This window comes from Cyanistes caeruleus, chromosome 6 (assembly GCF_971803275.1).
Source record: "Cyanistes caeruleus chromosome 6, bCyaCae1.hap1.1, whole genome shotgun sequence".
Lineage (NCBI taxonomy): Eukaryota > Metazoa > Chordata > Aves > Passeriformes > Paridae > Cyanistes > Cyanistes caeruleus.
The window spans coordinates 65510240-65641113 of NC_141706.1; the positions used below are offsets into that span (position 1 = coordinate 65510240).

General features: G+C 49.0%; 2 protein-coding genes and 1 long non-coding RNA gene across 8 annotated transcripts in view; 2 read left to right on the forward strand and 1 right to left on the reverse strand.

Moving 5' to 3' along the window:
• GCH1 (GTP cyclohydrolase 1) overlaps positions 1-18227 on the forward strand; it is a 20054-nt gene extending 1827 nt beyond the window's left edge. The window contains exons 2-6 of the mRNA XM_023927141.2: positions 8925-9034; positions 11189-11244; positions 14242-14273; positions 15185-15269; positions 15925-18227. Coding sequence (XP_023782909.2) covers positions 8925-9034; positions 11189-11244; positions 14242-14273; positions 15185-15269; positions 15925-16051 — 410 coding nt within the window. The 3' untranslated portion in view covers positions 16052-18227. The remainder of the gene's footprint in view (positions 1-8924; positions 9035-11188; positions 11245-14241; positions 14274-15184; positions 15270-15924) is intronic.
• An 8906-nt stretch (positions 18228-27133) lies between these two features.
• On the reverse strand, positions 27134-121471 carry SAMD4A (sterile alpha motif domain containing 4A). 6 transcript variants are annotated; one of them, XR_015288640.1, is made up of 13 exons: positions 121241-121468; positions 120367-120963; positions 60428-60946; positions 44167-44430; positions 39662-39771; positions 38933-39019; positions 36318-36612; positions 34738-34823; positions 33182-33300; positions 31683-31884; positions 30943-31069; positions 28378-29436; positions 27134-27369 (listed from the first exon to the last, which is right to left on the reverse strand). XR_015288640.1 is itself a non-coding variant. In XM_086895526.1 (13 exons), exons 2-13 carry the CDS (start codon positions 120560-120562, stop codon positions 27341-27343), a joined length of 2118 nt encoding a protein of 705 aa, XP_086751652.1. In that variant the 5' UTR covers positions 120563-120963; positions 121241-121468; the 3' UTR covers positions 27134-27340. The 6 variants fall into 6 exon arrangements, 4 of the variants coding, with proteins under 4 accessions (XP_086751652.1, XP_086751655.1, XP_086751651.1 ...); XM_086895526.1 differs by having other exon boundaries at positions 29353-29436; XR_015288641.1 differs by lacking the exon at positions 44167-44430 and having other exon boundaries at positions 121241-121454.
• Positions 84331-87890, forward strand: LOC147652787 (uncharacterized). The gene is made up of 3 exons (XR_015288642.1): positions 84331-84460; positions 84863-84948; positions 85490-87890. It is a non-coding gene; the product is annotated as an uncharacterized LOC147652787 (long non-coding RNA).
• Positions 121472-130874: the final 9403 nt, after the last annotated feature.

The following is a 130874-nucleotide window of genomic DNA, read 5'->3' on the forward strand; positions in this document are numbered from 1 at the left end:
CTCAGTCATCCTGTCAAGCTCTAGCAGAAGGAATTTTTTGAGTGATAATTTGAGCATGAATTTTTGTGCTGAACCTGGATGAGGTTGCTGCCCTTCTTAAGTCCTCTTATCTTGCTGCCAGTTTTGTGTGCACATGTTACCTGAAGTAATGTTGGAGACATTTTTCTGCTCCAAGGTGGGATCTGTGTGGTCTTCTAATCTCTCACATTCATTTAATTAAGCAGAATAGTTCTGGGTACTCCGCTCCTCTGATTACCCATGCCTGGGAGAGAGCTGTATTATATCCAAGGATAGAAAATTTCACTATTGGGTGCTCTGCTCCTGGACTGCTTTTTTCTTTTTAGAAAATCATGTGAAGCTGTGATACTAACATTCCTTCCTGTGTCAGGTGGGGAATCCTTTTACTTTCAAGCTCCTCACCTCCACTTGCAGGATGCTCAGCTTCCACTTCTCCCCATCCCAAACAGAAGGAAGAACTGTGGCTGAAGGACAAGCTCCCAGCAGACAGCAAGGCAAGTGGTGGATGAAGAGTTTGTTAGGAGAGTCATTATGAGTAAATTCTTCTTAGAGAGCTTTAAGGACATCGTGAACCCTAGAGCCAACAGCTACAGAATATTTGGGCACAAAAGTAGCTGTGGGGCTGCTGCTGTCTTTGCTGCAGCAGCCTGTGCTGTTCCCTTGGTTGTACTAATTCTGCTCTCTGCCTGACCACTGGAACTGGACCAGCAAGTGGCTCCTGAAAAAGAAAATTAACCAAAACAAACCCAAACCCTCCCCAAAAGCCTGACAAAAAGCAGCCTTGACCTCCTGTTTTCTCAGGTTTTTGCAGCTTATTCAGCTCTTCCTGTGGAGTTGTCAGGGAGTTGTGCAGAGCCAAAAGATCCTGCCTGAGCCTCTTTTTCTCCAGGATGAGCCCTTTTCCCAGCTCCCTTAGCCTCTCCTGGGGCTCCAGACCCTTCCCCAGCTCCCTTCTCTTCTGGAGAGCATGAAGTTGCCAGTGCACTGCCAGAGGTCTGTGTTTGGTGTGCTTGACTCCCTCACTGTGTTATTGCAGGGAGCTGGACTAGATGGCCTTTAAGGATTCCTTCCAGCCCAAACTATTCCATGATCTTTTTGGTTTCTGTGTGTCTGGGAACAGAATACCCTTGGAGCATGGTTAAATGTGCTGGTCATTTGATCTCCTGTCCTGGGTGTTGTCACTTTGCTTCCATGACACCTGGTTGTGTTTGTACATTTGTATTTCCCACAGCTTACCTTTGTAGTATTGTAGGGAAGATAACACCTAAATTCTGTCTCTCCATTCAGATTTGTGAGCAGCAGAGAAGCTGATTCTGCTTTCCAGCTTCTACTCTGTGTTTCCTCACTTGTTTTCAGCAGTGTTGAGTGACAGTGTTCCTGCCTTACCCCCTGTTCATCTCTATCTGTGTTCTGCAGCTGCTCAGTGTTGTGTGTCAGAGCCATTAGTAGAGTTTACTTGTTAAATATCTGTATCTGGCTCTTTCTGTTAATTCCAGATTGTAATTTATTAATCCTGGCTTTACTAAAGGCCTCAACCCCTTTCATTGACGGGATGTATTCAAATGTGCTGTTCCCACTTCTGTAGTTACCAGCCATCACACTTGGATTGGAATAGCAAGAATACCTCTAGTGATTTCAAATAAAATCCACCTGGGGACCAGATTAAAAAGCCTGACAGCTCAGTGCAGACACTTGAGCACTGGTGTAGACTGGCAGCTGTTGCAAAAGAAACCTCTTGATGTGTTGGTAAGGATGGCAGAGCAGGAAAGTCACCAACAAATCCAATTCCAATTTCATGCAGTGCTTCTGTGCCAGCATCCAAGAACGTGTTCTTTTCCAGGGTCAGATCTATCAGCTTCTTACTTCTGGGTGTAAATTGTATTTCAGAATTGCCCCCTTGGCTGGTGAGGGTTAAGAGCAGGGCCGTGAGAGCCAGGTGCCTTTAGCTTTTTGATAGATGGTTCAGGCAGCTACCTGCCACACAAAGGTCAAACCTTGTCCCTCCTTTTACTAAAGGCTTCATGTCATGCTTAGAGGTGATGTCTGAGAGTCTAATAATAAATACTACAAAGCACAAGCGTGTGCAAAGGCAGTAAATGAGTGAATAAATGTAAGTACAAAGTTGCAGACAGCACCAACTCTCAACTGAAGCTGAAGGTTTCGCACCCAAGCAACTGGTAAGTTACAGAAGCATTGTCAACCATTCTGCCTTTGAAAGGTGAACCATAAATGAGTTGGTTTGGATTGTGTAACCCTGCAGGAAACATTAGGCACAGGGTTGGACAGGCTGCATGCATCTGCAGGAGGAGGCTGAGCTGTTCTCATCAGCCAAAAACACTCAAAGCAAAACTTGTTCACCAAACTGGGCTTGCTGGTGATGGAGGGAGCTGCTACCAGGGAAGTCTCCCAGCCTTTATCCATGTAAGCATGGCAGGTTCACCTGTCCTTTCACTGTGTTTAACAGGGAAATGAAAATCAGAAATACTGGGAGGGGATAACTTTGTTTCCCAGATTTCTGTGGTTCAAAAGGCTGCATGTTATTCACCTGCAAGCCAAGTGACTCTGCTGAGCAGCTTTTATTTCAAAGCAAATAACTAGTTAGGTCATTTCCTCACTCATTAGTTTATATGCTTTTCCTACACTGACAGGTGAAAAAATTCAACCTTAATATTCTTTAAGTCTGTGTGGATTTGGTATTTTTATAGAGAACAACAATGGTGTAAGCTCATAAATTTTTCCAGCCTGCTCGGTTTGCTGTGCTGAGGTGATAAGCATTGCTGTGTCAAAACACACAGTGCCTTAAGCAAACAGGGCTGTTTGATCAGCAGCACTGCCCTTTGCTAGGAGCTGGGAAGGTGCTGTATTTTCCTGGAATGGAGGTGCTGCTGGCTCATCCATGAGGACATGGTAATCTATTAACAGCTGAAACCTCAGCATTGTTGTGCTCCAGTCTTGTTTCTTGTAAACCAGAGGGTGGGAAGTACAGGGTTGTTCAGAGTGAGGTTTTTTTTTGGGTTTCTTCAACCTCTGCCCCCACATAAGACAAGCCTACTGTGCTGGAATATGCACTAAATGCAGTGAAACTTTTGGGAGCTGGGACCTTCCTGGATCATCTCCATGTTAATGCTCAAGTAACACTAGGTTTGGTTGGGTTTTGTCAGGAATTTATTAAATATTGTAACCTCTGGATCAGAACTGGTGCAAGCTTCTAATCTTTCATGTTGGTCTTCCAAAGTGTTTTGTCTTTGATTTTTCCTTTGTTTCAGTTTCACAAAAAGTGTGAATGAGCACTTTTTGTGAAATGGGATGTTGAAATGGTTATTGAAATCCTGATACATTTTAATGAGCTTTTCTATAACAATGCTTTTGCTCATATTAATAAACCTCCTGGCAGAGGACAACTTCTAGAACCTAATCTTGGCTTCATCTGTCTGCAGTAGCTGATCTGTTATGAATAGACTCCAGTGTCACTACAACATGGAGTGTATCTTACAGGAAAATAAACAAATCTGTACAAATCACAGCCAGAATTAGCTGAACAGCAATAAAGCTTTTCCTTTATCTTTGCTCCTATGGCAAGTCCCTCGAATCACACATCTTGTTCACCTCCCTTGTGGTAACTGAGGGATTGATCTTTGCTTCTGAAGCAAATGTTCCCATCTGAAGCTGGCACAAAATTCTTTTGTGTCTAAGCTTTCTCCTGATTCCTGCTAGGAAGGTGTGCTATGTGTGTTATGAGTGTTCATTTCTCAGCATCTTTTGAACTCTATTGCCTATTTAAACAGTCATGTGGCATCTCAGGCTGTGCCTCTTTCTAGAGCTCTTCAGTACTTCTTGAAGCAAATGACATACCCAGAGCCTCCCCTTAACAACCTGAAGTCATTCACTTTCTGCAGCAGTACAAGCCCTTTATATTAATGTCTTTATAGCCTGGTTCTCTGAATACATAATAAATTCCTGGCGCCTTTTTAATACTCAAAGGCTGCAATAATTTTCTTGTTGCTTGTCTGGAATGTTTTCCCTAACTACAGTTACCTGTAATGTCATCACATGAATAAATAATAAACAAAGTCAGGTTTGACTCTACTGCTTACCCAGCAGTAGCTGAGATGTTTTTACAGCAGTTTCCTTCCAGATTTCATCCTGACCCTGCAATCTGCGGCTTTCCCTGCCACACATTCAGCTGTTAACTCGTGTCTCCTGCTGCCAGCTACATCTGTCCTCAGCTGGGGAGGAACTCTGAGAAAGACAATCAGAAATATCTGCCAGCATTCCCCAGGTGCTTCTGCCTTAAAGACCAGTTAGCCTGAGCTGGCTCATGGAGCACCCTCCAAACCATGACCTGCTCCTGGTTCATGCGGTCCCTGCCTCTGCTTTGGGTGTAGCTCTGTGTTCCTGGAGGTGTAGCCAGTGCTGTAGCTTGTTCCAGCTGGTGGGTGTTGGTGAGATGTGCCTTGTCCCATAGGATGTCATCCTGCCTCGGCCTGAGCCCATTCCTGCCCTGCCTGTGGCACTTGAGGTCACCGTGGAGAGCAAAGGACAGCAGGGACAGCCCCGACCTGTGAGAAGGCTGTCAGGAGAACCTCGAGCCTTTTGTCTCTGCCAGGATGGATGAGCTCAGGCAGAAGCAGCGTCAGGGAGTTCCTGAGGCTGCCTTCATCCCGCTGGCACTGAGCAACCTGCACTTAAATTGGAGCTGTGAGGCAGCTTAACACCGTGGGGAAGTGCTTTAACTCCTGGTGAGAACAACCTGCATCACTTCACTCCCAGGCACAGTGAAAAAGGCAGCTCTGAAGTGCTGTGAAGCTGCTGCAGTGCTGCCATCCTTCATCCCCTCCACCTCCCGAGCCCATTCTGGGTGGGCTCTGCCTTCTCTGGTTGCCAGAGGTGCTTTTGCTTTCCTGTGTCACATTAAAGCCATGCAAATAGTTTCTATAGCAACAGGTATCTTTGCTTAGCTCTGACGCAAAATCCTGAAAGGTCTTTCTCATTCTGTCTTCATCCAGTTCTGATTTTTCATTTTATCAACTCTTTTTGAAGATAAAGAGAAATTAATTCTGCTCTGTTTCAGGAGTTAACTTGGAGCACAGGTGCCTATTCAGTTTCAACAGCCCAGTGAAGTTTTTGCATCAGGAACTGAACTTTTGGCTGAAGGAAAAATCAGCTGGAATAATTTAGAGAGCATCCTGACTCTACAAACCATGAAATCAAACTAGTCAAGCAGGCAGCATGGCCTAGTAGTTAGAGTGAAAGAACAGGAAAAGGGGGAAGATTTGTCCCCAGCTTTGCTTCTGGCCTGGTTAGTCTGAGGTTGTTTCCCTTTCTGTCCTTTCAGCTCTGTTAAATTCTCCAGAATGTGTGCTGCAGCACACAGGTTGAGCTTGTCAGAGCCCTGTTTGATGCTATTGCAAATAGAAAAACTAGGAAAAAAAATTCAAAAAAATCTCTAAAAAAACCTAAAGAGAACCCCTGACAAATTTAGATAAAATGGTGTTGCCTCCCTGCACAAGGTGTTTGAGTCTCTGCCAGAGAAGTGTCTCCTGTGTAATTACTGCAGGAGCTGCTGCAGTGGGCCACAGGTAGCAGCAGCTGTGGAAAGATGCTCTGCTCTCTCTGCTTTTATCATCACGGGGCTTGGGCTCCAAAAGAGGAGGTGTAAAGATGGGCAGGCTTCAAGCTGTGCTAATTTTCAGGGAGAGAGGCTTGTGAAGTGTGAGCAGGAGGGACTGGAGCAGGCAGGGGTGAATGGCCACTCAAGATCATGGCCATTTACTCAGGTAGTGCCCTTCAGCCTCACATTTTGTTTTACCTGTGTGTCTTTGCATCACCTGGCACTTGGGGAAGAGCTCTTGAAGGGCCTAACACTGAGCTGGTTTCTTCCTTTGTGAGCCTCTCTTCTCAAGGAGTAGCTGGTGCTGACAAAATCAGCACATCTTGCTGCAGGCACAACTGCAGGTGTTGTCTGTGATCTGGCTGCAACTTGCTGCTAATATTAAATAATAAAATAACAATATTTTTACATATAATATTATAAAATAAAGATTAATAAATTTTAAAAATTATATTATTAAATAATATAAATAAAAAGTGCAAAAATGGCGAGACCACTATAAATAAGGAGCGTGAGGCACCTCACAGCTCTGTGGCTGCGTTCTTGATGTGCAGATCTGTTTTCTTACCTCTAGCACTCCCCTGGTTGTGCATTGTCCACACTGCTGAGACTGGGCTGTGGCATAAGAGGGGATGTGCAAGAAGGGTGGATGCCCTTTGTGCTCCTGTTCCATTGCTTTGGCCATGAGAAGGATACAGGATGCCTTTTGTTCCTGGAGTTGCCTGTGTGGTACTTCTGAGGTCATTTAAACTTCTCTTTGGCTGAGCTCTCTCCGTGATACAACACGGCTGTGAGAGAAAGTTTGTAAGGATCTACTAACATATATTTTGGATGTTAATTAATGTGTACAGGCATCTTAATGCACATGGATATGAGGTTTCATGGGTGAAGTACCTTCTGTTGTAGCTGTGGCCCTGCTCTGTGTCACACACCACGACTCCTAATGAGAATTTGGCCATTTCTGGCTGTTCTGAACAATCTGCTTTGCGAGCGTGCTGACGTAAATCCATATCTGACATCAGGCTCTGATATGCTTCTGGCAAGGCTGGTGTGAGCTGAGCTGGGGGTCTAATAACAGCAGCAGTCACTCTGGAGATGCTTCGTGGATCAGTTTGGATTTTGTTTTAATAACTCTGGCCGCAGCAGCAGGTTTTGTGCAACCACTGTTTGCCTTTCTGCTGTGGAAATGGCACGGCTGCAGAGTGCTGCAGGAGGAGCTCAGAACCCAGACAGCTGCTCTGCCTCCCCTTCCCTTTCCTGCGAGTCTGTTCAGATCCCCTGTTTTGGATTCTCCCTTTGCCTGGCTGAATTCCTAATTACACAACTGCACGATGCTGCCTGTGCAATCGAAACCCTCTCCAGTAGTGCTGGTGTAAACCAGACCCAAAAATTTGAAGAACACAATCATGTGCCTTCACAGAGCGGTTCTCTGGCCTTTTTCATGCCCCCTCCTCCTGCTCTCTGACCTGATCCAAACCCTTCTGGGACTCATCCTGGCTGCCTTGCGGGTTGCCAGCCCTTCTCAGGAAAGAACCCGTGTCGCAGGCGGAACGTCTTGCGCAGTTTCCAGGGTTACCTGTGCAGTGCTGATAGCAGGCAGGAAATTAAAATGCTCCGTGATGATGATGATCCCTTATCAACAGCAGATGGTGGCCATTAGCTGGACGTGTGTGTCAGGCAGCAAGGCAAGCAGAGCAGACACCACTGCTGGGTTTGTGTCACCACCACTGCTGGGTTTGTGTCACCACCTCTGCAGGTGCTCTGTGGTTCATGCAGGGCAGTCTCTGAGTGCCCTGGTCTGCCTGCAGTGGTTGGGATTCTGCTTTCCTGGAAGTAACTCCAAGGACTCAGCGTGGCTTTCATGCCTTAAGTTTTAGCTTTCATGTTTTTCATATTCTGTGCTGCCTAGGTGTGTAGTTCTGAGCTTCATATGAAGTTTTAGTGACCTCTCTTCATAGAGTGGGTCGACAAAACATTTCCTTTTCCAGCTTGATACCAAGGACAATCATCAGAATTCAGGTCCAAAAGCAGAAACAACAGTGGACTGCAGAGAAAACAAGAAGGATGGGACTTCATAACCTGAAGCTGTAATTGGACAATTAACCCTGATATGCAGATGGACCAAAACTTATAAAAGTGTGAGACCTCATGATCAGTCATCCATTTTTGTGACCATTTTCAGGTCCATCTTGGGTGTAGCCCTGGCCAGGCTCTTGTACTGCCCAATGTCTTTCAATAAATACCTACTTTATTCTTAATTCTGTCTAGTCTGTGTTCTAGGTCAGCCTTTTCAAGGCATGAGCTTCCATCTGAACTTGTTTGCAGAGTTCCTTGGCCTTGTGATCAGCCCATCTGTACAGCTGGTCATCTCCTGCAAGTTTCTCCTTCATACACAACTTTTCTGTCTTGTTCTTCAAAAGACCTGATTTCCTGACTTGGGACTATTCTACTTTTAAGCTCTCTGAGCATGGTCTGGGCGCCTGCAATCTTTGTGGAGACTGATGTGCCAGGATTGTTTGGGCATTTGTCAAGGAACTGCTGAAAGTGGAAAATCAAGTGAGGATCCATTCTGAGCTGAGCTCTGAGATTAGCCAAGTGTCATGTTATGTGTTCCTTTTCTTACTGAGCTGTCTCTTCTCCCTTCTGTCTCTGGGGGGTTTCTGCACCTCACTTTTCTGCTAACTCTGGGGTGCAGAATTATCCTGGAGTGTGGATATGCCCACTCGTTTCAGATCAGGACAGCAAATCTCTCCCCAGATGTGTCTCTGACTTCTGTGTGTACCTAAACAGCTGCTGCCTGGCGTGCTACAGGATGAAACTTGCATGCAAGGCCTTCCTGGAGACAGTAATGCTGGTGTTAAAGTGTTTGGAGGAACCCCTGTGATGGCTCAGATCTTCCCTGGCCTTGGTTTGGCTTTGCTTGTGGAAGCACCGACGGAAGGCCACTTTTGAGACGTGCTCTTTTTTTCAGCTGTAGGCTTAATTGCTCTTAAGATATCAGTAATTCTGCAAAAACCAGATCTGTTCTAAACCATGCTCAAGCTATAAATTAAATCAAACCCTCCAGGCTGACTTGTGGTGCAGCACGTAGGCAGTGTGACACTCTGGCAGATGTGGCATCGTATGCAAACCAAAATGTGCTTGTGATGTTGCTTCTTCCTTCCTTCCCAGACCTTAACCCTAAAATCTATAGCCCTGAGAGAGTTCTGCCCTTGCTACAAGCTTTCTCAGGCACTGGCTGGGAGAGCCTGCTGTGCTTTTTGCTTTTATTTTTAATGCAAATGTTTAATTTCAGATGTCCTGAACGACGCCATCTTTGACGAAGACCATGATGAGATGGTAATTGTGAAGGACATAGACATGTTCTCATTGTGTGAGCATCACCTCGTTCCATTTGTTGGAAAGGTAACTCTCCCTCACAGAACAAATGTGGGAATGCACAATAAAAGACCTTAAGTACATGTAAAAGACTTTGTAGCTGTAGCTACAGAGCTTTTAAGGCTGTAAGTACTTGCTGCTTATGGCTACTGTTCTAGAAGTTTAATCTTCAGAATACAAATAAGGAAGGCCTCCTTAATGTGAGGTTTTATTTGAATTTAAGCTCCTGAAATATAATGCTCAACCTTTCCTAGTCTAAGTAATCTAATGGTTTCTGACATTTCATATCAAAGCTCTTCTTCACGAAGCAGCAGCAAGCCTTGAGGGCAGACATCTTGATATTAAACCAGCTCACCCTGCACTCTGGCTCTGTCATGGATTTAGCTCCTGGCTCGGAGCTATCCAGTGCACATTCATCTCTGAAACCCCCTGTGACTGGAACAAACTCATTAGCAGCCCTGCTTTAATTATGTGAGCCAAGTTAGGGTGACCAAAACAGGCTATGCTTAATTGAAGAGTAGTGTGAAATGGGCCAGTGCTTCAGAGGGTGTTGGAATTGTAATGCCAACAACTTTAAGGAAGTAAAATTTCCCCAGTTAACCACTGGAGAGGTGATGAGGAGTTCTGAGTGGGAGCTGCACGTCTCAGCCTCTTCACCCCCTTATCAGCACAGAAGGATGGAGCTTAGCCTGATCCATCTGTTACCACAAAGTGCTCACAGGTCCAAGAGCAGCACGTGCTGGTGTTGTCTATAAAATTCAATCACTGCCACATATGTTCCAAGCAAACTGTCTCCCAAAAATAAAACACATGAACAGAAACCAGCTGTTTATTTGGTTGAGTCAATTCAGTTTTGTCTGCTTTCTTTTCTTGCTGTTAATGTTTTGTACTGGAGAACAGGATAACCTCTTTTTCTGTGCAAGTTTTCTGTTGTTCCTGTTACTCTTGGTTGTGTGTACTGTGTATTATCTCCCTGTTACTCCTGTGGCAATGTGTGCATTTTTTTTTTACATCCAGCTGTTTAGCCTGTGTGGTTTGGAGAAATCTCCTCACAAACACCAACTCAGCACTACTAAATTACTTGGTATGGCTCTAAATATTCAGAGTAACCATTGCCCTGCTGGGTGCACCAAACAGGCTGCAAACACTGACCTGTTGCATTTGCAGTTCTGTCTTAAAGGAAATCAAGAAATCTGCAAAAATATGGGGAAGAGGATTCAAAGCTCATTTCTAACTCGTGTCTCTCACTTTGTCTGAAATGTTTCATGTCTTTTCAGGTGTCAGTGGGTTGATTGCCTAACAGAAGGGGTAGGAATGAGCAAGTTAGCCAGGTAATCAGGTGCACTGTGGTACCTCCACTGCAGGTACAGCAGCACAGGATTCTGAGATGGGGCCTCCAGGCAAAACCAGAATCCCCCACTGACACTCCCCTGCTGTATCTTGGCTAATTTTTCAAGTCTCTGGCACAGTGGCACAAGTTTATCATCTGTTCTAACCCACAGGAATAATCAGTAGTCCCCATGGACTTTCTAAAAACAAGGAGCTAAATGTCCTTCCCTTCATATCTGAGCACTTTTCTGCTAAACTTCTTCCAATTTAGTTCAAGTAAATGTTCAGCAAATCCATATTTGAGCAGGATGGAAGCTGAGTTAATCATCAGTGATCTATGATACTAAAACAAGAAAGAAAATCAAATCAGGAAGAGCAGCCTGATTTTTGGTGGTAAAATACTTCTTGCCATCAGAATTTTCACTGGAAGTAAAGCACAATCCCTCTTCCTTCCGCTCCCTAAATCCATTTAAGGTCTTGAAAGAAAAGCATGTTTATTTTAGACAAATAGTGCTGTGCTGAGTAATAGACTGCCTTTGTACCCGAATGCAGCAGTGTTCTGTAGCATTCCTGAGACTTGGAACATAAGCCTTGACTCTTGAAGAGCTGTGACTTTTCTCCCCCTCAGAAAAGCTCACCTATTCTTCACCAGGACCTCATGAGGCATTCACAGTCTCAGCTCCACAATTCCCCAGGCTTGCATGGTGCCATGTTCCTCCCACATGCCAAGATTTCTGGGCTATCCCAGAGTTAATTCCTGGGCAAATGCACATCTCATTGTCTGTGCATGAGTTTCACATGCCCTTGGAAGGGTGCTTTTGCTGCTGTTAATGGTTGTTCTCCCCTGTCTAGGTACACATTGGTTATCTCCCCAACAAACAAGTGCTTGGCCTCAGCAAGCTCGCTAGGTAAGTGTTCTAATGAAAGTGATGCTAATTTGTAAAAAGGATTCTAGGTTGTGCTGGCTGTGCTAATCTCTTTAATCTCCTCTCCCTCTAAACCCCATCCCACTCTGTGTCCTGGATTTGGATTTAGACCAATCCTCAGCATTGTGGTTTGTTTTTTGGTTTTTTTTTTTAATGGGGAAGACAGATAAGTCTTGGAGCTGTGTGTGAATTCTCACCAGTGGCTGCAGCAGAGCCCAAATGCTTTTGTAGGTTTCCCCAGAGCACTGGGGTCTGCAGGGAGCTCTGAGGCAAAGAACAGGAGAATTTGGTTATGTTCTAAGGCAGGCCACAAGAAAAACAGTGAGAATTTCCAGCTCTTTACCACTTGGGTGTGGATTGACTAAAAAGAACAAAAACCTGAACACTTCCAAACTGTAAATGAACACATTTTATGGATATAAATTGAATCTAAAGCTTTCATCTCTTATCTGACTCTTCAGAAAAATTTAGCATTTCTTCCTTTTGCTGAAGACATGCTGAGAGCACTGTGGGGTAGATTTTATAGATATAGTTCAGCCTAAGAAACAAAGCAATTGTGATACACTTGAGAAATCCATTTATTATGCAAAATAGCTTTTTTCCTCAGCAAGTGCCAGTTGGGTCAGTTCTTGCACTGACTCTTAAGTGACACTTTCTCATGCTGGTGAGGAAGAGGATGGTAGATCCCTTCAATAAGCAGATTATTTGGGATTAGAGTGGAAGGGTCCCTTTTTGAGAAACAAATCTAAAAATCTGGCTGAAGTTCAGACAGAACACATAAGGTTTTGCTTTCCCTGATGGGTCTGTTAATCCTGCTGGAGTTCCAGTAGCACTAATGAGAAATTAGCCCTGCAAATCTGCCTGCCTACTGGGTTTTCTTAGCAGGTAAGAAATGGGTAGGATATGACAGCAAAATGTCCTAAAGTGAGCCAGATCTGTTCTGTGCTCTGCTGGCACAACAGGGAGCTGGGTTTGGAAGTGGAAGGATCCTTGGAGGTCACAAGGATCCTCGTATTGCGTATGTGTAACCTCGTATTGCAGGGAGGCATCTCCCTACCCCCAGCAGTGTTTTTAGGAGTGGGCTTTGCTCTGATTAAAAGGCTGGAAAGAGGTTTTTCAATGTGTGATTTTTCTCCTGCATGTTTTTTTGTGGCTGTACAGAGTTGCTGGAATTGTGAGCTGGGGATCTGAGCTGTCAGAGCTGCAGTTGCTGGGCAAAAGACTTCATCTCCTGTTAGCTGCTTGTTCTTGGGGATGTGACATCCCATGGCTTGTGTTGAGTTTTGGGTGTGTCTTTAAGTGGTGCAGGGCTGGGGGTGTTGTGTTGTTTCTGGGAGTTGGATTTCTGAAGATCATCCATCCTTCCTGAAGAGGTTGTCCTTAGCATCATTTCATTTCTGCAGGGCTCCAATGCAGGATTAGGAGTCACATTTGAAATGTGCATTCACTGCTTTTTGCTTGTTCTGGTCTCCGTTTATCTCTTGATTACAGTTGTAAAAAAGAGCTCAAAATGCTTTTCAGTGATTTATTTTTTTAAAATTTTTAAATGCAAGTGACATCATGGTATTAGAAATGTACATTTTTTTTACTATTTATTCTCAGAACGGAAACCCTCATCAATATGTGCAAGGCTTCCTGCACTGTGCTCAAAGGTTAAATCTTACCACTTTCTTAAGTGAGGGTAAAGCTCCCATATACTGCAATAATAAAAAGATTAGATTCTTGTATAACAAAATGTTCTCACTTTTGAGTGGTTGCCATGAAGAGGTTGGGGGCCAAATCGTGCCCTATATAATGCAACCAGTGTTCAAGCAAAGATTTGTGAGGCTGTTGGTGCTCTAGGCCTAAATCTTTCATAATAGGATTAGTCTAATGTGGTGAGTTTCTGTAGTTGTGGATGACCTGTATTCAGTAAACAAACATCTTTCTCTGGGTTTTAAACTCAGGCTTGAAAATGCTCTTTCAAATAACTCTTTTCACATAAACACCTTGCTAGGACTTCTTCTATGCAATATCTGAGCATGTTTCCTATCCATACAGTTAATCTAAATATTGTGTTGCTTGGTTTTGTGCTGTAACACCACCATTTCATTGCTGGAGGGGACTTTGTACATTTAATTCTCTCTCCAAAACAGCAGGAGAGTCTCATTGTCGGGGATGATTCTTGTAAGTGATGCTTCAGGCTGCCAGCCACTGTCTGGCTTTTGTCTGGTGTGACCAGACAAGGTATCAAAGCTTGCTATAGCAGCTCCTTTTGTGGCCACTTGAAGTATAATTAAGCATTTGAGGTTGGCATGAACAGCCCCTGGAGTTACAGAGCAATTATATGGATTTTCTTAAATGTGTGGATTCTAGAACTGTCATTAAGTGTCACTTCCACTGCCCACCAATGGCTTAAATTTGGAGTTGCATTGGAGGGGACCATTAAGGTGATCCCTGCACTGAAATGTGAAGGAATGGGTGAGATATGGGTGGAGAGATTCTGTTTTAAATAAGACCAATTCTGTCTCATTGTTCTCAGCTAAATTTGTGGTTAAATGCAAGAATCCAAAACATTTCTTGCTCAATCTGGGAATCCATTATCTAAACTGACCTTAAGGCAGCATTTGGTCTAGTCTGAAGCACAGGGAAATATTCAGGAATTAGGGTTCAGGGAGCCTGTGGACATGAATTCCCCCACAATTGTGCAGTGCAGGTGAGTGGGGACACAAGGAATTCCAGACCATCAGAAGGAGACCAGAGAAGTGACTGGTTTGCCCTAAAATAGTCCCTGGTGCTGCAGGTGGGGGGAACCAGTCACTCAACACAGTGATGTGCCAAGGGAAGTCTGTGAGGAACACCTGGGCAGCAGCATGGCCATGGATTCATTCCCAGGAAGGACACGGGGGTCTCTTTTGATAGCATCAAATTAATTGTGAAGATCAGTCAGTGGCCAGCTGGAAATAACTATAATATTGACTTTTTTCCTTTCTCCTTTAGGATCGTGGAAATATACAGCAGAAGATTACAAGGTAAACACAAAATTTGGTGTTTGTTGTGTGCACTCCTCTCCTAGTCAGTGCAGGGGCTGGTAATTGGGGGTGGAGTGTAGATGTGGAGTTTAAGAGAGGAGAAAGACACTTCTGGAAGAGGTTGTGTTATTGTACTTAGCCCCTGCATTCCCAGTGAAGGGTAACTTCTGCCTAGGAAAGTAAATGGAGGCTGGAACTGATTCCAAGGATAAATGTGCTACCAGGATTAACAAAACCAGTTGGATGCTGCTGGAGATGAACTCTCCTGCAGAGGTTTGGAGAGATGCCTTGAGGAATCTTTGTCTGAGGCAATGGAGCAAGAGCTCCCCTGAGGAGAGGAAGCTGCAGGGTCCAAAGCCTTGGGTTGGGCTGAACCTGCTGCCTTTGTCCTGTGGTTAAATTGGACCAGGTCTTGGCAAGAGAAGTCTCAGTGACCACCAGGCTGGTGAATAGAGGGTGTTAGAGCTGCAGGAAGTAAAGCCTTGCAGGACAAAGTTAATTTTTTATCTCCATTTCCTTTCCTTAAGAAGAGAAATTGTGCGTGTGGAATAAATGGCGCAGCAGTAACATTGGGAACAAACACATTAAAAACTGAAACAGAACAGAGAGGCAAGAAAATCTTACTGCAGAATAGGAAATGGAGAAGCTGTTAGAACAAATTGTGGTTGGAGAGGTGGAATGCAGAATGGCTCCAAATATAGACAAGAAAATAAAAGGTCTGTTCCAGGATGGAACATGAATGGAATGAATTCACATGAAATGGAAGATAGGATGGATGGGGCTTGGAGCAGCCTGGTCTAGTGGAAGGTGTGCCCATGGTGGGGGGTTATGAATGAGATGAGCTTTAATGTCCCTTCCAACCCAAACCATTCTGGGATTCTGGGAGTCTGAAGTCCCTGTTGTTCCCTCAGTCCAGGAACGCCTTACCAAACAAATTGCAATCGCCATCACAGAAGCCTTACAGCCTGCCGGGGTCGGCGTCGTCGTGGAAGCTACGTGAGTGATCCCAGGTGTTCCAGGGGTGGGATCCCAGGTGTTCCAGGGGTGGGATCCTGGCTCTGTGTGATCCCAGGTGTTCCAGGGGTGGGATCATGGCTCTGTGTGATCCCTTTGCTGCAGGTGCGTGTTGCCCCTTTGGCCGTGTGGTTGGTTATCAGGCAGAGAGATTAGTAATAATAATAATAACAATAGCAATTGTAAGAACAACCATATTAATAATAAAGTATTACTAGTAGTAATAAAAAACCTAATAATCCTGATGTGCTGCAGCCATTTAAAGTGGGCACTGCCTTATCCTCTGTGGAGATGTGGCAGTGAGGAGCTGTCCCAGCTGCACCAGATCCATGCCCTGTGCTGCTCCTGCCTCCTTGAGCAGTGCAGAGCTTGGGACTGGCAGCAGGCATGTCCCTGTGATCAGAATGCACCTTGGGAAGGTGGGATTTTCCTGGGATCAGGGGAGAGAAGGCAGTGTTCAGTGGCTGAGAATGTGACTCTTCCACAGCTGAGGTGCTGCAGGTGCCCTTTCTGGTTGTGGAGGTTCTGTTATTTTCCCAGAATTAAATGTGGCTGTGTAAGAAACATCTCTCCCTGTGGGATTTCTCCTTCCCCAGGAGTGTTCCTGATGCACTGACTCCCTTCTCCTTTCTCCTAGGCATATGTGCATGGTAATGCGTGGGGTACAGAAAATGAACAGTAAAACAGTAACCAGCACAATGCTGGGGGTATTCCGGGAAGATCCAAAGACCCGTGAAGAATTCCTGACTCTCATCAGGAGCTGAAACTCTGTTACCCTCTGGATGCACTCTGGATTGTTCTGTCCTGTGTCACTGTCTGTCCTTGTCCCCACATCCCAATTCTAAACTAAATCGTGAATTGTTGTCATAGTCTTTGTGCAGTGAAAGGCTTCTGGTGGCAAATGGAAAAGGTAGGGATGAGGGAGGCTCCTCCTGGACTTCCACTGATGCTGATGTCACAGAGTTACAAACAGGAGTTTGGAAATGTCTTTCCATCCATAATGCAGATTATCCAGCTGTCAGGAGAGAAGTGGGGTTTAGGAGTGAAATGGATATTTATGAAATAGTTGTGTTTATTAGAATAAACGTGGAGCAGCACAGGAAACACCTGAAAGGATGTGGATCTTTGTAGGATTGGGATTGTCCCCAATTATTGGACCATGTTTTATTGCAAGTCCTGCAGTGGCTGTTTCAGTACCTGGCTATGTGTGTTATACCTCTGAGTTGTTACCTCTGGTGTGTTTTATATTCTTGCTGGTATTAACCTTCCTTTTTTTGTGTATTTTTTTTGTTTGCTTGAGAAATGTGTAAACTCCATTTTTCCTATCCTCTTAACAGGCAGGGAATTAGCTTCTGAATTATCTGGGACACAGCCCTGTCTCAGTACAAAGGGGTTTATGCACCTTTTTCTCTGTGCCTCAAAATGTCTGACCACTTGAACTGTCAGTTTCTTACTGTTTTTAAGGAAACTTTAACAGAGGATAGGAAAAAACTCTGCAGAGTCTATCTGCAGAGTACTGAGGTATCCAAAGAGGTTTTTAATGATATTTATATCTTGAGCTTTCCTTCTTGGATTTCAGCGGGTTAGACTGAGAAGCTAAAATTAGCCTGATAACATGAAAATGAAGATTTGCAAGCATTTCAAGGTTTCCATTTCCAATATTGGACCTAAAGGTGAGCATGAAATCCTGAGCATAGCACATGGTACATCCCCTCCCTGCCGACAGGTTGGGTTATTTCAGGGCAGAGTAACCTGGAATGACAGCAAGCTCATTTCATAAGAGCAGCTGAGAAAGGCATTTCCAGGGCCACCAGAATGAATCAAACCACATTTTTTCCCTGTCTATGTGGCAACCTCTGTAAGTGGCAGAATTGGTACAAAAAGTTTCAGTCCAGCTGGACTTGGCTGAACTTCTGCTTTGTTACCATTTTAATGGGTGTTTTGTAACTCTTAATTGGGAAAAGATGAGGCGCAAATGAAAACCACCCTCCTCACACCGAGCTTGCAAAACAAATATCAGCCAGGGGGTTGGATGCCCACAGGTTCCCAGGGCTCTCTCTGCTTTCCTGGATATCAATCCAAGATGTCCTGTACACGAACCTCAAGGGCAGCTCCTGCTCTGGCCAGCTCCATCTCACCAACATTCCCCCTCTTGCTCCAGGCCGTGTTGGAAACAAAATGAAAATCATGTCTGGTCAGCTCGGGCCGAAAGAATTTTTTCAAGGAGAACAAGCTCATGTGTTTAATTACACTAATTTTACTTTGAGGGACCTTCACAGCATTATTGGAAAAATCTTTTATAACATCCTCTGTCCTGGATTCTGTAGGATTAGGTGCTGTAACAGTGTTTGTCACTGGTGTAAACAAGCTGTGCTGCACATTGCTAAACCACACCAACCCCATGGCATTTGTTTTCCTGAAATCACCAGTTTTCAGTTCAGTGTGTTACAAATATCCAGCTGAAAAGCCTTAAATCTTTCTTGCCTGAAGTTGGCAGTAAACCTCTCTTTTTAGCTTGACTGGAAGGAGATTTTGAGGACCAAAGGGGCACACACCAGTACATTTATTTCTCTTTCCTTGCTGTAGTCTCTGGAAATTAAATCTCTGTAAAACACTGTCTTGCTCCTGAGACACTAAAAAAGTTGCGTTTTAACCACTTATCTCTCTTCAGGATAAAGTTCACGTTACACCACCACTGTTTTTTATTTCCATGTGACCTGTAGTCCTTAAAACATACCTCTCTCTACTCGTGGCCTTGGATTTTGTTCCCATTTTTGCTGTTGTAAGTCTCAGTGCGTTTTTTGGAACGTCAGCATTGCTCAAACACAGAAGCTTTAACTACACCCCATGTGTAAATATGTATAGGATGTACAGCCCCCTGTTGTACTGCTCACCAGTCCATTGTCTCTGAAACATTAAAGCACAGTGTTATCCTTTGGAGTGGGAGCATCCTTGGGGGACCTGAAGGTGATGGCACTGCACAGGGAAAGGGCAAGAGCTCCCTCCCCTCAGGTGGAGATGGTTTCTGTGCTCCTGGATGACCCAGGGAGCTGGGTTGCTCCTCTGGGATGGGTGTTGCTGTTTTCCACAGCTGAGTCCCCAGCTGGTGACTGGGAAGCAAAAAAAAAACCTCCAGGATTTGTTGTCACCTTCTTTTGCTGCTCCTTGGAGCCAGAGGAATCAAGAGCAAATACACTGGAGCAGGGGTGGTGGGTGGCAGTGGCTGCTCCTGGCACTGAGCTTGGGGGGTTTCAGAGTCTTGTACCTTTCTTGAGCTGTCCTGGAGGCCTCACATTGGCCTGAGGAAACAGCTGGTTCCTGGCCAGGTACTCAAGTTGCCTGAACAAATAAATCCCACCAGCAGCTGCAACAAGAGACCTTGAAGGTGAACCCAGGGTTGGGTTGGCTTGCCCCACTGGGTGCAGGGTGGGTGGGCTGGCTTAAAGACATTCCTGCTGTCCTCCAGCCTCCCAGGAAGCAGATATTGCTGGGATTCAGGGAAAAAACATAAAATGCATGGATTCCAGACTGCTGAGGAGCAGGGCAGCTCAGGTGCAGAGGGAAGGGGGACTGCAGGGTCTGTGTCCACTGTGGTGGTCAGGAAGGGAGAAGGGATGATGAGTGAAGCCTCCTCCAGCCCTTGGTGTCTTTTTTATCCAAATGGTCTGAACTATTTGGAAATAATTTGGGAAGCCCCAGGAGCACTGGCAAGACTTGTCCTTGTGGTGAGGCTGGGTTCTGTCTCACAGCTGTGCATTAAAGCTGGTGCTTGTGGTTGGAAATGGTCTGTTTGGGAAAAGAGGCACTTCTGCAAGAAATTATCTATTTCCTGCCCCCCTTTTTTTTTTTTTAAGGTGTGGGATTGGGAAGGAGCCTCACTGGTTTTGTGACCATGGGAAAATCTGTTTTCATTGGGGTGAAAAAAATATTCAGCTTCAAATTGTTTTTAGCTCAACCCCCTCCCCCAAAAAAAACCTGAAACAAAAGGCTAAAACAGAAAGATCAAAACCTGTTAAATAAGGGGACATCCTCCCAGCCCTGAATCGCTCCATTTCCTGGGATTCCACCTGATTTATCATGTGCTCCATTCCTTTCCTGATGCTCTCCAGTGCTATGTGCTACTTACCAATTTTATTTACTCAAGGCTTCCCCATCTGAACAGCTTCCTTGAGGTTTTTTCTGTCACTGTGGTTATTTTGGGTGTCTTCCATCACATCCTGCCCCCGTGCTGTGGAGTGACCAGTCCATAAATCCCTGTGTTGTATCCAGCCAGGTCCTGGGCTCTTTGGTCCTCACCACCAGTGTCCCACCTCCAGGTGCAGGTTTTTATCATGGAATCATTAAATTTGGGAAAGCCCTCCCTGCCCACTGAGCCCAGCAGGATGCTTTGGTTCAGGCAACTTCCTCCAGCTCTGGAGCCCAAATTAGGCTCTTTCTAGACAAAAATCTGCCTTCCAGTGATTGAGTAGCAGCAGGAAAAGGCTGGGATCATCCCAGAGGCTTTGTGCAGCCTTCACAACCTTCCACACCTTGGAGAGCTTTTTAATGAGCTCTAAGAGCTCCTCACCTGCCCCTGGTTCCTCTGTTCTCCAGAGCTGGGAAAGAGCTGTCCCACAGCTGTAACCAGCTGTGCCTCAGCCTTGACTGAGCCCTTCTGTCCAGCTCCTGGAAATAACTTTTCCAGGAGGAAAAGCTTTGCCTTCCAATTGTTTTTAAAGTTGCACTCGTGATTTAGGAGTTGAGGGGGCATAAAACATTAAAGCTCTTCTTAGTAAGTCTTGGCCTGAGAGGGACAGAAAATAAATCACAGTATTCAAAGAAATAATGCTAGATTACATAAAGAATATAATCACAAGTAATTTATTTGTTGTTTTTAACAACTTTGTTGTGTTTTGGTGTTGGGGTGTTGCAGGGGTGGTTTTGGCAGGTGAACTGTGCCACATTCCCTCTGTTTGCTCTTCTGCTCCACACCAGGATTGCAACAGTGAAGTGAAAAAATGCACTGTAAGAGGAATCAACTCCAATGCAGAGGCCTGAAAATGATTTTAAAAGTGCCAAGGCAAAACACAGTGGTGCTGCTTTGGCCTCAGATGTGTGGGTGCCACAGAGGGAGTAATTCCTGGGACTCCCTGACCCGGTGCTGTGGAAAGGTGTCTGTGCCTCAGCTCCCTCCTGCCCTGTGCCCCCTCTCAGTTCCACCAGGGAAGCCGTGGCTCATCCTACAGCTGCCATTTCTTTAGCTGCCTTGGCCTGGAACAGGGCATGGAGCTGCTGGAGAGCTGCAGGAGCTCCTGGAGGAGGTGGCGGTCACTGCTCCAGCCAGCGCACGCTGCGGTGCACCAAGGGCTAGGAAAAAGGCAGAATTTCAGGATACAGTCACTGGAACAGGCTCCCCAGGGAAGTGGTCACTGCAGAAATCCTGCCAGAGCTAAGGAGCGTTTGGACAATGCTCTCAAAGGGTGGAATTGTTGGGGTGTCTGTGCTGGGCCAGGAGCTGGGCTGGATGAACCCAGCTCAGGACATTCTGTGATCTCTGTTGGGTTTTGGTGCTGTGTGGGGTGCCAGCCCTTGGCTATGGGGACCCAGGTGCCAGCCCTTGGCTATGGGGACCCGAACAGGCACAGCCCCAGGTGCCAGCCCTGGGCTCCCACACACCCCACGCCTTCTCCAGCCTCTCTTCCACTGCTCTTCACCGCGGGACATCAGCTGGGAGGGAAATGGGGCTTGGTGGTGGAGGAGAGAAAGAGAAGGACGGGAAAGGTTCAGTGGGGAAGCAGGAGCGGGAGGGAGGACAGGAGGATGAGCTGTCAGGGGGTTTGCAAAGGCTCTGCTCCAGCTGGGTGGTGCCCGAGGGGATGCCCAGAGGGGCCGGAGGCTCGGCTGGTCCCGGCTCTGCAGCTCCTGCCCGGGGATGCGCAGTCTGTGGCTCCCTCTGCTGAGCCCGGCCCCGAGCTCTGCTCGCCGAGGGAGGAGCAGGCGCTTCCCTGGGGCTGGAAATGCATTTTCGGGAGGCCCAGACATCATCTCGATGCCAGGCTGAGGGCTTGGAGGTGGGAGAGCCCCTCTGCTGCATCCCACTGCCAGGTGATGCTGCAAACATCCACCTGTGCTGTCTCTTGACAGGGGAGGGAATGGAGCTGGTTTATCCAAAAACAGAGGCTACGTGCCAGGATGAGGTATTTAAAAAATTGTTATTATTTAAAATCAGTCCCAAAATCTATTTTCTTTAGAAAACTGGGGATTTTGGCTGAGCTGGATTGCATCTTCTCTGACCAGGCTCTGTCAGTGGGGTGTTTCTGTAGAGAAAAGGGGGAAAATCACAGAAACACAGAATGGTTTTGATTCCAAGGGACCTTAAAGATCATCTTGTTCCAATCTCCTGCCATGGGCAGGGACACCTTCCACTATCCCAGGCTGCTCCAAGCCCCATCCAACCTGGCTTTCTAGGGATGGTGCAGCCACAGCTTCTCTGGGCAACCCGTGCCATGGCCCCACCACCTTCTGAATAACCCATTTCTTCCTAACATTTCAATCTCTCCCATTTTAAAACTCTTTCCCTGCTGTCCTGCTTCTCCAGGCACCAGCTCAGCCTGTGCTGGGCTTTGGGAGAGGCCATGGGGAGCTCTGTGGGTATCAGGTACCCAAGCTGATCCCATGCCAGGACCCCAGGGACCACCCTTCCCCTGCCCCTTCCAGCGATGCCGTGGCCCCGAGGTGCCCATTCCAGGCGTGCATTCCCCAGCCTTGTGCTGATCCCAGCTTAAAGCAGCTCCCTGGTGGTGGCAGAGGCCACACTGGGTGAAGTGGCCACGCTGCTGGCCTGGGCTGCCATGAGCAGCTGGTTATTTGTGTATCCTGGGAGCATTCCTGGCTGGCAGCCAGGCCGGCAGCATCACCCGGTCCCTCTCGCGCAGCCGCAGCCAGCAGACGTGGGGAATTAATTATTCCTTGATCCCGAGGAGCTCTGCTGGAAAAACCCTCTCCATCATGCATAAAAACCTCCCTGGAGTGGGAAATCCCTGCCTGCTGCTGCTGATAGGTTGTTCCCTGGGATATTCTCCTCGCTGTTAAATATGAATTTGTACCCACACCGGGAAGCAGGGGTCAGGCAGAAGGGACAGGAGCATCCCCTTGGAAGGGGCACTTGCCTGGCTCCAGGGCTGGGGCTGCTTCTCCATCACCTTTTGGAGAAGGTAAACATGGAATAAAAAGATCAGATTAACAAATGTGGGGTTATCCAGCTCCTGCTGGGATCACGACAGCCCAGCAGCTGCTGAGCCAGCGCCATAGCTCCTGCCTTTGCTCCCAGCTGGACAGGGGCTGCAGGTGTGGGCTGAAGGGTTCCTGATTTCCCCAGGCTGGACAAGCCTCAGGTGTGGTGGAATCCAGGTGCACTGGCAGGTAAAGCCTTTAGTGTCCAGAATGGATTCATCCAACAGCTTCTGCAAGGATGGGAATGATTTTTTTTTTCCTCCTGCTTTTCCTTTTTTAAGCCTCTTTCCCTTTGCCAGGCAGTAGGACCCACAGACTCTCCCTAATGTGTGGCTGCCATGGGCTTTCCTTGGAGCCTTTTCAGCCCTTCCAATTCCAGCTTTCCAACCCAGGTTTTTCTGCCTTTCCCTTTTTCTTTCCATTCTCTGTTAGTGCAACAACCCTGCGCTGTGAGACCCAGACAGCAGCACAGGGACCTGGGAAGACAAACTGTTTATGGAAGGAAATGGCTTTTTTTTGGGATTTAGGTTTGTCTGAGCTGTGCTGGGAGGCCAATTCCAGACAAGTGCAGGGAGCCACAGCCAGTGGGCTGTGGATGCTCTCATGGACAGGGAAATTCAGGTGGGACCAAACCATGGCAAATATTTCTCTTTTGGGGTGGCCCAGCCCAAGATTCTTGGGAACATCCTAAATAGACGGAGCTTGAGGACATGGTTTTGGGGTCTTGGTGCCATCAGCATTTGGAGAGCTCACCAGGAGCCTCATCCTAGGAAGAAGCAGCAGATGAAGTGTTCAAACAGCCTGAATAAACCCTGTGTTTGCAAGTCCTGCTCCTCGTGGGGGACCTGAGCCACCCCAATGCCTGTGAGGGACAGCGAGCAGGGTCTGGGACACCCAGGAGGTCTCTGGAGGCCATCCCTGGGCCTGAATGCAAGAATGGCCAGGCTGATGGGGCAGAGAAGAGCCTGCAGCGCTGGAATTGACCAGCCTGGAGATGTGGAGGCTCAGATTGAGAAAACATGGAAAAACCAGGGGCAGAAGGTCCTGCCCTTGGCCCTTCCCGCAGCAGAGTAACCACAGGAAGTGCAGGTTTTAAACTCAGAAAGAACCCAGCCTTAAAATCCCATCCCAAAAGCCTCCACACACGGGCTGAGGCTCTGGGCCAAGCCTCTGTGTGCCTCCACAGCCTCCGAGCTGCTCCAGCCCCAATTCCTGCCGATTTCAAAGGCAAATCCTGTTATCTGAACAGCTCCTGGGGCGTGGGCATCCCAAAGGGACAGCCAAGCAGCTGCCTGGGGAATGCCAGGGATTTGGAAGCTCTGCCACAGGCTTTAAATAAAGATCCCCAACCCCCTGTGGAACTGTGGAGGGCTCCTCCCTTCTCACCCACGGGACCGACATCTATTGAATTCCAATTTTTTTTTTGGCGTTAGGGAGTCCGAAGCCGCCTGCCAAGAAGGAGATAAATAAGGAGGCGCCACACCCCAGTGTTACAAAACCTTGTATTAATCATCTCCCTTCACTTTCAATATAGCGCAGATATGAAATATAGCCATGGTTCCTAGTTACACGGGAGGAAATGAGTAATAAATACATCGGAGCAAGTGGAAATCACGAGGGTGTTTCACTGGGAACAACATTGGAAAACTGTACACTTGCAAAGACTGGCATCTCCAAACATTAGTATTTCTTTATATCGGGAAGCTTTTACATGTAACAAACATGCTATTGCCATATATGACCCCCAAAAAAAAAAAAAAATTAAAAAAAAATAAAAAGAAATTAAAATTTAAAAAATAGGCATTGCTCGGCAACATTAACTAGGCAAAAATAGTTCTTTTGTGCACTAATTTTGTACAGAAAAACCAGGACAAAAGGCATGCATGGACAAGGAGAGGCTGCCCGGGAACGGCATGCAACAGAAGAGAGGTCAAAGCTCTTTAAAGTCAGCTTACAATAGGCATAAATACATCAGGGTTATATATATTAATAAGGGAGGAAGTATTCTGTTTAACATTATTAACATTCCTGTTTCTTTATGTATTTTTCTTTTTTTTTTTTTTTTTTTTCTTCCTATTCCTCCCAGAGGAATACACATTCACCTTTAAGTAAAGATAAAGGAATTACAAAAAATAAAACTCACTTTTGCAAACTCTGATGACTCGTATAAAATCAACTTTAGTGTTATCGTCGCTGTGTGCAAATTATAGACGTCTGCGGGACCCACTTTCCATCAGGCACATTCCGAAAGCCAAACCCGACATGGAGAAAGGTGACAACAGAAATCGTTTCCCTAAGTGCTGACCCAACTCGCTTTAATCACAGTTTGGGATTTTCCTGCTGGATGCTGCCCGGGCTCGACCTCTCCCTCCCCACCCTGAATTTTTTTTGGAGGGTTTTGCTGAGCTGAGCCCAGCTCGGTGTCCCCGGGGATGGGGTTGTGTCCCCGCGGGTGTCGCCTCCGGGGACAGCTCAGGGGAACAGCACCAGGAAAAGGTCCCCGGGGTCCGGGGCTGGGGCTGGGCGAGCAGAGGGAGGGGGGGACTCGCCCAGGACCCCGCGGTGGCGACACCTGGGCCGGGACACGGAGGGGACAGCTGCAGTGGGGCGAGCGGGGGATACAGAAAGAAAGGCACTGCCGCTTTATTACTGAATATTTGACTTCACAGCCTCACTCGTGCAACTCTTGGGGTTGATTTTTTTTTTTTGTTTTCTTTTTTTTTTTTTTTTTCTTTCTATAAATAATTTTTATTTCTTTTAGGATTCAAGTTTGTTTTGTTTTGGTTTTTTTTTTTTCTCCCCCCCACTTTTTTAAGCTTCTTTCCCTGGAGCTCTGCCACCCGCACTTAGCACCGGCAGCCAGAGCCAGGCAGCACTTCCCGAACGCAACTGAAGCCACTTTTTTGTTGTTTTTTTACTCAAAAAACAAAACAAGAAACAGCAAACACAACTAAGTCGTTATTAACCTCTACACTGTCAATGGAAAATAAGCTTTTCTTTTTTTTTTTTAACATCAAAAGGATAAAACAATTGAATTATTTGGTGGTTGTTAATAACAGACATTATCATGGTTCCCAGCCATAGCAAGTTAATAGGTAAAATATCCAAAATAATCTCTCTGAACAATCAGAAAACCTCCGTGTCCGTAGTCAGCGAAGGAATAAATAGAATTTCAGCTCTGTAAATACACTGGAGTCTCCCTGAGGGAGGCTCCTGCTACGGTGGTTCTGCTCACACCTCACAAGCTGGGGGTGCTTGGGGGTGACCCAGGTCCCCAGCGCCGACCCCGCTTCGCCTTCACCTCCTCACACCTCTTCCCAACCTCCCTGGCCTTCAGATTTTCCCTTCTCCACCCTCCCCATCTCCCCCCCTCAACCTCTTGTCTGCCGGGAAGCAGGACACCAAGGAACAGCAAACATAAAACATTGCATTTGGCACTTGGGTTTTTGTATATATATATATATATATCTGTGTATATATATATATATATATGTATATATATATATATATGTATATTTTCTTTTTTTTTTTTTTTTTTTTTTTTTCTTTTTAGAAAAACAACTTAAAAACGCTGCATGACAAAAGGATTCACACATCTCCCAGCCCTGCCCGTGCTCGGGCTCCCCCTGAGCCCTGCTCCCTCTGATCCTGGCACATGGTGCTGCCCATATCCTCACAGCCCGGTTTGGAAATATTGCTGCAACCCATCAACTCAATTAATTGATTTTACATTTCTTATTTTTCCATCCAAGGACTTGGAGCAGCATCGGGACCGGCGGGAGCATCACTGCAGGTCTGAGAAGCGCCAGCTCAGATTTACCAATTTAACACCAAATTCAGCTCCTGTTCTAAAAAGCAGTGGTGGGAGAGGAGCAGCCCAGCCCCATCTCCCCCCCAGCACATGGTTAATGCCAAGAAAACAAAGCTGTGAAGCTGCATTTTGGTGCCTTTTGTGGCTTGGGTTTTATTTGGGGGCTCCTTCATCCCTCCTTGGCCACGCTGGAAAAGCCCCTTAGAGCCGGATTTTCGCAGGCTGGGCCAGATGTGTGGAGCCAGGATGCAGCAGCTTCCCGGTACCTGTGCAGGCAAGGCAAGAGACACAGAAACTCTCCCAGTGCCCCCCAGTTCACAGACTCCTCCCGGGACCCTCCTCTGGGTGAGATCCCGCTCCATCCCGCATCCCGATCCAAGCAGGATGCACCTGCCGACCCTGCACCGCCCTGAGCACAACGCTGCCTCCACACTGCAGACCTCTTGGCTAAACTGAAAGGAAATTTTGGGGTTATTTTATTATTTCTGTTTCGATCTGGGCTCGCTGGGTCAGTCCGTGCCCGAACGTGGCGGAACTCGAGAGACGGGACTGCCGGCCCCGAAGCCCCCGGCAGGGCAGGCAAATCCTCCCCAAAGGGATTTTGGTCACGCAGCCCTGCGTGGTGTTCCGTGCTCCTTGGTATCCTCCTCCAGGAACAGGGTTTGCCCACGGTGCTCTGGTGAACCCTCTGTTGTCAGCACTCTCCTCCTCCTCCGTGTCCCCCCCAACCTCCCCACGCTGCTTCGTCATCGTCGCTCAGATTTTACTTTTTGCCATCTTTCCCCCCCCCCTTTAGCATGGATGTAATAAATGACAACACAAATTCCAAGTCTAATGATATGTTCACAAGGACAATCTACACATTCACAAAATTAAAACAGGAGAGAGAGAGAGAGAGAGAGAGAGAGAGAGAGAGGAGAGGAGAGAGGAGAAAGGATGCAAGCTATCGCTGAGGCTCCCTCAAGCCCCGACCTCGCCGCTGGACCCGCAGCAGTTGTTGTCCCAGCCAGCGTCCCCGTGGCGACGCCTTCTAGATCGTGGAGGTTCTGTCGACACCATCTGTAAACAGGAATGGAGAATTAGGAGCAGCCCCAGTGAGCACTGGTACTCCCCAGGCTGGGGATTTGGGGGATGGACCCCCAGAGCACCCCCAACCCACACAGTGAGGTGGTGTCAGGGCCACCCCCACAACCTCCCATCTCCCCAGGGGGTGCAGAAGGGTTTTGGGGTGTCAGTGCTCTGCTGGTCTCTCTGTGCCACCAACTGTCCCCACCCCAAAGCAGCTTCCCCAAGTCGCCGTCCCAACACCAGTCCAGGCCTTCCACAACCCCACAACTGCTTTCCCAGGAGCAGAGGGGGTTTTTGGGCAGCCTGGACTTGTCACAAGGTAGGTGACAGTCTGGGACAGTCTCCTACAGCAGGACAAGTTTGTGTGCCCTGACCACGAGTCAGGGGACAGGGACAGAGCTGGTCCCAGGGGCTGCCTTGCCCGCAGTTCACCCAGCCCTGCAACACCTGCACCACAGAGGATGCAGAATTTTCCTCCATCTGAGGATCATGGACGGACAAAAATCCCCCAGGAGCCCTTCTGTCTCCCCAGAGCCCCTGTTCCCAGCACCCTGTGGCAGCAGGGACGCATCCAGCCACAGCCCGATCCCAGGAGCGAGGGGTCCATCACCCACCCCAAAACCTCACAACTGACCCCGGTACCAGCAGCCCCCTGTCCCCACCCCCCAGGGGCAGAAATCAGCACCCAACAGCACTTCCAACCCTCCAGCCCTGATCCCACCCCCGTCCCCCCTCCCAGACCCCATCCCCAGGATGGAGAGTGGCAGGAGGCAGCTCCCAGCGTGGCTGAGGAACAGAGAATTCCCTGTTACCACCTGGGGCACCACAGCCACCTCCCTCCTTGACACTAAAAACAAACAGGTTTGTTACGACTTTTTTTTTTTTTTTTTTTTTTCTCTCCCACGAAAGGTTTATTTTTTTAAGAGCTATTTATAGCACGACCGGTTTGGAGAGGCTCAGGGAATGCGACCTGGAAAAAATAACTTGGAGGAACAGTACCCTGCAGAGGAACAAGACAGCTAAGCCTCGGCTGGGCACACGCCGGAGAAACGCTTCGGGTGACAGAAGTGTCCTTGTTTTCCCAGCCAGGGATGCTGCCAGGGCCCTGCTGCTTCCCACAGTCCTTGTTCTCCTGTTCCTCTCCCCGGGAAAGGCTGTTGCACCTGCAGGGGGCCTGGTGGCACTTGTCCTCCCCGAGGGCTCCTGGTGGCACTCGTGCTCTCCGAGGGTTCCCGGCCTCAAGCGTCCGTCACAGTCCAGGATTTCCGCAGCAAGACCCGAGCCGGTCACTTGGGAGTCCGGGTGATGCTGGTGGCCGTGCTCATCCCATCACTGGGGGTCATCCCTTGTGCTTGGGGGTCCAGAGCGTGGGCACGGGACACCGGGAGCTTCTGGTGCCGGTGCTTGGTGCTGCAGCGGGCTCTCCATCGCTCTGCTGCTGCCTTTTCCATCTTCCCTGCTTGTTTTTGCCCCGGTCCTCCTCCCTCCCCGTGCCCATTATCCACTGGCACCCCCGGCTGTGTGTGGCACAGCCCCCGGCAGGGATTCAGCCCCCAGCTGTGGGGCACCCCCAGACAATTGAGGGATCCGGTGGTGGAAGGGCACAACGCTCCAAAGCCCGTGACCCATCCGAGCGCGCCGGCAGCAGGGGCTTTATCGAGAGCTAACGAGAGTAGCGAGCTAACACTAATTATCATTAGCAAGCTGACGAGTGGCTAATTAGCACAGACTCCACTAGTGCTGGTGCGATCCCCGCGTTCGGCTTTACCCCCTGCTCCGGCCGCCTCGCCGAGAGAAGCCGATATTCCCATCTGAACACCCCCGGGAGCATCCCCGGGAGCATCCCCGCTCCCCGGCCCCGCTCTCACAGCCACAGCCTGTCCCAGCTTTTGGGGGGCAGGGGGCAGGTGCTGGGGGGCTCAGCAGAGGCGGCGTGGACGTGCTGGAAGAGCCCCAGGAGGAGGGAATGCTCACCGCTGAGTGCGTGCTCCGTCATGCTCAGGCACAGGGACTCCAGCCTGTTGTTGATGTCAGGTTCAGTCACCGGCACCTGGAACTCTGCAGGGAGAAAGGGAATGGGAGACTCTGGTCAGGGACCTGGCAGGGAGCCTGCCTGCCTGCTCTGTATGGGAAAACCATCTGAAAAATGCCCCAGGAGAGTCTGGACTCTCAGTAAAATCATCTTCAGCAAGGGACACTCACAAAAGCAGTCATCACCCCCTGCTATCCACAAGGGATGGATCTGAGGGGGATGAGGTGCTGGTAAGAGATGTAAGGGGCAGCTGGAGCAAGAGCAGAACGCCACCCAGAGAGGGGGCAGCCCTGGTCATCTCCTGGGGATGGATGCTGTCCATGCAGGCAGGGTTAGTGCTTGGACATGGGATGGCAGCACAGACCAGCAGAGCCACTGTCTGGCTTCCCTGGGACCAGCTTGGCTCCTACTCAGTCACTGCCACATCCCTGGGGGGGTGAGCATAAAAAAGGGGACACACAGATGAAGTTTGGAGTGTTCCAACACCCCCATCCTAACCTAAACAGCAGCAAACTCTCCCCACCCTGCAGCAAAGCCTGCAAATACAGCTTGTGCTACTGTGCTGGACGGCATCTCCCGCTTTCCACTGGCTCACAGAACACGGGATGAGATCCAGGAGGGCTGAGGTCCCCCCACAGCCTGGCAAACAGTGGTTTGTGAGCCCAGCATCACATCATTGCTTATTTTCCTTGAGACTTAATCCACATCTTTGGCTCCCCGATCCTCCCACGCCCTCATCCACCGCAGGCTGACGCGCAAAGAGAAACCCATTTATTCTCCTCCAAGGCCTGAGAAATGTGCCCTTGTCCCGGTGTTTAATCAATACCCAGGAACAGCTGCTGCTCCTGCTGTACGGAACATTTGCTGCCCAAATGCTGCAGTTTAACACTGCCGGCGTGTGAGGCCAGGGAGCTGCCAGCCCAAAGCAGCAGGAGCGCAGGGATGAGGGTGATGGATTCCCTGTCCCGAGGTGTAAATGGTTCTGCTGTGTTGGTAGGAAAAGGCACGCTCAAAGGCTAAGGAAGGGATACATAAACAGGCTTCCTCAGGGCCAGGATGCTCCAGGTCCAAGGGTCCAAGGTCAGCGGGATCCTCCCTGAATCAGAGGATGCTCCTATATCCAGGAGCACTTTGGCAGTGTTTGGGAAGGAAGCTGTGACACAGCACCATTTCCCTTCACATGCACTGTGGAAAGAATTTCCCTTGAGTGCGTGAAGGCAGTCCTTCCGCACCGGGGCTCCGTGTCCATCCATGTGGAAAAAGTGATGGATGAGCCACCACCTTCCTCCTGATGTGAAACCCTCAGAAGCGAGCTAGGCAAGGCACCAGCACTGTAACATACAGATGGCACATACAGGGTCAAACATCCCCCCAGTGATGTCTGTGGTTAAGCCAGGAATTCAGAGATAGCCCAGAGGGACCACACTGTGCCAGCACAGTGGGCCTGTGGGGAGGCTCACCAGCACAGCTCCTCTCACCTTTCCTCACCTCAGCTGGCTGTGGGTAAGTGGAAAAGCACCTCTGCTGCCTACCTGGCTGCTGAAACATCAGCATGGTCTGCGGGGACGTGTGGACCGGCAGCGAGCGCGTCCTCTGCACCGAGCTGTGGCTCCGGCTGGGCATGCTGTTACTGCCCCCAGGGTTGGCAAACCACAGGTTCTGTGGGGAGCAAACAGAGTGTGGGATGCAAAGCAAAGCCCTCTGTGCCATGGGTTCATAACCACTTTGGGCTTGTAGAATCACAGGATGGTTTGGCTTCGAAGGGACCTTACAGATCATCCTGGTACAACCCCCTGCCATGGCAGGGACACCTTCCACTGTCCCAGGCTGCTCCAAACCCTGTTCAACCTGGCCTTGGACACTTCCAGGGATCCAGGGGCAGCCACAGCTTCTCTGGGCACCCTGTGCCAGGGCCTGACCACCCTCACAGGGAAGAATTCCTTCCCAGTATCCCATCTAAATCTCCCCTCTGCCAATGTAAAACCCTCCCCTTTCTCCTATCGCTATCTGCTCTTGCCAAAATCCCCTCTCCCTGTTTTATAAGCCACTTTAAGGACTCAGCTCTTCCCCCTCTGCTGCTTGGTTGGTCCCCCTCCCTCTGCTCCCACTTCCACACCCCACTGCACACAGGGGAGCACAACCCAAACTGCTGCAAACTGCTTGAAGAGTGGGGGGAAAAAAGCGGGGATCCAGACAAGCTGGGGAAGGAAAAGCCAAGGAAGCTCTTGGGAAAGGGATGGAAGAACTAGAAACGCCGGGAACGCCGACCAACCTGTCTGCCTTGCTTGAGGATGGCGGGGCTGGCGGCAGGGCTGCGCTGGGGGGTGCCCAGCAGCCCCGTGGGGCCCAGCAGCCCCAGCCGGGCCGTGGGGAGGTTGCGGGAGGGGATCTGGAACTGCCGGGGGTTCCTCCGTGCCAGCCCTGCCCCCGCGGATCCGGCTGTCGGGAGCGAGTTGGACTGGCCAAAGCCTCGGCTGCGGAGAGAGAGCACCAGGGGTGAGACACTGACCCCTGAGAGGGGGCCCTGACCCTCCCATCCCACCAGGAGTGAGACACTGACCCCTGTGAGAGGGTCCTGACCCTCCCACCCCACCAGGAGTGAGACACTGACCCCTGAGAGGGGGCCCTGACCCTCCCATCCCACCAGGAGTGAGACACTGACCCCTGTGAGAGGGTCCTGACCCTCCCACCCCACCAGGAGTGAGACACTGACCCCTGTGAGAGGGTCCTGACCCTCCCACCCCACCGAGGTGGTCCCTCCACCCCGCTCAGGCAGCAGGAAGGAGGCAGTCTGGGTGTGCAGCATCCTCTCCCCGTCTGCCAGTAGCCTTCCTGCCCTTCTGCAGCTCTCAGATCCACACTGGTTTTCTTTAAAGCTTATTTTATTCCTGCAAAATGGGTCTGTTCATAAATACAATCTAAAATAATTCAGGTAATGCCCCTGGAACTTGATTTCTTTGAGATTTCTAATGAGTGGATTCTCCAGTGTCTAATTTAAGTTCAGCTTACGCTGTTGGGTTTTCTTTCTCCCCTTCCAGGAGGTTAATTTTTATATATATAGTCACCTCTGAGACTTCTCAAGTTTTGTAAAATTTGGTTAGAAAGACCTAAAAAATCCAAGTTTATTAGGGAGGGTGGAGCTACAGGTGCTTTCCTGAAATCTCATCCTGGAAGTTCCTATACTCCCAGTTAAACCGCTGACTTTCTGGGGAATAAAGAACTTGCAACAAACCAGGCTTTGCAGAATGAAACAAAGGGGTGATGTTGTTAAAAGTGATTTAAAAGTCTTTTTTCTTGGCATAATTCCCATGCTTTCTAGGCTCACCTGAAACCCAGCATCACCTTGGAAGTGAGCAAACGTGGTGCTCCCAACACAGCCCTGCCTGGCTCTCCGGCTGCACCTCTGGCTCTGCACCCTCTGAAAGCTTCCAGCCTTTTTTTCTGCCACTTGACAGCTTTTTGAGGAAACTCAAAAAAGGCAGCAGGGAAAGAGCCTGCTATTGGGGATACTCTGCACAGCTGGGAAGTGCTGGGTTTGGAGCCACAGAGACAGGGTGGGACCGGAGGGCAGGGCAGCGGCCACACGCACAAAGACACTGCTGTGCTCCCTTCCCAGCCAGCGCCTGGGATTTCACTGCTGAAGCTTTTCCAACCCTCCCCCTTCCCTAAACACGGCTCTGAGCCCAGCAGAGCCCATCTGGGAGGCATTGCTCCCACTTGGAGTGCTCTTGCTCTGGCCACTGCATCCATCCCTCCCGAAATCCCGCATACCTCCTCTGCTGCCGATAGCCTGACAGCTCCAGGAGGGATTTCCGAGGGAAAGACCGAAAGAGTTTCTGCACCTGCTGTTTCCATGACAGCAGCCGCTTCTTCTGGAGCTCTGTAAACGCCTGTCCAAAAAAAAATAATAAACAAAAAAGAGAGAGAGAAATAGGAAATGTATGAATATTCTTCTGGACACAGCGAGCAGGAACGTGCAGGTGGGTGTGTGGGTAAAGAAATGCAGCTGGAGCAGGTGATGGGGTGAGTTGAGCCCCATCAGAATGTCCAGAGGGAAACACTGGTCTTTCTTCAGGATGCACTGATCTCAGGTGGAGAAAATGCTCTGGCAGCATTCCCTGTGTCCCAGAGTGACAGCCCAGTTCTGCCTCAAGGCTGCCAACTCCTTTTGGCAGAGCAGGGGTTTGACAGTGGGTCCTGACTGGTGGTGACACTTGTCACCTGGATGTGGCTCTAGAAATGCTGCCAGGGTGGGCAAAGCTGGGATTTGGAAAACTGAGCTGCCCTGAGGCATCCTGCATCCTATCCCCCTTCTCGGGGCTGGGCAGAGCTTGGTACAGGAGATCACCCAGGGTGAGCCTGTCACCCACCCAGGCTCCCTGCAAAGGTCACCCTGGCAGGGACAGACCTGCTCCCAGAGCTCCAGGCAGGAGATGAGGGTGACAGGGACACCCACGTGCCAACACTGCTAACTTTAGACACCCAAGATCTCTGTTGGAGAGAAGCAGGAGTCTCCAGAGGACAATCTGGAGGCTAATTAGTGCCTGACTTGATTGCTCTGAACTACTCTGGAGGAGATGCTCTCTCCTGGCGCTGATTATCCGGAGCCAGCACAGGGGGTGGTCCTGGGACACGGGCTGGCTCTGGTGGGAAAACTGCAGGCACTGTGGGAAAAGCTCCATGTCCTCCTGGCTTTGCTGTCTGGCCCCAGGCTGCAGCTTCCACCACTTCTGCTCCCTGACCCCTGCTGTAGGGGCAGGTGACGGAAGCAGCTTTTTCTTCCAGGCACTGCCAGCGTAGCCAGGAGACACTGCAGGACACCAGGGACACCGGCCATCCCTCCCTGCCAGCAGGCAGGAGCGTGCCAGAGCCCTGTGGCACAGTCTGGGCCATCCCAAACCATCACCCAGCCAAGGCAGATCCGCTGGGAGCAGAAACAGATGTGAAATCCCTGTTGCAAAATCCCAAGGCCACGTGGTGCGAAACAGGAGGAGGCAAGGCCAAGGGACGGCCGGGTCTGTCTGATGGAAACAGCCTGCACGTTCATCCCAGGATTCTTTCTTTCATCCAGCTGCTGATGGGACTGTCATGAGCCAGATGAATTTCCCAGCTTCAGGCCTTGGCAATTAAACCAGCGTGGGGGGAAGCAACATTTCCATGCACCACGTTGGAGCTACTGCCTGCTCCAAGCCTGCTCTGTCAGAATTACTATTAATACCCCCCAAAAATATTTGTGCTAGAAACCAAAAGGTTTACGTAAACAGACACTTTGGAAACAGTTTCCAAGTGATGAGAACAACATTTTTAGATGATCTGACACGACTCACCTCATGGATTAGACATTTGTCTATGAGCTGTAAATAGGAACTTATATTCTCTTCATCGGGTCGGGAAACTAAAAGTTGTGTGCAGACTGGAAAAAAAAAGAAGAAGAGAAGGGAAATGGGGATGGGGACACCAAGATGGGGCCCAGGAGGGGTCCCACAAACACTTTGGACATCCTGTTTCCCTTCTAAGCACGAGTAGGTTTTTTATCAGTGAGAAAAAAGCACCCTTCCCCAGTCCCTGCTGTGTCTTCCTATATTTAGGGCCAGATTTTGTTCTCTGTTATGATGGTATAAATCCAGAACAACACCACTGGAGTCCCCAAAATTAGACCTAAGCAACTCAGGGCCACAGGATTAATCCCTATTCATAGGCAAGAGAGCTCCTTGCTCCCAAGGCCAAAATGTGCCCTCAGTGCAGAGTGGTAGATTCCCACCTTCCCTGGTGAATTTTAACCTCTTTTGGAATGAATGTCATTGAAGGAAGTAGGAATGAGCTCACAGAGGAATGAGTTTCTCCTGCTGTAAACCCCTGGGCAGGGAGGCCTGGGGGTCCAGGAGGACACCACATCTTGGCAGGGCTTGTGCCACACTTTGGCATTTGTCACAGGAATAAAATGGGGCTGGAGCCCCACATGTGGCTGGTTCTGCAGGCAACCAGCTGGGGACAAGTTCTGCTCCAGGTTTCTGTACAGAAAACATCTCAGCTACTTTTTTACAAAAATGATTTGAAATAGAGATAAGGCTGATATTTCTTGTGGTATCCCAATGAGGTTCTTCCTGTTCCCAGTCTCCTGAAGATGAGACCCCCGTTCCTCATGGAGGGAGATCTCCCTCCATGCAGCCAGCACTGACACCTCAGGTGACACCAGCAAGGGTGAGGGCATATCTAAGCTCACACAGATTTGTTCCAAGAGCCCTGAATACTGCACAGGAGGTTGGTCCCCACCTCAGCTTGCTCCTGTCACCTCCCAGTGTGCTATCCCTGATGCAAAGCTGCACACCCTGCACTACACATGGAATGGCATCAGAGTATTCTGGAAGTCCTGCATCCAAACTGGGGCATAAAAAGGGAATTGGACCCACTGATTTGCACTCAAAATGGCTCATGTCCAGCCCACACATCTCTGCTACCCTGCTCCAAGCAGAGTAAGTAAAAAGGGATGTTGCTCAAAACATCTCTGGATCAGTGGGATGACCCCAGGGCTCTGGGTGGGAAGAGAAAGTGGAAGTGAAAAGACATCTTCCACTCCTGCCCTCTGGAAAAGTTGTGATTTCTGCCTCTGACCTGGGGCAGGGAGAGGATGTTTTCCACCTCGGACCTGGGGCTTGGAATGCACACTATCTACCTTGGACCTGAGGCAGGCAGCTTGGGCCATTGCTGCCCTTCCCCAAAAATCACTGCCCTTTCTTCTTGCCTCCAACCCCAGCATGACAGAACCTCAAAAGCCCATCGCCCCTCAGTCTGGGACCTGCAGGAGCTCAGGGAAAGGCGGCTGCCAGCGCTGCCCACCTCCTGCCCCAAAGGAACCCTCCCTAGTGAAGAGCCCCCAGCTCACCGAGGACAAGTGACAGCTGCTCACCTTTCCCCATCACTCGGGTGAACTGGCCAGGCAGGTCACCCTCGGGCAAAGGGGCCCCCCCAGACTCGCCCTCGCACCCCGGCAGGTGATGCTGCTGCATCCCGGCCCCCGCCGAGTCCTTGCACTCCGAGCCTTGGCTGTCCGAGCCCAGCAGGGAGGAGGGGTGGTGCGAGTCCACGTCCCGGCCGTGCTCCTCCGTGCTCGAGTTTTGGCAAGAGTAGGCTTTGATGGGGGTGAGGATCATTTGGTGCAGCTCCTGCAGCGGGACACGCAAGTTGCCGCCTTCCAGGATGTCCTGCGGATGGAAGTGGAGAGAAGAGGGTTTGTCTTGGCGGGGACAGAGGGACATCAGCTGCAAACCAGACCCCTCCTGTGACCCCCTGAGAATTCCCAGCTTTGCTCCTGCTTCAGGATCCTGCTGCACTCCACAGTCAACAGCCAGCTTTCCTTCAGCAAGTCTTTTCCTTGTATCAGGGGAGTGCTGCAGGGATTATCCCTGATGTGTTCAGATCTGAATCCCCAGAGATAAATGTGCCCCCGTCAACTACTGCGACCCAAACCCACCAACAATCCAGCTTCAATGTTTCTACATTTCCACCAGGGAAATGGCAAGTCCATGAAAATGACTGATCCTGGGAGATTTCAATGCCCAGAGCAGCAAATATATTTTTCATTCCCCAGCAATCCTACAGTGCCAACATTTCAGCTCTATTTCATTGGAATTACATTAACATGGGCTCATTTCCCTTTTCCAGCACTGCCTTCAAGCCTGGCTCCCATTAACTGCTTTGTCCCAGAACTGCTTGCCATGGCATCCTCATGCTCTGGGATCATCTCAGAGCCCATGCTGGGATGCAGGAGCCTGTCCTGTGGCAGCAGTGGGGACATCCCTGTTCACTCTGGGATGGGATGGGCTGGGGGAGTGGATGCAGAGGGCACTGGGAGGGTTTCAAGAGGAGCAGGTGGTTTGTGGTCACACACAGAAGGGGACACCACAAGGTGAACTGATAACTCCCACAGCAAAACCATTCAGCTTGGAGATCTCCAGGAGGGAGGGAATTTGGGTGCACCCCAGCCTGGTTCTTGGTGTGGATCAAGAACTCCATTTCCATGGTCAGATCCTTGTCCCACTGATGGGAAATAACTGCATTTTGTTTTTAATGTAGCCTGGACCAGAACAGCTCACTGCAGGCTCCTGCACGGTCTGGCTCACGGGACACTGCTTGGAAAGAGGCAACTTTTGGAGTGAATCCTGATGCACTGAAGGAAGGGACACTAAGTGGGCACATGGGATGTGTGCAAGCCCTGAAACAGTTGTTGATTCTAATTCCTGCTGCATTCCCAGCTCGCTCTTGGACATCCCAGCTCCATTTCTCTGAAAGTCCTGGTGTCAGTCTGCTGGGCACTGTTTTTTTGGGAGAAAATCCTGCCATGCTAGCTAACAAAGGGGGTGGAGCAGCTCTTTCCAAGAAAGCAGCAGTATTTAGCAGTGAGACACTGCCCAAAAACAAGTCCCACACATGCTCTTGTTTAGCAAAAGTTGGATGGGAAGCCTGGAAAACCAGAGACGTCTCCTCCCAGGGAAAGCAGCTCACAGGCAGCTCCGAGCCCCAGCAAAGCGGGACAGGGTCACAGTGCCACAGCCCAAACCCTTCCCTGGAGGGCTCCAACCAGTCCCTGCCACTTTCCTCCTGTATTTTACAGCGTGCCTGCCTGGCTGGGCTGGCTGAGCTGGGCTCCAGCTCCTGCACAGAGCCACTCAATCAATACCAGATTCCCAAATCCCGGCGGAGAAGCCGAGGAAGAGGCTGTGCAATCGCCTGGAAAACACAGAGCTGCAGCCAGCTCCATCCAGCTCCTTGGATTTAATAGTTATTATCAATAACGGAGGTAAATATGGCTTTATTAGTTCCTGCCATACTCTGAGCACAAGCCCATATTATAAATAAATAGTGAAGCAGTGAGCTAAGGAAAACACCAATAAATAGCAACACACCACAGAAGTATTTAAAAGCCCCTAGTGGGAGGCTCTGCAAGTTGCTGTTTGAAGATGGTGCAATTAAATATAATATAATACAGTGATAATAAATAGGAAGAGGTTGGGTGAGCTGCTCCCAGCTAGGCTGTGGTGCTGCTACTTCCCCAAAAGCCTTTTCTGCAGGTTTTAAGTTTTTGCTGGTGATAAAAAAGTTTATTTATTCTCCTTGGAAATTGAAGATGTTGTTCAGGCACTGATGTGGGTGCCTGGTGTTTTATCTGGGGACAGTGTGCCCATTATGATGTTCCAGGAAGGCTCAAGGCTTTCTGAGCACCCTGGAGCTGGCCAGGGCTGCAGGGTACATCCATCCCAGCTGTGTGAGATGCATTGGGACCCACTCTGTGAAATACAGCTTTAAGCAATGTGGTCTAGTGGAAGGTGTCTCCCCCACCACAGCAGAGGGTTGGAATTGGATGGTCTTTAAGGTCCCTGCCAGCCCAAACCATTCTGGAATTCTGTGGAATAAAACCTGCATCAGATCCCCACAATACGTGCAAGCAAAGAGTGCTTCACCCCAGAATTCATTCCTGGCTTTGTGAAAACACAAGAAATACAAAGAATGGTTGTGATTACTTACCCCTTCTAGAGATTTGAGCAGGTTTTGTCTTTCTTTTAGCTTTTGGATACTGATGACTATTTTGTGTCTCGCGCCTTTGGTAACATTCTGCAAAAACAGGACAAAATTTGATGTTGGCACTTCCACAGGGCAGCTGGCTCAACCCAAACCCTTCCTCTCCTAAACAGAAAAGGCTGCTAGAAGTTAACTACATTTTTGAGTGCAGGGATTTGTGAGGGACATAGAAAATCACTCAGAGACTTGCTGAAGATGGTGATTTCCAGCTAGTCTGTTCCTCCCTGGTGCACCTCACACATGGAAAGCAACTGTGTTCCCACTCCTCGTTATCCCAAGGATAATGTAGAGTTGAACCTGACAGCAGTGGGGGTTGGAACCAGGTAATCTTTAAGGTCACTTCCAACCCCAAACAGCAGTATTCTATGATTCTATGACATTTTCAAAGGTAGTCAGCCATCAAAACCCCACTGACTTTAGGGAGCTGGCTATACCCCTGTAACTCCTGAACTTAATCCCAACTGGGAAAAAAGCCCCAAGCTCAGCTCCCAGTGATGGCACTTCCATGCCAGGACTCCAGTAAGAATGTGGAGATAAGTTTTTTTTTTCAGCTCCAATGTGAGATTTTTTTTTTCACTCCCCAAGACCCAATTTCCCTTTTTCTGCTTCCCAACCACGGGAAGACACACAGAGGGTGTTTGGAAGCTGCCACCCCCCAGGTGACGTGGGACGTACTTGTGCCTCGAGCTGGCATTCGGTGAGGGCCATCATCTCCTCGTACGTCATCTGGGAGAAGAGGGCAGCGTACTTGTGCAGCCGGAGGCTCTTCAGCCAGGCTGGGACATCTGGAGCACAAAGGTAAGGACAGGAGAGCTCCACTGAATTCATGGAACGGCACAACCACGAGCGACAGCATCGACACCGGCACGAGGGGCATCCCAAGGGACACCTCACTGAGCTTGAGGGAGCTTTGGGAGGACACAGGGCTGTGGATGTGGATGGGACAGGGAACCAGCCCCTGGAGGAGGACACATCCTCAGAAGTTAGGTTTCTGTGGGAAAGCCATTGGGAATTAGCCCATGGGGAGCTGGCATTGTGCCACTGCACGCCAAGCTCCTCGCTGCTTTCCCAGGAACTTGGGAACTGCTGAAGCTCATGGGGTGGATGAGTTTAGGACAAGCAAAGAGCTGTTTTGTGGATGGCAGACACTGATTTATGGCATGAGGGAAGGTGGCATGCGCTGAAAATGGAACCAGCTGCTTAAACAGAGCTAGAGAGATGGGTTTGGGATGGAAAAATGATGTGCCATCAAAGATGGCCCCACACCCTGCTTCAAAGAGTGACTCGGACCTAAAACGCACTGACTGAAATGATTTCTTCTTTCCCAATCATTACCTGCAGTGTAGCACCTCTATGCCCAGCTGGAGGGGGTACCCAAAAATACAATATCCTCCTGACATCAACATGGTTTCACAGTGAGGAACCTGGGAGGGGAATCCTCCCTCTGTGACACTCAGAAGAGCCCCAGGGACTCCTTGATGGGGTGTCCTCCACGGAGAAGGCAATGTGACAACCAGCAGCTACGCAGGGTTTTACAGGTTTGGGGGTCTGTGGTGACACCCCACAAGGGAGGGGGGCCCTGCAGGTGTTTGTGCTGCAGCACAGCACCAGGCCTGTGACAACACTTTTCTTTTGCTTCAAATGCTTTGCCAAACTGAGACCTGCTTTGTTCAGCACCTACAAGCTGACAGGAGCTCTGCCACAGCCTGCCCAGCTGACGTGCTCCACTCCCAGCAACACCTTGTCCCCTTCCCCACCAGTGACACACCCAGGAGCTCATTCCCACTGCTGGGACATCCATCTCATGGTGTGGGTCCAGAAAGTCCCACACTGTTGAGTACCACACCCAAGCCAAGGATTGTCCATGACCTCCTGAACCAAGGCCTCATCACTGGAAGGGACGGGGCAGGAGGGACCTTGGTTTGGTTCCCTAAGGCAATCCATACATCTGCCAGATGTCTCCTGCTGCCTGGGCTGATCCCAAACCCACCTTGCATCCAAACAATCCCAACATGCTGAGTCCTGCTCACACTCTCCAAATCCCAGACACACGTCAGGATTCACGTGTCAACGAAATTCCTCAAGTGCTGCACGCTCCGGAGATCAACCCCACACCAAACATGGGGAAAAGCAATTACTGAGCACAGATGGGCTGAAATTCACCATTTTCCAAAAGCTCTGGCATGCAACAGTCCCAAGTCTGCTACCAGCAGCAAAAAGCCCCATTTCCAGGACAGGCTCAAATCTCAACATCATTTTAACACAAAACCACACCATTCTAGTGACAGGACATTAAATGTCTCCCTCACCTCCTGCCCCCAGGGCACACGCCCATGCTAATGGAAAAGCCCACAGAAATACTTCCAGAAGAGAGATGCAACTTCATGTAGACACTGAACCCTGCAGGAAACCCATCTCTAACCCTTGCAGAAGCAGCTCTTTGCTTTTGCATCAGCCTGGCTGGATCATGCCTTAATTTTGGGGAGAGTGATGGTCCCAGTGCCCCCCAGCCAGCAGAGATGGCAATCCTGGAAGCAGGGTGGGGAGAAGGAGCCACCCCAGAACATGGTGGGTGTGTTGTGTGTGATGGAGCTTTCCCCCTTCCTATGGGGAAGAGGAAACTGGAGGTGCAAGGACATCCAAGGGGATTTCATGGTCCTTGGAAACTTCCCAATGCTCTCCACGGATGGGTGAACCACCTGCCTGCAGAGCTACTCCTTAATCAGCAACTGCCAGGAGCTAATTGCAAAGTCATGGCACAGCTGTCAGGAAATTTGGAAGGAAAACAGCTCACCTGCCATATTTACACACAGGACACCTTGGATAAACTCCCAGCAGAAACCCCCAGCTCTACCCAGACCTTCCTCCTGGTGCTCCCCAGGCCATGCACCAGGAATCACAGAACCCTGGAATGGTTTGGGTTGGAAAGGACCTTAAAGATTATTTAATTCCAACCCCTTGCCATGGGCAGGCACATGGGAAGGGACAGACAGACAGACAGACAGGCTCCATGGAGAGCCAAGTGTCTGTATCTTCCCCTGGAGAAACCAAGATATAGGATAAAGCCAAAGGGCATTTTCCCTTCAGCATGAAGATAGATGGAAAGAAAATAAATGGAAGATATGAGAGCATAAAGATCAACAGAAAGGAAAGAAATAGGTGACACAAACTGGTCAGGCACAGGGGATCTGTCATAGGTGCCTCACATTCCAGATCCTGTGGGTCTGGGATGCTCCTGGGTGCCCTGGAGGCTGTCAAAGGAGGAACCAGCTGACCAGGAGCAGGGGTGACACCCAGCCACAAGAGCCTGCAGGCACTCGGGGAGACGTGGCTGCAATTCAGAGAAGGGACTTGGCAACCAGAGCAGCCGGTCTGGATGGAAAACGAGGCAACCCAATAAAAATTCAGCAAGTTCTGCGTTTCTGTAGGAACAAGAAACGGCACGATCGGGGTGCAGGGAACGGGCAGTGCTCTTATTGTTTTTCAGGAAAGCTGTGGGGATACAATGGGTCATATGCAGCCCACGGTGCTTTGTTATTTGAGGACGATGAGCTACACAGCCACAGGAATGCTGTCTGGAGGCAAACAAGCCTCTGCTCTGCTTCCAAGTCCAGTTTTGGGCAACACACCTTCAATAAAACGCGGAGTTTTTGGAAAGAAAACCTGGCGGAGAGAAGCGGGAACAACCCCAAGTTTAGAAAACATCATCTGGAAAGGCACCGGAATGGTTCAGCCTGAAGAAAACCCAGCTGATGGGGGGAGGACACGGCAGGCATGGACACCAGAGGTTGTGAACATCTGTTCTGCACGTCCCTGGACAGGGGGACAAAAGCCATTTGGCTGAGTCAGCAGCGAGGGAATCACGTTTGGGAGTCTGGGAAGGGACAGCCCGAGGAAGGGTGGACATAACCCAGCTGCAGCAGCAGCAAAGGGATGTGTTAATAGGTGGGGGTTGTTAAATTGATCACTGCTCGTGGACAGCCTCTGGGTCTTGTGGATTTGGCCACACAGGTTGATTGCACGGCACTGGGAAGTTTCTGTCCACGCAGATCCCGGAGCTGCAGCTGTGGATCACAGGGAGCCAAGCTCCCCATGGTCTCCTCCCCAGCTCCTTCTGCAGAAACCTGGAGAAATGTAGTGTTAAACAGCACCCCCACCACCAGAAACACTTGCTCCCAAAAAGTTCTCCCTGGCCCAGACAGACTGCAGGACCCGACCTGCCTCTGTTGCATTCCTTGATACCATGAGGGGTTTTTCATGCATTTATTTCATGCACATCAAAGCCATCCAGAGCCAAGCCAAACACAGTCCCACATCCCACAGATTTATCCATATCTCAATTTGTCTGTAATTAGACTAAAATCAGACCTTGCAACTGTTAAAAAATACAATTATTTCCCTTTTCTGATACAACACTGGTTTGTACACAATCGAGCTGCTTTGCATTAATGCAAATTGGAGTTGTTTAAATCAGTCTGAGAGCTGCAGGATCATTTTCAGTCTGTTCCCAGGAACACACAGTCCATGTGTTTGCCCAGTTTTTATCTGTTCATTCCTCCTCAGCCTGAAGTTTGCTCTGCATCTTTGACTGCAGCAAGTGGGGTTCATTTCTGCCTTGTTTACCACCAGAACCACATATGTTTTTGCCAAAATCTCTGTGAAATGTAGGTATAATGGGAAAAACAACCGAAACACACAGGTTAAATTCACTGCAAACAAGTATCCCAAGCCAAAACTTCCCCAAGTACTTGGTGGGTACCAAACACTGCGATGGTAATCACACATGGCTTGCTAAGCTTGCTCTAAGCTATTTTTCACTGTCATTAAAAAAAAAAAAAAAAAGAGAAAAAAAGAGCACAAATCGCAGCCAAAAGCCACAGGCTATGGAAAAAACCCAGCTTTTTGGAAAGCTGGCAGTTCACAGGATTTTGGGGCAAAACCAGCCCACTGGCACCCGAGTGTAAGACGTCAGATCAGGACCAGCTGCTACTTAAAAGAAAACCCAACGCATTCCCCTAAACCTAAATTCCTAAGCCAGGAAAGAAAAGGCTGGGAGGCCCCGTTTGGTGAGGAGGATCCTCGCCCAAAGCCGCCAGCCGAGAGCCCCGCGCTGCCGGGAACGCGGCTCTGCCCCTCCTGCCTCTGCCTGCTGCGGGGTCGGGGTCTGGGTTGTCACTCACCTTTCATCCCACTCCCTTCCTCCTGGAATGTGTTACGAGCGGAAGGCTGATCTTCTAAATGTTCACTCCCACCACTTCCCGAAGAGGCTACACTGCTTTGTGGAGACAGGGGGGCATGATCGGAAGGGATGCACTGGGGTCCTCTAGCTCGTAAGTCCTCATGAGACATCCATCCATGTCCTAGAGGTTGGTTTGGCACATTCATGGGTGGGGTAAGGGACACAGAGCGTTTCAAAGGGCTGTGGTGTGTCTGGCCTGAGAGAACTGAAAAAAAAATAAAATCAAAGAGGTTATTCCCCCCTCGCGGCCCAGGATGCAGCAGAGTCCCCCGGAAAAGAAAAATATAAAAATAATAAAAAAAAAATCAAATGAAATTATAAAATGTGTGGTGGTGGTTGGCCATGGTGCCTCGCTGATGGCTTTGCAGCAGCCCTGAGCCCTACCCTGAGCTCTCTGCTTTGCCTCCTGGGAAGCAAAAAGGATGGGAGTACCCGCAAGGAGATGGGATTGCATGATCTACGTTGGGCTGCTCAAGGCAAGGTGCTGCGTGGATTCCATCTCTATGGAAAAAAACATCAATTGAGCAGTTCTGGAGGGTAAAAATCCCCAGGATGTGGATGTCCCCGTAGAGATCCAAGGGAAGCATCTCTGTCTCTCCCTTTGGGTTAGGACCTGGCTCGTACCCCGAAGCAGGGGCACTTACACATCTCCCAAAATCATTGCAAGGGTACTTCTCATCCATAGGAATGTCTCAGCCTTGTTGAGTCTTACTAAAATCACAGAATCACGGGATGGTTTGCATTGGCAGGGGCCTCACTGATCTCATTCCAACGCCCTGCCATGAGCAGGAACACCTACCACTAGATCAGGTTGCTCCAAGCCCTGTCCAACCTACCCTTAAACACTTCCAAGGGCTATCTCTGTATTAAATACTGAAAAAAAGTACTAAAAGACTGCTCTGTTTGCTTAACAAAATTCAAATTCCATCACTCAGAATCACTAGAACTACTGGTTTAACCATAAACGCAGCGTATGTAATTTAATGTACAGATTTAGAGAAAATTTCCCTGCTCCAGGAAAATCTGAGGGCAGAGGGGTTAGAATGACCTTTCAGCCTACAAGAAACAGAAGCAAAAACTTTTCAATTTTTCTTTCCAAACCAGATTTTTAAACTGTACAAAACCTGGGGGAAATTCATTGTTCTCAAGGCTTTTCCATCTAAAGCACCAAAGCCCTAAAGCTCCTTAATCCCCTTTTTTTTTGCATTTACAGCAGTTCATCAAAACCACTCAGACTCCTCTCCGTGTTATTATTTAATATAAACCAGTCTTGGTGGAAAACCCCCAGCCAGGTGCATTGTGCTGCAAAGGTTAAGCCAGGCTTAATTCCCAGCTCAAGCCTGGGGGAAAACCCATCAAAGCCATCTCTGCTGACCAGGAGAGGGATGGAAATGAGGCAGTAGTGGGGTTACAAAAGGAGGGGAGAGAGAAACACCAGAGCACATTTGCATTTATTAACCACCTGCAAAAAGCAGCTGGTACCACAGGCAGCTGCTGGATGACGCCAAAAAACCTGTGGATTTCTGTAATGTTTAAATAATTCCTACTTCTGAAAGGGTTTTCTTGTGCCAACATGTAACACTGACACCACGCTCTGCAGGGAAGCACTGGGGTGGCTTATGGGGAGGAATTTGTTCCCTTCTCATTTGAAAACCATACAAACAACTTCCAGAAGTCTCTTGGCAGAAAAGGATGTCAATGAGATCCTGAGACTTCATCCAGAGCAGTGCTATGCTTCCTAAAGCTGTGATACATCCAGATGGGGAAATAGATGGATTTCAGAAGGTCCTGCCTAAGATTTTTCAGCTCTTGGCTTTGCAATTGTACCCAAAAAACAGCATCTCTAGATGCCACATCACCCTCCAAGGAGAAAAATTTATTTAGGATTTAAACCCCCCAAAATAGAGGGGGAATTATAGGGGGGAAAAAATGGATAAATTGGTTAAAATGCATTACCAGGGCTGAGAATTGACTCTGCAGCACCCAGAGCCCTTCTGTGCCTGCTGCCCCCAGCCACGGTCACTCTGCCATGGGGAGAGAATCCACCCTGAATTTGTTGTAGGAAAAAACTCTGGTTTAGGAAATATTTGTGCCCCTCTGATGAAGGAGAGATGCAGGAGAAGGGGCAAGGAGGACTGGGGTTAATTGTGCCCTTCCAGGAGGCGAAAGGCTGCTCTGCTGATCCAGCTCTTACAGGGTGTGTGCAGACACCGGTACCCAGCAGCTCACACCACCTTCTCCCACCAAAACCTGCACACAAAGAGGGTATTTTTGGCATAAATCCAGCTCAGATTCCTTCACAAGCAGCAATACCCCTGCAAACTGCTGCTCTTCCATCTTAATTTTATGTCCCCTAATTAGAAGTCGGTGTTGGCTGAAGGAGAAATAATGAACTCCAAAGGATGGCCAGGAACAATTAGAAACCATCCAGTGCAACAGATAAAAATCAGTTCCGCTTCTTTCCCCGAGATAACGCAAGGCTGGATCCGAGAGAACGTGTTTTACCACGCCAAATTTGTACTGAACTGTGAGTCAGCTCACACAACCCCCTGAGATGCAGCAGGGATAATCCCTCTGCAAAGGATGCTGCGAGTCCCCAGCTCTTTGAAACCACCCCAGCTACCCTGGGGACCACACTGAGATTATTTCAGGGCTCTTAGCACCTGCCTAACTTTAGGGTTTGCTTTCTGGCTGTAACAGACATTGGTGATAATGTGGTTTCTTGCAAACCCTCTTACCCATTTCCATCAGCCCTAAAAATGCTGAGAATTCTGGGATGGCACCCCTCTTTTACTCTGTAATCCCCCAGATGCCCATATTTATTATATTTATTAATAATGTTTATTAATGCTGCTGCTTGTGGTCACGCCCTCAGTTTCTCAAAATAAGAGGATGTAGCTAATTATTTCCAAAGCAACTGTTTATTGTAGGTCCTGACCTGAATTTGACCATTCTGTGGGCTTTTTGGATGGTCCAAGGTGAATCCAGGGCTTCTCTTGGCTAAAATGAATGGGCTTTCACTTCAGCAGAAGAAAACCAAGTGTGAGTTTATCACCTTACACTCAAGCCTCCTTTCCCTTTATTACAAAAATATAAAGCTTTAATTTAAAAAGAAATTGTAAAATGTTATTCTGGGGCAAGATAAGCTCCCAGGAGGTGGGTGGGCACAGCTGCCTTTCTGTAAGACTCTGCACAGGCACTGCCTGGTCCAGCTCCTTCCAAACTGGTGTCCAGTGGGACAGGGGCTGGAGCAGATCATGGCTTTCCCCAGAATAAGTGGGTTGGTGTCTCCTCTTTGCTCTGAGCAGCCAGGATTGTGTCAGCCCACACCAGCCCAGGTTTCCTTGCAAGAAACCTCTCCATGACCTCCAGACTGGGATCAAGCTCAGGGAAATATTAGCAGGTTAAAAAAAGAAAAAAAAAAAAAAGAGAATAAAAGAAAAAAGTGGAGGATGGAGAAGGAGTGATGGCAACAAAGCTCGCCATCACAGGGGGCAGCTGCTGACCACGCTGGGAGCATCCCTGTGGGACCACCCCCTCCCTGGGTAAATCCAGATTTATCTCAGACCAAAGCCTGGCTGGGCTGGCAGGCACCACAACACACTTATAGAAACTCTGAGGCTGCAAGTGCTCTCACCCCCTGAAGCCTTGGGTTTGGGATTTTTCCTGCCCCCCCCCCCCCTTTCCTTTTGAAGTGGTGCTGCCTATTTTGGGAGGCAAGGGCTGATTTCAAGAGGGTTTTTGTTCGCTGAGGGCCATGTGGAACAGCGTCACACATTTGTGTTGTGGTTTCTCAGGGTTTTGGGCCAATTTTTTTCAGCCTGAGAAGGGAAAAGCCACCCATTCCTGTAATTAGAGCTGAGGAATTGGGCTTTGCAGGCAGACCTTCCTCCACACAGCGTGGGACAGCTGACAAGGTGCTCACTCTCCCTCTGCCCTTCATGAAATCTGGCTCAGAGTGCTGCAAAAGTCCTTGAAAGGACACAGGTGTGAGAGTTCCCAGTGAGAACCAAACCCACCAATTGGAATATTCAGAATGTCTCCAGCCTCTCCATGCCCCAGACAACCAAAGGACCAGCACAAGATCCATACATCAGGTTGCAATTCCAAATAACATCTTCCCTGTGCATGCAGAAAGGAAAAAGCACTGCAAGGTGCATACTGAACTCTTTAGGATCTTCTTTTGGGTTTTTTTTAGTCTAAAAATGGCACTTCCTGGCTGCAAAGCTGTTTATGGTGCATCCTCAGGCAGCATCTGATCACATACAGCTCCTTTCCTGGTCTGTCAGTACCTGGAACAGCAGCCTGACCCCAAAAAGTGGGGATGTTTTTAATCCACACAAGGTTTTGTGCAGCCTGGGAGCTCCCCTATTGAGAGGGGACACTGAGAAATCCCCTCACAAAGCAAACCCCAAGTTCAGCTCAGTCCTCCCCTCTCTCTCCTCCTTGCTATCCCAGTCACATCCTCTCCTCCAGGAAGGCTTCCCCGTGCTGGCACACCAATGCCCAGGGCTTTTCCAGCCTTTCTTTGCCGAGAACCCTTGGAAAGAGCTGCCAGTGGGTCACACTGCCCAGCTGGCACCCAGCATCCTTCCTGGGCACCTCATTCACCCTCTCCCCACACTGCCCCAGGCAGCTCCAGCACGGCCAGAGCAGAATCTGATGGAACATTTTTCGGCTCAACATCCCCTAACCCTTGGAGCCTCTTCTTTGTGCCTTTTTCTCTTTAATCTCCCTGTGTTCTGTGGCTGTGACTTTAACTGCATTTGTAGGAGCTGGATAATCCATGTCCTGGCCTCTGATATAACCCGTGAAGGGGTAGAATTCAGGGTCCTAAATGCAAGAAGCCACTGGGTATAAGGAAAATAGTGGTATTAGGAAATGAGTGGTATTAAACCCTGCATCAGGAAAAAAACCCATCCAAGCAGAGTGCTGCCTCGAGCAGAGAAATAAGAAGAAGCACAGACTGTAGAAAAGGCTGTCAAGCAAATTTTTTTTTGAGAAATGTTGTTTTTAAACACAGTTTCCTGTTCAAGAAACTGGACAGAGAAACAATAACCTGTTTGTTGCTGCTCTCTCCAAGCAGCACATGCGAGGCCCCATCCAGGCTCAGCGGGGAAGGAACCCTCACTGCGGGTTTTGAAATTCCCTGCATGGCACAAACACACGTGGACCTGCTGTTTGGCTCCAGCAGGAACTGCTGTGGCTGTTATTTACTCATTTGTGTGGCAGCAGGAGTGGGGCTGCATCTAAAGATGTGTAAATTCAGACCTCGGTGGCTCCAGCAATCCGACGGGATGCGTTTCTGGAAGGAAGCCCAGCTTGTCTCACCAAGCAGCAGGAGCTCAGGAGCAGCTTTCAAGCTCCTTCATAGAATCCTGGGATGGTTTGGGTTGGGAGGGACCTTAAAGAACATCCAATTCCACCCCCTGCCATGGGCAGGGACACCTTCCACTATCCCAGGTTACTCCAAACCCTGTCCAGCCTAGACTGGAACACTGCCAGGGATCCAGGGGCAGCCACAGCTTCTCTGGGCACCCTGTGCCAGGGCTTGCCCACCCTCACAAACAAGAATTTCTTCTTAAAATTAATCTAAATCTTTCCTCTTAATTTGAAACCTTTCCTCCTTGCCCATGTAAGAAGTCCCTTTCCCTCTTCTTTATGAGCCCCTTCTGAGTACTGAAAGGTCCTTGCTTCCCACTAGAGCATCCAGCAGGGTGGGAGCATGACAGAATAGATGTGAATCCAACCAGGATTTAGCTCACAGACAAAAGAATGCATGGAATGGTGGCTCAGGGAGGTGGGAATGGGTGGGGATGGAGGATTAGGGGTATGTTGTAAGGAGGTGCTGCCCTAAACCATGAGTCTCTTGGGGTAAACACAATGGCCTGATGTCCAGGCCAATAAATGCATTTTTTCTTCTAAATCTATACACAAACCACAGAAAATCAGTGTTTGCCCCTGGGGAATCCCGGTCCATTAATATCAAATGCTGCTGTGCTGAACCAAGCCTCCCTAATTATCCCAGAAAATAGCTTTGGCTTTGAGCTCCTGGGAGAAATTCTCCCCTGCTCATGAATGAAGCCAGATAAACAGCATTGGGATGCAGAAACTCTCCTTCCCAATGTCCTTTTCCACATAAAAGGGATGTCCAAGAACATTTTCTTCGCTCAAGCAGCAGCCAGGGCTCCCCACTGCCTCAATCCCTGGTCTGAGGAGCATCTCCCTGCTGAGACTTGCAACAGCATCAGCTTCCACCACACCTTACACTCCAGAAAGAGAAATCCCTCCACCACTTACAACCATTTCAGGAGGCCAAGCTGGAGGATGTGCATCCTTTACACAGCAATGTGCAACCTGGGGAAAACTGGGAGTGAGAAACAAAGGGCCTTAAACCAGTCAGGTGAAAGGGGTGAATGTGAAACCTCTGGAATTGTCCCAAGAAACTGGGATCCAATAACCCCTAGGGTCATTAAAAAGCTGTGGAGTGAGAGCAGGGAGACAGAGTCTCTTCAGCAGTGACAAAATACATGAGGACTATGTGTGTCTCATGTGATGCACATCCCACACTCATCACCCAGAGTGAGACAGACCTGTAGCCTTTGCCATCCTTGACAACTCATTTTGGATTTTCTCCTCCTCTTTTTAGCCACTTTCAGTCATTCAAAAAAGCAACCTACTCCTCTTCTCTTGTAGGCACCATGGCACAAACATTGCAAGACAAATTCCTCAGTGTTTCAACCTTCCTCTGGTCTCCACCTCTTGGGAACTCACACACCCCATCCCAAGCACCTTCCCTTTCCATCTGGGCTGGTCATGGCTTATTCCTTCTCCTCTTTCTCTTTCAAAAGCATAAAATCTTCCCAGCTCCAGGGGAAAAGAGAAACCTGCTGGGTCTCTGAGGCCACCGAGGGACAAATGCAGTACCCAGTTCCCCACATGAGAAAGATGGTGCCCATCAGGGACACCTCATGACAGGGGGAATGGCTTCTCACTGCCAGAGGGCAGGGATGGATGGGATATTGGGAAGGAATTCCTGGCTGGGAGGGTGGGCAGGCCCTGGCACAGGGTGCCCAGAGCAGCTGTGGCTGCCCCTGGATCCCTGGAAGTGCCCAAGGCCAGGCTGGACAAGGCTTGGAGCAATCTGGGGTAGTGGAAGGTGTCCCTGCCATGGCAGGGGTGGAACTGGATGTTCTTTAAGGTCCCTTTCAACACAAATCAGTCTGGAATTCTAAAATTCTATGACTCCCAAACCCTGAGCCCTGCAATGCTTCCCAACAATCCCCAGCAGCAACGGGACAGCCACGGCTGGTATCATAAACCAACTATTAATTCTTTCCCATTACTGCTCCAAATTAACTCAGCTCAGCTTTCCACCTCCTCTACATACCAGCAGCAGATGCATCCTAAAAATCTGCCTTCATCATCCTCCAAAACATTCCTGATTGCTCAGATATTGCCTCGCATTCGAGTTATGGCACAGATCCCTGCGCCAGCTAACACGAGACCGCATTGCTCAGCAAACAGGGGCGACTATGGTTACAGGAAAACATCAAATGCAGAACCAACCAGCCTGAAATAAAATTGCATAACTGATGGGAACAGCAGAACTTGAGGGGAAAATAAAACAAAATTTAAAAAAAACCCAAAAAAAACAGCTCCAAGGCTGCCAAAACTGAGCCATTGATTACAGCACATTTGATCCATTTGCATGCAGAGAGCTTTGCTTTGGAGCTGAGATGGAAACAGTCTTAATATAGCTGGAGAGAAAATATCCTCCTTGCACTCTCCTAACTGCACTTTGATAGGAAGCAGCCACAGAGCAGATGGTGCCTATATATAATCACCAGACCTATTATCCCAGCCTCTTTTAGTAATTTGAAGGATGTGATAACCACAAGGAGAGCAGCAAATATTCCCCCTCCCTCCCTTCCCCTGCTAATTAAAATATCCAAAAAAAAAGAAAAAAAAAGAAAAAAAAAAAAAAAAAAGGGGAGGAAGCTATAATTATGGCAACAAATAAAAGAATTTCCAAATGAAGTAAATAACTATTTTGTGCACTGCTCCTTTAAACCACAAGTCAGAAGTTAATTAAATAGCAGCATGTTACTGAGTCAGGAGAACACAGCAAGTCCCAGTGCAGTGGGGAAGGAGACTGGAGATGCTCCAGATGAATCCAAACCACAGCACTCCCATCCCTCCTCCGTGCCCTCCTGCCATTTCTCTGCAGATTCTGTGTGATGGTGGGGGCAAGGAGAGCTCATCTCTTCCCATTCCTCTGTTTGCCAAAGCCCAGGGTTGCACAGATTCAAAGGATGAGCAATGGGAAGGGGATTCTCTCCAGGGGTTTCTTGCTGCATGAAGATGCTCAGGAAAACATCACAAAGGTGATTTCAGTGATGCTTTGAGAGAAGGCTGGGGAATGGTGGTGCTGGGATGAGGTCACAGAGAAGCAAGAAAGGTTTGAGGAGGGAATTACTCATGAAGCTCTTAACAGATGTAAGTTAATAGTGGAGGTGCTGAGGAACATCCCTGACTCCCAGACAGAGCCCTCAGTCCCCTGCTGGTGGCTCCAGGGCTGGTACAAAGTGCACACAGGAACCCACAGGTGCTCATGGGGTGATGGGAAAAGCAAAGCTCCCCCAGGAGAGCACCAAGCTCCCATGCACTGAATGACCACAGCTTGCTGAGGTCTGAGCCTGGATCTGACAGGCACCAGGGTGGCTGGAAAAACACACCCAGGCCTAGGAGGGTCCATCCATCAGCAAACCCTCCCAGAGAGAGGAGACTGCTGAGGGGTCTGAGAGAATTACTGGGGCTGCCTGACTTTGCTCCACAACCTGGAGAGCATCAATTCTGTGACACTTCCAGGTCAGAAGCACCATTCATTGGTGACAGGAATCCCAGGGACTGTAGGACACACACAAAAACATTGCTGCTGCTTCCTAACATCCATCCCTGAGACACCCAGACTGCTGCAAGGAACGTGGAGGTGGCATCAGAGCCACAAGCTTCAATCTCCCCCCATCTCAACTTGCATTTCAAGGACAAGCATCCTACCCTCAGGTCAAGGGACAAGCAGCACATCATCAGCAAAACCACGACAGGCATTCCCTGCCCTGAGCACCTACAGCCAGTGACTGCACTGGGATTTCACAAGCTGAGAGGGTGGGAACGTCCCTGGGGGCTGCTGGAATAGAGATTCCCACCTGAGGTGGCCTCATTCCAGCCAGGAAGCTGCAGAGCCATCGCTCTGTGAGTAGGGTATGTGAATTTGGGAGCAGAGCTCTGTAAGAGCACAGAATCACAGACTGCACAGTTGGAAGGGACCCACAAGGATCATCGAATCCAGGTCCTGGCCTTGCATAGGACATCCCAAGAGTCCCATCCTGTGCCTGAGAGTGTTCAAATACTTCTTGAACTCTGTCAGGCTTGGAGCTGTGACCACTTTCCTGGGAAGACATTCCAGTGCCCAGCCACGCTCTGGGGGAAGAACCTTTTCCTGATATCCAGCCTGAACCTCCCCTGGCACAGCTTCACGCTGTTTCCACTCGTCTTCTTTAAGACCAGTGCTTAAAGAAGGTCCAGAGGAAGGAACTGTGTGACCCCAGAGGACACATGTGTGACATGCCTGCTTTGGGGACAGACACATGTCTCTGTCTGGCACTCAGTGCTCCCTCTCCCCCTCCCCATCCATGCAGAACAGCCACCACCTGCTCCATGGCTTACCCACCACAGGGCTCTTTGCAGAGCTCATGGATTGTTTAAGTGCCTGGAAGCATCATTTGGTGTCACGAGGGCTGGTTTAGGAGCACTCACCTGTGTCTGTACTGACCACCCATGGCATCATCACCTGGTGCCACTGAGCCCAGCCTCAAGGTCTGCTCTCCTCTCTCCTCTTGGAGACTCTTCTGCCTTCTGGTGACATCTCTGCCTCCAAGCTCTATCCTGCTGCCCACATGAAAATCCACTTGCCAGAGCACACCCATGGGAAACGTGTTCCCTTTGCTGCCTACTCACTCTGCTTGGCAGGCAGGGGTCCCCCACTTGCTCCACACCCTGAGCACATCACAAGAGCTGTGGGCTGCTCATATGCCCCGAGTTGTCACTTGTTCCCACACGAGAGCAGAGCGGGCACAGCAGCAAGGACCCTGCTCTGTCTCTGTGCTGTCTGATGCCTCAGGTAACCCCATCCCCACAGAGCCACCTGCACCCCCCCAGAGCTATCCATACCCTCCCTGAACCACCCATATTCCCCCAGAGCCATCCACATCCTGCCAGAGGCATTGGAATCCCCCTTGAGCCGTCCACATTTCATTTCCCAGGGCCACCTGCATGCCCTGAGAGCCAACAGCTGCAAGTGACTTCTGCCCCATGGCTGCATGGCTGGGCATCCCTACAAGCAAAGCTACCTGTGATCTGCATGCTCCAAATGAACAAAACAGGAGAATCACCCTCCCAGACAGCCTGAGCTGAGCGCTCTTCAGTGCTTGGTGGGTTGCTCATCATAACCCATCACCCTGTCAATCTGTCTTTTCTTCCCTTCCAGTGCAGGTCATGATGTTTGGAAGACAACAAATAGGCTGAGCTTGGGTGTCAGTCTAGAAACCCTGTGGAGATGACTGAAGGTGGGACCTCAGCATCACATGGACTTTTGTCACCCAGCCAAAGGCAGTGAGAAAAGAGATCCTTGGGGAGTGAAGAAGTGAAGGGAATGTGCCAAATGGGCTCAAAGGAGGATCCAAATGAGCAGGGACAGCTGACCTGAAGTTTCAAGGTTAGAACAGGAAGGGGCAGTGGCTATAAAACACACTCAAGAGGAGTAGCAGATCTTTCCAGCATTGCTGACACCCCAAAAGGACATTGCTCCACCACCACTCCCATCTCCAGTGCTTGATGGGCTCCAGGATGAGGTGGGTGACCACTCATCTCACTGGCTGAGTGATGGTCTGCAGAGCTGTGGACTGTGTCTCCCAGGGACAAAGAGATCTGAATTTACAGAGGGGACAGAAAATCTGTATCTGCTGTTCAGCTGGAGTAGAAGATTACAGATGGACTTGATGATCTTAAAGGTCTTTCCCAATCTAAGTGATTCCATGATTCTGTGTTGTTCTCCCTCACGGTCCTGTTTGTTGCTGTATTGATGTACATGGATTTCAGCAAAAAAATCCTGATCACACCTGATCTTCTCATGCAACAATTCTGATTTCAACCTACAGGATTAGCAAGATTTTGTAGCACTGGGAACCTGACAAAGTGTGAGACTTCTGGAAGTGTTCTCTGCCTGTTGTGTGTGACACTAGAGGGCATGAGCAAGACAACAAATGTCCTTGTCTGCCACCACTGAGAAGCTCCAGTGGAATAAAGGCCAATGAGCTTTCCTCAGACTATCCATAAAAGAGAAGAAAAGCAGACGTGAGGGGTGTCCCCAGCTGGCAGGATGAGTGCCAGGCTGCCAAGTCTCAGCAAGGCCAAAAGAACAATTTTCTGAAGGCAATTCCAAAAGCTAATCCACCCCCAGCAAGAACAGAACATTTGTTTGCTTCACTGCTGTAACCCCACTAAGACTTTTTCATTTTCTCATGACATGTTTTGCTAAGTCTGCATGGGAGGAAATGTGCTCCCCTGTGTGAGGCAAACACAGGCTGAGGACACACAGCACCCTCCCTTCAGGTGTTGCTGAAATCTACACAGAAGACAACAACTTCCCATCAACCCAACATGGACCAGGGTGGTCCTGTGGGTTAAAACATGCAGTTATCCCACTACCCAGCTCAGTCTGGGTACCAGGTATGGCAGCAGGGCTGTCTCCAGGGGTGGGCAGAGAGCTATTGCACAGCAGGGTTGGGGAGGAAGAGTCAGGAAACCCACACTGCTCATGGCAAGTGCTTTGGTGTTTGTGGTGTTTGTTCAGTTCCCTGATGACTCCAGGAGAGCTCCAGCACGTTCATCTGCCCTCTCACTGGGGATTCCATAACTGGAGCAAATGTTGGCAAAATCCTGCAAGCTGTGTCACACACACACGATCTGACACACAGTCCAGGTCTGCCTGCAGGGCAGGATCTCAGAAACACAGAATTGTTTGGGTTGGAAGGGACCTTAGAGATCATCTAGTACAATCCCTTGCCATGGGCAGGGACACCTTCCACTATCCCAGGCTGCTCCAAGTCCTGCCCAGCCTGGCCTTGGACACTTCCAGGGATGGGGCAGTCACAGCTTCTCTGCACAACCTCATGGGGAAGAATTTCCTCCAAAATATCCAGTTTAATCCTGGGCTGGGGTGCATGGGAGGAAGAACCCTGATTTACTTCTCTTCAGCTCCAGGACAAGCTGGAGATTTTTCTTTTTCAGGACAAGAAATTTGTACAGAGCACCTTCTCTGCTCACTCTCCTTCTCCCTGCAGACCAACACCACTGGTTTTCTGGCAGAGACTCCCATGGGAAGGGTGTAGCAGGCCTGAGCACCGGCATCTTTCCCACTTGTGCAGGAGTGGAAGGGGGGCTCCAGACTGGCAAAAGCTTTGCTGGCCCAAGGAGCTCTGTTCCCTCTCAAAACACCAAAGAGTGCAACACCCCTCCAGTGTGAACACAGTGCCAACAGCTGGGATTCCTGCTCTGCGGGATATTCCCTGGCAAGGTCTCTGACTGGATCCATCCCTCACTGACCTGCGACTTTATGGTCCAAATGAGACCAATGTACCTGCAATCTTCCTCCTCAGCACAGCTAATCTCAGACCCTCCTTTGCCTCTGCACAGATTCCCTGCCAAAGGGGTGGAAAACACAGGCCTGAGCTGTGCTTCCATTTGACAACAAATCCTGTCACGCCATCGGCCCCACTCAGGTGGAGCCAGTTACAGGGGCAGGGAAGGAGCTGGAGCCCCCACACAAGAAGCTGTTGGCAGCTTTGGAAACAGAGCTGCTTTCCTCTGTCCTTTCAGAGTTTCCAGGCTGTGTCTTGGTCACAAAGGCATTGTGCAACCCCAACATTTTGCAACTGCTGCCTGACCTGGCCAGAGCCAGGACTGCAGGCTTCACCCTGTCCCCCACGCTGGAGCAGCTCCAGCCTCCTCCCTGCCTGTGCTCCCGAGCCCATGCCAAGGCTGCCTGCACTCCCAGCATGATAAAGCTTGGCTTAAAGTTGCATCTCAAGCTCTGCAGGAATTGCTGATGCAATGGATGGGAAGGAGCACATGAGCATCACAGAATCCCAGAATGGTTTGGGTTGGAAAAGCCCATCTGGTTCCATTCCCCTGCCATGGGAGTGGAGCCCCTTCCATTAGACCAGACTGAAGACTCATCCAGCCTGGCCTTGAACACTTCAAGGATGAGACAGCCACAGCTTCTCTGGGCCAACTTCCACTGTTTGGGGTGAGTCCATATCCTCTGATCACTCCAGACCCAAATTCATCCCTTAGGACACTGGTCTCACTCCTGGAGCACCATTACTGTGGTAAATCCACAGTGACTTCTACAGAACACTCCAGACTTGCCTCCCCAACATCTCCTCAAGCCCTGGCTAAACCTTGGCTAACCCCTGTCAGTGCAGTTATGGAAGAGCTGGAGATGAACCAATCCTGAACCAAATCTCAAAACTGGAGTCTAGGTCACGTCAAAGTCAAGGACAGCACAAAGCAAAACATCACATGAGCCTCAGCCACCCATATTTGAGCCCTGTGCCATGACAGCATTAAATCTCATTGTGCCACAGCACCAGAAGAATGTAGCTCAGACAAGATCACCACATCACTGTTCTGGGAAAGACTTTGCCCCATTTTTGTGTCAGGAACAGGCAGTGCCTTTGCAGGGACAGGTCAGGGAAGGCTGTGCCCTGCAGGGTGTTGCTGGATTAAAGCCTCTGCACAGATAAACACCTCTGAGTAAGAGGGAGAACTTAAAACTAATAACAACACTAAAACCTAAACAAACACTAAGGAGTTGAAGGCTTTGCTTTGGAATAAAAGATTAATAAACATATCGATTGAGTCAAGGGGCTGGGACAAAGGCTGACAGCCGTGTTTATTTTTTAGCATCTATCTGTGGACTTACCAGGCTTTTGCCCAAGCCAAATATTGTGTTAAGGAAGTTTATGAACTGACACATGAAGTGTGGTTGGGTCACCTCCAGCTCAGCCCACGGTTCTCTGAGCATGGTGCCACCAAAATATGTCTGCAGGAGTTACAACAGCTTAACACGTGGGCCTAAGCTATCACTAGCAGAGGAAGATGCAGCCAAGCAAGTGGCAGAGATTGAGGAGGAATTCAAGCAAAAGACTGGGTAAAGTGTAGGGCTGTTGGCAGACCCACAGGTGTTCCTGTCCCAGCTGCTGCTGAACACACCAAATTCTGGGAGAATTTAGGAAAAACCACAGCACTGCAGCAGCTCAGGCACTGCTGAGTAGTTCAGCTGTTGCCTCAGTTTTGGCATCTTGTGCCAGTACTTGGGGACCACAGTGGGCAAGGGGTGGGTCAATGCTTCTGCTGAGAGCTAAGTCTGAGCACAGAAAGGCTCAAAAAGCCACCAGTGGGTTTGTGAAAAGAGCCCTTCAAGACCTAACACACCTTGCAAAGTTCCAGCCACAGTCAGTGATTAACCTGCTGCACCCACCACACCTCCCTGCTTCCAGATCCCGAAATGAGGAACCAGAGGAACCTTCTGAAGCCTCTCTTCCCACTGCTTCCATGGTGTGCAAAGCCTCTGAACCACAGACATGCAAAAACTACATGGAAACCCCATGCCCCTAAAAGAAATAATCCTTGGAGAGGTTTAACAGACTGACTGCAAGTAAATTCATAGGGTTTTTCTCACCCTGCCTCCTTGTTTGACCCTTCCCATGCAGCTCAGTCACCCCAGAACAGCTTCAGAGAAAAGGGTCTGGCTCTCAGAGAAGCTGAACATCACACAGTCCCACAGCAGCAGGAGCTGGGGGCTTCACAGACAGGGGCTTGGATGGGAATGATGGTTCAGAGTTTGTGGAGAAGCTGAGGCCCTTCTATTAAATCCCCATGTATTAAATAATACATGGCTGCAAGGATGGACACAAGAGAGGCAGGGACCAGAGTGATACAGCAATAAACCCAGAGCTGTGTTTTGTATCTCTCTGGATTTGAAACACCATTTTTTTTAAAAAAAGCAGTTCTTACAGGAGAGAGAAAAGCCCAGAAGCCTTAAGTGACCATTTTAAAGCTTTTAGCTATTTAATTGTGGCTTTCCACACTCTCATAAAGAAACCAGAGCTGCTGCCACAAGAAGCCTCTCCTCCCCAAAGTGCTGTCTGCATCCCTGATTTCTAGGAGATGCTGATAAAGCATCTTGGAGAGACTTCTGAATATCTCAGAGTGAAGGAGGACATTCAGCCCTGCAGGTGACATGGTGGCAGTCACCCAAAAGTGTGACAGCCCTCCACAGAGCAAGCAGGTGGGCAGGGGAGCTTCTGAATCCCACTGAGAAGATGCTGCATTCCTGCTCTCCCAGAGAAGGCTCACAGGGATCAATGGCTGCTTTGAACACCAGTTACAGCTGCTCTACACACAAAAACCAGCGTTAGACAGATCTCTGCTCACAGAGCTCTCTGTGTGTCCAAGCCTTGGGTTGGGCTCTGCATCATCCAGCAAAGCCTGGCAAGGTCTCCATGGGGGAAGAACCACCCAGCTCTCCTGGAAAACACGGAGAACTGTCCATCTAAACTCCTCCATCACCACCAGCTTCACATCTCTGCATTGCAAATACAAGGGAATGTTTTCAGATACCCTGAAGCTGTTTTGCTTCCAAACTTATGGCTGCACCCAGGGTCCCAATCCCATTTCTCCTCAATAAATCCTCAGCACACTTCTGGACATGAAGCATCAGCTTCCTGCTTGCTTTAGGAACTCTTGAAACACGAACTGTAAATCTACACAAAATTACACAAAATAAAAGGGGTTCCCTTCAGTAACACTTTTTTGCTCTTTTTCTTACTCTTTGCTGTTTTTCCCTCCCCTCCAGCTCCCAGGTCTTTAAAATCCCACAGCACTAGAGGAAAAAGCCCCCAACAAGGCGAGCAGAAAATAAAAAAAAAAGCAGGTGAGGAAAGGGGGGAAAAAAAATAAAAATAAAATAAGTTTTCTATGGCCCAGATGAGTTTAGCCCCTCTGCTAAGCACGGCAAAGCAGTGATCCCTAGTGGGATGGGGGGACTGTCCCCAGAGCCTCCCGTGGGTACTCACTGGTGCTTGTGCTAGTGCCGATGGTGTTGATGGTGGTGGGGACGGAGGAGGAGGAGTAGAGGGGCAGGTGGCCGTTCTCACAGGCCAGGTTTTTGTCCTGCCAGCTGGAGGCACTGACGCTGATGCCGGAGTCCCGAGAGTTCTGCCACCCGTTGAGTTTGTCGTCAGAATTCTGTCTTTGGTGATAGTAGTGAGCCTGCCCGTAGTCCAGCGAGTCCGAGCGGCCCCGGCCCTGCCCGCCGAAGCCCCCCGACGTGCGGTCCTCCAGGTGGTTGAGCCACATGGCCAGGGCGCTCCTGTCCTCCAGGGAGGTGGCAGGGTGGATCAAGGCGTAGGACAGCAGCTGCCTGCTCTCCTCGATGTGCTGGTTGTGCTCGATGGAGTGCGCCAGGATTTTGGGCAAGAGTTTCATGTACTCGACTTTCGCCTCGATGTTGCCGGGCTTCAGTAAAGGCAGGTGGGTTAACAAGAGGGAGATCACTTTATCCTTGGATTCCTGTTGCCACTGGTTAATGATTCCTGTTGAAGGAATAGGGAGGGGGGAAAAAAGAAGATAAATGAGAAATTGAGAAACAGAGCTAATAAAAGAAATAGCTGGGCCGTGGCAGGGTAAATACAATGTGCCAAAGGGACTTCCACACGTGTGGTACCACAGCATCAGCATCTCCCTGGCAAGGGGGTCACCACCCTCCAAAACCATTGTCAGGGCAAAGTGTGCCACTGTGGACAACAAAAGTTACCAGATGCTCCTGAAAATCACTGAAAGGACCAAACTACACCCAACTCTACTCCACTGCTGTTGTGCTTATTTTAATCAAAAGCACAATTTGGCCCAAATTTTCCATATTGTTGCAGATTACAGAAAATTCTACACAAAAACACTCAGTGGATAATGGTAACCTTTCAAAAGAACTTGGCTGGAAAATTAAAAAGGTCAGGATTCAAAGGAGATAACACAAGTGAGAGCCACAGAGGGAAGAAGGCTTCCAGCAGGAACACAGTCATCCAACCAGGGTGTTGGTGAATCCACCAGCCCCAAAGGAAAGGAGGGAAGGGCTCAGCTGAAGCAGCCTCAGAGCTCCTGTTCCTCTCTTAGATCACAGCAAATAGGAGAGATTTTAGAAGACCAGGGGAAAAAAAAAAAAAAAAGGGAACCTAGTTACATTTAAATATGCAGAAGGAAAAGTCAGGGAATAACAAACTGGTCACTTAACTCAAACTCCTGGAAAAACTGATGGAACAAATAATGAAACAACCTATTTGTAAGCACTTAGAAGATAACAAGATGATAAGTGACTGCTGACACCCATTTGTCAAGACCAATTTGATTTCCTTCTGCGACAGAGCAACTGGCCTGTGAATAGCTGGAGGAACAGGCAGTGCTGTATATCTTGATATTCATTAAGTGATGCTGCACATGGCTCCCTCAGCAGCACAGCAGAGAGAAACTGCTCTAATGTGGGCACACGACTCATCTGAAAAACATATGGAGGGAGCTGGTGGTGCTGATTCATTGTCAGGAGGATGTGCTGGGCAAGGAGACCTGTCCTGGCCCTGACACCACCCAGCATGTCATTGGTGATAAGGGTGATGTGAAAAACGTGATCAGCACGCAGGTGTCCTGCTAAGAGATAGGAGAACACTCCAGGAAACTGGACTAGAGGTCAAACAATGCTGAGGACTCGAAGGGGTGGCATGAAGCTGTGCCAGGGGAGGTTTAGGCTGGAGATCAGGAAAAGGTTCTTCCCCCAGAGGGTGGTGGGGCACTGACCAGGCTCCCCAGGGAAGGGTCACAGCACCAGCCTGCCAGAGGTCCAGGAGAATTTGGACAATGCTCTGAAGCATGGGGTGGGATTGTTGGAGTGTGCAGGGCCAGGAGTTGGAGTCAATGATCCTTGTGGGTCCCCTTCCAGCTCAGGATGTTCTGTGCTTCCATGAGACTTGGAGAGATGTGAAAGAACACCTGCGCTAAGCAGGTGCAAACATCTGCATGCAGGTCGGAGCCAACAGCTGTGCAGCACAAGGTGGGCAAGAGCCTGGCTTGGGAAGCACCACATCAGCCAGACACTGTGCTGTGCAGAAAAGCTGCACCAGGCAGCCTGACACCTGGCTCAGAGGTGAACATGGGCATGGACAAGCTGCTCTCCACATCTGCTGCAGGGAAATGGTGGAGTCACCATCTCTGGAGGGATTTAACACCTGTGAGGATGTGGCCTTGGCAGTGCAGGGCTCAATGACCTTGGAGGGCTTTTCCAACATGAACAATTCTATGATTCTGTGACTTGAACTGCAGCAAAGATGGATGAGGTTGGACATGATGAAACTGCCTTCTATAGGACATTGTGAGATCTCCATCACCAGAGGTTTCTCTGAAGAGCTGATACAAACTCCAAACATCTACCAAATCTACCCAGACCAGCCAAATGACATTTCCCAGCCCCAGGGCAGTCTCTCCTCCAGTACTGACCAAACCCCTCTGTAAATCCTGAAAACTTTCAGCCCCTGTCTTAAGCTGTGCTACAGGAGCCAGAACTGAACTGCTGGGTGGAGAACACTCTCTCCTGCTTGCTTTAAACACACTGCTCAAAACTTCATCAGGTGAAATGCTGAAAAAATCCCCCAAAACTTTACATTCTCTCCTCCTGTCTGCTGTCTTCAGTCCATTCTGTACAGGAAGCTGCTCTGAATCATTGATTACCCCTATAGCCTCTGTGTGCTTTTGAGCTAGGGTAACTGAACTCATACCACTGAAATGCAGATCCAGATCTGTAGGCTCATTCATCAGGTTTGCTCTTGGGGAGGCACAAGAGCAAATCAATATCCAGCTCAGGATATTCTGTGACCCAGAATTGGACTCTATGATCCTTGTGGGTCCCCTCCACCTCAGGATATTCCATGATTCTGTGTTTGTGTATGACCCATGCTGCTGGCCAGCAGCTAACCCAACCCTCCCATCACCCCTGACCCAGAAGAGGGATGTTGGAGCAGCACCTTCTCCTAGTTAGGACCAAACTCTGGACATCAGTTTCCTGACACCACTGCAGCAGAGAGCAGCACTCACCCTTCCAGATCCACCTCCCCAGCTCCAAGGCATGCAACTGTTTTAATAGGAAGCCACTAGATGGCTTGCTGGAAACGCTGGTGACTCTCCCTGGAACTTTCTACACTGGAATTCACTTCTCCACAGACCTCCACCTCCTCCAGAGCCACTTCCTGAGCCAGCGACAGCGTGCCCGAGCCGTCCTGTGCCGAAAGGAGCAAGGGACACGACGTGGCACAGCTTTGGTGGGGAAGGAACTGCTGTATGGCAGCAGAAGGGACTTGTGGTACTTTTTGGTGCCTGTGGGAACGATGTGAGGTTGTTTTGGTGCTAAAAAAAATGGGATTTGGGAGAGTAACACTCAGTAAAAGTGATGCTATAAAGGATACATGAATGTAGCAGGACTCAAGGCTCACCAGAGCATATCCATATTTTCCATATGCAGATGTCCCTGCTCCAGGCAAGGCTTCCTGTTGGGATGAATCTGATTTATCTGTCCCCTCTCTCTTAGTCAGCTGCCTGGTGAGTTGAAAACATGTCTTATTTTCTTCCATCCTCCTGCAGAGAGGGATGTCACACCCGGATATTTTATCATTGCTCTCATGGTGGTTCAGCAGCACTTTCAGGCTGGCACAGCCAAACCCCAGCCTGGCACCAGCTGGGATTCTGTAGCAGCTCAGATAAACTGAGAAATCAAAGATCATTAAAAAAAAAAAGGCCTGCAATGCACTGCTCAAAGAAGGAGCAAAACACACAGAGAAAAAGCAGAACCTGGTGTAAACTGGGTGCAGGAGGAGGAGGAGGAGGAAGGAGGCAGGTGGCTGTGGCTGGAGAACTGAGCATGAAGGCTCCCACTGGAGAAACACAGGATGGCACCAGAGCTGCTTCTTGGGAACTTTGCCATGGACCTCCAAGAGTTTTGGGGGTTTAAAGCACAACCCCAAAAGATGGAGCACTGACCCAAAAGCCTGCAGCTGATGAAGGGCTGGGTGCCCTTCCTGGCCCAGGCAGGAGCTGGTCTCCTTCTCAGCCAGCAGCAGGATATGCACAATTAAACAAAAATGGAAAATAATTAGATCTGAAAGAGGTTTGGCTCTCTCTGAGATGGGGCGGAAGGTCAGGCTTAATCCTATCTGCCAGAAAACAGAGGGATCTGGAGAGGGCAGTGCAGCAGAGGGAAAGCTGGAACTGCTTGTGAGCAGGGGGAGAGGGGCTGGCAACACCCCAAAACTCCTCTCCACCCTTTCCCTGAACACAGGAGCCCCCACTTCAGCCCCTCACCTGCTCCCATGCACTCCTGGACATCTGGGATATCTCATCCTTTATTGCCAGAAGCAGCACTCTGGGGCAGCTGAGATTAGGATGTGTTTTGGGATCCCACATCCCAGGGATCACACAACACCTGTGGTGGGCTGCAGGCACTAATCACACGACAGCCTCATTAGTTCCCCTGGATGCCTGGTGCTTCCCATCACAAGGATTTCACTGCACTGTGGAATGTCACAGCTACTGCCAGACCTGAGCATAGAGAGAGCCCCAGAGTTAGAACCCCCCACTTGCTGCCTTGAAATCCCCCAAAATCCCTGTCCTGCCCACTGCTGCCATTAAACTACCATCTCCTTTTGGAGATGAGGAAAGATAACAACTGACCAGCCCAGCACTGGGAAGGGATGGGAGCTGCTGGTATCCCTGAAGCAGAAAATCCCAGTTTTTATTATGGGACATTTTCTTGGATGAGAAGCTGAATGAAGGTGGGATGTGAAACTACCTTCTACTGAAGGATTACTTAACTGCCAGGATTTTGCTGCTAGACAGCCCAGCTGATGCATGTGCAGCATGCCTGTGGATAAATCCAGCTCCAAATATAGCCGTGTCCTGCTTGCAAGACTGAAACCTGTGCTGGTGCTATGAATAGGACCAACACCATCCCCAAAACTGGGGCTTTCTGGCTTGAGAAAGAGGTGAAGTTTGTCAATTTATTAAGCTGTTGAGGGATTTCTCTGTCACAAATCTGCTTAATCACTGCTGGATCCCTGCGAACTGTGAACTGCCATGGTTCATGTCCAGTGGTGATGGACCCACCTCTGATGCTGCACTGTGTGAGGGACCTTCCTGCCTTTGCTCTGAACCTTCCTCCTGAGGGATGAAGAGGTGATTTCAGCAAGGCTCAGAGTTATGATGTCCTGGGAACAATCACAGTTTTCCAAATGTAAAGCCAGATGAGCAAAGGCAGGGATAGACACAGTCGCTGCAGAAAACAACGTGAGTAGCACACTGGTGCCTGCATGTACAAACCCTGAAGGGCCAAACTGCAGGGGTTTTAATTCTAGCTCTGATTTTTGCAAACAGACCTAAACAGGTTCCAGTTTAAAAACACCACCCCTGCTGAGAGGGATGGCCAAGAGCAGCTGTCAGCACAGGTAATGAATGTGTGGATCCCACCAGGTGACATGTCTTCAAGGAACAATGACAATTCCAAGTAACTCTCAAGCACTTGGAGGAACCTAAAAAAACAACCAAACCCATCCAAGAGAAACCATTTCATTCTGAAAGCAGAAATTGGATTCTCCTCCTGTTACTATATACAACTTATTTCACAGTGAAGCACAACCCAAGTGAAGTGTGAAGAGGAGGCCATGGAGATGCTCCAAAGGCTGGAGCCAGGCTGGGAGAGCTGGGGGTGTTCACCTGGAGAAGAGAAGGCTCCAGGGAGACCTCAGAGGCTCTTCCTGGGCCTAAAGCAGCACCAGAATAGCTGGAGAGGGACATGGGATGGAAAGACAGGACAAGGGGAATGGGTTCCCAGTGCCAGTGGACAGGGATGGATGGGATATTGGGAAGGAATTCTGCCCTGGGAGGGTGGGCAGGCCCTGGCACAGGGTGCCCAGAGTAGCTGTGGCTGCCCTTGGATCCCTGGAAGTGTCCAAGGCCAGGTTGGACAGGGCTTGGAGCAATCTGGGATAGTGGAAGGTGTCCCTGCCATGGCAGGGCCTTGGAACGAGGTGGTCTTCAAGGTCCCTCCCAACCCAAACCATTCCTGGATTCCATGAATTTGCTGATTGTGATTTAAGTGAGTGAGATGAGTAACTTATGAAATAGACAACAGCTTATCCTGAGCAAAAAGGACAACAGTTTAAAGACTAGAAGTGTATTAAGAACTGCTCAAAGATCTTCCAAGTGACGAAGAGGACATTCACACAGGAGGCTTGGAATCATTGCCCCTCAGTGCTAAGTCAGTGCACTTAAGGGCTCCAGTTGTCAGCAAATTGCTCTTAAATTACTGTTTTATTATGCCCTTGTTTTCAGTTTTCCATAAAAAGTTCTCAAAAGCCCATTCAGATAATTTGCCCAAGCAAGAAATGACTAAGAGAGGGAATCATAGGATCATTAAGGTTGGAAAAGACCTCTAAGATCATTGAGTTCAGCCATTTACCAGATGCTCAAATCCAAAGGGCACCCTCCAAGCACCTTCCCAGCAGGCCTGAAATGAACTGCACTCTCAGATGGATTTGGGGAGAAAAAACCAGGAATTTGTACTGAAAGTTTAGTTTGGGATCCTTGATCTTGTAAAGTGACATACTGCAGCATCAGGCACTGGAGAGAGGAACTGGGTGTTCCTGGATGGCAATCAAGTGTTTCTAGGGATGGACAGCACTGAGGTTTTCATGTCTTGGATGGCCAACAGCAAAAGAGAAATCCAATCCATGCTTAAGCAGCTTCCAGTGAGCCTGGAATCAGTGGCCACAGAGCAAGAGATGGCTATTTCTGGGTTTGCAGGAAGGTTTTTTGAGAGGCTTCCTTAGCAGCTCCCAAAAGAGGCTCCCATTGTTTGCTGTTTCCTGGATTATGAACATGAAACTGAATCTGGGTGATGGGCAGAGCTATGTGGAGGGCACCCACTTTTTATTGTCAGAGGCAGAAAAATCAGCAGCTGGACTTCTCCTGCTGTGCAAAGACCCAGCAGCACATCACTACCCACCAGCTTCTCCACACATCCATGGGAGATGCTGCACTTCCATCAAAATCCCCCAGATCTGAGGTAACCGAGGTCCTCTCCAGACAGCCCTGGGATCCCACACCTATTCCAGCTGCCTGGATGCCTTCACCAGGGCAAAAGGGGTCAGGAAACCTGGCCCTGCATATGAACACAGCCCAACAACCTCTGCCTGGCCACAACATCATCTCCCAGTGAGTGACCATCATCAGACAAGCTTCTACATCTGCTTGTTCCAGTTTGTCCCAAACACTTCTGTTTGCTTTAATTTCCAGTTGAATTTATCTGGTTTTATGCTGGAATTCATCTGACTTCAGATCCTGAACTAGATGATCTCTAAGGTTCCTCCTAACCCAAACCATTCAGTGATTCTATGAGCAGGGTGGAGAAACCACACCCCACCTCACACAGGGCAGTTTGCTGCAAAGATAAAGCAGAAGAGCAAAAAACCCAAGAGATTTCACCCACAAGTCTGAATTTACACCAAGTGTATTAACCAAGGGCAGGCTGCTGCCAGTCCCAGCCTTCTCACAGCTGGGTTTACTGGTTTGTGAGATTGTCCAGCTCCCCACCAGCCATCGCAGAAATCCGCTCTCCAACAGTGCTGCAGACACAAACCTCTGCCCTGGCTCCTGCTGCAGCAGCTCGATTGAAGGTGAAGCACAAAGTGTTTCCAGCTGAAGGGATTTAAATTATTATTTGCAGTAATTAGCACCTGCAAGCCAGCCCAGTCACAATACTTTGTTGGGGCGATTTTACATAATTCCCTTCGTAAATCAGCCTCACTCAAAAGGGCAACATTAAGGAAAACAAAGCGAGAACCCCGTTGGAAACACTCTGTACCCCATCCAGAGCACATCAATACCTTCACTGTTAAACCTGGCAGCCCTCTCCCTCCACCAGAGGCCAAATAATCAGAATTTCAGCGTGTGCCTCCTCGTCATTGCAACCGACGCTAATTAAAAGGAAAAACATCTCAACGATAAAGGTTATTGCAGACCTGCCAACTGCAGCAGGCAGAGAGGCAGGCTGTCACTGAAACGCTGGTGAACCTGAATCCTGCTCCTCATCTCCCCGAGATCGGTGCAAAATCACAGCCAGCACAGGGGAGAAGACACGGGTGATGCTTCCAAGCGCCTCCAAGTCCGCGAGGCTGCGGCGTGGCGCGTAAATCCCAACCTTCCCCCTGCCACGGCTCTCGATTTATGCCTGCGCTAGCGCTGACCTCAGCGGGGTGGGAGGACCCAGTCCCACACGTCTGAAGGCAGCGGGAGCTGTGCCAAGCTGGATCCAGTGCCTGCTGGATCCGCGGCTGCCTGGCACCTCCCGCGGCTCCCGGGGGAGGTCAGCTCCGTGGCCTGGGAACAGCTTCCTCCCAGGTCACCAAAACCGCTCAGCCCAGCGCAAAGTGCGGGATCTGACAGAGGAAAAGACAATAAACCCCCCGTGCCTGGGTTTTTGCTGTCACTCCTTTCTGTTCAGGTCTAACAGACCAGCCTGGGGAGGAACTGGGAACCACTTGCTCTGGAACAAGCTTTTGCTAGGAGATGGGAAAAGCCTGCAAAAAAGCCCTGGACACCGGTGGGGCTTGGGGAGTGCTGTGTGTGGGATTAAGGGCTCTGTACATCCCCTCCTGGAGCAGCCAGTCCCACAGCTTTGAACCTCCAGGTCCAACACACTCAGTGCTATCCCGGCATCTTTGGTCTGTAATGAGATATAAAAAGGCAACCACAGAAATTCCCTTTCTCTGACTGGTCACTCTCCTGGCCAAATTCAAAGGTGGAAAACCTCTCAGAAGGACAGATGGACCTTTTGCCCACCAGGAGCCACAAGGAGAGGGCAGACAGACATCACACAAGGCACATGCACCATCTCCCTTCTCCAGCAGCCGCATCCCAACTCACGCCCTGGCTCCGTCACGGTGCCAGGGAGCACCGGAACACGATGGAAAATCTGCCAGTGATGCACAGCAACCTCTGGGTTCACATGGTGCTGGCTCCCCTCCGTGTTTCCAGCAGCTACATCACACTCTAAGAGGCTAAAAATACACTAGGAAAGTACTTAATGTTTCTTTTCCATCCGAGCGGCTGCTGCAGAGAAGCTCCAAGTGGGAGGAGAGGTGAACAGACCTGAGTGGATGCAGGGAAGGGAGGCAAAAAAATGGAGCAACAGGCACAGCACATCCTGCAAAAGGTGGTGGCTGGGGAAATCCCCACTGCAGGCAGCACTGCTTCCTTGGAAAAACAAAGGCAAGAGCCACGTAACCAGGAAAAGCAAAGGGTTTCTGACTACAGAGCAGGATTTAAGGCCAGGTTGGATGGGACTTGGAGCAACCTGGTCTAGTGGAAGGTGTCCCTGTCCATGGCAAGGGGTTGGAATGAGCTGATCTTTAAGGTGCCTTCCAACCCAAACCAATCTGTGATTCTGTGGCTCAGCACTGACAAGAGCACAGAAGAATTCAGAAAGGAGCATCTCCTCCATTCCTAATTACCAAGATTAAGAAGCTCCATGTAAATTAACTACACAATATTCCTTGTAAAATGCAGCAGTGAATATTTAACCACCAAAACCAATTCTGTTCCAAAGACACAACCTTCCTGCAACAGCTCCCAGCATTGCCCTGCGTGCAACAGGTGAGTCCTTCACCACCCAGGGCAGAGGCAGGAGGGATGGGTTTGTCTTCATTCTGGAAGAACAGCCAGTTTCATGGAATTCTGAAATGGTTTGGTTTGGAAAGGACCTTCAAGACCACTCAGTTCCAACCACCCCCACCATGGGCAAGGACACCTTCACTATCCCAGGTTGCTCCAAGCCCCATCTAACCTGGCCTTAAATACTTCAGGGATGGGGCAGCCACAGCTTCTCTGGGCAGCTCCTTCAACAATTTCTCACAATTCTTCTTGGGAACGTCAGGCAAGGAACAGGTGACAGTATGACATGTAACTTCTGGGGAAATGAAAAGCAAAGAACCCCCTGCTCCTGTCTCCAAAACCCCTGTGTGGGATAAGGGACACGAGCCCTACTTGATTTGTTGCTGTTTTAAAGGCAGCTCTCCTTGGGCAGCGAGTTCAGCTGCCTACCACTGGCAGCTCCAGTCTCCATTAAGCCCTCCAAAGCAACAGCAGCCCCATCAAGTGTGAGCAGGAGCTGGGAATTTCAGCACTGAAGCCAGGCTGAAGGACAAGCCTTGATCAGATCTTCCCATCCTGTCACCCCAAACAGGCTGATGAAACCCCACCAGCAGAAAGAGCAGCTCAGCACCCTCCACCCAACCTGTAAACTCAGCATGGGAGCAGAATGCCCATTATTTTGGTCAGATGCAGAGCAAAGTGAAATATCTCTCATCAAAACATCCCTTAAGTCCCACTGAGATCCACAAGGACAGAAAAGCCCAGCTCCACTGTGAGTAGAAATGAGTAAGATTTTAATATTTTTTTGCCACTATTTTCCCCCCTCTGCCTCCTGAGCTTGCCAGAGCTCCAGTCATTAGGAGGCTGTTTGTACAAACCCAGAAGTGATGTATTTTTAGCACTGGAGAATTGCATGGCACGATCATTAAGGAGCTTCTGCAGACAGCAACAAGAGCAGGGATTTTTCCTTCTCTAAATTGGCTCCAGCCACTACAGTTTTCAGCCCAAAGCAGACTTTCAGGAAATTCAGGAGGAGAGGGAGCCTTTTTCCATGACATATTTAATACTGAGCTGAAGTACACTCCATTTTCACACTGTGCATCCGACGGGAGGTTTTATGGATTTGTTTTCTAGGCTGTACTGTTGCACACTTTTGCTACAGAGCATAATACCCTGTATTATCACAACACTCCCTAGCAACAGGACTTTAATTTAGTGCAGAGATTTCCAATGCTGAGAGCATTTCACTGACTCAGAGCAAAGATGACACGCTGGGAAACCTTATCAAAAGCCCCATGGGTGCCAAGGGAATCTACACCACATGAATGGTGGCATTCGAGCTTCTCAACACAATGTGGCCAGTGCTGGCACAGAGAACACCTTGGGAAAGAGGAATTTGCTTCACTGATTTCACAATCCACAGTCCAGCCAGCGTGGAGTGATGTCTACATTGATGGTGGCAGTGCCAATGGGTGGGAAGTAAAAGTGAAAATCCAACAAGAGCTCAGTGCTCTGACAGAGAAATGTGGGGAATGGTTCAGTGGCAGAAGTGGGAGCTCAGAGCCAGGGGGGACATCAAGGACAAGGTGCCACCTCCTGCTTCTCACCCCAAGGCTAGGAGGACGACAGATGCTTGGCAGACAAACCAAGCAACCTCCTCTAAAAGCTGTCCTGAAGAGTGAAGCCAGCCTGACACTGGACAAGAGTGGGCAGTGCCAGTTTCCCTTTACTCACTGGAGCACCCAAACCCCTGGGCATCGTGGGCATCCTGTTCCCAAACCTCAGATGGGGAGGATGGACTTTGGGAAGCCCAGGAAAACAGTGCCAGGGTCCCACAGAGAGCATGCAAAGGTGCAAAAGTCCCATCAGCACTGTGGACAGTCAGGTGAGGTGTTGCTCCACCTCTGCCCACTGAAGAGCAGGAGAAAGCAGGAGCACCATCCACAGGTGGGTTGAGAAGGCTCTCGTGGCAGAAATGACACCAAAACTATGTCCCTTGTGGAGAGCAGAGGGAAACCCATCAGCCCTGTGCATGCAACGAGGAGACAGGAATATCACAGCAGCCGTGCCAGGTCTGGTGGACAAAGATATCCCGACGAGATCCTGGGTCAAGTGGCTTTTGTTGGCTGTTGTGCAAAGCCAGCTGAGCTCAGCCGGCCCGCAGAGCCCGGCCCACGGCAACGGGATGGGTCAGCAAGGATTAAAAGCATAATTAAACTGGGGCTGCAGATTGCTTCCAGAAGCCCCATCACTCCCTGGAGCCTGTGAGCTCAGCCATGGGAAAACGCTGCTGGTTTTGCTGCTTCTGGGACCTGGGGTACAGGTGGGAAATGAGTTCACTGCCTGCTTTCACTTACACCAGGGTTATATTGCTCACATGCCTCCACACGCCCTCAAATCCAGATTTCCAGTGGAATTTCCTAGGATGCAGGAAGCCAAAGAAATAAAGCATGCAATTTCTGTACCTCTTCTTTGAGCCTAATCCATAAAAACACACAAATCTTCTGACTTTCAGTGAGGAGACTACAGGCACAACCACAGGCATGGAGGAAATGCTCCTCTGACTTCTTAATTTCAATTGCAAAAAGCTTTTCACCAAAAGCTTAATTGAAATGCAGATAAGTTCCTTCAAAGGCTAAAATAAATATATAAAAAATTATCTGAATGTCATAACGGTGTTGCCTAAAATGGATAAAGGATTTAGAAGGGGGAAAAATAATACTAAAAATAAGTTATGAAGGGTATGCAAGGTATTGATATACAGCACATGGCTTAAACTGTTAATCATTGAACAGATTCCAGTATAAAAATAAAGAGACTGAAGCTGCACATAATGGAGGAGTTGCTCTATTTATAAACTTCTCTGTGCAAAGGGCAGCAAGGGCTGGGATGAGCCGGCAGTGGAGGCAGAGGGACGCTGCTACAGAGCCTGTATTTGAGGGAAAATAAACAAGTTTTTTTTTTAATTTCTTTTTTTTTTAAAAAAAATCAACATTGTCAACAAAATCAAACTGAGTTGCCCAGGAGCCTGTGTGCCCCAGCCATGTGAGCAGCATTTCCAGCCCTGGCATGTGACAACTCTCCCAATTTAGCCAGTAACTGACTCCCTCTGACCTGTAATAACACCGCTCCCAAATTAGAGCCCTCAATTTGACTTGGCTCCGGTCCTCCCCTCCCAGAGACATAAAGCATCCTTTTTCCCCCCTCCTCTCCCTGAACATTCCTAATCCCGTCCTTTTGCACTGCCAACTCAAACTCCCATTTAGTCTTCTCCTATTTTTTCTCGAGGGGGGTGTTGCAGAGGGCCGAGGGGGTGCAGGCAGCAAAGGGCAGGGAAAAAAAAGACCGGTGGAAAAACACCAAGAGACAAAAACAACAACAAAAATCAGACAAAAATTCCAAGTTGGTGACATTCAGCTGGAAAAGCTCAATGACTCACATGCAAATAAAATCTGCCTAAATTCACTGTTGCATGACGCAGGCCACTGGCTTCAGCATGAAAAAGGCCGGGATGAAATCATCCACAATTAAATGGGAGCTTGGAAGGCTGCAAAAAAGCAGCGGCTCCCTTGGCTTAATGGGAAACACAAAGGAAGGAAGTTCAGTGGAGTGAGAACATCCCCCTTTTCCCCTCCTTCCCACCGACACCTCGCACCATCAGTCATCCCCAGCCCTCCGTGTGGCTCCTGTGGCATCACACGTCGGATCCGGCAAGCTGCTCCCCAGCAGCCGCATTTTAATGGGCTTTCCTGGAATACCAGCTCAAAAGTTAAATAAAAATAAATGTGGCTACGTAGCAAGACAAATCCCCCTCCCCGCTCCAGCTTCTTCCAGAGATTTCTGTCCTGATCTTTGTAGAATGGTTGGAGATATTGGAGAGTGAACATTGAGAAACCCTGGACCAAATCCAGTCTCTCCCCAAATCCCACGTATATGTGGGGAGGGATTTAAATCTCGGTTCTCAGGTTTGCTCTTGCATTGCAACAGTGCTTTAAACCTTATGAGTTCTCAAATACTGTCTGAAGTCACGTTATAGGAATGCACTTGGAGTGACCTGCAGGGAATGGGGAGCCAGGGTTTCCCTTATGCCAGGATGAGCACCAGGCTCTGCATCCTACCCCTTCAACACAACCCTTCCGTGGGGCTGTGCCATGAACCAGGTCACTGCCCTCCTTCAAGCCAAAAATAACAATGAGAGGGGGAAGAATAAACTAAAAAAGGTCATTTTAACCTGGATTGGGAATCATAGCATGGTGCTCCACCTAAGAAGGGAAAACAAACTTGAAAACAAGAGCTGGCACCTCTGCACCCTCCAAAGTTCTGCTCTGGGGATCACCTGGTGAGCGTCATCCCTCTGATCTGCTCTGGTGAGATCTCACCTGGAATCTGGCATCCAGCTCTGGGACCCCCAACACAGGAAGGAGCTGGAGATGCTGAAATGAGTCCAGAGGAGGCCACAGAGATGCTCCAAAGGCTGGAGCTGCTCTGCTCTGGAGACAGACTGAGAGAGCTGGGAGTGCTCACCTGGAGAAGGGAAGGCTCCAGGAAGAGCTCAGAGCCCCTTCCAAGGCCTAAAGGGGCTCCAGGAGAGCTGGAGAGGGACTAGGGACAAGGGATGGAGGGACAAGACAGTGGGGATTGACTTCCCACTGTCAGGAGCAGGGTTAGGTGGGATACTGGGAAGGAATTCTTCCCTGTGAGGGTGGGCAGGCCCTGGCACAGGGTGCCCAGAGCAGCTGTGGCTGCCCCTGCATCCCTGGGAGTGTCCAAGGTCAGGCTGGACCTTGGGGCTTGGAGCAATCTGGTGATTCTATGATCCACCTGGGACACAGGAGAACAGTACCCCAAGCATCCAAGAGCAGCTACAACCAGCTGTGAGGCCACTGTGAGAGAGGCCACTGCACCTCACTTCAGCTACAAAGCGAATCCTCTCTCTCAAGGAGAAATTAGGTGACCAGCTTCACATTCATTTGGAAACTGGGTGCTTCAACCTTTCTGGACTTCCAATCAGGCTGGATTTGCATGTGCCTGGGATTATCCCCTGTGCTTTTGGAAGATTCCAGCCTGAGCTGAAGTCTTCTCAGCACTTGCCCACTCCAGCCTGCAGTGGCTGCAGGAGCAGGGTGTGAACAGGTCCATAAAAGGGAACTGGGAGACTTGAACCTCCAGTCAGGCTGCATTTGCTCTGGAGGAATCTGCACCTCCCCAGGAAAAAAACAAACAACAAACAACTATAAAAATAATATATTGAGGTCTGCAAGTGGGGAAAAGGCTGCAACTGCCGGCAGGAGAACATCCGACTGTGCCTGGGCCATCTGGTCACCCACCCTCAGTGACACTGCCCTCCCTTTGCCACCAGATGCTAATTCCTTTCATCCTGCCTGGCCCTCCGCTGGTGTAATTTTAGGTCTGTGAATAGGACCATCTGCCTTTGAGATGCTCGTTTATTTTTGGCTGAGCCCTCCCTTTCACCACTCCCTCCTTAAAGGAAGTCCAAACCAGGCCCTGTTGGGAGCAGTGTTCCTTGTCTGGTCCTCTAATCACCAGGCATTAACGAGCTATCTAGAGGATGTTCTGCGCCGCTGTCACTCGTCAGATTGGGGGTGTCATTATCTTCAAAGCACTTTGCAAACACTTTTTTTCCTTCCTCCCCTTGTTGCCACCACAAAGTAGTAATTATTCACTTCTCTCTGAATATGGTGGGCTTGGTCCAGCACCCTGGAGCTCGGCCAAGATGTGCTCAGCAAAATTCAACATGGCCAAAGTAAAGCTGAAACAAAGTGGTTCCTATCTTTGGATGCTGAGGACTGCTACGGTCGCTTCCTTTCCCACAGCAGGCATGGAAATGGTAAAAATAAAAATAAATGCTGGAACCACAGTGGCCAATAGTGTAATTTCCACATATTAAGTGATGCCTGGAGAAAAAGGGAGTTTTGAGGAAAGTTTTGCTTTTATACACATTTAAGTGCTATGAATGAAAGTCACTGTCGTAATTATGGAAAACAGTAATTAGCAAAATACTGGATAAAAGTGCTGAAAAAAAATGCTTCTGACCATGTGGGTGCTCCCAGGCAAAGCTGCACATGAATAAGCCCTGAGACCACTGAAAGGCTGTGGGCAACCCCACCATGCCAGGGGCTCAGCCCATCTCTGGGATGGATGTTGGATCTGTCTCTTGGGATAAATGTGTGTATTCTTACATGGCCCAGCCAAAGGTATCCCGAACTGCCTGGGAGGAAGCAGCCAGGGTGAGCTAACAGGCTGAATCTGTGCATCTACCAGCCCCAAAATCACTGATTTTCCTTCTTTTTAAGATTTTCACAAGTGTCTGAGACGGGTGGGAAGAATGGTTCCAGGTAACCCCTTCCAGAGCCAATTGGCTTCTTCGTACAAATCCAGGTTGTGCAAAGCTTGTGCAGCTCTACCAAATTTTGGTGTTTTTTTTAAAGATGAGGAAGTTTGTGGTTCAGTCTGAGGTTTGAGCCAGTTCTCAGCTCTGTTATGAACCATCAGGAGCTACAATCTGTTGCTGGAAATCAATATTAGACTCCAGAGAACATCTTTACAGGGTGAACCCCCTCACTGCATGCTCCCCACAGGCTGAAGAGCAAGAGCCTGTTATGCTGCCAAGCCCCTCACAGGGAAAACATACCTAGGACTTCAAAGAAGAAAATTTCTGTGCAATGCTTGAGGTGTTAAAATCAAGCCCTGGCTTTGGCTGGCCACAACTCTCCGCCCTGCGGGAGTCTGGGGAAACACTTGGTTGTTCATTGCTTCAAATTCTCCGCAGTAAATGAAAGAAAAAGTAACTTAATGGATCTGATCAGATCTCAGATTTGACAGGATTTCCTGCCTGGGTAAAACTGACCCATTTTGCTTTGGCTTGAAGGTACAACGAACAGAAAACTCCGCTAGCTGGGCTGTGAAGTGAGGACAAGCAGCTTCACCCCCACGCTGGGGTGAATTCCCAGGAGGAATTAGGGGATGCAGACATCCCTCCCCTCCCCTTTCTGCTGCTCACATCACCCAGAGCAAAGCACTTGACCAAAGCCAGTGATGTGTCACTGCTAGGAGGAGACTTTCTAATTTCACCTGCTTTGATCCTGCCCTGAAGTGCCCACGTCAAAGAGGAGGGAGGGAAGAGCTGGAGCTGAGTCAGGGAGGATGGAAAAATCTGAGCATCTACAACAGAGACATTCAAAGCAAAGTGAAACTCCTCTTTTTTTAGGAAAACCCCATAAAAAAGTAACACAAAGAGCTGACTCTCCCCAGCTTGTAGCAGAGCAGCAACACTCAGCTGACTCCCTGTGTCTTTCCCAGCTGTACAAGCACTCCTAAGGCAGAAACAGCCGGTTAAAATGTGCTTTTCCCTGGGTAATTCACCTTTCCCTGTGGAATTCACCGTGCTGCAGTGCTGCCCGCAGCAGCTGGCTTGTCTTTCCTTTATTACCAGCCTCACATTTTGTTTCTCATATACCCACGAAGAGCTGCAAGACCTCAAAACAAAGAGCGACGTTGTTCCTTCAGAATAAAACCGCTGTTCACCCGGTTTTTATTGATATTTCACATAAACATCCTAGGAGCTGTAAAGATTCATTTGGGGGGGGCTAAAACGATGTGTCCCAGTCACAGCTTTTTCACTGGGAAGGTTTCCATGATCTCTTTCCACTAAGGAAACATGAAATGGGTAAATGTGGACACTGAACTCAAGGGACAAAGAACACCAGTCCTGGCAATTACACCTTCCCCCTGCCTTGGTGGCTTGGCCATGCCTGGTTCCTCTCCCAAAATTGCTGGTGCCCATCAAAGGCACCAAAATTATGCTGAGGAAGCCAACTCCTGTCCCAGCTCTGAGCAGTGATGAGTTTGACACTTGTTAGTGCTTGAAACATTAAAAGCTTTCCCAACTAATTCAAGTTCTCACCAAACCAAAATTATCCTCCTCCCCTTGTCTGGCTGAAATATCTGTTTTCAGCTTTTAAAAAAGCCACAAGGAGCATTTGAGATTTCATTTTCTTGACCAAATTCTGTAATATTTGGGAAGAAACTTCCAACAAAATGAGAACCTTGTATTTTTGTGCAGGGAGGGGGAGGAACAGACCTCCCTGCAGAAGAAAATTCCCTTCTCTGCATCTTGTTTTCCTCTGAAGAGCAGCAACACATTGCAGTTACTCACAAGGAAGGATTCAACCTCTGTGACTCAGAAGAGATGAACAGGAGGAGTGACAGGATTTCTGGAAGCTGATGACCCCTCTCTTACCCTCCAGGCTACTGATTCCAGCTAATTGGAGCCTCAAGTGGCTCTGAGCCAGTCCACAGCAACACAGCAATAAATGTGCAGAAACACAGTAAATTTGGAGAGATACACAACATTGGCTGAGATCCAACAGCCTGATCCATTCAGGGATGATAAAAATTAAAAGAATATTGTTAAGGGCATTGTCCAGCTGCCTTTTCAACACTGACAGGTTTGGGGCATCAGTCACCTCTCTGGGAAGCCTGTACCAGTGTTTGACCACTGACTTGGTAAAGAAATCAGATTCACAGACTGGTTTGGGTTGGAAGAGACATTAAAGATCATCCAGTTCCACCTCCTGCCATGGGCAGGGACACTTTCCACTGTCCCAGGCTGCTCCAAGCCCTGTCCAACCTGGCCTTGGACACTTCCAGGGATCCAGGGGCAGCCACAGCTGCTCTGGACAACCTGTGCCAGTGCTCCATCACCTTCATTATGAAGAAATTCTTCTATTATTATCTAATCCAAACCTCTTTTAACTTTAAAGCCATTACTCCTTGTCCTTCCAACTGAAATATTCTATTCTATTCTATTCTATTCTATTCTATTCTATTCTATTCTATTCTATTCTATTCTATTCTATTCTATTCTATTCCATTCCATTCCATTCCATTCCATTCCATTCCCAGGTGTCCACAGGAAAAGTGAAGGCCCCAGCTCTAAAGGATTCCTGCAACTGCTCAGCCACTCCGGGTTTCCAACTCTCTTTGTGTGGTGTGAAGGGAAAACTCAGGATTTTGGGTTTTACACATCTCTGAGTTATCCTCTGCCTCCTCCACTTTCCCACTCTGTCTCCTCCTGGTATTAGGAAGAGAAATGTCTTAAGCAGAGGGGAATTGGAGGCTGCAGCTCTCTGGCAATCTGTTAAAGACAGGCACTCACATGGGTAATGCTTGCAAAGCCTCTGTTCCTCCTCTGGGCCGCTTTACCAGCAGTAACACAGCAAGGGACTTGTTAAAGGCAGAAAATTGGGCACCAGGAGCAAATTCCCTGCCCTGCCACTTTCCACAGCCCCTTTGCCACTGTGGAATATGCACATACAGACACCGGACAGCAAACTGCAACTCTCAACGTGCAGCAGTGTGACAAGGAAAGCTGCAAAGCAAACACTGAGGGTTTTACATGGAAACACAGCAGGAAGGAGTGTTATTCCCAGAGATGCTTCTCCATCAGATGCTGACAATCGATTCAGAGCATGAAAACACCCCAGCTTCAGCAGGACCAGCTCACAGCAGCACAGGGAGGAGCTGGTGAAGGTGGTGAGGAGCCCTGGCTTCCCACTCACACCACATACCGCTGGGAAAAACTTGAAAAACAGTTTTTGGGGAGAGATCAGAGATGCAGTAAATTCCTGGCTTGATAAAGCAACCAATGTGAGGCCATGCTCAGCTTTCAGGCCTTATAACAGCCACCACTGTTTGCAGAAGGAAGTTATTTCGGGGTGAAACCTGATCAGCTCCCAGGGCAGCAGCACAAAGGCCGGGAGAAGCATCTCGCTGCTCTCCCTGGGATGCAGCTGCCAGGGGAGCTGCCTGAACCACAGTGCTGGCACTACCTGCTGTCCCTCTCCTGCCCCTCTGTGTCACACAGTGCCTGCCCATGTCACTGACACCGACCTGGGTATGATCAGGATGCTGAACTCAAGATAGAGTGAAGTACAACAGAATTGAATAGATTTTCTCCTGGTATCCTGGAGGACTTTTGCTCCCAGCGTGACTTCCAAGCGTCTTTTCTCCTCCACCACACCAAGCTCAGCACAAGCAGTGAGGATTCCTCCTTTTCCTCCTTGCAGGAGCTGACAGGGATGGACAGATCCCACTGCAAAAGCCATGGAGCTGCAAGGCTGGAGCTCACCAGCCTTCCCTTTATCCTCAGCCTGGCCTTTCCTCTCTTTCAAGTAATTCTGACAGGAGTTTAAAGCTTCCTGCACCTTTAGGAGGTGTGGCAGGACACCTTGTCAGTGGGAGATGAGTGGCAAATTCAGAGCTCCTCTGGCCCTGCTGTCCTCCTTGACATCACGGCTGACATCTCCCACTGCTCCGTGTCCCAGTGATTCTTCTCCTACACCAAACAAAATAGAATTGGGTTTAAAAAACCATCCCCTCACCCCCAACCAGCCAAACTATCACTAGTGCAAGGAAGGAGGCAGTGGAGAATCATCTCCCTGTGACTCAGGTGTGCCTCCAGGTGGGTGACATCCAAGAGTTCCCCTGAATTGCTGGCCATGGTGCCACCCACCACTGGAGTTCCACTGGCATTCACTGCTAATGGGATTGGGAAGCAGCCTCCCTGCCCACGTTATCAGAGGTGCTCATCAGCCAAAATTGCTCCTGCAGCAACTCATCACCTCCAGCCATGGGCCAAAAACCATTTCCCAAAAAAACCCAAAAACCCAAGGAGAAGAATACAAAAGTAGCAAAGGGACATGGATGGTTTGGGATATGAGAGAGGAAAACAACATTCAAATGTTGGATGAAAACAAAACAACCTCTGAAAACACTGCTACTTTTATTTTGTTTCTGGGTAAATCCATTGAATCAGAAGTACCCGAAGTCCCAGCAGCTGCTGTGTCCTGTGCAAAGTTTGCATTCAAGGAGGTTTTTCTTCCACCCCAGCTCTTAAAATAAAAAGTCTGTTTCTCCAGCCTGGCCAAACCACTTCACCACACTGCACTGCAAACCCACCCCAGCTCTCCCAGTGCTGGGGATTACTGGGTTACAGATCCATGGCCTTACCATACAAACCCAGTTTCCTGGATACTTGCACCACAGCCTCTAAATTCTCTTGTGGTCTGGACTTCATAGGCTGCTGGTTTCAATATTTTCGGATGCTGGAAGCAAGGCAAGTTCCCTGCAAGTCCCAGCCATTTTCTTAACCTTTTTTTTTTGTTTCATTTTCCTTTTCTGTGATGCTGTGGAAGTGACACAAGCCATGATGTGGCAGGACACAAAGGTAGCTCTGGACACAACTGGGTCCTTCCATCCCTGACTCTCAGCAAACTTTTTAACAGATGATGGGGCTGCCTGAAACCACAGTTGCTTCCAGCCTCTTTTCATGTAAAGACCAAGTGAAGGTACTTTTCATTACGTAGATATGTCTATTACCAATATAATTTATGGCTTGGCATTATTCAGGGAGATTAATGAAGCGTCCTTGCTTCTAAAGATAAAACATCTTTCCAAATCCTTCTGATACATGTACTGCTTGCTCAGCATTCCTGCATTATTCATTGGTAACATCAGAGCATTTTAGCAGTGCCTTTCCCATAGCATTGCCCTCCAAAATGGGCTGCTCCAGGTGGGCTGAGGAGACCCAGACTCACCTCCTTATCCTGAACAGGGCAGTGTAACTCCTCTGGGATTGTTCAGGTGAATGGGGCTGTCTCTATGTTGTTTCTCCCCAAAAGCCTCCTAGCCTTTCACATTGGGGTTTATCCTCCAGCCTCCTAAAGGATCATTTAGGTTTGAAAAGATCCTTAAAGATCCCAGATCTTTCAGTCCAGCCATTAACCCAGCACTGCCAAGGCCACCATTAAACCCTGTCCTCAAGTGCCACATCCACACATCTTCTAAATCTCTCCAGGGATGGGGACTCCACCACTTCCCTGGGCAGCTGTGCCAGTGTCTGACCTTGGCCAGTCTGATGCTGGGGACTCTCTGGGTATCTTAGCAGTGCAAATTTCCCCAAAGTTCTGTGAGAAGCTGAGGCTGCTGACACAAGCAGTAGCATCTGATCAGCCAATGTGTGATGCTGAGTAAGGACATGTTTGTCATTTCTTCCTGGCCTGTTTCACAAGCTTTGTGGCTACTGTCATGCCCCAGGCACCTTCACAGCACATGGGGTGAGGCCTTAAAGGGAAAGGAAAAAACCCAAGCTCTGCAGAGGTGACTGCAGCTGGCTCCAGGGATCAAAGCTCAGGGCAACCACTCCCATGAAACTTCAACACTGACAGGCACAGAGACTTCACCTGACAGCCAACAGCAGGGAAGTCAACCTTACTGCACATTTGAATCAGAGCCTCAATTCTGTGCACCCTAAAAACCATTTATTTTCTGATAGTGCTGTGCCCTTTGAGCTGTTGTGGGGAGACAGGACCTATCTGACTGACCACTGTTTTAGGAATGTCCAAGCCAAACCCACCAGGTCAGAGCTCCCCTCTCAGTGCAGAACACAGACCCCACCCTGATCACAGAGCTCTGCAGATCTGGAGCTGGGCAATGCTGCCTTGCACTGCCCAAAACCAGACTCTGGTTCAACACTGGCCACACAAACCTCACCAAGAGAAAGCCACCATCAACCCCACTCCACCTCAGAGAATCACATCACCTGTACATTCAGAACTCAACAAAACCCTCAGTGCTGGCAGAGGACAGGCAGGGAAGAAGGCAGCAAATACCTCTGTAGCTGTATGAAAACAGATCCTCAGCAACCAGCATTCAGGAACTTGCTTTTGATCTCAGGTTTTGCCTGTAGCATCTCCTTGATGAAACCTGTATTCCATCAACAAATCCTAGCCCAGGGGATAAACTGCATAATCAAACATCTCAGCTTGTTGCTGAATTTCCCAAAATAAACAGCATGTTCACAGTATCAACCCAAACTTTGCTAATCCTCCCCAGCTATCACCATCTCAGCCATCTGAACACTGGTGACCTCCAGCAAAGTGTGTCACGGGCCTTCACCATCCTCACTGCAGGAAAACAAAACCTGTGCTTCAGCCCAGACTTCCCTGATGCCAACTGTGCTGTCACACAGGAGAGCAAGGCAAATATTTCACTATGGGAGTGAAATTCAGAGCTCCCACAGAATCATTTCCAATTCAGGCAGAGCCAAGTGCAGCTCCCTCACTCTCCCACCCACAGCCCCAGGTGTCCTGCAGAAACCACAGCTCCCAGGGACTTTCCCTTCTCTTGCAATGGCAGCTTGGCTTCCAGAAAATGAGGGCTCAGGGCAAAGTGGTGCAAGGAGCATTAGTTTTATAGATCAGGGGAAATTTGTTTGCAATAAGGGCACCCAAGCACTGGACCAAGGAGGCAGGACAATCTTTTTCAGAGGACAGGTTTAAGAGCAGAGAAGACAAATGTGTCCAACTAGGCCCAACACCACCAGTGCAGAAAGACAGAGAGACCTCAATGCTCTTTCCAGGGGTCTATATAGGAGATGTTTTCAGTAACTTTATAAATAATATAATGATAAAAACACTCATTCAGAAAATTCAAAGCTAACCAGTTCAAGGGACATTTCCATTGCTTGTTCTTCTTGAGAGTCCTGCACACATCAGCTGATGCTGTCCCACAGAGCAAGAGAGGGTTCTATCATAGAAGGGTTTGGATTGAAGGGATCTTAAAAATCACTTCATTCCAACCCCTGCCATGGGCAGGGACACCTTCCACTATCCCAGATTGCTCCAAGCCCTGTCCAGCCTGGCTAAAAAACTTCCAGGGATCCAGGAGCAGTCACAGCTTCTCTGGGCACCCTGTGCCAGGGCCTCCCCACTCTCACAGGGAAGAATTTCTTCTCAATATCCCATCCATCCCTGTTCCTAACAGTGGAAGCCATTCCCTCTTGTCCTGTCACTCCATTCCTTGTCCCAAATCTCTCTCCAGCTCTCTTGGAAACCATCTGGGCACTGGAAGCAGTTCCAAGGTCTCCCTGGAGCCTTCTCCAAGCCAAACAATCCCTGAACATCTTCCCATGGATCTTCTGTAAAGGTGAAGTCCACTCCACACAGAAGAGCAGAAATCCTCCTTAGCTAAGCAGGACTGTGACTCCAGCTCTGGCTCCAGCTCCCTATTGTTCAATAAAATCAGGATAATTCACACCTGCTGGGACACTTTCTCACCCCTGGCAGCTGAAGCCAGTTGGAAGTTTACAGTCAACAGGTTTCTCCCCCTTCTTTGCAGATGAGTGAAATTATTTTAAAGACCCTTTGTCTAGAACAACACAGACAACAGTGTTTACTTAAAAACAAACAAGAAGGACAAAAAGTGCTTTTCCTGAGCTTCTCAAGGCACGAGGGTTTGATTGGAAGGTGCAGGGCTGGTAGGGAGGAGAGTCTTGCTCAACAGCTACAGTAGGTGATACCACAGAGCACCTGAAAGGCTGGAAAAATAGCTTTAGAAAGCATTAGCTCCCACACTTTCACGTAATCAGATACAATGCTAGCCAACAAAATCCTGGGTTTAATAGCCAATCCAAGTTTTCCTTGGCTGGCAGACAAAATTTGCTTTCTGTTTTTTAACTCCAGCATAAGTCACTCTTGAGAAACAGATTTTGCCTGCATCGTATTTTAAACAAGTCAATATGACTGTGATTTAGAGGAGTTAGAACTCAAAGGTTGGGGTGCTGTCTTTCCATTTCTTGTTCCTGAGCAAATATCCCACTCCTGTCTATCTGTCTGGCATGTAGGAAGCCTGTCTAGGGCAGCAATATGTGACCCCCCAGTGATTTGTGAATGATTTTCCATCACTCCCAGCAGATTTATTCTGGTTTATAGCCATTGTATTGACATGCTCATTGTATCTCACTGTCCTGGCCCTACAGATCTCCATGTGTGCACAGGTAAGAGAGCAGCTGCAGGTAAGACTCCACATGGAAAAAAAAAGGGTGTCCATCCCAGTGATTTCATGCATTTAATAAGAGAGGAATCAGGGCATACATATACATATATATATATATTTATATATATATAATATTTTAGAATGTTACCCTTTTATGATAATTGGCCTATTCATTTTTGGGTACCAAGATTTTTTCTGAACTGGTTAAGTTGCAGTTTAGATTCCTCTCAAGAGCTGAAGGACTTTTTTCAGTTTTCCAGTTTTCTAAATCCACATATGCACAGGAAATAGCTGACAACTTGTGATCTAAAGGTGAGTATTGTACAGTGTGTTGGTTGTCTTAAGGCAGCAGTTGGATTTGATGATCTTAAAAGGTCTTTTTGAACCTAAACTATAAATCTACAGGTATGTATTTGAATAAATACACTGGTTTTGCAAGAATAGATTATTCTGAAGATCAAAAGCGTAGGTATTGCACTGTATGGTTACACTACATTACTGCAGGATGCATTATTACAAATGGGATTTTTCTGTCTTCACAGGTGAATTTAAAACCCAACAGGTTGCTAAGAGGCCTTCAAGGTTTTATTTTTTAACTTTCTTTAAACCAGCCATGGACGACCAGGGACAAGAAGCTGTCGGTGCAGCCCAGAGCCCAGGCGGGCAGGAGGCACAGCAGCACATCAGATACAGCAAACACATGACCAGGGCTCTAAAAATACACCCTGCTATCAGGAGGGCCAGGAATAGCCCAGGAAGAGGGGATGGATGGAGCCCTCCTGACAGGATTTTCTTTGTTTTATTTTTTCACACCTCCCAAAGGCTGCAACTGTGAAAGATTAACCCTGTGAGAGGAGTCTGAGTGCTTGGCTCCAACCATCACCCACGGGGCAATCCCTAGGGAATGGCAATCCCTAGGGAATGAGGTGGTGCCAGCAGCACCAGGTGAGCCTGATGCTTCCAGGACCAGCACTGGGACAGGCTCCTTGGGCATCACTGCTGTGTGGTTGTGGCACTTGGGGACAAGATTTAGTGGTGGCCTTGGCAGTGCTGAGGGAATGCTTGGGCTTGATGATCTTGGAGGGTTTTCCCAACCTAAATAATTCTGTGATTTTATGATTCCTGTGACACCTTTTACTCTGAGTGTCTTCCCTGGCTGAAGGGATCAAAACCCCTGTTGAAAGCCCAGTTATTGATGTGTTTGGGAAAAGAGTGCGACCTGTCTTGAACATGCACAGCTGAGTTCAGAGCGCCAAGAAAGCTCCCTCCAGGCACTGCATAAAGGGAACTTCACAGGGAGGAAGTAAAGAGAGATCACAGCCACTGCCAGGTAACCTAAGGGTCTGCCACGAGGTTGGAACATCCTGTCTTCTCCCTGAAAAGGGATCGGAATTTTCAGAATGTGCATTCTGAGACAAGGCTGGAGCTCAGGGAAGAAACACGACAGGTCTGGGGAGGGACTAAAAAATAAACCCACCAAAACCCCCCACTATGAGACTGTTCACAGATTCATCACTGCAAGGCTCAGGAGGGGCTGGACTGTGGTCATTTAACTCCAACTGACTGAATCAGAAGAGGAGAGAGAATTTTACATTTGGGGGGTCCTGCACTCCAGCCTGCAGCATCTCCACCAGGGATCCTGTGGGAAGCTGACATTCCCAAATTAAACCCTATGCAGAATCCACCTAAGTCACTCACAAGCTGCTGCAAGGGCTAATCACACCACAAGCTAAAAACCCAAACTCCATCTCCAGCCTGAACATCTCCAGCATCTATTTCCAACCCTTTGAGTTCCTAAAACCAGCTACCGCCCTCCGCTGAGAGCGCCCACGTCGGTATTTATACATGGATGGATCAATTCCTTGTGTCCTCCTGGATAAACTAAATGACTGAGTTTCCTTAATCATTCCCCTGAACACAGGCTGCCATGAGTACTTCTCCCAGAGCACTGCCTGCTGACAGGGACTAACACAGATTTATCCCCCAGGCAGTACATCCTTTATTTGCTGTGTTATCCCTGTCCAGAGACCTGGACTTCCCACATCTTTGGTAAAGGCCACATCTTAAATTTTCCTCCAAGGAACTTCTGCTTAATATGCAAACCAGACCAATCAACTTTCTATTCAAATTCATCAGCATTTAAATGAGGGTGAGAAGCTGCTGTGCACAGAAGGGCTGGACTCACAGGTCTAAGGGCAAGGGGAGAAATTAGGATAAACAACACCCATTGTATTGATCACAAACCCAGCATGTCTGTCACTCTCCAGATTACTGTCTCCAGCAGCTGGTACTGTCCTAACCTGCAGCCACATCTTTCCTAAGCCTGGGTTTGCTCCAAGGGGATTTATTACAAGATGTGGGAGGAAGAGCCCTCCCATCCTTTCCTGCTGAGGGCATGATGATTATTAACAGAATCATTTAGGCTGGAAAAGCCCTCTAAGATTGAGGGCAACCATTTACCCAGAATTGCCAAGCCCACCACTAACCCATGTCCCCAGGTGCCACATCCCCATGGATATTAAATCACTCCAGGGATGGGGACTCCATCACTGCCCTGGGCAGCCCATTCAAATGCTTGCCAAAAAAAGATGCCTGCAGAGAGAAATTCACACAGAGAGGTGAAAACCTCACTCCCACCTCCACACCCAGGTGGCAAATTCAGTTTACCTCCTCTCCTTTTGATGGAGGGTTTGGTTTAGCCCCTCATGGCCTCCACGAGCACTCCCACATCTCCTCCCCATCCCTGGCTGCTAGCAAGGGATGGATGCAGAACCAGAACTGTTCAGGGCACAGGGAATTAGGGAATTATGGAGAAGTCCAAAGCAGCAGCTACAACCAGGGACTTGCTTTGTATCTGTGCTTCCAGGTGAAGAACTGAACGCCGCCATCCACGGGCGAGCGAGGAGACGGGGATGAAACAGGGCTGGGCTCCTTATCCCCCCCCCTCCTTCTTCTTCAAGGGCTGTGAAGTGCCTGAAAATAGAACATTTTGTAATGGCAAAAAAAAAAAAAAAAAAAAAAGTAAAAGAAGCAGAACTGGGTCAATCAGCAAACGGGCTGATTTAAGAGAGAAATCTCAGCGTTCGTAATGGGCTAAAAACGGCGCTGATGCGTTGCCGAGAAAGAATATAATTAAGAGGCTTTTTAAAGCGGCACTTCCCCACCCCAGCCACAGAAATCACAGCTCACACTACCAGTATTGCTTCCACCTCATGGAGCAGGAATGCGCTGGCGTGCCGCAAGCTGGCCCAAGAATGCGGAGTTTCCGTGGGCCGGGAGAAGATCCCGAACGGCAGCGGTTCCTGGCATTCCTTGGTGGGTACATCACCGCTATCCAGTCATAAAGCACGGAAATCGGGGGGAGAGCTGACGTTTTCATTCTTTTGCTGTTCAAGGAGAGGGGCTGGGAGAGCTCTCGGTAAGGGGTAAGTGAATGAAATGAAGATTAAATAACTGGATGGGTGATGGGGTGTCTCTCGTTGGAGGCTCTTCCCAGGAATGGCCTGGGAGGATCTGCAATGAGTACTTCTATAAGGAACACACTTTTCAACAGCACTGATTCAAGAGTGAGCTTCTTGGAAGAATACCCTGCCCTAATTAGGTACAGATGGCCCAATTCGGACAGGCAGCAGGCAGGAAACTGCCAAAGGGAGATCTGTGGCCCTGCACTCCCCAAAGGGTCATGACAGCAAACTCTGCCTCCCTTTGGACACCAAACCCACGCCTCAAAGCAGAACGGGACTTTCCTGGATTCTCCCAGGGCTGTACAACGGAGTCATAGGATTATTCAGGTTGGAAAAGACCTGTAAGATCATCAGTTCCAACCACAAACATGGCTCAGTGTAAGTGCTGTGCCCCTCAAAGTTTGCTGGAGCCAAAGGGCCGTGAGCTTGACTACAGATCCCGTAGCTCTGGAAACCCAAACAGCTGGGTGAAGCCACTGCTCCATGTCCAAGGACACTGTCATGCTTTGGGAGCATCTCTGGGGACATCCCCACCCACTCTGCCCTGCCAGAGAGGAGCAGAGAGGATGAGTCAGTCCTAGAAAGTTCATTCCTTCGACTTCTGCTCCTTGCTCTAATTAATCTTTGGGGCAATGAGATAAGCAGCCCTTCCTTTAATCTTGCCCAAGCCAAACTGCATGTGGTACCATCCACCTTGGGGTGGTGACCCAGGGCTGGTGCTCTCCTTCCCCATCCCACAGGGACAAGCCTTTTCCTCACCATCTGTCCCAAACACAAAACCACCTGGGATCGAGGAAAGCTCCACATCGGCTGGAGGTGACCAGGACAGGGAGGCTCAGAGGAAAAGCCACAAGGGGAGAAGCAGAGAGAGCTGCTCGGGTTGAGAAACCCCAATTACCCCAGTTTGAGCTATTCCACCTCCCTCTAAATATCCAACAAGGAGACGGCACATCGGGCGTGCCAAGCCCAGCAGCTCCCCACTGGAAAATTTTGGTTGGTGCCTCCCCTCTCTCCACACAAACCCTCACTCTCCCTCTCTTGCAGGCACGCACAGGGAAAGGGAGGGAGAGCAGAGCAAAAACCACAAGCAAATGTTCTGGTGCAGTATTTCCCCTTGTCAGACTCAAATCGTGTTTAAGGAATTTAAAAATGAAAAAAAAAACCAAAAAAAAAAAAAGCCCTTCCCTAGTGCTGGAGGCAGCTCCAGTGGGACACACTGCTCTGGCTCACCAGTGCAAACACAGATCTTTCCACAAGAGCTTAAACAAACTGGAAAATAATTAAACATTACTGAGAAATTTAGTATTTTTCTTTTTTTAATATGGAAAAAATAATCGCGGTAGACGATATACGCTGGGAAACCTCCAAGATTTTGACCTTTAACTGAGCAGCTAGGACAGTCAGACAAGTATGCCTGAGGATTGCATATACATGCAAAGGAGCTCCAGAGGGTTTTCCAAACCCTTCACAAACAAACCACACATCTTTTTTTTAAAAAAATAAAAATATAAAAGAGAAAAGACAAAAAAAGAAATGTTTTGTTCTCCACTTGCCTGTCAGGGGATGCTTAAATCTGTGTTACACATGACATTACCCAACCCTACACTGCACTCTGGGAGATTTTATTTCACGTGGACTCTCAGCTGAATAGGAGGAATGAGGCCTCTCTCCTGATTTTAAAAGGAAAAAAGAAAAGGGAAATGAAGGGTTAGATTCCTCATTACTCCAAGGAGTCCTTACATTGCTCTGACAATGAAAAAGAGTGCAGGGGAGTGTGCAGAAGAAACCCATTCATCTTCTGAGGGTCCTTCAGTCAGCCAAAATAAGATGTTTCAGCTTAAACACAAAAATCCTGATAGCAGAGACAACCAAACCTGTTTTGTTGCAGAATAATGCAGGGGACTCAAACCTTATCTCTGGAAAACTGGGATCAGAGGTAACCAACCTGATGTGACTATTTCCATCCTGCCTCCCCTACAGAGGCTGGAGCTTCACAGTGTTTCCAGCGCTTTGGAAAAATAATTTCAGGTTCTGCTGCCTCTATCTTGGCACCAAAACCAAGTTTCCATTAGTGAAAGGCTGAGGGATGATTTCACTTCAGTGCTGAAATGGGGAAACCAGCAAAATGAGTAAGATGTGGCTAAACACATGCTGGGGTCTTTGTTGTAAGCCTGTGCTGAAAAATGGGGGTTTATCCACTTTTTTGGGGGGCACAAAATACCCAAAACACAAATGGGAGATGCTTTTGAAGAGGATTTCTGAGCTGCACCACCATCAGGGATCATCAGGGAGGGTGTGGGACAGGCAGAAGGGAGGAGACACCCCCAGGAGGGTGCAGGGGTGCCCCAGGATGGGCAGGGGTCCAGAAAAACACCCTGGGACCCCAGAGGGTCTCCCCAGGCAGCAAAGGTGCAGGAATGCAGCAGACAGGAGCTGACCTCCAGCTTGCTGCCAGTGAACGCCGAGGTTATTCACGTCCAAACAAATAATTCTTCTATAAATAACGCGGCCGCTCTGACTTCCTGAGCGAAACCCTTCTCCTCTGGAGCTCCCAGAGCTGGAAGGAAATGGCATCAGCTTGGGAGCTCACGGCAGGAGGAGGAACTCCACAAAATTCATGTGAGGGGATCAGGGACCGGCTCCTCCACACGCTGTTCACACCCCTCTGTGTCACACGTGCTGGCTCGGGCACGTGTGGCACACACCAGCTGCCATGCAGAGCACCACACAGCCAAAAAAAATACTTGTCTTTGTTCTTTCCTGACCCCTTCCTTCTTTTTATGCCACAACAAGAAGGTTTGCAGCTCAAGCCATCAAGTGACAGCTCCTCATGTACATTAAAGATGCATCTTTGAGGCACCGCTTCTCTTAGCCCAGCACAGCAAAGGCACCTTGGAGTCAAAAAGCATCAAGGCACATCCTCGGCGAGCAGCCAGGACGTGCTGCCAGCATTCCCAAGCAGGAAGGATGCAACAGGGACTCAGGCCAGGCACAGAACAGAGGGTGGGAAAGGTGCAGGTCTTTTTCCTGGGTCCTGTTGTGTTTGGAGCATCTCAGTCCATCTTGCTGCTGAAGGAGCCATGAGCCTCGTGGGTGTGAAAACAGCAGTGGTTGGGTGCACCTGAGCCCTGCCCCGAGGGAGCTGGTGAAGCTGTTCCCAAAAACATCCTGCTTCCTGAGCCAGAGCCATCTGTCTAGACTGAGGACATTCCTCACTCCTCCATCAGCCCAGTGCCTGGTACAAGCTGTGTCCTCACTTGTCAAGGGCAGGATCCACGGCAAAACCCCCCAGGGCAGAATCCTAATCATCCCAGGAAAGCCAACAAGCCCTGAAGAGGTATTTTGGCACCTGAATTCCTTGGACCAAGAAGGATTCAGCAGAATGTTCAGGCATCTCCTCCAGCCCCAGGAGCTCTCCGTGGAGAGGCAGCACCTGGTGAGACCCCTTGGACACCTGGGAGAGCCAAAGTCTGTCTAGGTGCCCAAGAGGACCCTTGCTAGGGTGGAAACATCCCTGGAAGTGCTCAAGGCTAGGCTGGATGGGGCTTTGAGTGACCTGGTCTAGTGGAAATTGTCCCTGTTCCTGGTAGGGTGTGAGATGAGATGAGATGAGATGGTCTTTAGAGTCCCTTCCAACCCAAACCAGTCTGTGGTTCCATGAAGCCAAGCCCCCAAGAGCAAAGGCTGGATCCTGCACCATTGCTCAGCCTTAGGGCACTATTGTAGCTGGAGATGCCAGGAAAAGTGAGACATGGCATCTCCAGACATCCAGAGCTTCAGAGAAAAGCACACAAGAGCTTCCCTAAGAGGTCTGACCCGTATCCTCTTTGTAGCCAGGAGAAAACCAGTCCAGGTGATATTTCAAAGCAGAACAGCAAAATCAGATTCTTTTTCCTTCTGCTTTTAAGGAAAACCAGACATCTCAGGCACACAAAGGCCTGAGTGCTTCCTCCCCTGTGCAGTTATTCTGTAACTACAACTGCCCGCTGGTTCCCAAACCTTTCAGCACTTGAGTCCCACTGACTTGCAAGAGGTTGCAGACATGAAGTTATTTAAAGCACTTTTAAAATATTAATTGACATCTGCCTTACAGAGGGGAAAAAAAAGGGAAAGAGACAGAGATAGGAACCCCAGGGATCCAGATGATCCAATTTCAGTCACCTAATTAAAATTAAATTTCAATTAATTTCCAATTACTTTAGTTTAAACTTATTTTGTATTTATACTTTTTTTTTTTTTTGCTAGTTGCCTAAAAATGAATCTGTCCCTTTAGTTGCTTTCCAATTAAATATCATCTTGACACTCAAATTAATGCTTTTATTTGGTAACTCCAAGATTATTCAAAAATCCCTACACATTTGATTCAAGGACTTCAGGAGAACTTGACAGACATTCCCCACCTCCTTTTTTCACTATGGTAGGAATGATGAATCATTATATTTACTACAGGCTCATTCTCTGCAGCAACGTGTTAAACTTTGCTCAAGTGGAAACCGAAGAGAGGAGTGACAAGGTGGCTTCAGCACTGCAGAATATTTATGGAGACAACAATGGGATCAAACCTTATTCTGCTTGTATTGTGCTTTTTAGTATTTCAATTTAAAAAATTATTATTATTGAACTCTCAAGAGTTTAGAAGCAACAGATTTTTTTTCCTCAGCTTGGGGATTCCTGTCCTTGTCTCAGCCCTGATGACTTTCTCTGCTTTTAAGGGAGCAGCCATGGAACAGAACTGGTCAATTCAACCCAAAAGGAGGAAAACTCAGCACTTCAATAACCTCTTTATAGATACTTTGCTATAAACTCCCCACCCCCAAGAGCGTGACTTGAACACTCTGGCAGCAAACAAGCATCGCTTGAATATTTAATATGAACCACAGCAACTCATCGTGGTATGTTTTTATACTAACACAGGTTGTCAACATGTGAAGTCTCGTTTTCATTCTTTTCTTATAAAAAAAAAGCTTTAAACAATAGGGATTTCTTAATTTTTATTTATTTAATCTGCCCTGTTCTGTATTTACACCCTACACTTTGCCTGAGTTTCCCAGCACTGTGCAAAGGCTGGGAGCTGCTGCAGAGAAACCGGATGGCTGATGCTGTGATAAATACCTGCAGGCTCTCTGCCACCACTAATGAGAGAAAATATGTATAGAAGTAGGAAAAAAAAAAGCTCTCCAAAAGTTGGAGTTACAGTGCTCATCTCTGGAAGGATTCCCACACATTTTTGGAAGCATGCATGCCAGGGGGGAAAAAAAAGAATCCAACAAAACCTGTGGGCGTCTGAAGCCACCTCAGCTTTGAGAGACTGAAGATCTGGTTTAAAATTGGCAAAAACATCCTTCTGCAGAAAGACAAATTGCAGACAGGCACGATTCAGTGCTGCCTGGGAGAAAACCTGGACCAGGATGTTTGCAGGGAAAGAGAGAGAGAGGGGGCAAGAAGTGCCCCAGAATGCTCTGCACCGGATTCCTTCCACTTTGCAATTGGAAATAATTTATTTTTTTTTCCATTAAGACATCACTGACACATCATGTATTTCTTCTTTTTTCCCCTAAAAAAAAAAAACCCAACAGAGCACTGGTTTACATCAGAGCTGCTTCTGTTGAGAACAGGGAGTTCCTGGTCACTTCAAGATCTGACGTTCATCCCTGCACTTACTGCTTGAGTGGAGCCACTCTGGGGTCACGGTGACAGATGTAGAAAAAAAATACCCAATAAACAACACAGCAAAGGGACTCCTTCGTGCCAGCCCATTCCATATTCCCCTGGGCTGAGCTCTGTGCTGCTGCACCAGGCTGGAGCTGAGCCAGCCTCACAGGGAGCTGCAGGAGCCGTGGCACAGCAGCAGGGACTTGGGCAGGAGCACGCAGGGGCACCTGAGGCTGCTGCCGGCCGATAAAATGCTGTAATTTCTATGTCCCCTGCTTCCCTGTTAGCACTGTCTGCCCAGCTGCAGCCAGGGAAACAGGGGAGATAGTTTAGCTTAGAAAAGAAGAATTTAACCTTTCCCTTAGCCGAGATGGAAGTGCAGCTTTATTTCTTGGGATCCAACGGAGAGGGAAAGAGGAAGAGGTATTGATAAGCACCCCTTCTTGAAGGCAGGGGGAAGAGGGTGGGTTACATTCACACAACCAATAAGGGGAACTGGGGAGAAAGAGATAAGGGAAAGAAACTTACAATTCTGCATTTTCAGGGGTGCATTCTTTGGGTCATACCATTTTCCCTAACTGCATTACAACAATAAAACACCCACGCTGAGCCCAAAACAGAGACCTTGGAGTGGTGTCTCCACACCCTCCGTGTGCAGTGCTGAGTGACACTATCACCTCCAAAATCACTTAGGTGTACTTTAGAATTGCTTGTACCTCCAGCACGAGAAGCTGAAAGATTCCTGGCACCAGCACACGCCAAAAAGGACTGAAATCCTACATTTGTTGCCCCCGAGGGCTTTTCAACCCCCTGGACACCTTGACAGCCCTGTGGCAGCCAAAACCAGGCTCCTGGTCCCCCTCCCTGAGGGAACAGCCAACTCCCCTCATCAGCACAGCGACCACTCTGCTGTGAATGGCCACAAAAGTGAAGAAAAAACAACCATCCCATGCTGCAAAAATGGGTCTAAAAACCCAATGGAATAGTCAAGAAGTTACAACTCCCTTCAGATCATTAATGCACAGCCTGAGAAATAATGTCAGCAAAACTGCAAAGCAAATGCAGGTTTTTGTTTTTAAGCTGTGCAAGCAGCAGTTCTAAAAAAAAAAATAAAAAAATCAGCTTTTCTCCAGTTTTGTTTTCCTCTTGAAATCTGTCAGTTTGAATCATTTCTCCGGATCAGGAAAGTGCTTTATGATCCTCCATCCCCAAACCCAACAGCTTTGCTCGTAACGCCTTTAGAAAGGAAGGGAAAAAAAAAACCTCTTTCTGTTCTCTCTCTCCATCCTCAAAGAGGCTGGTTGGATTCCTGATGCTCCAGCATATTTCTGTCTTTTACCACACTTCAAGGCTATTTTTTCCCTGCCAAAATATGCAAGGAAAAGCAACACAAGCCCTGCAGCTTTGGGGGAAGGGCCAGCCCTGCAGCTCTTATTATCTTTGGATGGGAAAAGGGAGACAGACAGAGACACTGTTGATGCCTGGGATATTTCTAGATCCTACCACTGTCCTACCAAGGAAGTCTGAAACATAAAATGCCATTGGAAACACCACATGGGCCATTAAAAAAAACACTCTAAGAGTCTAGTTTGCTTATTAGCAGCATCTGGAGTCTCTCAGTGTAACCAGCTTGAAGATTGTGCTGGTTACACAGCTCATGTGCTGCTCTACACAATTTAAACCAGCACCAAACCCTCACCTGAACATTTCCATGTGCTTGGGATGTGACCTGACATCCAGCTGTGCATCCAGCATGGGTATGAGCAAGCCAGAGCAAGACTCGAGGTCTGTGTTCCTCTCTCATGGTTCACAATTTGTCCCACAATTTTGATAAAAGTTTGGCGTTGAGCAGTTCACAGCTGCGTGATGGTTCCACAATACAAAGCTCAGAACTCGTTATTTTGTGGGATCAGTCCAATCCCCACCCTGCCTCAGCCCTGACCAACAAAGGCAGAATTGCCAAGTGCATCAACCCAAACCACCATGGCTGTGATGATCCATCCATCAGCCCTAAATCCACGGTTCAGCACTGTGGATGTTCTTCTCCAAGGATTTAAAATGGGGGGGTGATATTAACTGCTCTGCTGAAAAGTCAGACAGAGAGCAAGCACAGCTTCAAAGATTTATTTAATGCCCCCAGAACAAGACACAAAGTCCTTAAGTCTGTTTTCCATTAGAAAAGAAGTAGCCCAAAGAGATTCCCATTGTTTTCCTGCTTCTGGGGTCAGTTTCCCAAACTTGCATCTCAGCACAGTAGGTCTGGATGGAACCCAAGGGAAGTCCCCAGAAATGCTGGGCTTTTGGAAGATAAGAGTTTATAAAGCATCACTTTTAGGCCTTGTTACTGAGAGGATTTCCCACACAATGATCCCTTGCAATGATCCCAGCACCAATTCCCTCTCAGGCTGAGGATGTGGCATCCTGTAGGTCGTAGGTTGATACAGCAACCACATGGGAATGGCAGGAGTTTGCCAAGGCACACACACACTCCCCAGTTTCAGCTCCCCAGTTTCAGCACCCAGAGACTCAGGAGACAAAGCAGGTAAACAGAAAAATCAGAAAATCCCAGAATGGTTTGCACTGGAAGGGACTTGATGCTTTCTCATTCTCCCCCCTGCCACAAGCAGGACACCATCCACTATTCCCAGATTGCTCCAAGCCCTGTCCAGCCTGGCCTGGGACACTTCCAGGGATCCAGGGGCAGCCACAGCTTCTCTGGGCACCCTGTGCCAGACACCCACACAGCCAGGAATTCCTTCCCAATATCCCATCCAACCCTGCTCTCTGGCAGTGGGAAGCCATTCCCCCTTGTCCTGTCACTCAGGCCCTTTTCCAAAGTCCTTCTCCAGCTCTCCTGGAGCCCCTTTAGGCACTGGAAGGATCTCTGAGGTCTCCCTGGAGTCTTCTCCAGTCTGAACAGTCATAACTCTCTGCCTTTCCTAATGGGAGATGTGCTTCAGCCCTTTTATCATCTTCATGGCCCCAAAATAACACCAGCTCCACGCTGCTCACATCCCTGGGGCATCCCCAGCCACCACCCCGTCCACTACAGCCACAGGAAAGCTGCCAGGTTTTCATCCACAGCTCCATAAAACAACGGGCATCTGTTCACTGACTCCACCGCGACACAAGCCCAGACTTTACAGAGTTTATCCAAAACAATTCTTTCCAGCTCAGGAAAACCGAGGCTCCCTGGCTGAGGGACAGGCCCTGCTGTTCCTGTGCACGTCGGCTGTCCTGCAAACTGCCCCGAGCAGCCGTGCAGATGGCAAAAATGCTCTTTTTTAAAAAATCCTTTTGAGCAGCATCTCCCTGAGCTGGTCCCACGGGAGGAAACTGGCTCAGCTCTGGAGACCACGCATGGGTCTGACAGGAACAGGACTTGCTGTGCTGATGGTCTGGGAAATCCCTCCCACCCCTTCACAGATGTTCCTCCAAACACTTCTGCTGATTGAAACGACACCTCCGTGCTCAGAGGAACATATGGCTGCGTTTGTACCAGCACTGCTTTAATTGTTCCTGCAAGGTGCTTTCAGGACGGGCTGGACCACAAAAGGATCATTACAAACCTTTTTATGAAATAAATAGGCTCTAGGGTTTGTTTTTCCCCCTGCAGAGCCTGACCATCCCTCCTGCAGTGTCTGGGTATGAGCCTTGGAGCCGTGGTCCAGGTGCCTGGCTTGAGGACACAAGCTGTCCCCTGCTTCCCTGGGTATCCAGCTGGAAAGGGTCCAGAGAGCTCTAATTAACCAAACTCCTCCTTTACCTTTACAGAGCCACTTTTCCCAAGGGCTCCCCTGGAGATGAGGGAGAGATGCTGTGCCCTGTGAGGACAGATGGATGCAGAGCTGTCAGCTCACACAGGTGCCAGTACAAACCAGCCCCTCCAATGGTTTTATGGCCAGGAGGACAAAAAGGAGAGCTCAGAACACAAAAGTTCACTGAGACAAGAGCAGCTTTACCAGTCCCACAAGCACACCAGGAAAGGGTTTGCCAAAAGATGCTCCTGCATCCCAGGCTGGCCACAGATCACTTCTTTCCTCAAGGGCATCCAGGTCTCACTATACATAATCCCAGCTCAAAATAAGGTTTTATCATATAGAAAAAAAAAATCCACTGGGAAAAAGGACCCTCCAGGTGAAAGGGGAGTAGGGAGTCCAGGTAAGACTCTCTTCCAGAAGAAAACAGTCCAGCTACAGAGCCACAAACAGCTGAAGGCAAGAGGAGAGAACCTGAAAAACAGGGAACATGTGGGCCAGACAAAAGGGGGTCTATGGTTAGAAATAAATTTTAAAAAGGAAAAGGCAGGAGAGTGGTACCAAAAAAGAAACCCACCAGGAGTGATGCAGAGCTGCCTTTCAGTGCTCCAGTCCTTGTGTTTTCTGGCCTTATTTATGAAACACAAATAATCCAGCCTTCTCCGTAAGCAGCCAGATCCGGTGGAATTACATGTCTGAAAACTCTCGGTAAACAGACGGAAAGCTGTGGAAACACAGCTTAAGGCAATGTGCATTAACAAGGAGGCCTTTATCACTCAACCTGGCACAGGGAAGCTGCTGGCCCTGGCTGGAGTCCGTGCAACTGGTGTGTTCCATGGGCTGCAGGCCGGCCGCTCGCCCCAGCAGGGGATACCCCCAGCTCCATCCAGATATTCCCTCCTCGGGATGCAGATGGGACCCCACTGGGAATGGGCAGGGAGAAGGGATGCTGCTACCCATCACTGTCCCTTCACAGGGCAGGAGAAGGGATGGTGAGAGCAAACCACCCTTCCCCCTCAGCACTGAGCATCTGCCTTCACATCTGGATAAAATCCCTGCAATGCCGCTGACATGTACCAGGTTAGGCGTGGGAGAGAGGATTTCCAGCCACAGGAGCACATCACCCACTGGAAAGAGCAGCAGGCAAGAGCTGACCCCGTTTCAGGGAGTTGATGGAAAATGCTGGAATCAAATCCAGCTCACCCAGAAAGCAGGAGCTCAGCTAGAGGAATGAGGGAGAGCAATTGTCTGGCCAGACCAGAGGATCAGCATGCTCCCTTCTGGCTGGAGGATCTAAGGATACAAAAGTATTTTCCAGACCAAAAACACACGCATTTATTTTCAGAGATCTCCTGTTGAGGGACAGCCCTGCTCCTACAGGAACAAATTCCCACCTCTGCCCAAAAAGCTGTTCCAAACCTTCTGCAAGGAAACCTCGGGGCAGAGGGGACTGCAGAGCATCTCCTCCTTTACCCACACCTGCACAGGTGAGGCAAATGCTCCTTGCATGCAGGATGAATGGGGGGGCTCACATATTTTGGCCAAGATGGCCACATCCAGGCACCCCCCAAAAGCAGAAACCCCCACTCCCATCTCTCCCTCCTTTACTCACCCTTTACTCACTGCAAAGCCACTGCAGCCTCCTGCTTCCACAATGTGCTCCAAATAAATTATTATACTCAGTCCAAATAAATTACTGTACTCAGCTCAGACACCTTAGCTCTTGTTACCAAGCTATTCTTGACCAAAGAGAAAATAACTCAGAAAAAATTCAGGTGGGGCTTTATTTATTTTTTCCTAACCAAAGAAACTTGCCTTCTGCTTAAACTTGCCTGATGACAGGAGGGGAGTCAGGGCTCCTGATGAAGAGCTGCAATTCTCTGTGACTGTCAGATAAGGAAAAATAGAGTCTTACAAATGCATTTCCTGAGCAGGGATCTGTAATGACTACAGAATCCCAGGAATGGTTTGGGTTGGAAGGGACATTAATGATCATCTCATTCCACCCCCTGCCATGCCCAGGGACACCTTCCACTATCCCAGGCTGCTCCAAGCCCCATCCAACCTGGCCTTGGACACTTCCAGGGATTCAGGGGCAGCCACAGCTGCTCTGGGCACCCTGTGCCAGGGCATCCCCACCCTCTGAGCAAAGAATTCCTTCCTGACACCTCAGTGAAACCTGCCCCATCAGTTTAGAATGATTGGATGGTTTAGTCCACAATGAGGACTCTGATACAGGAGGATGGGAATGACGAGGCTTTGCTTTGAAAGCTGGAGACTGAACATTCTTCCTACATTTACACTTCCAGCTGCACAGGTGTCCTTTAAAGCCACACTGAAAGGCATCAGCACATTTCTACCTGCAGCTTAAGAGGGACCACACGAGCGCTGCACACACCACGCTTTGTGCTTACCGCAGCATTTTCCATCCAAAGACCTGGGTGAATCCATTCATCTTCCCAGTCCCTCTTACAGAGGGAGGAGAGGACCAAGAAACAAACCTGGGCTAAAGATGAAACCATCCCACCGGGATTGCCTTCAGCACAGACCTGATGTATTTTTTAATTTCTTTCCCCCAGACCTGCAGAGCACACAAAAGGTCAAGCATCAGGTCAGATGGCAATGCTCTGACTTCAACCTGTGCCTCTCCAGGCAGGAGCTGTGTGCTGTCCAAGCCCATGCCAATGTGATTTTTTGAGCCCAGAAGATCAGATTTTACCACCTGAATGCAAGTACAGGACAAGGTCAGATATCTGGGATGCAGGGATGTGGGTCACAGATCTTGAGACCCTGCAAGAGTTTACTCTCACATTTTCTCTTCCCTCAATATCTTCCCCCAGGTCCTGCAATTCCTGATGACTTGACTCTGGAGCAGGGATATCACAGGTGAGGTGGAAATGCACAGGGCAGGAGACCCAGTGGGAGGAGGAGCAGGAGGAGCCGCTCCCTTCACTGCAGATGCCCTGTCCCATTCCTGCCCCACGGCACAGCCACTTATCCTGTGCCTGCAGGAGCCAGCTCCTCAATTTAAAACAGCCAGAGAGCAGCTTTGAAACAACAGCCAAGCCTCTGGGATATCTGATATATCTGGGATATGTGCATGCCAGAGGAGGAAGGGAACACATCCCCACTCTTCCCTTCAGCTTCTCTCGCAGCCCTGGATGTGGGGAGCAGCTCTGGCACCACCAGACAGTGCCCACATTCCCATTTGCCTGCCAAAAACAGCACGGCAGCAGCTCTAAGAGGTCTGGGTTAGGGACATCCTAGTCTGGGACATGAGGAATCCCACAGCCAGCAAGGAGTCCCCTTGGAGCCATCTCACAGCAAGCCTGGGTGGGCAGGCACCTTCTCACCTAACACACCCAGAATTCCCATCCATCCATCCATCCATCCATCCATCCATCCATCCATCCATCCATCCATCCATCCCACTTCCAGACTGAAACTGTGCAACAGTTTAGGTTGGAAAATACTTGAGACCTTACACTGGCACGGCCACCACTAAACCGTGTCCTCACATGCCACATCTCCACATCCCTGGAATACTTCCAAAGATGGAAACTGGAACTCAACCATCTCCCCTGGCTGCACAAGGTCGCCCCAGCTGATGCTCTAAAGGACTCCAGGTGAGAGCCAGAGGGGAGCCCTCTCCTGGGTAAAAGGAGGGAGAGGTAGGGGCCACCTGGGAATCTCTTGACCTAGGCTGATGCACCCTGGTCCTCTCAGGATCTCAGTGGGGAACCTTCCATAGGAATCTTGGCTTGCATGTGAACCAATGTGTGCTAGAAGAAATAAATAAATGCACAGAGCTGGTGGTGCACTGGAAAAAAAAGAAAAATGAACCCAAAAATCCCAGAATGGTTTGAGTTGGGAGGGACCATAAAACCCACCTTGCTCCAATTCCCCTGCCTTGGGCAGGGGACACCTTTCTCTACACCAGGTTGCTCCAAATTTGAGCTCCAGCTGTTAGTTCAGACAGAAAATGCTTCCTCTCTCTCATGGCAACACAATAAAATATTTCTGTGGCTTCTACTTTGATGGGGAAATGGCCAGAGCTGAAAACACGTGGCCACAGTGAATCCCAAGCGAGCCCTTGCCACGCTCCACTGCCTGGCTCTGGCACGAGGGACACAACACTGTCCTTTAGCCCTAAGGAGGATTTCCTCTCCTTTTTCCTCCTCATTACCAGATATCACCAGCCACAGGGACACTGGGGAGGAAGGACGAACAGGAACTGTAAAAAAGGGTTTTTTCCAAAAATAGTTGGAATATTGCTCAGCTCAATTCATCCTCTATTTATAGTTAAGGGGAAACAAAAATCCTTTGGACAGAGGGAGAGAATTTCAGCAGCTCCAGCCCCAACTGTCCACTTCCATCCCACAACCCTGAAGGTTTTTCCTAAAACCACAAACCCTTTCTACTCAGGAGTGAGGATGCACAGCCCACACCACCATAGTCCTCACTTCCCTAAACACATCCCTAATGTGATTTCAGTGTTTCCACCCTGCCAAAAGCACCTAAAGCCTGAGAGAAGAGGGGCTGCAGCATCCCTGCTCCCTCTCTGGCATGCAGGACACAGCAAGCCACTTGCCCTCTAGTCCCTGTGTAGGCTGATGGGGAGGAAAGGAAAATCCACAGCTACAAAATCTCCATCCTGAACAAGCAGAGAGATGTAGGATGGAAGAAGGAAGCTGTGCCCAGGCTGGATGCAAAAGGATTCCCCAAGATGCCAAGAAGATGATTTGGGACCCACCCACAAGACATCCTCAGGAGAACACAACAAGAAGCAGCAGGGCTAAGAAAGGAGGGAAAACCACTGTACACATTCCCCGCTTTTACAAGCTTTTTTCCACCTGCTAAAATAAAAAAAACCCTGAGCAAATTTAGCAAAACATGTCAACAAGTTCTATATTATAGCCCAGACACACGTGTTCTCCTCAATAAGTTGTATTTTTAGAAACCTTCTTTTGCAAAACCTGTCAGTGTTGGTGGGCCTTTTGTTTTCTTTGCTAGCTCCAAGTACTCACAAGCATCCTGGAGACTTTAGCAAAAAAAAAAAAGGACATTTTTAGACTTGCATGTGCAGAGAGGACTAAGAGAGTGTCACCATGTGTCTGAGATGTTAAATCCTCCAAAACCATATGCTGATGATTGCTCTAACAAAAGAGACTGCAATGATAAAAGGAAGCCTTATGTTTAAGCACCCGTTAGTCGTGCAAGATTAGAAATTACCTCACAATCCAATCCTTATAAAAAGGCTTTAAAAGCACAGGATTTCTCCTTAATATGAAAGCAATGAACTGATAGCTACTCATTATTGAATTAGTCATTCAGATTTAACAGCAGCACAAGTATAAAGCTTCTCATCTTCTGTGTCCCCTTGACAAGCTACAGGGGGAAGGACAAGAGGCAAACATATCCCATGGGATTCACATGTAAACCCACTCCCAGAATCACAGAATGCTTGGAAAGAACCTCTCAGCCCCACCTTTGACTGTCACACCACCTTCTCCACCGTGGTATGAATGAACACTTGAACACTTCCAAGGATGGTGAACACCTCCAGGGATGTCGAAAACCTCCAGGGATGGGTTCCTCAGGAACCTGGGATGCCCTGCTGAATGTGAGGTCAAGGATTTGCTGGCTGACCAAGTTTAATTATGGCTGAAGTTTAATTAGGGAAGAAATGGGCCACAGATTAAACAGCTTGTGCCAAAACTAGTGCTGATCCAACACAAAGGAGTGGGTGGACACCTCCATGCCCAAGACCAACGTGGCCAGACAAACCATCCCCTGAAATAGCTCCTTCCCAGTCTCCTCCTCCCAAACCTGGCTTCGGTTTCAGCTCCAGCTGTTCCCTCACAAATTGCTCCTCCTTAAATAGTCTCCCTTCCTCCTTCCTAGGGGAAGATTTTTTCCCCACAGGATGACAGCAGGCTGCAGTATCAGGAGAAAGCTAAAATAGACTTTCACTAAGATTAACATCCCACTAGCAGCTGTATTACAGTGAAATGCAACCACCCAGAGGGTTAATAAATATACAGATGGATTAATACAGAGACTGAAATTTATAAATAGACTGAGCACTTCATTTCTGCCGTGAATTCCCCAGAAAGGAGGAAGGTGGGAGCACCCACAAAATAAGGAATACATCACCCAGGCAGAACAGCCGTGCACACCATGAAGCATCAGGAAGAAATTCTTCCCTGTGAGGGTGGTGGGGCCCTGGCACAGACTGCCCAGAGAAGCTGTGGCTGCCCCATGCTCCAGGCCACACTGGATGGGGCTTGGAGCAACCTGGGATAGTGGAAGGTGTCCCTGCCCTAGGCAAGAGGTAGGAATGAGATGATTTTTCAGGTCCCTTCCAAGCCAACCGTCCCTGTAATTCTCCATCTGCAGCATCAACGCTGGAGGAGTTTGAGGATACAGAAACAGGAAGGAGCTAACAATGTTCTTGTCATTTATCACCCAATGCACAAAATTACAGATAATAAAGCAAAGCAAATCTGAGATGCATTTTTGGGGCAGAAGGGAGATGCTTCAATACCCTAAATGAGTGTTGTTGCACACATCCAAAGTCTTTCCAAGTGATTTCTGGAGAGGTGGCTGCTGCACTCTGGCTGTCTGCAAGCAAGAGATGCAGATCAAGCATTCAGCAACACTACAAAACCAGCTATAAACACACCTGCCATCTGAACCTGGCAAATGGGAAATAAAACTAACCTGGATATTTGGATTACCCTTGGAAAGACCGACTGTCCCTTCCCATCCACCAGAGGTAACAGCAACATGCTGCAGAGCAAGCAAGGATTTGCACCTATAAAGCCAAGCTACAAGAATCAGTGTGTGCTCAAGCTGTGGTTCACCACCAAAAAGATGCATCTCAGGAGAAGCAGAGGGCTCAGTGCAGAATCAGATAGAGTTATCTCCAGAAGTTGCACTGTTATCTGCTTGCAGCACACAGTTCCTCCATAGGATACGTGGTGGCAGCGGGATGTGATAAACGGTAAAGCCATCCTTAGCAACGTGAAGGCATCTATAAAACACCCACCTCGTGTAACACAGCAAACACACAGTGAGAAAAGCAGTCAGTGATATGAGGGGGAAAAAAAGAGGGGAAAAAAAGCCCACTTCCTCGACAGGATTTATTTTTAAATGATGGTTGCTCGAGGTTGCTCGGGGATTCAGTACGTCAGGAGCAGCTCCTGTGCATGAGGACAAATGGTGACTCAGCAGGTAAAAGCTGTCAAAAACACATCCAAAATTGAAATGATTAAAAAAAAAAACCATGAGGAAAAGTTATAAATACCTCGAGCAGTTTTGCTTTGTGCACTGGTCGGATGCCTGGGGCTGCAGATGATGCTCTGCAAAGCAAGAGGAGGAGCCCCATTCCCATCCCGAGCACCTGTGGGGGGATCTCTCCTCCAAAGGCAGGATGGCAGCGGGATCCCCAGCCCCAGGAACCGCTTTGGGATCCCTGTCTGCCCCAAACACAACGAGCCATGGGATCCCATCACCACTGAATTTCAGATGGGATGCTAAAGACAGCCTTGCACCCCAAGGCACATCCTGTCCCAGCCCTCATTGCACATGGCTCCAGAGAGGACGGGAGTGAGACTTTTTAATGCACATTCAGACAAAAATACTTCTTTTTTTACACTGCCTTTTTTTTTTCTTTAAGTTTTAAATAAAAGTCAAAAAGCCCAGCCAACATGAAAGGCTGGATAAACACTCCTCCTTTCCCCAGCAGAAATTACAAAAATGCCTTTGAATTTGTTTTGGCAAGAAACAATGTTTTTTATGAAAGAGCTTCATTGAAAAGTCACAATTTGGAATGTATTCATCTATTCTACATTTTTTAAAAAAAGTTTTAATTACCACTTTAGGAGTATTTTGACATAGTTTATGGTTTGTTAGATTGTACTGTGTGTTACAAGTGCCAAACACACCTTTTGGAAGTGCCTTATTATTGTATTAATGCAAAATGTTGGGTTTGTGCTGCCGAGACTTGTGTTGGCAAATGAAAAATAATGAATTAATTCCATTTGGAGAAAACGCTGCCATTTATAACCCAGCAATTAAGAACAGATTTAATTTTAGATATTGCTGCATTCTTCAGCTTATCGAGTTATTCAGTACCAACACTGGTGCTATCAGTGTATGCTCAGTTCTTTAAAAAACAGACCCAGGCCAATTTCTCACCCCTTAAATTAGCGATGCTAGACGTGAAAAGTTAATGCTGCTTTCCTCTCTCCTGAAAGCTGCAACATATGGATTGTGCTGGGGGAAAAAAACACAACAACAACAAAAAAGCAGCAGCACATGTTGGGATTTCTACTATAACAGGCCAAATTTTATCAGCCACGGGCACATAAGGAGTTAACAAAAAAAACCCCAAACCTCAATGGAATGAGGCAATGTTTTCAAACCAGGGGGTGTAAACATTTTGAGAGAGAGGAAAACAGCCCAAATCCTGGCTCTGGAGAGACATCCACAGCCCCATCTCCCTCCCCAGGGCCAGGGAGTCCTGCAGCAGGTAGGAGATGGAGAGAGGAAAAGGCTTTTTATTTGGCTGCGGCTCTGCCAGCGGGAAGGTGATGCCCAGGGAGGGCTGGTGCCGTGGGCAGGGCTCCAGCTGGCACCGAGGGGATGGGAGGCTGCTGGCTGCATCCCACGCAGGGAAGAGTCAGAGCAGTCCAGGGACCAGCACCTGCATCCCTGGCAGTGATGGGGCAACCCCGGGACTCCCTGAGAGCCAAAAGGCTGGCGGGACATGGGACCTCAGTGTCCTCAGTGTCCCCCCCCGGGGCACACGGCATGAAACACTCACTGTCACCACCAGCAACCTCAGACACCATGAAAACACACTCTGTGGCCAAGGGAAGGGAAATAGGAGCAAGGACATGGGAACTCCCCTTCCCCCAGGCATCCTCACAGCGTCACCAGGCTCCCGGCCACCTCCTGCAGCAGGAGACCACAATGTGCGGAAAGAAGGGACACACACACGGCTGGTGGCAGCAATCCAGACTTGGAAAGCAAAATGAACACGTGTGGTAAGGGACAGGGAGGGGAAGAGTTCTCCAGTGAGGGCAGTGGAGGGCCCAGGGCATCCCCTGCAGCGCTGAGGTGACACGGTGACACCTCTTTGCTCTTGTCACAGCAGCACAGCTGCCAGGACCTGCTGTGGCATCCCCAAGGGTGGCCAGACCAAAGCCAGCTGCTTTTGCCACACCAGGGCTGTGGGCCTGCTGCAGGAAAAGCAGGATAATGCTTTGGGCTTCTTCTAACAAGGGAGGCTGGAACAGGCAGCACACCCAGAGCTGTGTGAAAATAGCCAAGTTTGGGTTTTTTTGGCATCAAGGTGATGTCATATTTAAAAACACCACAGTACGCCTTCGTAGTGCAACAAAAAGATTTTTGTTAAGCACTAAGGGGATTCCCCCCACCCCAAAATCCCAGCACCAAACTGGGACAGAGCAGCAGAGCTCACACAGAGCAACTCAGATCCTGGGAGAAAAGCTCTCTGCATCCTTGGGACCCTGCCATGGATAAACCAAGTGAAAAGGACTCAAAACCCCCACAGGGGTTTGCCAGCCCCCAAAAGATCCAAGGGCACCTTCACCACACCTTGACCTGCCACAAACCCTCTTGGGGCACATGTGAAAGCAAGCAAAACTAAATTAAACCTCAGTTTTTAATAAGGCTCCCCCTTCTCCTTGGGCAAAAGAAGGAAAAAAAAAAAGCCCCAAAAACCAAAGCACATATTTTTATTTATCAAGATTCCAGCAGTCTCTTTTCCTGCTACATCCCTCTCAAAGGCTGTACTGAGAAGGATTGCTGCACTAATTGTAAGTCTGTGGAGAAACAGGCTTTCCTCTGCTTTCACACTGGAATTAGTTACGCTCAGCCTGACCTTGCATTATTTTTAAGCCCTGCAACATTAAAAGAAAATTAGAGAGACTTGTTAAATCCCTTAAAAGGTAAAACAACTCTATTGCTCCAGGTTTACACACACAAAAAACACAAACTCAAACCAAAAACGAGCTCTTAAATCACAACTACTGCTTTAATGTGGTAGGATTTAGTCTTATACTTTAAATTCATTCATTTCTCGTTCACTCAAACAATCACACTGGCTTTAATGAGCTCTCCCTATGAAAACTCCAACTACAAAGGATCACATTTTGCTCTTGTTCCAGAGCTCCACACACCTCGAAAGGAAATCCTAAAGCATCGTGTGCTTCTTAGCAGCCAGATTACCAGCTTTTAATCCTCTCTGCCAGATGTATTTTTAATCTTTTTGCATGTAATAAAGCAAATTAGTGTAATTGTATGGGTAAACGGAATCAAAATAGGCACATAAGATTAAAAAACCCCTGAATTTGGTTATGTTTTGCAGACCTGGCAACTAACAGAGCTGGGGGCTGAATCAGCCCTGCAGGCACTGGCAGAGGGAGAAGCTGCTGCAGGGTGAGTGAGGAGCTTCATCGCCCTTTGGCCACGAGTCATGGGCTTGTTTCTCCTCTAGGTCCCCCGCAAGGGAGCACACCAGCTCTTGGATGAGCAGTCACAGCACGGTTTGGGTTAGAAGGGACCTTAAAGACCATCCAGATCCAGCCCCTGCCATGGGCAAGGACACCTTCCACTATCCCAGGTTGCTCCAAGCCCCATCCCAATTGCTCATCCCTCCAAATTTACACTGGTCTGGCTGTCTCAAGGTGCTCCCTTAACTCATTTTGTGGGTTCTTTGCTGCCAGCAGGTTAGATGGGATACTGGGAATACATTCCTGGCTGTGAGGATGGTGAGACCCTGGCACAGGTTTCCCAGAGAAGCTGTGGCTGCCCCTTCAGGCATCTTCTCACAGAAACCACCCTGCTATCAAAACTTTGCCAGGCAAACCCAGCTTGACCCAGGGAAGTGGATCCTCCAGCCAGGGAGGGTTCTGCAATAGCTCAGAAGGGAGTGGGATGGACACCCAGCTATCACTGACTGCTCAGGGCAGGGGGAGAAGACACCAACTATTTCCTCTTTAAAAACAGAAACCAGCTGAACATCAATGCTGACATCCAGCTTGGCTTCAGGAGGGATTTAAAGAATTTGGGCTTCTTCATTCCCTAATCCCACACCATGCTTCCCTCACTACCAACCAGGATCGATTTCTAACAATGCAAAAGCATCTGCCCACATTTTTGCAATTATTTCAGACCCAGCAAAGAGCACCCTCCCCTTTCTGTAGGGTTAATCTAAAGAACAGTTGCCAAAATGCTGAGAACACAGAGGAACAATAGCTCCTCTGATGAAATTCCTCCACTCCATAGAGAAACCAGTATCCTCCAGCTGCTGTGGCTTGTCCAGAGAGATCTCCGAGTGTTTACCCGCTCCCATAAATAAAAGAAAAAAAAAAAAAGGAAAAAGATGACAAAGATTTCAGTGCAGCCTGCAAAAACTGACTGGTGAGCCCTGCCATCTAACCACAATTCAAGTTTTATTAATACAACATTTGCCTTGTGTGAAATACAAACCTGGGACATCAGTGGAGGAAGGGCAACACCAGCCACCTGTCCCTGGGGTAGAGTCTCTCTAAACTTACCAGCACAGAGACCACTTCCAGCAGCTCCATCCCTTTAAATCCTCATTCTCAGTGGAATCTCTGATCAGTCATTTATAAAAGCTGGGAAGCCAGGCTGGACAGCTGAATTACAGCAGCTATTATCCACGTATGCCTGAATACCAGCAGACACCTTTATTTATAAAGGCTCTCCGGCTGACCGAGATTTGACATCGGCTACAAAAAGCACTCAGCATCCAACTGGCTGCTCCAGAAGAATGTGAGGAGAGGTTGGCAAGCAGGGGCTAAGCAGACACCTTTACACAGCTTCCCTGCTGCTGCCATGACTCCTAACCCAGCAGGTTGAAGTAATTGATTTCCTGAGCAGACACACAAAGTTGCACGCCTTTGCCTCTTCTGCTACGGATTCAAATGCATTGTTTTCCCCTCATCCCTAATTCTAAAATATTTGGAGTATTTTATCAGGCTTATCCTCTCTCTTTTTAGGGTCTCTGTACTTTCCAAGATGCTGTTTGTTGTTTGTTCACCTTTAGGCTCATCACCACCCGTGAGCTCTGAGCTCATTTTCCATGAAAATTGGGAATCCAGGGCACTCAGGTAATGCAAATGCGAGGGGATGGGGAGGCAGGTGGTGATAAAAAAACCCAGTTGTTCTTGGCAGATTTTCTTTAGCTCTAACAGTCTCAGTGACAACCCCTGATAACAGAAGATGACCAAAGTGTGAATTCTGCTTTAAACTGACAGAATTCCCAGGAGCAGCACATGCAAGCACAGCCCACAGGGCTCAGCTGGGCCAAGGAAGGCTCTAAGTACCCATGTGTTCCCACCACACTCCTCATCTACTGCAATGACCTGAAAGAGGAGCTGGCACCTCTGCCAGGACAGAGTTTGGATCCAGTTCCCAACTGGGCTCCAGGGGCTGCCCTGACCCTGCCAGCACAGTCACTGTAAAGAAGGGATTTCCTTGCCTCATTCCTAATTTCTTAAGCAAGAACCATTGAAAGCCTCCTCCTTTGACCTCCAAAAGCATCCCTGTTCAGCCTGGAGAGGAGAAGGCTCCAGGGAGGCCTCAGAGACACTTCCAGTGCCTACAGGAGTTCTGAGAGAGCTGGAGAGGCACTTTGGACAAGGGATGAAGTGACAGGACAAGGGGGAATGGCTTCCCACTGCCAGAGGGATAGATGGCATATTGGGAAGGAGTTCCTGGCTGTAAGAGTGAGGAGGCTCTGGCACAGGGTGTCCAGAGAAGCTGTGGCTGCCTCTGGATCCCTGGAAGTGTCCAAGGCCAGCTTGGACAGGGCTTGGAACAGCCTGGGATAGCAGAAGGTGTTCCTGCCATGACAGGGGTGGAACAAGGTGAGCTTTAAGTTCCCTTCCAGCCCAAATCACCCTGGAAGTCTGTGATCCCTCCTGCTCCCAGCACCCTTGCATCCACCCCTCCCTCCCACTGCAGCCAAACCCCAGCACCAGACTGAGCCTCAGCACAACTCCCCAGCTAAAATTCCCTACAGATGAGGAAAATTAGAGAGCTGACAGCAGCAGGAGTGACCTCGGGCATCCCTCACAGCACAACCTGGAGCTCTGGGGAGGTTTCCCCGAGGGGCTGCTGGATGGGATCCCTGTGGTGCCACCCTCAAGCCCCCAGCAGCAGTGTCAGGAAGGAGCTGTGTGCTGTCCCTGCGCTGCAGAGTAAGTTGTTATGGTTACTGAAGGGTTTGTTGGGCTTTTTTTTCCTCCTCTTCTAAAAAGAATTCTTATCAGTTTAACATAATACCACCAGTCAATAACAATTCTTATCTTAAAAGGTCACTCAGGTAGTTATAACTCAACATTTCATCTATGTTTGCATTATCTGGAGGGAAACAGCCAGGGGACTTTGTATTTTTTTTTTTTTAATAATCCACTTCTTTGCAACTGTAAGATTTTAAAAAACCCTACCCAGAACCACGCTGACCCTGGGGCAATTTGAGCACACTGGGGAGCAGTCAGAAAAAAGGTAGAAAAATCATATTGATGTTTGCTGCATGAGAAACAAGAGGAATATCCCAACAGGAAAGCTGACAAGCAGGAAAATGCATGGACATAGGCTGCAGCTGCTGCAGAAACACCATGTTCTGCTTGTAAATGTCAGATCAGCCAAGTTTCTCCACAACAAAACTTGTGGATTTTTCTCTTGCCAATTTCTTCCTTCTTCAATTCCCATTGCTGATGGGAGACAGAGAAAAGGGAACAACAGGAAAAACCCAATGACAAAAACGGCTGATCTGTGATGTTCAGGGTTAAAAATACAGAAAAAAGAAAAAAAAAAAAAAGATGCAGTGCTGTGGAAAGTGGGTTTTAAGATGCTTCTGGCTAAACCTAGTTAAACCCTGATTTATCCACCCACTCAATTTCTTCTTATAACAACAATTAAAACTCCAAACACAACACGTGCCCATTTCCCACCAGGCAACAGCACAGCCAAGGACCAGGAGAATTAACTGGTTAAAAGAAAGGCAGGTTTGTAGCTTGCCTGAAACAAGTTGCATTAAAAAAAAAAGGCAGTCTGGAATTAATTATTTGTGAGGATCAGTAACAGAAGAGAAGCTTTTTGAAGCACCCCACGCTTCTAAAGCAGGGCAGCCTTGCTTGAGAGCAAAGAGTGGAGCAGAGCTGCTGAGTCCTGCAGACCACAGTCACAATATTAACATTATTTTAAGTAAAATAACACCTTCCAGGCATGATAGCTCAACAAGCTGGGCTGCATCCAGCTCCTGCAAGTAACAGGGAAAGCTTGCAGGGGTTGTGGCAAGAGCTGGCTCAGCCCTTGGTACAAGAGCCATCAGTATCATCTGTGTTTTCCATCTTGAACAGTCCCTTGTCCACAACATAAAATGACCCCGAATTTGTGCTAGCACTTTTCTTTGCCCTGTGGATTATTCTGACAGAATACAAGAAAGTGTTTGCACAGCAGCTCAAGCACTGCAAATGCCCTGAGAAGTCTGCCAAAGGCAGTAGCCAGGGTTAATGGTAGAGAAACACGTGGTTTACCCTGGGTTCAACTCAGAGAGGAGAATTCCACAGGCACCATCAGCAAGCTCCAGACAGGAGTGCTGAGCCCAGAAAGCCTGAGCTGAGGTGCTGCAGCACACACCTGCACAGAGCCCAGCAGAGAAACCAGGCTGAAATTCTGACACCTTCACCAGAACCCTTGATGCAGCCCTGCCACGGAGTCACTGCATGTGAATACATCAATAAAACCCCACACTGTGAACGGGGTGAGCCTGTGCTGGTAAATCCTTCACTGACAGCTCCTCTTGCTTTAGCCAGTTGTGTTTGAATCCTGCATGGAGAGCCAGGAGAAGCCCATGCACCTGCCTCACACAGCCAGCTCCTGCCAGGTACAAAAACTGAGTTTCTGTCTCTGGAGCTGGCCCACTCACCCTGCCCAGGCTCATTTTCTGCTCAGTACCTAGAAGCAGAGCAAGTCAATTTGCAGGGCTGTGATGCTATGGATGAGATCCCATGGTCTGCTCCATCAGAGAAAATCCATCTTGTAATCCAGAAACACAATTCCCCCTGCCCACAAAACCCCTTCCAAAGAACAGCCAGCAACACCTTCTCCAACTGAGAATCCCAGCCTTGTTTTGATGAGATCCTGCCCTTCCACTTAACCCATCAGCTGTGGAAAAGGAAGTCAGGAACGGATCTGCTCACTCCAACCTCAACTTTATTTGTAATTACTGGGCCAAGATGGAAAGCCACCGGCTTGGCTGTTTGCCATTGCCAAATTTGCACTCAGCCATGACCTCTGCAGATCTCTGAGTCTCTTCTTAGGACCAAAGCACTGGAAAGATAAACACACCATTTTTTAAGGGAAAAGGGATGAACACGCAAGCTTGGAGATCCCTTGCATCAGACTCTTTTAGGTCCCCCAGCAGCTCTTACGTAACCAAGAGTTAGTAAAATAGTAATGCTCTTGTTTGTTCGGTAAAAATAGGAAATACAAAAGGCACATGCACACACAGGTAGATTTGCACACACAGTTCACGTGAGGGCTCATCCCACCACCCTGCAGACAAAAAGGGCTTCACACACAATGACTTGTGCTTTGTGTGGGCTCCTGCCCTCAGCTGGCAGAAGTGAGGAGGAAAGGGGGCGATCAGGTGGGAGCCCCAAAACACAGCACTGCAGGGCAGCAGCTTCTCCCCTCTCTGAGGAATCCAGCCCTGGGGCTGGGGTGCAGTGGCAGTGCCAGGGGTGCCCTTTCTCCCAGCAGTTATCTCTGGTAACACCAGACACCAGCTCGACGCTGGAGCGCTAAAGCACTGACGGATGCATCCTAAAATAAAGCCAGTGTTCACACTAATTACTATTTCAGTTATGCTGATTGCAAACATAACTCCCAGCTCAGTAAGAAGTGGCTTTCGTGGGCCACAAATGAAACCAAGGTGGTTTGGTTTTTTTCATGGAAAATGAGAAAAAGGAATGGCAAAGCTTGAGAAATTGTAGAGAGATGGGAATTTGCATCGTGATCCACAACCTTCAACTGCTTCAGGGAAACTCTGTGGGAAAACTCAGCTGACTGGAGCATCAACTACTTTAAAAGCAACTGGCCTAATTGCAAATATATAATTAGTGAAATGGGCATGCAGCTTTGCTCAGATTTTGAGGCCTAACACACCAAAGGATGCAACTGTGCAGAGGATCATCCACCGGCAACAGCCCAAGCTACGAGCAGAGCGCTTTCCCCACTCATCCATTTAATCTCATTTGCAGATAAGTGTATTCACAAACTAGATTATTTTAATTGATGGCTCTACAGCTGGTTCCTATTCAGCTCTTGATCTAAAGCTGTCCTCGACCTCTCCCATCAATCTATATCCTGACAGTGATGCTCTGTGTGCTTCCTCTCGTTCACCAACACCCTCCCTGCACCCACTCTGGTGGGAGAGAACTTCAGCTCTGCTGCTTTCCTGAGCACAAATACAAGATACCTGCACAGAAGGAATCAAGGAACAAGCTGGTCCAGGCAGAGAATTCCAGCTCAGGTCTGTGATGATGCATGAAATGCTTCCTTGCATCTTTCACATCCTGCACTTCGACACTGGGATTTTTCCCAGGAGAAGTCAGTGGGGAAATTAACTCTGGCATCAGAGCCATGAACCACCTGAGAAAATGGTTAAAAGGACACTGCAAAGTATGGAAAGGTCTCTGGGAAAAAGCAGCCCACCTATGAGCAACCCTCTTGCACCTCACTGTGCCCCAGGCAGCAAAATGGGCTGTTACCATTAGTTAACTTTTTCCTTCCCATTTTAAACATTGCTACCTAAAAATTACTACCCTGGCAAGCCCTGAAACCCCTCATCCAAAAAGACCTGGCCTTCATTAGCCCTGCCAATGGAAGAGACCATGTCATTCATTTTGCTGCCAAAATTTTGGGAGCAAGCACAGGAGTATCTCCTTACTCCTAGCAAGGGACACATGCCAGGGACAACAAGGGAAGGAGTTTTTAAGCAAATAGGAGAAAAGACAGAAGAGTAAAATGCAAGCCCAGAAGAGTCTCCTGTAGGTCCCAGCACTGGGGTGAGTGAGACAGCAAAGTAATGCCACACCACAGACCTTCCTCCAGCCTGCAGTGCTTCTCACAGCCACTCTGGAAAGCATCCCTAAAAATAAAAATAGCTTTGAATCACAAGAGAACACTGGGTGTGTAGCCTGGCTCAAAGCCGCTGGCTAACACCACTCTCTACTTCTGTACCCCTCCCCCTGGTATTTTACAAAAATCCCAGCACTGATAGCTTTTAGCCCTCAAGTTTGCAAACAAAACCTGGGAAAGATGTGTGGCAGCAGGTCAAGTACCAGCAGGTTAAATGCAGGTGTCCAACAGCTCAGCAGATCTGATGTTTGCCCAGGTCACACAGAGAAGTTAGGACTGTCCCATCCCTGGAAGTGCTCAAGGCCAGGCTGGATGGAACTCTGAGCATCCTGGTGCTCCTGGTGGAAGCTGCCCCTGTCTGAGGGGTTTGAACAAGATGGTCTTTCAGGTCCCTTCCAGCCCTTCTGTGATCTCTCCATTTAGGAGTCCCAGCTCGTAATTTTTAATGAGCAGAGCTGGCAGGGCTGCTCACATCCCTCTCCAGGCAGAGACAAGTGTGTGGAATGACCACACAATGATGATGTGTGAGTGCCCTGCACTTAGAATTCTCTATCACTTCCAATAGGCACAGGCTAAGCCCCTGACCCCATCCTCCTCCTGGGATGCCTCCTGGCCTCCTCCAGTCCCACTGTGTGACAGCCCAGCCATGCTCTCACACAGACCAAGGACATTTAAACCAGAGCTCAGCATTGCAGTGCAACTGTAAGCCAAGAAAAAAAATTTAAAAATGAGAAACACCTTCAAATTTGGTACTGGGATGATTTGCCTTCAGTGGGGGTCACTGGGAATGAACTACAAAATTTGCACAGTGCAGGGGTAACAGCTTCCTGATGGGCTGGGAGACTGTCTGTGGCTGGGGTGGCAGCAATAGATGCAGGGCTGGAGCCACAGGGAGCTAAGGATATAAGCAGCAAGGTCTGCAAGAATATGTAATGCCTTTTAATAGACCAGCTGGTACAGTTGGGAAAAAACCACCCCACAAGCCCTCCTTTGAGCTGGTGCACCTTCATGCCTGGCCATTTTTTCCAGCTGCATCACTTGGTCTATTAAAAGACATTACGGCTCCCTGCAACCCTTGTCTCTTCCTTTGGCCAGTCCTTCCCAGGATGAGGAATCTAGGCCATCCTGATGCTCCCCTTGTGATACCTGACAGCCTGCTGAAATGAAATAAAGATTTTGGCCCTACCATATGGAGCAGTTAATGTCCTGTGCACAGGCCAGAGAAAGCTTGCTGTCCTTTATGAGCTTAAAGCTGTCACTGCTTCCATCAGTGCACGTGGGTGTTTGGACACCTGGAGGACCTACAGGAGTCTTTGGGCACTTCTGTCAACCTTGCAGGAATGAGGATGGTGGGATGGGATGTGGGACCGCTTTGGGAAAAAACCGCAGAGGGATGCTGGAGTAGATGAAAGCAGAAACACATTCTGTGCTCATTGCCCAAAGCCTATGGACCATAGTTCATGGATACAGCCCCCACCTCTCCTCACTGGGTGTGCAGTCCTCAGAGCAGCCATGCCCAGCACCCCTGGGTGCCCCAGGAGCAGCACAGGTCCCAGTTCCCACCACAAGGCTCACCCCACTCCTGCCTGACCTTTACTGGTAGCTCAGAGGAGGTCGCCGCGTCCTGACGGCTCCGAGCAGCTGGGACTGAAGCTGCCCAGCAAGGCCAGGCTGGAAGGAAGGAAGGAAGTTATAGCAGGCTTTTAAATAGTGCTATGTAATACCTGAAACTTCTATTTCTGTGCATGGATAATATAGTTTCCATATTCTCTTCCTTCTCAGCAGACCAAGCCATTCACACTAAAATTTAATTAACCCAAACCCTTCACCAGTTTAAACCATTAAAGCTCAGTGAAGCCACTGTGCAGGACAGTCCCAAACTGCACGTTTCACATAATGAAGAATGTATAGATGTCTTTCCATGTTTGCTTCCCATTCCTATTTTCCCTTTATAACCAAGCAATGGATTTCAGGTGGTCCTGCAGCCACCTCAGCAGCCTCCACACCTCCCTGCACTTCCAGACACCAGTGCAGCTTCCTGCAGGACATCTGAGGTTGGCAACAGGTTACATCCACCCTCCCAGGCTTAGGCAGGGATCCAAAGAAACATGGAATCAGGAGGGTTTCTGAGGGTCATACACAGCTGTATACAGCAGAGCCACGCTGGGTTTGCAGTACTGATGAGGACAGCTTGGCTGTCATTATGAAAATACTCTCACACTTGGAAAAAAAACAAGACAGAACTCCTTTGAACTAAATACACTTGCTACTCTGTGGCAATTAACTAGTTTAAAAGAGTTACTTTTCTTCCTTGAGTTTTCCAACCAGGTCTGCCATTCATCAGACCTCTCACCTTGAGTCTACCCAGCAAGAAACAGCCTGGACACCTTTGCTGAAATGGGTTTTCAGCCTGGTCTACACACCTGAAAGCCTCTGAACCCAGCACCACCAGTCAGAGAGGATCTCTGAGCTCTGGTCTCCCTTTAGGACCCCTCCTGATCTCTGGTGGTAGTGGTATTTCCAAGGATGGTGCCTATCCACCATGGACCACAGCAGAGCTGCCACCTCCTCCTAAGAACCATCATCTAGGGGCATTCCATTTTCCCCACCTCTCCACAGAGTTGGGGCAAGCAACAGGTCCTGCATGTACAAAATAACAGAATTCTCACGAGGACCCAGTGTAATTCCAACACCTGCTCCAGTACATTAGCCCAGCATGTTACATTCAGCTGGTGACACCCCTTCCCAGACAGCAGATTTCATGGAAAGGGAACATCCCCTGCCTTACAGCCCCCACCAGAGATACCAGCAGGGCTCCTACAAGCAGGGAGCCACTACTTCCAAGACAGCAAACACCAGGAAAATGTACCAGGAGCCACTTCGGGCCCCAGCCCAGGAAGGAATCGAGCCCAAATTAGTAATGCAAACACCAGGATTCAAAGAGTAACGCAAGGTTCGATGATGACGTTGCTGTTCAGGACTTGGTGTGATTCCATTGCCAGGCAAGTGACAAGTGCCAGACTGCCAAACAGGAGTGGAACAGGAGTGATTTCAGGAATACAGGTGGTTTTAGGAAGGCAGCACTAACACAGGAGACTAAAAGCTATTGCCTGAGCCTGGTTACAAGTCTCAGCGAACCTTCCCTGCACTGCAACAGGACTGCCTGGAAAAGTGCGTGTCCTGCTCTGCAGGAGGCAAGGATGTGTCCATCCCGTGGGAAAGCCATACAGAGGGATGCTTGGTGAGAAAAAGGAACTCAACGGATCCAGGTTTTGGCATTGGAGTTACAAATGCCCTGGAGGAAGAGATCATTTTTGGAAGGCACGCCAGGGAGAGCTCAGGCAGCTCCACCAACGCAGCAAGGGCCAGGCAGGAGGCTGGGTGCCAAGCTCTGCACGCAGGAGAAATCCTCGCGCCAAGCAAGGTCAACGGGATTACAGGGGCAAGCAGGGATTGCTTGCACGAGTGGAGACAGGAAGACCCAACCCCTGGTCTGCACCCAGGCTTACACCAAGAAAATGCCACCACACAGGTGGCCCTACGTGACTCTGTGCCCAGGACCACTCCAGAGCCCCGTTTTCCTTCACCTTTCCTGATGGCTGGAGGAAAATCACCCCCCTCCAATTCCCTGGCCAACCAAGAGGACACAGCTACTGCCAAACCCACAGCTGGAATGAAAAGCTGAGATGCTGATGAAAAAAAAAATAAAATTAAAAATATATTGCTCACACCAACTCGCAGGGGGAATCACAGCAAACCTGTGAGGAAGCTGCAGATTTATCCAGGAGCAGCCGAGTTTGGAGAATGTGTTCCCTCCCACCCCAGGGCCTCCCCACCCAAAGGGATGGATGAGGTTCATCCCTTCAGCTGTTTATAAAAGCAGCAGTATTGCACCCAGACGCACTCGGCAGCATTCCTCCCTCTCATTCCTGCGAGCTATATAAGGGAACGGCCAATTCCAGCCTGGCTCCCCTGCAGCCAGCCCCGATCCCTTTGCGCCGGAGCAGCTCCGGGCTTGGTTTCCTGCAGAAGGACTTAAATCCGTCCTCGGTGGAAACACGGCGCTGCGCTGGACCTTGTCATCAAATGGCAGCACAGGCAGCTGCCAAATCCTGCCGGCTCGGTGCTCTAATAGGGAACAGCTGGAGAAGGACCCTGCATTCCTCCCGCCCCGTCCACACCGGGGGCTCTGTTCGGGATCCGGCCGCAAGATTTCCACCCATCACGGAACGCAGCCGGCCGCTCCCTGGCACTGCTCTGCCACGCACAGCCCCAAATCCAAGAGATTCCAGCCCTCTGGGATTTGCTGCTTAGGGATGGCGGGGTTGCTTTGCTTTTTATGGGTTGCTGGATTTTTTTTGGTTTGGGATATTTTTTTTTTATTTTTTTTTTTTTTGGAGAGGTGTTGATAAAACAGAACTGCGCAACTAAATAACATTTTGCCTTCCCTACTGACCCCTCCGTGTTACAACAACTCCGAGCAACTTGCATCCCTGTGTACATCCCTACTTAGGAACACACACACATCTGTAACACACCCCCCATAAATAAATACGGGAACACACGGTGCAATTCGCACGGCGCTTGTGCCATTCCCATCCTGCTCCAACTCCCATTTACTTTGCAGGAGTTGAGCAACTTGTAATGGCTAATAAATAAAAGAAAAATACACTTTTCGGTAGCCACGCACATTCTCTGTCCTGCACCCCACACGCTCAGTAACATGAAACAGTCCACTCATATTTTCTTAGAGCTCTGCTGAAACACAAGGGGGTATTCAGAGCCGCAGGAAAAAAATGCGTCCAAACAGGATCTGAATGATGAAATAGGAATTGCCACATTTAACAGGAAAAAAAAAATAAAAAAAATAGGATAACCCAGTTGCCCAGACCTTTATACAATAACAGTTCGTCTGAGGTAGCGATGGGCTGCTTCTGCATGTTGCAGAGAGCAAAGCAAGCCACGTTGCCCAAAAGAAGCCTAGAAAATCCAGACTCTACGTGACCTGACTTACTTATTTCACAGGAAACTGCATGGAAGGAGGAAGGGGGGGCACGGGGGGGAAAGGAAAAAAAAAAAAAACCCACCAATCATTCATGCTACCGTAGTTACACCACGCCATGGAGCGGAGTAGTTTGCTGTGAAAAAACCAAACTGAAATAAGCCAAACCCCGTTTGGAAAATAAACGTGAGCAGAGAAGCCGAGCTGGGGGAGCCCCCGGCTCCCAAACCGCACCCGTTTCTTGGGTGTATTTTTTTTATTTTTTATTTTTTTTTTAAATTTCGACGGCATTAGAGCACCACCCGAGAAGGGTCGCAACAAACGCCAGCACTCACCGGGGTTGTTGGCCTCCCCTTCGAGGATGTGGAGCTCGGTGCAGTCTGCCAGGGAATGCTCGAGGCAGAGCTGGAGGAAGCGAGCCTGGGTCCGGCTGACGCGTTTGAGCAGGGAGAGCAGCGCAACAGTCTGCTCGCACTCGTTCCAGCCCTTGAACCACCCGGCCAGCACGCCAACCTGGTCTCGGAACATCATGGTGAGCCGGAGGGACAGCTCTGCGGGGAGAGAATAAATAACCGGGACAGCCTCCCTGCCCCGGCGCCGCTGCCGCCACCGTGCTCGGGTCAGGGGTATTAAAAATAAAAATAATAATAATAATAATGATTTAAAAAAAAAAAAAAAATCTCCTTTGCGACGCGAAGGGCGGGTTTGGTTTCAGGACGCGGCTGTCGGCCTGGGCTGGGTTTTGCTCCCTCTCTTCTGGCTTCGGTGCAGCGCTGGATTCCTGGAGGGAGGGAGCGAGGGAGGGAAGGAGGGAGGTGGTGGGGCCGAAAAAAAAAAAAAAAAAAAAAAAAAAAAAGCCAAAAAAAGGAAAATCCCAGCGTCAGGGCTGCAGCCAGCAGAGGAAAGACCTCCTCCCGGCGGGGGCTTCACACCTGGAACAGAGAGAGGAGGGGGCGTCAGGGGGGCTGCAGGAGGACGAGGAGGAGGAGGAGGAGGATGGAGAGGAAGGCTCGCACTCAGCCCGCTGCCTTCCTCCCACTCCTCATCCAACGCGCATTCCCACACCGTCACCGCGATCCCCCCCGCATCCAGCACCGCCATTTGGGATGGGGGGGGGGGGAGATCCCAGCACACCCTCTCCACCCCCCCCCCCCATCCCCAAAAAAGTTCTCCCCCGCACACACACACCCTGTATAAAAACACACTCACCTGACTCATACCGGCCCCGGCGATCGGGGGAGGAGGGGGCGGCGCGGCGTTTTAAGGTGGCCGTGCCATGTCCATGGGATGAAGGGGGGGGAAATGAGGGAAGGAGGCGGGAAAAGGGAAAAGGGAAAGAGGGGAGGGGGGGGGGCGCGCGCGCGCTCCGCGGCGCGAGACTGAGGCCGGCCGCGCGCCGGGCCCCCGCTCCCCCATGTCGCTCATTTGCATACGGGTGACGTCATCGCAGGGTGGGCGGGGCCGAGGCGCGCGCCGGAGGGGGGAGCCCGAGGGGGACGCGCGTCCCCCGTGTGTCCCCTGTGTCCCCCCCCCCCGCGCTCCTTTCTGCCACTCCCCCCGGGAATTTTGGGCGCTCCTCCCGCACAGGGAATGCTGGAAAACACACTCCGGATCCCCTCCCCGCGCAGCGAGCCGCCTGCGGAGCTCCCGCTGGAGGAAACCACCCTCTAGTGGGCTGCGGGGTAACGGCAGGGGGGATATTTTGGGGGGAAAAAGCACCGCTTTGGGCTCTGGTAAACGTGGCCTCGTCCCCAAATGGTAATTTTTAAAACTTTTTTTTTTTTCAGAGTTTTGCATTTTAGATATTCGTGCTAAATATACACGGATTTTACCCCTTCAAGCACCGAGTGTGCAGAGACAGGATTTGTGTTTGGGTTATCATTTCCTGTGCAGATTTTATTTCCCTTTCCCATCTATCATTTATTTCCCTTCTTTTTTCCTTTTTTTGTTTTTAATTTTTTTATTTATTTCCATCCCATTGCAAGGGATGAGTCATACAGGTATATACAGGAAGGGAAATGCGGGAGAAAAACCCCTAAGGACAAGTGTTTGCAAGAAGGCATCAAATACTGAACATAATCAAGGCAAATACTGAACATAATCAAGGCATTTTATAAAGCAAAAATAAAGGTGTGGGTTTTTTATTTGTGGGAGTACCTCTCCGTTTTAAGCCATTTCTTCTTGTCTTGTCACTCCAGGCTGTTGTCCAAAGTATCTCTCCAGCTCTCTCAGAGCCCCTTTAGGAATCCCTTCCCTAAAATATCTGATCCATGCTCAGGAACAAGTGACACTGCTACCTCTGCTCAGGGCAGTGGTGGAGTCCCCATCCCTGGAGGGATTTAAAAGATGTGTGGATGTGGCACCTGGGGACATGAGTCAGTGTTGGGCTTGGCAGTGCTGGGGGAATGGTTGGACTCCATGATCTTAGAGGGTTTTTCCAACCTTACAAATTCCATGATTCCGTAATTCTACCTTTGCAGCATCTCCCAGCCCTCATTATTTTGAGGACAGGGAAGCTCAGAGTTGGGAGACGTGCCCAGGTGTCAGGACATGGTCTGGGAGGGAGACACGATGGGATCATGGCAAAGTTGGGGCTGAACCCCTCCACCAGTGAGTGACAGAATCACAGATCTTAAAGCTCATCTCATTCCAAACCCCTGCCATGGCAGGGACACCTTCTACTATCCCAGGTTGCTCCAAGGCCCTGTCCAACCTGGCCTTGGACATTTCCAGAACACACAGGCAGGCACAGCTTCTCTGGGCAACCTGTGCCAGGGTTTCACCACCCTGACAGGGAAGGATTCCTTCCCAATATCCCATCTGACCCTGCCCTCAGGCAGTGGAAACCATTCCTCCTTGTCCTGTCACTCTGGGCCCTTGTCCTAAGTCCCTCTCCAGCTCTCTTGGAGCTGCTTTAGAAATCCATCCCCTACAAGTGGCTGTGTGCTATGCTGAGGGCTATTTGTGCATTCTTTGGTTACATTTTAAAACAACACTTATCTTAATCTGCCCTTTTCGGGAGGAAAAATAGTAGTGGGGAAACAAAGGCCCCTAAAATCACTGAAATACCTGGTCCTGTGTGCTGGAGCATCAATCCCACTGCAGGATGACGAGATGAGGATCATCAGGTAGACATCAAGTACAAATGGTCCATCTCACCACACTCAGAGTTTGCTTTTAGCTCAGTCTGTCTGGTGACTAATTAAACAAACACGAGTTCCCTGCCAACAATCCCCAGCCATCTGCCTCATCCTCCGGCTCCATCCCAATAAATGCTCCACCAAGGAGCCCCTTTCCCCTCACCTAAGTGCTGACAGCCCTCCCGCTGTCGGGGTGTGCTTTGGGATGGCCCGTGGAGCCGTGAGGATGAGCCATCTGCCACGCCGGGTGCGCGTCTCGCGCGGGAACGCGGAGCGAGGCTCCAGCGGCACGAGGAGCTCCGGGTGGGAACGCCGCGCGCTCACACCCCGCTAATTTAAGGGTTGCCAAGCTGGCTGTGCCAAGAACGCCTCCTAAGTTTTGCATTTTGATTGTCTAAAGTGGGAACGGCAGAGATGGGAAGGATATTTAGGGCTGAAGCAGCAAAAGCATCCCTCGGTGATGATGGGCAGGGCGGTGGGAAATGTCCCGTCACACCAGCAAGCTGTGGATGGAAAGAGCAAAAGGACCAAAGCCACAGTTTCTATCCTGTGCTCCGGGAGACACCAAGACCATGCTTAGTAATTAATCCAAAAATAATCACCCACCATTTAGGACCCCACAGTTCCTGTTCCGCAGAGTGTCCCAAGGAGGCAGCTGTGGAGGAGCGAGACCCTGACGTAACAGCACACGCCTGGTGTTTGGAGGTTTCTATGGTAATTAAAAAACAGATCTGTGACCCGTGGAAGAAATTCCTTGCTGCATTCTGAGCTCTGCAGGGCGGGTGCCCGTGCAGATCCGTGTGATGGAAGGATCCTCAAGCTGGCTGGGAGCAAATCTCCTTCCCTGACTGCAGTGGGGAGTCACCAACACCCCCGTGGCCAACTCTCTTCCCTGCGGATGGAGAATCCAAAGTGCAGACCACGTGTCCTGGGAGCAAAGACATCCCATGCAAAACACGAGGCAGATTGAGTGCAGAAGCAGGGTAATTCCCTTTAATATGGTAATTCCTGTGGGACCTTGGGATCTTTGCAGATCCAGCTGGAGCATTTCTGCAGGGCTGCAAGTCCCTGGGTAGGACGCAGAGGCTGCTAAGTGGGGCTGTGCTTGTGGGCTGAGGCACAGCAGATGCTGGGCTGGGTCATGGAATCACAGACTATCCTGAGCTGGAAGGGACCCACAGGGATCACTGAGTCCAGCTCCTGGCCCTGCACAGGACACCCCAACAATCCCACCCTGTGCCTGAGAGTTGTCCAAACGCTCCTTGAGCTCTGCCAGCCTTGGGGCTGTGACCCTTCCCTGGGCAGTGCCCCAGTACCCTCTGGGGGAAGAACCTTTTCCGGATATCCAACCTAAAGCTCCCCTGGCACAGCTCCAGCCACTCCCTGTCACTGTTACAGAGATCAGTTACCCATCCAGTGCCCCTCATGTGAGGAAGCTGCACCCTCTGTGAAGTCTCCCCTCAGCCTCTTCTTCTCCAGGGTCAGTACAGCAACATTTGGATTTCTGTTTACCATTTCAGAGGGAAAATAAGAGGCCTGTGGTAATAGTAGCCAAGCAGGTGGTCTAAGCAAATTAGTGAATCCTGATGATTCCCTAGTTCAAAGGAAGCAGTTGCTCATCTCTGTGGAAGCTATCTGATAACATATTTAGCTGAAGAAAGGATGAGTGTATCCACCAGCACACAATGGCCCAGATTTCCTAGCTCATTAAACCCAAATATTAGTGAAAATACCATGGTAAGCAGGCTGAGATAATTAAACACAACATCATTTCCATTTGTTCCTAAACACAGTGTGGGAATTGGCCACTGGGATGGCAGCATTTCCCTTACCTTGGGTGGTGAAGTGGAGCTGTAAAATACACAAAAAAAACACTCTTTGAAAAGCAATCTCACAGCAAAAAGGAATATAATAAAATGGAAAATAAAAAGTAAACAACAAAACCTGTGTTTCCAAACTGGATGAGGGAGACATTAAAAAGTCACAGAATCCTTGAAGGATTTGGGTTGGAAGGGACCTTAAAGACCATCTTCCAGCCTTAACATGACAGTCCACATGGAACAGCTCTCAGTGTGGATGTAAAACCACTGCATCTTTAGCCCTGTTAGTAGAAAATGAAGTGTTGAACAGCCCAAATCCTGGTGAAAGCAGCATGGGCTGACTCCTCTGATTCTGGAGGCAGCAATCACTGGGTGATGGAGGATGAGGGCTGGTAGGAAAAGCAAATTTAACCCTCTGGTTTGAGCTGTGACCACAAAGGAAAAAAAAAAGTAAAAAGGGAAAGAGAAGGAGCAATGTGGGTGCAAACACCTGGAGAAAGGAGCACTGGAAAATACTACTTAGCATGGAAAGGCTACTCACATTGTATTTGTTTAGCCATTGTCAGGGGGATGCCGTGAGAAGATCCCATGTCCTCTCTGAAATGCTGGGAGTGCACGGACATCGCCTCTCCAGCAGTGTCAGCTCTGCTCTGCACGCTTGATGAGTTGGCTGACAGGGACCCCAGGGATACAGAGCCAACAAAATAAATCAGCTTAACTAATGGTCCTCAAAAAACCACCCCTGGCAAATGTATCACAGGCTGCTCTCGTGCCTGGAGATGCCAACAGAATTGGTGATGAAGAGGAGCTGAGGGAGAAGGGGATGCAAAAAGGGATGTGAAGGATTTCCTGTAAGTTTCACTGGGCTCTGCCAATTTCAAACGACCCCTTGAATATAAATATTGCAGCACCTGATCGTCCTACCAACAGCAAGTGAGTATTTGCAGAATGTGCCTTTGAAGGACTGAGATCTCTGTGTGTGGTGGCTTTCAGGGCAGCTTGGTTATCGGGGCTGGATTGTGTGCCACACAAGACATGTCCCATTCCATCCTTTCCAGCCATTGGCATGGGCATGGAGAACAGCTCCACTCACACCTGGCATGGGTCTGCACCCCTGAGTAGCTCTGGGCCCCTCTTCATGCACAGCAACACCCCATAGATGCCTGCCAGCCCAATAACTCCCTGCATGGCTGTATCCCAGCCTCATGTTTACCTACAACACTCGGATTTTTCCAACCATTTCCAGCCGGCACTGAGAGCAGCTTGTTATAGGACTTGGAGCTGGCTGAGGCTGTGTTGCAAGCAGATGGCCCTGATGAAACAAGACACTGATCCCCAAGGAGGCACCGTGCAACGGAGCTGCTCGACTCCCCGGCTCCAGCAGCTCCAAGGCAGGCTTGGATATGTGCATTAGCACGCACCATCGAGGAAATTGCTTCCCTAACCACCCCTCTCAGGCAACTCTCTTTGGAATCCTGGTCCCAGCTTGAGACACGTGTCAGCAGCACTAACACTGTGGCAGTTTTCCTAGTTAGTTATTAATAATGGAGCAGCTGACAAAATTAGGGTAATTTAAGAATATTGTTAAAGGAGAGAGGAGGAGTTTCCAGGCTGGGTGAGGGTTTAGATGTAGTCAGGAGGCTGGGGTGAAGGAAAACCTCAATGCTTATATTTGGTGAAATGGAAGGGGATCCAAATATGGAAGATAAATACGGAGAAAGACAGCCTGCATTGATCCTCCTGCTCCTGGCTCCAAACAACTTCAGCAAAATCCAGGGAAGTGACATCTAGGGCTGCATGGACTAACAAGCATGTGTGGGCACAGCTGGAATAGATGTAAATGGAGATGATCCACTGAGACCTCTGAGGGCTGTTCTGCATCTTGCCCAAGCCCTCCTAATGACAGAGTGTTGAATGCTGTGAAATTTGATGGAGACTTTTTCATTAAGAAGCTGGTGCCAAAAGGGAACTGGCAGACTCATTCACACATTTTTGTGTCTCTGGGAAGACACTTGGAGATTGAAAGACTGGGAAAGTTGTAGTCATTCTTTAATGGGAATCCACCAGCTCTTGGCAAACACTCCTTTTTGGTCCTATAGCAAAATGTAAAGGTAAGTTCTTGTGTCCCTCAAGCTGTCTCAGTAGAGGAGGGTTTGGATGATATTGCAGCCACTCCAGCCAGGGATTGGTACTGAGCACCTGGGAGGAGACTGGCTTTCAAAGGAAAGGCAGCAATTGGGCCACCAGTCTTGTCTCATGCATGCCAGCATCTGGTGAATGAAAATCACTGTTTTTCAAGCAGTGCTGTGCCATAAATCACTGCTCTGGTATTACTTTAATCAATGGAATGTGCTGCCCCACAGGGCCCTGCTCACCCTGGCAAGCAGAGACAATGCCATGTCTGACCCCCTCTGGGCTCCTCACTTGCCATCATCATCCTCAGCCTTGCTGCCAGCAATGTCTCACCCCAGGCTCCCTCCAAGCTGGTGCTTTTTGAGCTTGCAGTCTTTCCCTACAGGGGAAAATCCTTAAAACTGGGGACCCTCAGGAACTGCAGTGAACAAACCAAATGTGGTGTCTGTGCTGCACATGAGCAGGGAAGACACAACATCTGCATCTCACAGTTCTGCTGGCAGGAGACTGATGCCTGATAAACCCTGGTAGAGCTCTGTTCTGCCTCCAAACTCAACAGCATCTGCAGAGTTACAGGGAAAAAAATAAGAGGGTAACTTCAAAATAATTCACAAGTTAGCAATCCTCCCCTCCAGCCTGTTTGTCAAAGTACTGTTAGTGAGGAGCTGATAGACACTGGAATAAATAGCACGAGGAGAGAGAGAAGTGATGCATTAGACCTCTCACCAGTCCCCTGACTACAACTACTACTGAGAAATCTGCCAGGAAATATTAGATGTGAAGTAGCTATGCAATGGGAGAGGAAAAATTATTAGGAGCTGCCAAAACCCCTCAGCTGATGAAGACAAAAAGGTGGAGGAGGCATTTAAAACCTAGAGAAGATTTTTAAGTACAAATCTTTTGCAGATAAAAGGTCGCCGCAGGCTGAGGATAGAAAACACAGGTAGCAACTGATTGTCCTGATAATTATTGCTGGTCCCACAGAAGCAGTTCTGGGATTCCCTCAAATCTCAGGAGGATCCAGGTAGTGCAAGTGTTTTCTAAAGAACGGAAATCAAAGAATCCCAGAATGGTTTGGGTTGGAAGAAACCTTAAAAATCAACTTATTCCAATCCCCTGCTATGGGCAGGGACACCTTCCACATGAACAGGTTGCTCCAAGCTCCACCCAGTCTGGCCTTGAACATTTCCAGAGGTAATACAGAAATGCAAATCCTCATGTCACAACTGTGACAAACATCCCAGCGTTGCCCTTTCTATGCTTGAGGACTGCATGTGCAGGGAGGAGGAACAAAAGGAGTTTTTTGGGCTTCCCAAGCTTGATGAAGGCTTGGGTAACCTCAGCATAAATTTATAATGTCATTGATTTCCAAAATTCTGTGGGAGAAACACAAAGACTCCTGACTTTGGACATCAGACTCTGCTGATGGATTAATTTAGTCTGAAGACTGTGTCTACTTTTAGCATATGTACTCTTTTAAATCATTCCCATTATGAGATGGGGTAATTAAGACAGGACCTCTCCTAGCTCAGCTGCAGAAGCATCCACACAAAGGTGCCTTTATGTTGGTCTTGCACATTCCCACGAATTTATGGAATCCAACCAGTGGCAGCCCCTTTTTATAGGGGTCCTATACTGCACTACAAGCTCTTGTCTCTCCACCCACGGACACCAGTGAGTAAAAGCAACACAGAAAGAATATGCAGAGCTGCCCAAGTGACTCTGAAGTGTTCAGCAGACACTTTCTGGCCCCCTCTGTTGTTTTGGGGGCTGTTTTGGCAGATCCTGCAAAGCCTGTGACTCTCTAGCACTCAGTTGTGGCCTCACAGCTGCACTCCTTGTGTGCCATCAGAAATGGTAGCAAAACAAAGTTATCCAGAAATAAACCCCCTAATCCTGATTTTCTCTGTTTTCCTACCCAGCATATTCCAGCAAGGCAACACCAAGCCTTTCTAACAGCTCAGTTCAGAGGACTTCTGCTGTAGCAGATGAAATTCAGCTATCCCTGGCATTAATTACATCAGCTACACACACACACAGGACACCAGGGACAGCCTCTGCAGGGGCTGCACGTCTGCTGCAGTGACAGAGGCCAGTCCTTGTTTACTCTGGATGTGAGGACAGCTGAGCAAGTGGTGACTGGTGGCTGCAGAGACCTCCAGTGACAGATGTCAGCCCCAGACCTCCCTCACCTGACAGATGTCACCTGCAGATCTGGCAGAGCTTCCTCAGGGCATGGGGAGCCCCAGCAATGTGCAAATCAGAAGGAGAAACTCACTCAATTCCTGTCTGCTTTAACCACACTTGAAGTTTGATGTTAGCATGTAAATGAGGCATTTCAATCAGATTCACACAGAAGCTCATCTTAAAGCTGAACATGTACCTGGGCAGCCTGTGGACAGCCTCACCACAATTTCAGTGAAGACATTTTTCCTGATATCAAATCTAAACCTCTCCTGCTGCAACTTGAGGCTTTTTCCTCTTGTCCTAGTCCTTGTTTCTTGGGAGAAGAACCAACCCTCACCTGGCTGCACCCTCCTGTCAGGGAATTGTACAGCAGCCACCTGAGCTGACCTGGATTTTCCCTATGACCATTTTCCCCTCTACTTAGAAGGCAGATAAGAAGAAAGGAAGATCCTAACCCAGCAAATTTCCCTACAGAAGGAAGATGCCCATGTCACAGTCCATTGGCACTTGGAAAGACACCTTGGGACATCCCCAAATTGCACCACTTTGTTTGATCAACCCCTTTGGAAGCCTCAGCTCTGATTAGGGTTGATGAATCAAATCAAACCAACCTCTCCTGCAGCAAAAAAACATTAGAAATCTGAAACACTCCAGTGCTGCTTAAAAGAACCAAATCCTGTTGCCAGAAATCTTCCCATCTTACTTGATGTCATCAAATGCATAAAGATCATCTATTATGAGCAGAAAAGGAATGTTTTATCACATCTGTTACAAAAGGGTGACAGAGCAGAACAGCCTCTGTCAATACACTGTGTTTTTGTGGATCACAGGAAGGTTTTATTTCTCTCTTAGAGCCTTGAATCCCTGCTTTAAGACAACCAAGGGATACACTGGGCAGCTTTAGAACTGCTTCTTTTCCTTCTCACCTGATCTGTATTTTGGCATGGCTTCTTAGAAGAAGGACAAATGTAATGAGGCAGCTACTGTACTTTTTATAACTCTCATCAGGTCTTTCATTTGGGCCAGCAAGGAAGCTTGTTAGAGCAGAGAAAGCAACTAAGCATCTCTGGAAAATGCTATTAAAAGAGCAAGTAACAAATGAAAAGCTGGGACAGACTTAATGGTAAATACATGGCCTGGCAGTTCAGCACAGCTACATCCTGCTTGCCATTATTATTTAATAGTGGCATCGATTGAAGGATGAGGCAGACCAGGCAACTCTCTGTGGGGTTACTTGAATACCATTTCACTGTGAGATTAAATAAGCCCACAGGTTTGGATCCCATGTTGTTTGATGGGATATTTTAATTAATTGATTAAATATCGGTGACTACTGTGGTCGAACAGTAAACAACACCTCCTTCATGATCTCTGTGGGCAAACAAGACCCTGCTAATTATCAGTGCCCAGCTCCAGGCTGGAACCAGCACAGCATTAACCTGCTCCTCTGGAATAACAATCCACTGTCCCACATGCTGTGTGAGCTGTTGGTTTGGAAGCAGCTGCTGCCATTGATCAGGCACTGCTGCATCCCCACAGACACCTCGGGGTGTCATTCCAAAC

Bases quoted from the DNA above. Each gene is read 5' to 3' on its own strand.
- SAMD4A (XM_086895525.1), bottom strand. From the start codon at position 120,562: ATGATGTTCCGAGACCAGGTTGGCGTGCTGGCCGGGTGGTTCAAGGGC. The intron at 60,947-120,366 runs GTGAGTGCTGGC...TTCCTTCAACAG, and splicing joins AGGGGAGGCCAACAACCCCG to GAATCATTAACCAGTGGCAA. The intron at 44,431-60,427 runs GTGAGTACCCAC...TTTTTTTTTCAG, and splicing joins CGGCACTAGCACAAGCACCA to TTCTCTCAGGCCAGACACAC.